Source organism: Bubalus kerabau, chromosome 4 (genome assembly GCF_029407905.1).
Source record: "Bubalus kerabau isolate K-KA32 ecotype Philippines breed swamp buffalo chromosome 4, PCC_UOA_SB_1v2, whole genome shotgun sequence".
Taxonomy (NCBI): domain Eukaryota; kingdom Metazoa; phylum Chordata; class Mammalia; order Artiodactyla; family Bovidae; genus Bubalus; species Bubalus kerabau.
The window spans coordinates 135,595,072-135,716,967 of NC_073627.1; the positions used below are offsets into that span (position 1 = coordinate 135,595,072).

The following is a 121,896-nucleotide window of genomic DNA, read 5'->3' on the forward strand; positions in this document are numbered from 1 at the left end:
TAACATAATAATATTACTTAACATTGGCGTAACACTCCTTAATGTTCAAACTCCTTAATGTTCTCCTGAGAGCCCCAAATGCACCCTAGGATGAGACTGAGATAGGAAGAATTCAGGTTAAAAGTTATTTTTTTGAGCATCTCCTCTGTGCAGAGGTAGGAGGGACAGGGCATAAACAAGACATTTGCTGTTGTTATTCAGCTACTCAGTCTTGTCCAACTCTTTGCGACCCCATGGACTGCAGCACGCCAGGCTTCCCTGTCCTTCATTATTTTCCGGAGCTTGCTCAATCTCATATCCATCGAGTCGGTGATGCCATCCAACCATCTCATCCTCTGTTGTCCCCTTCCCTGTTTTCATTGTGGTTCCCTTCTCTTTTTAAAAACATTTCTTTACTTGGCTGCACCAGGTCTTATTGCGGCAGGATCTTGGATCTTCGTCACAACATACGAGATCTTTAGATGCAGCATGCAAACTCTTAGTTGTGGCATGTGGGTTCTAGTTCCCTGACCAGGGATCAAACCCAGGCCCCCTGCAGTGGGAGGATGAATCAATGGACCACTGTTACCAAGTCCAAGCTCACTCTGCTTGCCACACGACAGGCCAATGAATCCGAGAGACAAGGTGCTGAGACAAGGAATACAACTTTATTTGGGGAGCCGGCTGACTTGAGGAAAAGGTGCCTCAAAATAACCATCTTGTCCAAGTCTGGATGCCAAGTTCTTTTATAGATCAGAGAGAAAGCAATGAGGAACTAAAGTCAAAAGACAGATGAGAGGGAAAGGCAGTGGGGAAGTAAAGATGTTTGGGTCTTCCCTCTCGCAAAACACCTCCAAGGGAATTGGCCAGGCTCGGGAAAGGGTTGTTGTGTGTGCTCATGCTCAGTCATGTCCAACTCTTTGGAATCCCATGGACTGGAGCCTGCCAGGCTCCTCTGTCCATGGGATTTTCCAGGCAAGAATACTGGAGTGCGTTGCCATTTCCTTCTCCAGGGGATCTTCCTGTCCCAGGGATAGAAGTCCCAAGTCGCCTGCATTGGAGGCTGATGCTTTACCACTGCACCACCTCTTGGAGATGCTTTGCAAGCCTTGGGAAAGGATGTGTTCATCTCTTCTATTCACAGGTGGGCAGGGACAGATTAGCTCTCAATGAGCTGAAAAAAGGCACTTTAGTTTACAGTCAAGCAGAGGGGCAGGGTCCTCTGAGGCAAGCTATTAAGTATGATTATAATAACAAAAGCAACAAAAAGCAAGTCAAAGAAAGTTTCCAACAGGGACTCAGTTGGCTTCTCTGCAACACCACCAGGGAAGTTCTTGACTTTTCTTTCTAGCTGGAGACTCAGATGATGAAAAAACTAAATATGTAAATACCTTAAAACAGACTATGATCAGTGCTCTAAGTATGACAGTGATGGGGGGAGGGGACAACTTTCTATAGAACTGGTGAGAAAAGCCTCTCTGAGGAGATAACAATTGAACTAAGACATCAGTGATACGGAAACCAGCCACTTGAAGATCTAAGGGGAAAACACTGCAGGCAGAAGTTCCTTCAAGGGCAAAGGCCCCTAGGCAGGAACAGCTTAACGTGAAGAACTGCAAGACGGACAGAATGACCAGAGCATTGCAAGCCAGAGGGGACCGGGGACAGACGGTCCTATCACATGGCCTTTCAGGCTACAGGAAAGATTCGGAATGTATTCTTTTTTTTTTTTTCCGAATGTATTCTAAGTGCAATGGGCGTTCACTTGAGGATTTTAAAGCAGGAATGTGAATGATCTGATTTATGATATTAAAAGGGTGTTCTGCAGCTATAGGGAGCATGGGTTGTCAAGGGGCAAGATCAGAAGCAAAGAAAGCAAGGATTCCATTATCTGAGCCCAGCAGAAAACTGATGGTGGTCTGGATCAGGACGTTAGTAATGATGCAGATGAGTGGCCAGATTTGGGTGTGTACTTGACTTGCATGTGGACTGGCTATGAGGGACTGTTGAAACACTAGATTATCATTTACTGCAAAGGGGAAGATAGAGGGAGAGAAACAGGTGTGGGGAGGGTTGTTGGTGGGCAAGGATTTGGGTCTGACCCCACAGGGAGCTGTTATTTCTACTCCATCAGGCAAGTAGGGAATTGGAAGTCTACCCCATTGCAATCATCACTCCAAGAAGACAGCAAGGAAGCACCTGACCCACCACCCCTGCTCTGTACGCTCAAGGAGCTAAGAACTGGATACTGAAACGTTGGAAAACAAAAACAGAAAAATCCCACATCTTAAAGGCTAGACTTGTCAGAAGCAACAATCAAAAGCTCTGTCTCCAAAGTTTTCTCCAAGTGAATCTAATTGGCAGTGAAGCTAAAGGTAAAGGAGAAAAGGAAAGATACCCATCTGAATGCATAGTTCCAAAGAATAGCAAGGAGAGATAAGAAAGCCTTCTTCAGAGATCAGTGCAAAGAAATAGAGGAAAACAATAGAATGGGAAAGACTAGAGATCTCTTCAGGAAAATTAAAGCTATCAAGAGAATATTTCATGCAAAGATGGGCACAGTAAAGGACAGAAATGGTATGGACCTAACAGAAGCAAAAGATATTAATAAGAGGTGACAAGAATACACAGAAGAACTATACAATAAAGATCTTCATGACCCAGTCAACCATGATGGTGTAATCACTCACCTAGAGTCAGACATCCTGGAATGTGAAGTCAAGCGGGCCTTAGGAAGTATCACTATAAACAAAGCTAGTGGAGGTGATGGAATTCCAATTGAGCTATTTCAAATCCAAAAAGATGATGCTGTGAAAGTGCTACACTTACTATGCCAGCAAATTTGGAAAACTCAGTAGTGGCCACAGGACTGGAAAAGGTCAGTTTTCATTCCAATCCCAAAGAAAGGCAATGCCAAAGAATGTTCAAACTACTGCACAATTGCCCTCATCTCACACGCTAGCAAAGTAATACTCAAAATTCTCCAAGCCAGGCTCCAACAGTATGTGAACCATGAACTTCCAGATGTTCAAGCTGGTTTTAGAAAAGGGAGAGGAACCAGAGATTAAATTGCCAACATCTGCTGGATCATTGGAAAAGCGAGAGTTCCAGAAAAACATCTACTTTTGCTTTATTGACTACGCCAAAGCCTTTGACACTGTGGATCACAACAAACTATGGAAAATTCTTAAAGAGATGGAAATACCAGACCACCTTATCCACCTCCTGAGAAATCTGTATCCAGGTGAGGAAGCAACAGTTAGAACTGGACATGGAACAACAGACTGGTTCCAAATCAGGAAAGGAGTACAACAAGGCTGTATATTGTCACCCCGCTTATTTAACTTATATGCAGAGTACATCATGCAAAATGCTGGACTGGATGAAGCACAAGCTGGAATCAAGATTGCCAGGAGAAATATCAATAACCTCAGATATGCAGATGACATCACCCTTATGGCAGAAAGTGAGGAAGAAGTAAAGAGCCTCTTGATGAAAGTGAAAGAGGAGAATGAAAAAGTTGGCTTAAAGCTCAACATTCAGAAAACTAAGATCATGGCATCCGGTCCCATCACTTCATGGCAAATAGATGAGGAAACAATGGAAACAGTGACACACTTTTATTTTCTTGGGCTCCAAAATCACTGCAGATGGTGACTGCAGCCATGAAATTAAAAGATGCTTGGTCCTTGGAAGAAAAGCTATGACCAACCTAGACAGCATATTAAAAAGCAGAGACATTACTTTGCTGACAAAGGTCTGTCTAGTCAAGCTATGTTTTTCCAGTAGTCATGTATGGATGTGAGAGTTGGACTATAAAGAAAGCTGAGTGCTGAAGAACTGATGCTTTCCTGGTATTGGAGAAGACTCTTGAGAGTCCCTTGGACTGCAAGGAGGTCAAATCAGTTAATCCCAAAGGAAATCAGTCCTGAATTTTCATTGGAAGGACTGATGCTGAAGCTGAAACTCTAATACTCTGGCCACCTGATGTGAAGAACTGATTCAATGGAAAAGACCCTGATGCTGGGAAAGATTGAAGGCAGGAGGATAAGGGGACAACGGAGGATAAGATGGTTGGATGGCATCACTTACTCCATGGACCTGAGTTTGAAAGCAAGCTCTGGGAGTTGGTGATGGACAGGGAAGCCTGGGGTGCTGCAGTCCACGGTGTTGCAAAGAGTCGGACAGGACTGGGCGACTGAACTTAACTGAGCTTAACTTGCATATAGAACCCTGGCTGCAAGGAAGTCTGGGTAATGTAGTTTTTAGGTGTCCTACCTCTGCGAATGAGGAAGACACACTCGGAGGAGGACGAAGGTTGATATGAATGCTGAGCACCAGTCCTCCTGATCCTTAACAGAAAGTGTGCGTCATTACTACTAACATACAACCTATACTCTCAGAATTCAGATAAAATTTAATCTGGGGACCATGACTGGAAGCCAGAGTGGGATCTAATGGAAAACAGGATCTATCTTTCCAAGTGGGAAAGACTAGAATTGGTCTCAGCAGGCAAGGCCTTACCTGACCTCACCCAGAGGGATGGCTTTTCCACTCAAGACTGAGCCCAGGGGTCCTAAAATCCCTTAATCTCTCCCCCCTACCACCTCCCGCAGCTTCTGACCACTCTTAGGAGGCAGCCTAGACAGCTGACTAAGATGACAATTTATTGGGGAAGGTCGGAACCGTGCCTTCTGCGTGTATCCATCATTACCATTACTTGGCGGTTATTTCCATGAATGTTTAGCGTGGAGAAAAGGATATAAATGGAAACAAGGAGATTTGAGTTGCTGGTAAAACCTAGGATGAGAGAGCAATGACCCCTGTCCACCGGAGCAGAAATCCAGAAGGACACAAATTCGTCGGCAGTGGAAAGTAAAGAATAATGCAGGCGTCCTAAGTGGGCAGTGGGCGCACCGGAAGAACCCCCGGGGGTGTGGTGTGGTGTGGTGTGGTGTTACAGCAGTGGCACGGCCGCAGCCGGGTGAGGGGCACGACGTGAGGACACTTTTGCAGGGAGGAATCCGTCAGGTGCAGGGGTCTGGGCGGGGATAGGTCTTGGTCCCCCCGGGAGCCCTCGCCAAGCCGATGAGCTAAGGCAGCGCCACCTCCCGCTGCCGCTCTCGCCGGCCCGCCGGAGCGAGCGCGGCCCCTTTAAAAATCATGTAAACAAAGCTTTGTTCCGCCGGCCCCCTCCCCTCGCGCCCCCCGGTCTGCTCCCTCCTCCACCCGCCTCCCGCGTCTCCGGGCCGCTGACGTTGCCGCGCCTTTACGCCGTCCCAACGGCGCTGCGCATTCTCCAACCGCGGCCCCTGCCGCCCGGGCCTGCGCAGCCGGGCGGCGCTACGCCGCGAGCGCAGCGCGACGAGCCCCCAGCGCGCAGGCGCAGCGGCGACGGCGGCGGCGGCGGCGGCCGGGCCGAGGTGCGCGTTGGGGGGGAGGGGGGGCCGCAGAGGAGCATGAATGGAGCAAAATGGCGGATCATGTGCAGGTGAGAGGAGCTGCGGGGGAGGGGGCGGCCGCGGAGAGTGGGGACTGGGGGCGCGCGCGGCCCGAGGGGCTCGGGCAGGGTCGGGGCTCGCCGGGCCCGCGCCGCTGCCACTCGGGGCTCCGGAGACGCCGCCCCGTCCCGGAGCCCTGGGGCCTTTCCCGCCTCCCGGGCCGGGGGCCTCCTCCATCCCCTCCCACCCGGTCCCAAGTCTCTCGCGCGGGGCTGGAGATTCAGGGATCCGCGCCCCGGCGGGCACAGCCTACATCGCTTATCAGTGACTGTCCTCACTCCGGAGGGAGGCCTCCCTCAAGTCCTCAGTGCCCCCCAAGACGGGGGCGGTAGGGAGACCCCTTGCCGACTCTGTCCTGAGGGGCACTTCGCCGTCACACTCGCCGGCCCTAAACAGATAACAATAAGAATACCTCGCACTGATCAATCTCGCTCTACCGAATCTTTCCCGCCGCCTTCCTCTTCTCGCCCCCGAACATAAGAGAGACCCCCCTCCCTCCTGCCTCCTTCCCTGCTCCCACGGATTCGCCCACCACTCCCCCACTCCTGATCGCACAGCCTGCAGGGCCGAGCTCCCCGATCCTCCAAAATGGGTGCTCAGGCCTGGGCCCGCCCTCCCTCCGGTCCCCCTATCCCCAGTGAAGGAGTTGAGTGCCCACACCTCCTCTGAAACGCGGGGTGGAGGGGGTGTGTCTGAATCGAGAGCTGCAACGTTGGGTGCAGACGTTTGCTCTGGAGGGTCCCCATGGGGCTGCAGAGCTGCCCCGGGCGTGCTTTGGGCCCAGGCCACTTTTTTTCAAAGACATGGCACAGGCCCTAAGAAGGGACAAACCCTTAACCGCTCCTAAAAGTAGCTCGAGGAGTCAGGGTTATTTCTTGCAAACTCGATAAAGTTTTTCTTTTCTGTGCCTTAGATCCGATAATTTTATGACACAGTTATTGTTACAGTTATATTGTCAGAAACCTTTGGATTTTCTAGGTAACCGCACGGGTTTTGTGTTGTGGGAAGTAGAAAGTAGAGAGTATAGCAAGTGTGTCTCCTTATTTTGCATATTGTATAGTTATCATTCCTCAAGTAAAAAGGAGAATCGTCTCACGTTTTGTCTACAAGGAACTGCGGTGGTGTGACTTCTGTCAGTTTCTTTGGGAGAGAAGGGACTAAATAAATTCTCAGGCCAGGGATCAGTAGAGTAAATCTTTGAAGGGGGAAGCACAAGTTATCAGGACAGAATTATATAGAAGATTGTAACCACTGATGGAAGACCACAGATTTGTATTTGAAACTCAGTAGCATGATTCAGAAGTAGCAGTAAAACTTGATACAAGGTGATAATAATAATACTGTAGTTCCTTGAGTTTTATAGCAAGCATTTCTAAGAAGCATGTAGGATTTTTATGTGTGTGTGTGTGTGTGTGTGTTTTAATTCTTCCATCCTAAAAGAGTAGATAGGCATTAACTACTGTCATTTTGAGGAAACTGAAGCATAGAACTGATGTTAGATTTATTTAGGAAGTGGATTGGAGGCTTCTGACTTTGGGTCCCATGCTTTTATCTACTGGGGAAATAAAAAAATAGTGTCAGAGAGCATTCCAGAATATGGTTTGAGTAGATAGCCTTTCTGATGATGCTTTGGAAGACAGGAAGTTCATGTACTTTTATGAATATGCATCTGTCTTATCTCTTGCAAAGAAGTCTCTCTTCCTGTGATCTCTCCCACATTTTGAATCAAAAAGGTGGTCATTCCTCACCAGAGGAACGTCAGGATGAGTTCAAGTGGTCTTCATAGCACTTACCTCTCAAAGGAGGGTCTGCCTTAGTAAGGAGTTGTTTTTTTTCCCCACCCACCCCAACATAAAAATCTACCAAAATAAGACTTACTAACTTTTCAAAACAAAGAGGAGGCGGCCAGTTCAGTGCTTCATTTGATTTCAGAGAGTTATAGTATGTTACTCTCTAATAGTGGTCTTTTTAACAACTAGATAAGTCTGTGAAGGAATTTTTTCTCTTTATGCTTTTGTTTGTTAGACCACTAGATTACTTTTACTTCTGGATACTTGGAGTCTTAAACATGTACTTTATTGTAGCAGAAAACCTTCTAAAGAAAAAGATAAATTCTCCCCTGTGTGGAATGAGTAAATAAATGGAAAGATTAAGGACAAATCTGAAGTGCTTTGAGGGGCAGTATTTTTCTGAAAACACTATTGGAATATGAGGTTTAAAAAAGTCTATCACTGATTCAAAACAGTGATTATTTGAAAGCTTCATGTGTAGTTCTAAATAGTTGAGTCATTATGTAGCTAGTGCTTTCCTGAACCACCAGGGTGAGCAGTTCTGTATTGTTGTTTTTTCTATTGACACTAAGTAAGTGTCATATGATTCTTAGGCTGGAGTTCTGAGCATCTCTTCTGATAAGTATTTAATGGAAGTCACAAAGCGATAGTAATGGAAAATTACAATATTTGATTTGTCTTTTAGCTCTGTTGATGTCAGTAGTCAAGTCTCTTCAGAAGAGAGGCTTGTAAGAACCTTCTCGTTGTGATAAGTTTCTTACTCTTGGTCTTAGAGGACCTTATCTAACACCCACCAAGGAGGCAGTGATTGTTAAAAATCAAACTCATTTGTATTTATCTTCATAAAATGAATGGTCCTCCTTCCGTTTTTAAAAAACATTAAGTTAGATGAAGATAATGAGGATTTGGTATTTTCACTTGCTGGCTAGTTATTGTAAAAAAATGAAAGTTAGCTTAGTGTACAATGTAACAGAAAAATTAAGAAGGATCATCAGATGTTTTAATAATGCTAGCTGGTATCCAGGCTCAAGAGAAGAAGGAAAATGTGTATGATATAATTGGCTATTAAGTATATTATTTAACATATAAGTCTATGTAAATATGGGACTTCCCTATAGCTCAGATGGTAAAGAGTCCCTCTGCAATTCAGGAGACCCTGGTTCAATCCCTGGGTCAGGAAGATTCCCTGGAGAAGGAAATGGCAACCCACTCCAGTATTCTTGCCTGGAGAATCCCATGGACAGAGGAGCCTGGTGGGCTACAGTCCATGGGGGTCGCAAAGAGTTGGACAGGACTAAGCGACTAACACACATGTAAATATATTAAATGAATGATAATTCTGGGGGTTTGTTGGATTTATTCTATTGTTATCCGGGTCTTACTCAGACTCTTACAGTATTATTTACTGGTCTCTGCATTATGACTGAGTAATAACAGAAAATACAGTTTTCACATAGTCATATTTGTTTAAATATTGACCACCACTGTAACTCTAGGGGTCAAGAAGAATCATTAAAACTGGCAGGTTAAAATTTAACAGAGTGCAAAAGTTTAGCCCGTTTAGAGGAAAAGATAGTTGTCTTTTTAGCTTTTAAAAACATGCAAGGAAACATGAAGGACTATGGGTGATTTATTTGGAGAAGAGAATTCTGTACAACTTTGGAGAATTTTAAAGGGGGGAAAATAGTTACTTTTGTAATTTTCTTTCAGTTAAACTGATACAGTAAGGGCTTAATGTGCCCAAAGCGGTTCTCTGTGCTGGGAACTGCAGAGGATTGAGGACTGAAAAAGATATTGGAGCCAGACTGCTGAAGTATCAAATTCTGATACTGTCTTGGGCAGGCTTCAGAAGTACAAATGGATAGAAGAACTAATACATTGATTGCAAAACATGCTACGTTTGTGTTGGATCATACGAAATAGCTACACATTCCCTCACTCACCCCAGGTACCTCTCCTGTGGATTTATACAAATAATGTCAGTATTTTAGACGGACACCTTTATACGTACTTGATAATTCTGACAGTGTTATTACCTCTTGTGAGAAAAGCCTTCAGAAGAATTAAGGGTTGTCTACATCCATGTGATATCATTCAAACACACAATAAAATAAAATATTTCTATAATGGAATCTCTAATTTAGATGGAGGTAGGAAAAAGGAGCATTAAGAAGATCCCTGTTCTGTATCTTACAGATAAATTAACTTCCATTTGATCCCAGAATTGATGTTCATAACCACCAGCTGTATTTTCTTCTTGATTGGGTTTGGAACATGATATTGTACCACAGCCTTTGGTGAGGTGAAAGTTGCCAATTTAAACCGATAAGCTGATGTGTCTGTAGGTACAACTTCCAAGGCTACTTTGCTCACTTTCATGTATGTAAGGAAGAGAGTATTTAGATATTGCATCATAGTTTTTTTTCTTCTTCTTTTAAACACCAAACATACATTATCTCACAGATATTCTCAGAGTCAGGAATCTGGGAGTGTCTTGACTAGATGGCTCTAGCTGAAGGGTCTGGTTGTCAAGCTGTCAGCCAGAGCTGTGGTTCACCTCCAGGCTTAACTAAGGATGGAGAGCCTGTTTGCACGCTCACCCACATGCTCATTGACAGGCGTTAGTTACTTAGTTGCAGGAGGGTGGGTGGGGGCCACAGTGCCTCTCTGGCTATTGTCTGGAGGTTTCGGCTCTTCACCACGCTGACCCTTCCTAGGATGTAATTTTTAAGGACTTCTTTTTTTACATTATGTAATGTCTGCTACGTATAAGTGACCCATCTTTGTTACGTGTTTTTTTTTTTTAATCTCTTATTGAAATATTCCTTCAGACAGATACAAAAATCATAATTTTTCAGACTGATGAATTTTCACAGAGTGTACACTCTTACAACCAGTACCCAAATCCACGATGTTTTCAGTGCCTCAGAAGTCCCTCTGATGGCCCTCTCTACAGCTACCCACACATCCTTCCTCCTGAGGGTAATTACTGTCCGGTCATTTGATTTTTAAGGATGCTTTTAGGAGTCCAGCTGTGGAAGGCCTATCCATGAGAACTTGAACTTCAAAGCGAGGGGAGAAGCAGCATAGAACACTGGTTCTTCAGTTTTGGGGGGACTTTGTTTAAGAATGTAATAGAAGCTGTGTGCTCTCTAGGGAAGTAAAGTATATCTATGTAAAAATTTGCCTACAATTTCAAGCTATTTGAGTACTTTAGAACTAGAGTTTAAAGATATATTCCTTTTTAGATGAAACACCTATCGTATTTTATTGAGAAACTGATTTATAAGTCTTTCTCAAGCTAGTTCAGGGTCTCAGTATATATTCCTGGAGAGTTACATGCAGGTTGAATTTTTAAATTACTGAATTTTTGAGGATGATGAAAGACAATGAATGACTATTACGCGTTTAATGTCCTGTCTTACACACATGCAAGGAAGTACAAGATGTGTTGTCCTATTTTCAGGGGCCTTGCATGGTAATTAGATACTGAACCTGGGTTGAGTTGTGAATTTGTCGTGAGACATTGTTTTTGTCAACATATCCTTGAATGAAGGAACTGTTGCTTCCATCACCTTTACCCCATTCCAGTACATCTGAGTTTGTGCCTCACACTAAAAGTGAGTGACTCATGGTGGCAGGAAATTTTCACTGAAATGAGATTGGTACCCAGGAGTCCATATCAAAATCTGCAGAAAGGAGAGGAAATGTCAAAAATTGAGTCTTAAGTGTATCTGATATTTGCATCCATGGCTCCTTACCCCATCATATGTGTTTGTGCACACACACACAGAGACACACATACACACTCGTACTGTCATGAATGGAAAGGACATGTTTGAGAGAGGACAGCATTGGAAACTTGACACTAGCACTGATTGGACTTTTAGCTTCTAACCATTTTACATGATTTCATTTAATGCTCACAGCAACTCTACACAGTAGGTATTACACAGATCATAGTGATGTTCCTTGAAATAGGCTGATGAAAGGACCTGGTATCTCTGGAAGATTTAGGTTACAGTGTGGTGGTGGTGGTTCTTGCACACCTTACTGGTGGGGGACCTTGGTTGGGGGTAAGCAAAAGGGTGATACAAATGTTTATGGAATATCTGTTACATGCCAGCACCACGCTAAGCCCCTTGATATGTGTTATGCCATTTAATTGGGCAACTCATTTAGTCTCCTTGAACCTGAATTAGGTGCTTTCTGAAGTCCCTTACAGACGTCCCTGGTGGCTCAGATGGAAAGAATTTGCCTGCAATGCAGGAGACCCAGGTTCGATCCCTGGGTCAGGAAGATCCCCTGGAGAAAGGATTGGCAACCCACTCCAGTAGTCTTGCCTGGAGAACTCCATGGACAAAGGAGTCTGTTGGGCTACAATCCACAGGTTGACAAAGTCCGACACTACTGAGCAATGGGCGCTTAAGTCCCTTACAGGCTTCCCAGGTGGCACTAGTGGTCAAGAATTCGCCTGCCAACACAGGAGGGGCAAGAGACACAGATTCATTCCATCCCTGGGTTTAGAGGATCCCTTGGAGGAGGAACTGGCAACCCACTCCAGTTTTCTTACCTGGAAAATCCCATGGACAGAGGAGGCGGGGGAGGGGGGCCGGGGGAAGGTTGAGGCGGGGGCAGTCCATGGGGTTACAAAGAGTCAGACACGGCTGACCACGCACACACACTTAAGTCCCTTATACTTTCAGCATTCTGCTAGGATTTCTAGTTGTCATCCTTACCATTCTCTCCCAAATAGAGAACCATCTTCTCAATTCATATGTACACTGTCATATATTTTCCTAAGATATTTATGTAATACTTATACTTCCATTTCATCTATCTTAAATATGCCTTCCTCTCCCCCACCTACCATTTTTTGTTGGGGAATGTGAGGACTAAATCTGTAGCGTGTCTCACAAATTGAGCTCTGTTTTACCCCAGATAATAAGTAAAGAGCTCTCTTAAGCAGTAAGCAGTGAAGGACATTTTCTGTGGTGCCAAGAAATTAACGTTATTAGTCAGATGTTGATGCTTGTAAAAAATGATTATCACTTAAAGTCCCTGGATTTAAGCCTCTCTTAGAGAAAAACTTAAGATGAAAAGCAGTCAAATGCTTTCCTGTAAATACTTGGGAAAACAGATTAATTGAATATTCCTGTGCTACATCAGGAAGTTGTGATCCTATAGCTGTGGTGGCCTTTTAATTTTTAAGTGCAGGAATCTGTGTTGCTCACAAAATCTGATCTCATTTCTATTTTGTATGATAAATTATGATACTTGAAGTGTGTGGTTTCATAAAGAATTGAGAGTTATGCTAGACATCTTCCCTAACATCGGAGTCAATAGTATATGGTTAAAAGGGGTGTATTTAAGGTCAGAAATGGGAAAAGCAGAGTTTTCTAAAGGATTTTTTTCAGGCCTATTTAGTAATATTTGCAGAGTTTTGAAAATGTGAAAGTGAAGTCGCTCAGTCGTGTCTGAGTCTTTGCGGACCCCATGGACTTAGCCTACCAGGCTCCTCCATCCATGGGATTTTCCAGGCAAGAGTACTGGAGTGGGCTGCCATTTGCTTCTCCATCTTCCCAACCTGGGGATTGAACCTGGGTGTCCTGCATTGCAGATAGATGCTTTACTGTCTGAGCCACCGGGGAAGCCTGGTGTTTTGAAAACATGGGTCTTAAGTTTAGCAAATAATTTCAAATCTCAGTTTTTTCAACCACCTCATCTCCACTAACTCCTGAATTTTGGTATTTTACTTCTCTCTTCCAAAGCACATTGTCTGAAGTCAAGCATGACATTTAATTTGACTCTAGAAACCTGTAACATTGTTTGCTCTGAGAAGAATCTGGGGAGCCAAGTTTGTATTTCACATATCTATACTCAGTTAAAAAATAAAACTATCCCAGCTTTGACCAATGTATAGCCATAGATTATTTAAAATATTTTTTATGTTTTGTTAGTAGGTGATGTTTTAATCATTATTTTGCCATTGCTCCATCTAACAAGTCCCTGTAAGTTCTTGTCAAAAACTAGCCTAGAATTTAAAAGAATGAATAAAACTTAACTAGAAAATGGGACCTTGTTTTCTTTCCTCTTAATGTTTTGAATTGATAATATCATTCCAGAGTTGAGCAAGTATCTTCTAGTCTCCATAGACATAAATATTTGGTATATATCAAATATTTTCAAACAAACTGAGTCTGAGCAACAGGGTTTTTTGTTGTTTTGTTATTGTTCTTAAGTAAGGACAGTGTTTCAGAGGTATTACAAATGGAAACTTGTTTTAACATAAAGGATTATTTACTAATTCTTGGAATCCTACATTTTAGTCTGACTTATCATACATGTTCCAGACAGAGAGATCAGAGTGTATGAACAGGAAAGATTTTCAATTCACAGAATTCCTAAAACTTGTCTGTTTAAAGCTCTTTGTTTGATACAAGTAACTTCTAATGTGCCCTACAGGTCCCATCTGCAGTGATGGTGTGAGACGCCAGGCTAACTTAACCTGTCCCTCGCTTACCCATCTCCTCAAGTTAAACAGCACTTACAAAAGTGAATAGAACAGTTCACAGAGATTGCTGTGTGTAAATTGGATGCCAGTGGAATCAAGACTTGCTTTAACTCACCTTTATATATACAGGAAACAGCATCCATTTAAAGTGTATAAGTTGACATATACACAACTTTGACTGCTTTACCACAATTAAAATGCAGAACATTTCCTCCTAACTGCAGTCTGCCCCTCCCTCAGCCTTTAGTTCTTGACAGCCCTCATCTGCTTTCTGTCACTGTGGATTAGTTTGTATTTCCCAGAATTTTATGTAATGCATGCACTATGTACTCTTTGGGTTTTGATTTGTTTTACTCAACACAGTGATTTTGGGTTTCACTCCGTTTGTCGCGTAGTATCAGTAGCTGGCTACTTTTTATTGCTCAGTAGTATTTCATGGTCTGAATGTGCCACTTTGTGTATCCCTTCACCCCTCTGTGGTATTGGGGTGGTTTTCCAGTTTTTAGTCCCTCTGAATAAAGGGCGTATAAATAGCCATATGGAAGTCTCTGTATAGACATAAATTTTCTCTTACATACTTGGAGTAGGGTTACTGAGTCCTATGATATGTTTAACCTTTTAAAGAAACTGCCGGAAAAAAAAATAATAAAAATAAAGAAACTGCCGAAGTGATTGTAGCATTTTACTTTCTCACCAGCAGTGTGTAATAGTTCCAAGGACTCTGTATCTGCACCAGCCTTTGCTTTTGCCATTCTTGTGGGATCTTATTGTGGTTTTAGTTGGCATTTCCTTGATAACTAACAGTGTTGTGTGTCTCTTCTTGTGCTTACTGACCTTTCTTGTATCTCGGAGGCTTGCAAGCCAGGCAGGTGGTTTGGCTCCACAACCTGTTTTTGTACGGCCTGAAAACTAAGAACCGTTTTTGCATTCTTAACTTGTTGAAAAAAATCTAAAAGAGAACAATAATAATAATGTTCCATGACACATGATAATTACATTAAATTCTGATTTCTGTGTTCATAAATAAAAGTTGTATTGGAACACAGCCACATGAACTCCTTTCCAAATTATGTATGGCCACTTCTGTGTTACACTGTTAGAGATGGATAGTTGCAACAGAGACCATTTGGCCTCCTGGCCCACAAAGTCTAAAATAGTTACTCTCTGGTCTTCTACAGAAGTTTGCAGATTCCAGGGGGTGTGTCCCTTCAAATCTATTGCCTGACCCTTCAGTGGGGAGAGGGCTAGTCCAGTATGGGTCTAACCCAAGCCCAATTTGACAGGAACCAGATCAAACTTGATACATTTTGTTGACACTGGCATTTATTACTGCACTGTTCAGAATGGTAACTTCTAGCCACATTTTGCTATTTTAAAGTAAAAATTAAGTTCTTCATTCAGCTGATCACATTTCAAGTGCCCAGTAGTCACATGGTGGCTGCCATACTCTACAATGCAGTTACAACATCTTTCCATTATCATGGACACTTCTGTCGGACAGTGCTACTCTGGAATAAGAAAAATCTGCCACAGAACCAAAGAGATTGGCCACAGAAGTGGAACGTAGGTTATAGAATTGCTTTCCTATATGCCTACAAAAATAAACTAAATCCTCATTCTCCCAAGTATGTGAATGCAAGTAGACATGTTTAATAATTTATTTAACGTTACAGTTCATGCTCTGAGCCTGTGATATGTTTGTTCTCTTACTTAGCCAAGGGAGTGAGAGGAAGCAGTCAAATCATTAAAGAAATTCAGAATTTTACTAATTGGAAGTAGTGTGTTAGAGACTTTTTAAAAGTACCCTAAATGTATTCTTTCCCAAAGCACTTTGCAGAAACAAACCTTCTAACCCCTCCCCTCCGTAACCATTTTACGGATAAAATGGAGGGAGAATATTGAGGAAGATATTAAGCAATTATATCACTTATTCAAGATGCTAACCCTTGCAGAGAACACTTATGGACACAGTGGGCAGGAGAGGATGGGACGAGTTGACCAAGTAGCATTGAAATAGATACATTTCCTTGTGTAAAACAGATCAGATCAGATCAGTCGCTCAGTCATGTCCGACTCTTTGCGACCCCATGAATCACAGCACGCCAGGCCTCCCTGTCCATCACCAACTCCCGGAGTTCACTGAGACTCACTTCCATCGAGTTGGTGATGCCATCCAGCCATCTCATCCTCTGTCGTCCCCTTCTCCTCTTGCCCCCAATCCCTCCCAGCATCAGAGTCTTTTCCAATGAGTCAACTCTTCACATGAGGTGGCCAAAGTATAGCCAGTGGAAATGTGGTGTATGACACAGGGAGGTAACCCTGTGCTCTGTGACAATCTAGAGGGGTGGGATGGGGTGGGAGGTGGGAAGGAGGCTCAAGAGGGAAGGGATATATGTATACATATAACTCACTCACTTTGTTTTGTTGTATATCAGAAACTAACACAACATTGTAGAGCAATTATCCTCCAATTAAAAAATTTTAAGATGCTGAGTCTTGATATGCTAGCAGTTCTGGTTCCCTTTAGTTGCTACTTTTAAAATATTATTGACCTTAAAGTTTTTCATAATTATAGCGTTAGCTTTGAAAATAACCCAGAAATATTAGAAATTAAAATGGTTGAAACAACCTGTTTTAAGATTGTATTTTAAGATTTTCCTTTGTATCAGTGAAAACTTGTTTTGTGGTTCAGCTCTTAGGGACAAACATAACCAATTTTAAATAATGAAGTGGAGCTCAGTAAATCCATTTTCAAATAGTCATCCTCTTCTTTAGGAAAAAATATGTAATTACTATAGGCTTGCCAGTGGCTCAGTGGGAAAGAATCCACCTGTGATGCAGGAGACATGGGTTTGACCCATGGATCAGAAGGAGCCCCTGGAGACGGAAATGGCAACCCTCTCCATTATTCTTGCCTGGGAAATCCAATGGACAGAGAAGGCTGGCAGGCCAGAGCCCATGGGGTCGCAAAAGAGTCTGACACAGCGTAGCAACTAAGCAACAAACAACAGCAATGTAGTTATTATAGCGGATGAATTATCTTGTTCTTAACATAAATAGAAGTGTTTATAAATTTTTAGTGACTAGCCAGCCATGTCAGTATAATCCACCCTAGAAATAAATGCTTTGCTGCACCAGCTAACAGTGAGAAAGTAGAAAGTGGGCATTCTAGTGATGTTCTTGTATGCAGATGTAAGGAGACGTGTAGTGAGGGAGGTGTGGCATCAGTGCCCAAGGACCTGAATAACTAGAAATGTATACCAGTCCATTCCCAGTGGCACTGGTGGTAAAGAACCTGCCTGCCAGTGCAGGAGGCATAAGAGATGTGGGTTTGATTCCCGGGTCGGGAAGATCCCCTGGAGGAGGGCATGGCAACCCACTCCAGTGTTCTTGCCTGGAGAATCCCATGGACAGGAGCCTGGTGGGATATAGTCCATGGGGTCGCAAAGAGTCGGACATGACTGAGTGACTTAGCATGCACAGACGCAAGGACTGTAGAGTGAGACAGATGTCAGTCTTCCGTTGGAGAGCCAGGAGAGGCTTCTTAACGTGGTGAATGCTTAAGCCAGATCTAAAAAGACATGGTCTTCTCCCAGTTGGTAAGAGTATACCAGCCAGAGGGATTACCATAAGAAAAGATACATATGTACACACACACATGCATACAACATACATACATATATATTTATGCATACATATATATATATATACATGGAACATTCCAAGAAAGTCCAAGAAAGTGAAAGCAGTGAAATATTGCTGCTGTATAGGGAATAAAGAGGAACTAAGTGAGAAATGAGACTCTAATGGTAGAAGAGACCAGAAGGTAAAGAGCCTGTTACATCTTAGTAAGGAATTTGTACAGTGGATGTGTAGTTGAAAGTTGCTAAGTAGAAGTGACAGAATAATCACATCACTGTGGTGATGGTATAGAAAATTGATTGGATGTGGACAATGCAGCAGATGAAGCAGCAGACAACGCAAGAAATAATTGGGACTTGAACTAACGTAAGTTAGCTGCAAGGATGGAGAATAGAAAATTGATGTTAAGGAGGTTACACTGTGGGGTTTGGTTAACAGTTGAATGTATAAAGTGAGAAGGCAGGCTTCCACATTTCTGGGCAGCAAAGTTGATAGTGAATGAATGAACAAGATACGTTGAAAAGATAGTAAGGTCAGTCTTAAATATGCAGATTTTGAAGGGCTGGCGAACATTTGAGTGGAGATTTGTCCAGTAGGCATTTCTTTACCTGTTATCAGCTTGTTTGGAACTCATGTTTTCATAGTGAAGGTCATAGCCTTCAGATGTAAATATGTAACGTGTTAGCTACTCACAATACACACCTATCATATTTCTTACCAAGTCTTAACAGCAACTGTAAAACTTAGTGAAACTCTGGTAATTTATTCGTTTGTTTCCTGAAACAGCCTCAGATTATGTTACCAGAGGCAGGAATAAAATGCTTTTGACAATCGGCCAGGAAATTGATGAGTGCACATTCGTGTGTACTCAGCTGCTCAGTCATGTCTGACTCTCTGGGACCCCAGGGACTATAGCCTACCAGGCTCCTCTGTCCATGAGATTTCCCAGGCAAGAGTGCTGGGGTGGGCTGCCTTTTCTGCCTCCAGGGGATCTTCCCAACCCAGGGATTGAACCCATGTCTCTTGCTTGTCCTGCATGGGCAGGTGCGTTCCTTACCATTGTCCCTGCCCCACCTAGGAAGTCTGAAATTGACATGCATGCAGTAAAAAAGAGGTTATATTTAAAAGTTTGAGTAAAACTTACAGTGTTGACAGCTCTGGCTATCAGTATCTCTTAAAGATTTCTTTATTGTTAAAGCAATTAAAACTAAATCTACTTGATCTTGAACTAAATTTATAACCTTTGGTCTCTTTTGTCTTCCCATCCTATTTTTATTTTTTGGAAAACCAGATTAGTTTTTTTACCCTCAAACACTAGTTATCTCCCATCATAACTAGTGTTTGAGGGGTATCCAGAAAAGACTTTAAAACTCATTATTTCTTCTAAATCTGTTTCCCAACTTGCCTGGTCTTCCTTGTTGGGTGACTTGATGAGTTCTTGGATTTTTTGGTAGGTCATATAATAGTGTAAACTTAAGGCAAATTGATATCTTACAGACCTGTTAAGGGAAAAATTCCAAAGAATCAGAAAACTGCCATGTATGGGGCATGTATACCAAAACCTAAGAGACATTTTACTTAAAACTCTTTTTTGCTTTTTCTGTCAGGAGGTAAATACAGAACTGTAAATTCTAGCTTCTCTGAATCAAAGTTTAGGGTTCTAAAATTAAGTGTTTGTGATTACCTTTATCTTTTTCCCTTTAATAGTCTGTTTTGAGGGCTTCCCTGGTCACTCAGCTGGTAAAGAATCCGCCTGCACTATGGGAGACCTGGGTTCGATTCCCCGGGTTGGGAAGATCCCCTGGAAAAGGGAAAGGCTACCCACTCTAGTATTCTGGCCTGGAGAAGTCCATCGACTGTACTCGCAAAGAGTTGGACACAACTGAGCGACTTTCACTTTGATCTCCTTAATCTTTTTGGTGGAGTCTTCTAAAGGAGTACATACAGTATTTGGACTTTTCTCATGGGAAAAGAGATAAGGAGAGTTGAGAGGCTTTCTTCTGAACTTTTAGGCCAGTAAAAGCTCTGTTCTCTATCCCTTTCTTAAATCTTTCTTACTTACAAGCTTTTAAACATTTTTTAACAATAGTTAGAGTGCTATTCAGTAGGCCAGAGGAGATGCTATCTTAATATCTCAGAATGTTAAATCTCAGCAAGGCTCAGAAATTACAGGCTGTTCATTCTTGATATGGACAAGCTGTTCATTCTCCATATCTGTTAATAGTGAAGTGAAATTCACTCAGTCGTGTCCAGCTCTTTGTGACCCCATGGACTATAGCCCGCCAGGCTCCTCTGTCCATGGAATTCTCCAGGCAAGGATACTGGAGTGGGTTGTCATTCCCTTCTCCAGGGGATCTTCCTGACCCAGGAATCAAACCTGAGTCTCCTGCATTGCAGGCAGATTTTTTAAAACATACAAATGAGGGAATACAAGGAAAGTTGGCCTATATACATGGTATATGGTGTATTTGATATATGCATTGACTTTTAAAGATCAAAGATGGCATTTCTGTAGGACAAGAAAGTATTAGTTGGCATGGCATTAATTGGCACATGACAAGTGTCTTAAGGGATTCCCTGGTGGCTCAGATGGTAAAGAATCTGCTTGCAATTCGGGAGACCTGAGTTCGATCTCTGGGTCCAAAAGATCCCCTGGAGAAGGAAATGGCAACCCACTCCAGTATTCTTGCCTGGAAAATCCTGTGGACAGAGGAGCCTGGCAGGGTACAGTCCATAGGGTCTCAAAGAGTCGGACACAATTGAGCAACTACACTTTCATGATGGTGTCTTACTTGACTGCCACAGTTATAGGAGTACATGACGTTCCGAGGTTGTAGAAAACTGTTGACATGTCTTCTTATGATGTTACCATTATTACTGTTGTTTAATAGATGATGTGCTGTTTTGAAAATTCCTGTAATTGAAAGATTCAGGGTTATATAAATCATGAGTACCCCAATAACATGTACAGGTTTAAGACTGGAGTACCATCCTGACCCCTGTGTTTAAATGGACAATTATTTTAATGATGTACAATAGTAGCTTGCTTCCTATTTAATATTACATTTTATTTAAGAAAACATTTTAAAGCCAGTTAAACATGTCTCCACCAAATACTGTTTTTGTTAAGCTACAACTGAGTATTCATAATGTTTCATTTATGAATGCAATAATTATATTACATACCCATGGTAATGAAAATAATACTGTTACCAGTTCATGAAATGGGATTAGAATCACATAATTTTTAAGCTAAAAATAATCTTAGAGTGTGATGATAAAATTTTTTTAAATTTACATGCCCTCTTTTTCAAGGATAGCTATTGTGTGTGTGTGTGTGTGTGTGTGTGTGTGTGTGTGTGTGTGAATGATAATGCAAGGATTTTAACTATCCTGACCATTAAAATCTTAATTTTGTTTTACATCTATACAAGTCAACATGCTTAAGGAAGGTTTATTAGACAAGAATAAGTTTAGACAAGAAAATCGTTTTTCAGATTATGTATTTCCTTTCTATGGGGCAGACACTATGCTAAATACTAGAGAAAAAGCAGAAGGAAAAAAAAAAGGCATGATAACTTGCTCAGGGATAGCTACTCAGAAATTGTGCCAGTAGATCTATATTTACAATTTGTGATAAGTGATACTGAAATCTTTGAAGAGTGATTTCTTATTTTTATTATTGGGTGGAGATAGCAAGAAAGGAAGGTAACAGTGTACCAGACAAAAAGAAAAGGCATGTTTAAAGGCCCTGAGGTCAGCAAAACCTCCTCTTGCAGAACTAGAGGAGACCATCCTGTCTGCAGCTTAGTGACCCAGGGGAGATGAAGCTACAGAGATTAGCAAGTCGACTGAGCGACTTCACTTTCACTTTTCACTTTCACACAATGGAGAAGGCAATGGCAACCCACTCCAGTGTTCTTGCCTGGAGAATCCCAGGGACGGCAGAGCCTGGTGGGCTGCCGTCTATGGGGTCGCACAGAGTCGGACACGATTGAAGCGACGCAGCAGCAGCATAGGATGAATCACTTTGCAGGTATTCAAATCAGATTTTCACAGATTTAAATGATTTATTAAAATGCTCATTCTAGACAGAAAACAGCAAAATTCTGTAAAGCGATTATCCTTCAATAAAAAATTAATTATAAAAAAAATGCTCATTCTGTAAATTAAAAGAGCACAGAGTGAAACTTTGTGTAGTGTTCCAATTCTCATTTTCAGTTGCAAGGATGGAGGCTGTAAATAGCAAGAAGGAAGCACATCACAAAGGAGATCATGATTACCTCTGATTTTTTTTTTCCTTCCTATGTTTTCAGTTTGGCGATTTAGTTAGCAGTATGAGAAATAATATGGCTAAAATAGGCATATTTGTGTTAGTAAATGAGGACTGTCTTTTGAATAAAATATCTTTTCCCCCAAGGTAAGTTGTTATCTCTAAGGACTATAGTAGTTGTCTATATAGTAAAGGTTATGTATTGTATGTATGTGTGTGTATATACCTTATGTGTTATATATATATTACATTTTACCTTTAGTTCCTACTAGCTGGAACATTTATTCTGGTATTAGTCAAATATCAACTGTTTCCCTCAAGAATAGTTAATGTCCTTTGGTAAAATGATTCTATTCTGAATATATTGTCATTTACCTAAAAAAGTAAAAACTCAAGATTTTTTATTACATATTTTATCTGTTGAAATTCATTTGGGGATAAATATCTAATTTCATTCTTCCCACGTGGATTTTCTCAACCTGTTTATTGCATAGTGCACTCAGCTTTTCTCCACTGATCTGTATTGCCATGGCTCTCATTTCTTTGGGTGCTCTGTCTTTTCCATTGGTCTATTTCTCTGTCCCTCTACCTGTACCATAGTGTCTTAATCCATGTAGTTTTATAGTAAATTTGGGTCTCTGGTAAGGCGAGTGCTCCCAAGCTTGTTCTTCAAAGTAGCCTCCATCATTCTTGGCCCTTTTTCTCTTCTGTGTGAATCTTAGTATTTAGGAGGGGAAGGAGCTTTCCTAGTTTTCTTTCCTGTCCTCCCCTCCCCTCCCTCCCTTCATGTCTGTTTTGTAGAACAACTTAAATAAGATTGATATTAGTACTTAAATGTTTGGTAGCATTTACCATGAATGTTTCAGGAGGTGGCACAGTAGATCTTTTCAAGTTTTCTTTTCCTTCTTGAGTCATTTTTGGTAAGGTGTAATTTTCTAAAATTTTTCATTTTATCAGAGTTTTCTAATAAATTCACATAATTCCATAGAATTGTAATTTTTAAAAATTTCTGTACTGTCTTTCCAAGTGAGTTTACTTTTTTCCTTACATGTGCATCTTTTAGTAATTGTTTCGGCAATTTGAAAAAAGAAACTCAGTCTGCTTTTGTCTGAAATTGTTTTTATTTAGCCCTCACTTCTGAAAGATATTGTAGCTGGATACAGAAACGCAGCACTGTCACTTTGTCTCACCCATTGACGAGGTTCTTCTTTTGTCATCCGTCTTTAGTTGCCAGGTCTTTTGTCGGTCTCCGTATCATTTCTTTGATAAAATTACTCGATGTTCTGGCTGGGACATAATATTCTGTAACAGTCCCGGTTTTTTACTCCTATTGTCTTGGGGTCCCATCTGGTTTAACATTTGTCTCAGGAAAAAAAAGTGCCCCAGTTTGGAAAATAAATTATGTGGTCACTCTTAAGATCTCTTTGTTTTACTACAAAGTGGGGTGGGTTGATATTTATTGATTCTGTTTGGTGTATGTTTCTTGAAATTAGGGATTTCTAGTTTTCATCAGTTCTGGAAAATTCTCTGAATATTGCCTTTTGCATTCTGTATCTTCCATTCTGGAAACTGTTTTAGACATATGTTGGGATTATCTTGTTCTCTCTCCTGTATGTCTTAACCATTCGTATCTCATGTCTTTTTTTTCTAGTCCATATAATTTCCACAGATTTCTCTTTTAGTTCACTAATTCATTCTTCAGCTGTGATTATTCAGCTGTTTAACTCACCTAAAGCTTTTGGATTAATTAGCTTATATTCTCCTAAGTTTTATTCCCTCCTTATTCAAATCTGCCTTTTTTGTTCATAGTGTCTTACTCTCTTAAAGTTTTGATTATTTCAGCATCAGTACTCATTCTGTCATGTTATCTTATATGAATTTCTTAGGGGTTTAATTCTGTTGTTAGTTTACTGATTCTTGCTCTCTTCATATTGTTTTCATTAGATTTTGAGATAAACTAGAATAGAGATTTGTCTGTGGTCTGGATTGGAGGTGCCCTCTAGTGGAGAGGTTTTGTATTTAACTCCACCTGGTAGGAAGTGTCCTTGGCTCAAGGTCAATTTATATGTTAGTTTTTTGACCTGCAATTTCCTGAACCAGAGTTTGACACCACTCTTTGGTTCCAGATTCTCAAGGGATTTTTTTCCCCCCTTTACCCAGAGTCCAGATTAAGATAGACATGCTTCCTTATTGTCTCCCTCTGTGGTGGGCAGATTTTTAACTTACTTTTTTTTTTAAAGTGAGACATTTTATATATTAGTAAATCAAGAATCCTTGGGGGCTCATTTCCAGCTCCGACCCAGTGCAGGCCCAAATGTCTCTTGTCCTTGTACAGAAGTCACAGTGTGAACCCCTAGATTACCAAAACTGACTCCCCTCATCTGCACTAGGACAGTCACAGGCTATCTTTTATGCGTACTTTGAATTTCTTTTATGCTTACTTCTCTCTTAGTTTTTGGCACTCGTTGATTCCCCCTACTCCTTAGTTACCACAGCCATGCATTTAAAGTAACTTCTGTCTTAAAATATTTAAATGGCAACTCTAGATGTTTGTGTCAGGAAGGTTTGAAGCTAACTAGTTGACCATATTGTTGCAGCCAGAAGTATGAACCTCATTTATAAAGTATTTTCAGATGAATCATTTCTTTTGATTTTTATGTCAAGGTACAAGCTTCCTCCAGGCAAGCAAAATAATTGTAAATTGTGCTTTTTGCCCAAAGTCAGAATGAGTGAGAGCCAGGATTAAAACTCTAATATTAAGCTTCAAATATAGATTTCTTGCCAGTATTCCTTCTTTTCCACTAAGTACAAATAGGATCAAGTCATGTATTTATCGGTATGTATATTTTTTACTAAGTAACTTGGTCTTTTGCTTCGTTAGGATTTAAAAAGGAATTTATTTTTTTAGGCAGTATGGTTTAGTGGAAAGAGCATTGGATTTGAAGCAGCACCTAAATTTTAATTCATTTAATCACAGTGTAACTTTGGGCAGATAATTTTAATCATCGAAGCTTTAGTTTTCTTACTATTGTCTAGGGTACTGGGAAAGTGAAAGTGTTAAGTTACTCAGTCGTGTCTGACTCTTTGTGACCCCATGGCCCTCTGTCCTTAGAATTCTCCAAGCAAGAATACTGGAGTGGATAGCCGTTTACTTCTCCAGGGGATCTTCCCAACCCAGAGATCAAACCCAGGTCTCTTGCATGTACTATCTGAGCCACCACTTCCTTCTGATTAAATCCAGGGCCCCTCTAGTACCCCTACAGTCCTGATAAGGAGTGTGTATGCACAGGATCTTTCTCTCTCCAAGTTCTGCAAACCCCAGGGACTCGGTCTGCTTTCATTTTTATTTTGTTTTCATGTCTGTTGGTTGCTCCCATCTTTTCTGTTCATTAGAGCTTTCTTTTTCCAAACATTTTTATGGACTATATCCCCCTGAAAGTGTAATAGGACCTTTTTTTTCCCCTAACAGCTTTACCCCTAATCACTACTCGAAGACTGACCAGGAATAAATGTTATAACATTATATGAAAGTGGAAATGTTAGTTGCTGGTTGTATCTGGCTCCTTTCGACCCCATGGACTGTAACCCATCAGGCTCCTCTGTCCATAGACTTCTCCAGGCAACAATACTGGAGTGGGTAGCTGTGCCCTTCTCCAGAGGATCCTTCTGACCCAGGGATCCTACCGGCACCTCTTATCTTTTATTCATGTAATTCTATTTAATAGCCAATGTGAAACACTCATTGCTCTTTAGGTAGAATTTTCAGTTTTTTCATTTGAAAAGAGGGAATAACGTCTGCTTCATATTGGGTGATTTTGAGGATGAAAAGAGGGTTAAGCGGTCAATGTTGACTGGTTAATTAGTCTACTTGTTACCTACATAAGTGCCTTGCTACTGCATCCCAGCTTTAGCAAAATAGAAAACTTACTCTGTCATCAACCTTGATAGAGTCAAGGTCACTCTTGATAGACTCAGGCTTTGACTGATTGATTCTGTGAGTTTTTAGTCATAAAAAGGAATGGTATATTGCCATTTACAGCAACTTGGGTGGATCTAGAGAATATTGTACTTAGGGAAAGGAGTAGATAAAGTGAAATACTATATGATATCATTCATATGTGGAAACTATAATACAAATGAATGTGTATGCAAAACAGAAACAGACTCATAGATGCAGGAAATAAACTCGTGGTTACCAGAGGGGAGGACAATCAGGAGCATGGGGTGATCAGATACAAACTACTGTATATAAAACAGATGAGTAACAAGGGTATATTTTATAGCAAGGGAATTATAGCCATTATCTTGTAATAACCTATAATGAAGTATAACCCACAAAAATAGTGAATCACTGTGCGCTACACCTGAAACTAACATGATGTTGTAAATCGATTGTACTTAAATTTTTAAAAATCATTAAAAAGGAAAAGGAATTTTTTTTTTAGGAATAATTTTTTAAGAAAAAAATTTCCTAATTTGAAGGTAATAAATGTGAAAAACTGGAAAAAAATTTTAGATCATCTGTAGTCCCACAGTCTAGATAATGCTTAACATTTTGTTATATTTCATCCAGTTGTAAATTTGTAAAATTGGAATCAATATAGCATTAAAAATGTATTTTCCTACTTAAAAAAAAACTAATCTGTGAGTTTCAAAGTTTTACTCTATTGCCTCAGATGGTAAAGAATCCTTCTGCAATTCGGGATACCTGAGTTTGATCCCTGGGTTGGGAAGATCCCCTGGAGAAGGGCATGGCAACCCACTCCAGTATTCTTTGATGGAGAGTGCCCATGGACAAAGGAGCCTGGCAGGCTACAGTCCATGGGGTCGCAAAGAGATGGACATGACTGACCAGCTAAGCACACAGCACAGCACAATAAGAGCTCAAAAAATTGTAAACTTGCATATTTTCTGAATTTTTCAATAACGGTGAGAAAAATTTTAGAGTGATATATATCTGTATATATAAAGTTATTTGTAGATTATAAATTACCACCATAAAGCATATACAGATTAGTTTTGGTTGAATAAGTGAATTTTATTTGGGTTTATTAAATGTATTTCTAAAGTACACTTGTCGTTAAACTATTTGCTTTCTAAAATATCTTGATCTGTTGGCAGAAGTACTTTTGATCTCTTTACTACCAGAATTAAAACTCTCAGTTCTCGTGTAATAGGAAAGACTTGTGTCTGATATTTTGCTGCCTACTCCACAGGACCTGAGCTTAGTATACTTTTCAAGCTGTGCTTGTCAAGTTCCTTAACCTTCAGAAGTTCTTAGCTGTTTCCTTCATATTCCTATCAGTGTGCCTCTTACTGCAGGGTGCCTATGTAAAACAGCCTACTGTTTTACAGTTGTCAGAAAAGATACTCCTTTTTGAATTTATTAATTACTAAAAGGCTCTAAAATCACTGGAAGTTTTTGACTAGTGACTGTTTAGTTGTAAAGGATCAAGCAGAAACTGAAGTACCCTGGAACAACACAGAAACCTGCGTTTCTGTTTCTCAGTGCCTGATTTTTGGTATCTTTGTTCCTCTTTCTTAAAGCAGTGTGTATTTGTTGAGCAGCTACTGTGTTCCAATTGGTACTCAGTTTTTGGAAGTAGAAATGTTATGTGGATAAATGAGAATCTTGAAAGGTCTTAGATTAATTTATAAAGAAGATAGAAAATTTGTATTAAGTTCCTATATTTATTAAATGTTTTATTAGTAAAGTTTCAGAGAAATAAGCTATGTTTATGAGTCAAGCATATAAGTTTTTCTAAAACTTTTTTCATATATAGCCCTTTTTAAAAAGGACAAATGGTGTCTCACCAATCCCCGTATTAATTTAAAATAGGTCAATACATTTATTTTAACTTGTTTTAATGTAACAGATATGAATAAACATAAAACTAGACATAAACTTCACAGGGTTGTCACTCTTGTGTTAGGTGCTCAGTTATGTCCAATTCTTTGTGACCCCAGGGACTGTAGCCTGCCAGACTCCTCTGTCTATGGAATAGAAGAATACCAGGCAAGAATACTGGAGTGGGTTGCCATTCCTTTCTCCAGGGGATACTCCCAAACTAGGGATCGAACCTGAGTTCCCAGCATTGCAGGCAGATTCTTTACTGTCTGAGCCATCAGGGAAACCATTATGCAACTATAAACACATTTTATCTTAGGAATTACATAAGATGAAAGCCATCATTTTGAAAATATTTAATTCAGCGGCTTCCAGTTTATCCACAGTGTTGTGTGAGCATCACCCATTATCTAACTCTGGAACATGTTCATCACCCCAAACAGAAACTCCAATCCATTAAGAAATTTCTAAGTTCTGTTTTGAGTTCAGCCAGTCTATTGTGTGCCATGTGATGACTCAGTTCTCCCTATATTTTTCTTCAGAGGAAAAATGTACCTTAACATGGCCTTCAGTTGGTAGAATGCATCATTTACGTACTAAGTCTGCCTGCCCCTTTTTTATTAGCCCTCAGTTATTCAAGAATAACTGCTTGGCCCAAGTATATCCCTGAGCAGGTACGTGAGCACCAAAATTGTGAAGTAGTACTCGATACTAAGGTGATTAGCCAGCTGATCCAAATTAGGCTTGTATTATTTTAAGAACAATCACACAAGGGAAAACAGATCACTCAAATTCTCATCTAGAATATATAGTCTCACTGAGACTATACCTGAGGATCCCAAATTGAGGAACACTTTATATAATTGTTGAGGTCTTGTGTATACTTAGTGAGAATGAGAAGCATGGGCATTTAAAATCTCTTATATTTGAAAATTTTTAACATAATTACTCTGTAGTGTGGGAAAAAATGTCTTTTTGGGAAAGTCTTTCCTATCTCATTTTGGTGAAAAGAAGCTATTTATTTACATAATTTTGTTCACAGGGAGCATGAAAAGGCTTTCTTCCTTTTAGACACCAAATCATGACATCCCTTATGAACCAAGCTAATGAGATTTAATTTTATTCTGAAAACCAAGAAGTCATTGAAGAATTTTTAAAAATATAGTTAGCAAAACATTTCCTAATCTCTTAAATTTTGTCTGAACTTAACCTTGGCATTTTTGTTAAGAAAATCGTATTTTTAAATCTACCCTGAATTTTGTCATGTATTTGAGAACTAATTATAGTTGTCAGCCTTTTCCATTGTTTTTGCTTATGGAGATGGACCTTCTCAGGTGTAAAGCTAGTCTTTCACTAAAGCTAAAACTATAGTTAAATTTAGCCTTGGATGGCCAAAATGTGCTGTTTAGAAATTTGGCAGAGAAGTTAATCAGTTCAGTTCAGTCGCTTATTCGTGTCCGACTCTTTGCGACCCCATGAACCGCAGCCCACCAGGCCTCCCTGTCCATCACCAATTCCCGGAGTCCACCCAAAGCCATGTCCATTGAGTTGGTGATGCCATCCAGCCATCTCATCCTCTGTCATCCCCTTCTCCTCCTGCCCTCAATCTTTCCCAGCATCAAGGTCTTTTCAGATGAGTCAGCTCTTCACATCAGGTGGCCAAAGTATTGGATTTTCAGCTTCAACATCAGTCCTTCCAATGAACACCTAGGACTTATCTCCTTTAGGATGGACTGGTTGGACCTCCTTGCAGTCCAAGGGACTCTCAAGAGTCTTCTCCAACACCACAGTTCAAAAGCATCAATTCTTCGGTGCTCAGCTTTCTTCACAATCCAACTCTTAACATCCATACATGACCACTGGAAAAACCATAGCCTTGACTAGATGGACCTTTGTTGACAAAGTGATGTCTCTGCTTTTTAATATGCTGTCTAGGTTGGTCATAACTTTCTTTCCAAGGAGTAAGCGTCTTTTAATTTCATGAGAAGTTAACGAGGTATGTTTAAATCCACTAGTTCTTTTTTTTAATTAATTTTTTTAGGAGTATAGTTGCTATAGTATAGCAACTATATAGCTTCCCTGGTGGCTCAGAGGTTAAAGCGTCTGCCTCAATGCGGACGACCTGGGTTTGATCCCTGGGTCGGGAAGATTACCTGGAGAAGGAAATGGTAACCCACTCCAGTATTCTTGCCTGGAGAAGCCTGGTAGGCTACAGTCCACAGGGTCCTAAAGAGTTGGACACGGCTTCACTTTCACATTCACTTTCATAGTTGCTTTACAGTGTTGTTTTTGCTGTACTGCGAAGTGAATGAGCTATATACTTATATATATCCCCACTGTTTTGGATTTCCTTCCCATTTAGAACACCATAAATTCATTCGTTAATGGTATTTTTAAAGTAACAATGTTTGAGAGAATAGCATTGAAGCATGTATATTATCATATGTGAAATAGATCGCCAGTCGAGGTTCAATGCATGAGACAGGGTGCTCAGGGCTGGTGCACTGGGATGGCCCGAGGGATGGGATGGGGAGGGAGGTGGGAGGGGGGTTCAGGATGGGGAACACATGTACACCCATGGCTGATTCATGTCAATGTATGGCAAAAATCACTACAATATTGTAAAGTAATTAGCTTCCAATTAAATAAATTAATTTTTAAAAATAATTGGATACCTTAGAGGGTGGTAGGAAACCAATTCATTATCTTAAAAACTGGTAAAGGAATTGAGTATTATCCCTGCCTTTTCTGAGTGCACTGAGCCAACAGATAACCAATTAGTAGGGGTAGAATCACTTTGTGATGGAGTGGCAGACCAGAAGTTGAGAAGTAGCAGATAAGAAGTGACAACTACATTACTGTTCAGTTTAGTTCAGTTGCTCAGTTGTGTCCAACTCTTTGTGACCCATGGACTGCAGCACGCCAGGCCTCCCTGTCCATCACCAACTCCTAGAGTTCACTCAAACTCATGTCCATTGAGTCAGTCATGCCATCCAACCATCTCATCCTCTGTCATCCCCTTTTCCTTTCGCCTTCAATCTTTCCCAGCATCAGGGTCTTTTCAAATGAGTCAGCTCTTCACATCAAGTGGCCAAAGTATTGGAGTTTCAGCTTCAACATCAGTCCTTCCAGTGTATATTCAGGACTGATTTCCTTTAGGATGGACTGGTTGGAACTCTTGAGAGTCTTCTCCAACACCACAGTTCAAAAGCATCAATTCTTCAGCGCTCAGCTTTCTTTATAGTCCAACTCTCACATCCATACATGACTACTGGAAAAACCGTAACCTTGACTAGACAGACGTTTGTTGGCAATGTAATGTCTCTGCTTTTTAATATGCTGTCTAGGTTGGTCATAACTTTTCTTCCAAGGAATAAGCGTCCTTTTATTTCATGGTTGCAGTCCCCATCTGCAGTGATTTTGGAGCCCCCAAAATAAAGTCTGCCACTGTTTGCACTATTTCTCTATTTGCCTAAGTGTTGGGACCGGATGCCATGATCTTTGTTTTCTGAATGTTGAGCTTTAAGCCAACTTTTTCACTCTACTCCTTCACCCTCATCAAGAGGCTCTTTAGTTCTTCACTTTCTGCCATAAGGGTGGTGTCATCTGCATATCTGAGGTTATTGATATTTCTCCCAGCATTCTATATTCCAGCTTCTGCTTCCTCCAGCCAAGTGTTTCTCATGATGTACTCTGCATACAAGTTAAATAAGCAGGGTGACAATATACAGCCTTGACGTACTCCTTTCCTATTTGGAACCAATCTGTTGTTCCATGTCCAGTTCTAACTGTTGTTTCCTGACCTGCATACAGATTTCTCAAGAGGCAGGTCAGGTGGTCTAGTATTCCCATCCTTTGAAGAATTTTCCACAGTTTGTTGTGATCCACACAGTCAAAGGCTTTGGTATAGTAAATACAGCAGAAATAGATGTTTTTCTGGAACTTGCTTACTTTTTCCATGATCCAGTGGATGTTGGTAATTTGATCTCTGGTTCCTCTGCCTTTTCTAAAACCAGCTTGAACATCAGGAAGTTCACGGTTCACATATTGCTGAAGCCTGGCTTGGAGACTTTTGAGCATTAGTTTACTAGCATGTGAGATGAGTGCAATTGTGCGGTAGTTTGAGCATTCTTTAGCATTGTCTTTCTTTGGGATTGGAATGAAAACTGACCTTTTCCAGTCCTGTGGCCACTGTTGAGTTTTCCAAATTTGCTGGCATGTTGAGTGCAGCACTTTCACAGCATCGTCTTTTAGGATTTGAAATAGCTCAACTGGAATTCCATCACCTCCACTAGCTTTGTTCGTAGTGATGCTTCCTAAGGCCCACTTGACTTCACATTCTAGGATGTCTGGCTCTAGGTCAGTGATCACACCATCGTGATTATCTAGGTTGTGAAGATCTTGAACATGGAGTTATTAACAGGCCAAGATGATTGATTTCCTGATGATCTTTTCGTAAGCATCATGAACAGAAGAAGACTATATTAAGACAAGGTGGCAAGAATATACCAAAGAACTATACTAAAAAGATCTTCATGACCCAGATTATCACGATGGTGTGATCACACACTCTGGGAATACCAGACCACCTGACCTGCCTCCTGAGAAATCTGTGTGCAGGTCAAGAAACAACAGTTAGAACTAGACACGGAACAACAGACTGGTTCCAAATCGGGAAAGGAGTACATCAAGGCTGTATATTGTCACCCTGCTTATTTAACTTATATGCAGAGTACATCATGGGAAATGCCGGGCTGCATGAAGCATAAACTGGAATCATGATTGCAGGGAGAAATATCAATAACCTCAGATATGCAGATGACACCACCCTTATTGCAGAAAGCAAAGAGCTAAAGAGCCTCTTGATGAAAGTGAAAGAGGAGAGTGAAAAAGTTGGCTTAAAGCTCAACATTCAGAAAACTAAGATCATGGCATCTGGTCCCATCACTTTATGGCAAATATATGGGGAAACTGGCAGCAGCGACAGACTTTATTTTTTGGGGCTCCAAAATCACTGCAGATGGTGACTGCAGCCATGAAATTAAAAGATGCTTGCTCCTTGGAAGAAAAGCTATGACCAGCCTAGACAGCATATTAAAAAGCAGAGACATTACTTTGCCAACAAAGGTCTGTCTAGTCAAGGCTGTGGTTTTTTCAGTAGTCCTATATGGATGTGAGAGTTGGACTGTGAAGAAAGCTGAGCGCTGAAGAATTGATGCTTTTGAACTGTGGTGCTGGAGAGGACTCTTGAGAATTCCTTGGATAGCAACTATATCCAACCAGTCCATCCTAAAGGAAATCAGTCCTGAATATTCATTGGAAGAACTGATGCTGAAGCTGAAACTCCAATACTTTGGCCAGCTGATGCAAAGAAACTGACTCATTTGAAAAGCCCCTGATGCTGAAAGCAGGAGGGGAAGGGGACCACAGAGGATGAGATGGTTGGATGGCATCACCGACACAATGGACATGAGTTTGAGTAAGCTCCGGGAGTTGGTGATGGACAGGGAAATCTAGTGTGCTGCAGTCCATGAAGTCACAAAGAGTCGGGACATGGCTGAGCAACTGAACTGAACTGAGAATCACTTTATAAATGTATTCCAACTAATAAATTTTAAAAATTATAGAATTAAAAGTATCACTATTTAATAATCCCCACTGACAGTAGCAGTAAGCATCAGTGGCTCCTAACATCACAAGAGAGAGATAATGAGGCATTATGTGGCTCCTATATTCTTGCCAAAGGGGGACAGAACCTGAGTCTAATCCAGTCTCAGGATCCATCTGTCAGTTTTTCAGAAATACCAAGGAAGAGGAATATGCTGAACTGTACCAAGAATATGCAGTTGGCAAAACCCAGGAACTCTATACATCCTGATCTATAGTACAGCTGGGTTCTTCAATAGATAACATTATATGTAAATGAAAGGGAAGCTGGAGAACCCTATCAATTACCAAAGACCTAGAAGACACTTGTTTTTTTATCCTAAATGGGCAAAACTAACCTTTAGTGTCTAGGGAAGCTCATGATAGAAGGCAAATGGCAAAGGAATGATTAATATAAAAGCAGGATAATGGTTACATACAGCAGGAGAAGGAAGGTGTGGTTGGGATGGGACTTCTGGGGTGGTTTGACAAAGTTGTATTTCTGGACTTGCCTGGTATTCACCTTAGAATAGTTTATAGGTCATCATTGCAGTGCTGGAGAACATGGACAAGTAGCAAATAGTAGCCCTAAGTGTTTCTTGATAAATAAGATAAGTGAGGTAGTTTGTAAGTCCCGCTGTATGTAAAGTGGAGCAGGGCTTCCCAAAGTGATGCTTCTATCTGCTGCAGGAGCAGTTGTCAGATAGTTAGGTCTGGGGATCCCTTTACCCTAAGATTGTCGAGGACTACAAAGAGCTTTTATTTAGATGATTTATATTTACCAGAAATTAAAGCAAAAGTAGAAATTAAAAAAAATTAGAAATTACTTTTTTTAAAGTTAGAAATTAAAGCAAAATTTTTAGATTGTGTATTTATTCATTTAATGTAATAATTATAACCCATTATAAACATTTAAGATTTTAAGTATAATTGACATACATTATATTAATTTCAAGTGTACAACATAATAAAACATGATATAGTCCGTGAAATAATTGCCACGATTAAGTTTAGTTAGCCTCTGCCACCATATACAAACTAGAAGTTTGTGCCTTTTGACTCCCTTTACCCATTTCACGCGCACCAGCCTCTGGCAACCACTGATATGTTCTCTGAATCTAGGAGCTTGGTGTTTTGTTTTGTTTTGTTTTTTGTTTAGATTCCACATATAAGTGAGATGATAACGGTACTTTTCTGTCTCTGACATATTTCCCACAGCTTAATACCCTCGAGGCCTATTCATGTTGTCAAAAATGAAATACTTCCTTCTTTTTTTATAGCTGAGTAGTATTCCATTGTGTGTGTGAGAGGGTGTGTGTGTCACATTTTGTGAATAATGCTGCAGAGAACATGAGGGTACATATATTCTTTCATGCTAGTGTTTTCATTTTCTTGGGGTAAATATCCAGAAGTGGAATTTCTAGATCATATGGCAGTTTATTTTAAAGTTTTTAAAGAGCCTCTGTACTGTTCTCCATAGTGGTTGTACCAGTTTACATTCTGTCAACAGTGCAAAAGGTTTCCCCTTTCTCCTCATCCTCTCCACAACCTCACTTGCTATTTCTTGGGGGGTTTTTTGATAATACCCATTCTAATAGGTGTGAGGTAATATGTCATTGTGGTTTTGATTTGCATTTCCCTGCTGATTAGTGATGTTGAGCATCTTTTCACATGTTTGTTGGTTTCCTGAATATCTTCTTTGGAAAAATGTCTGTTTAGATCCTCTGTGCATTTTTATATCAGATTTTTTTTTTTCTTTTTTTGCTGTTGCTTTGTAGGAGTTACTGACATTTTTATGAAAAAAATGTCCAAAAATGCAAAAATTTAGTAAAGTAGCATTGTTCTGTATTTCTTTCTCAGCCTCTTTAATACCTTGCTTAATAGAGTGTAGCCAGATTTTCATATTTTGGCGTTCAGTCTGTTACCATACATTTTTTTTGGTTGAAAGTATTAAAAAAAAAAAAAAATCCAGCCTCACACAGATAAGTAGTTGGAAGAGGAATATTTTAATAACTTTTTCAGATAATTCTGGATATTCTTGGATTGTTTTTTGACAAGTAGAAGTTTCATGAAGATGAGTTGTAGTGTGCAGTCTGAAACCACATCTGAACTTCCCTTGCTCTGTTAAATGAAAACCCACTGGTATGCAGCAGAAAGATTTTAGGCATACTTCCCATTTGTCACGTGCAATATTTTTAAAGTGCCCCCAAGATTAAGATTTCATAAAAAACAATTATTTTTTCTGCTTCCTTCATCAAGGTTGTTCTTAAGTGAAACTGTCTTTTTTTTTCCTCAATAAGTGTTGGCAGTGAAGAATACAATGACTGCTATACACTCTGATGCCACTGCCTTGGTTTGTACTAAGTTAAAGCAATTTTATTCACTATTGCCTTTGTGCACCATTTATGCAGATGTCAATACAGTGAAAAAGGTAAATGGTGTCTTAGTGTTACTGTGAAAATAGCTTGGATTCTATAGACCTCCTGAGGGAGTCTCAGTAATCACAGAAAAGTGAAAGTGAAATTGCTCAGTCTATCCAACTCTTTGTGACCCCATGGACTATAGCCTACCAGGCTCCTCCGTCCATGGGATTTTCCAGGCAAGAATACTGGAGTGGATTGCCATTTTCTTCACCAAGTAACCATAGAGGTCCATGAATAATAGTGTGAGGAACACTGAACTAGAAAACTTTGTGGATGCTCACTGGCTGTTATATTCAGCACTTATGTTTCTTATTTTTTGAGAAAGATATGAAAATATAACTCCTGTGTTTTCCAGAATTGGCACACAGTTGTGGCTTTCCCAGTCTTGTCAATAATTAAGTACTTCATAATTTATGGAGTTCCTTTATGGTTGTCATCAATTGAGTAAAATATTTAGGACTTAAGTGTTAGGATGCTGGCTTTCCAGGTGGCACAGTGGTAAAAAACCCACCTGCCAATGCAGGGGACCCAGGTTCAATCCCTGGAGAAGGAAATGGCAACCCACTCCAGTATTCTTGCCTGGAGAATGCCATGGACAGAGGAACCTGGTGGGCTACAGTCCATGGAGCCTCAAAGAGTCAGACATGACTGAGCACACACGCATGTACACATGCATGTTAATATGCTACAGTGATTAACTGAGTGTTTCAAAATATTCTATTCACATCTTTCTGCAAAATGTATAGGCCCTCTCATTCTTTGGGTTACTGTAACTGAATGCATTTCTTTCACAAGTGTTTGTTGCTCTACTGTTTGAAGAAATAAGATTTTTAAGGATATAAAAGCAGATTTTAGGGAACTCCTGGTGGTCCAGTGGTCTTTATTTCCTTCCTTTGAGAGTAATAAGTAGAAAAATCCTGTTTCTTTCCTCCTCTAATGAGGGTAGGACTAAAGATGAGAGTTCTCCTTTTCTTCCCAAATTTCACACATTTAAAAGGCATTCTTATATAATAAAGCAGTTATTTATTTGCAATTTGCTGTATGTTCAACACTGTTAAATTTCATGAGAAGAAGAGTTATAAATACATTAAACAATTAATAGGCAGTATATAATTAAAGTGTAAAAATGTGTGTTGCTGAATTCAAAGTGATACTAACGAGATCAATATCATCTGAATGTTCAGAATGGCTTCATGAAGGATTTAAGATGCGTCAGTGAGGCTTAGTAGAAAAGGAGATGCCATAGACAGAATATATCTGGATTTCAGCTAAGCACTGGATAAGATCTTTGAGGATATCCTCATAGACACAGGTAACTGGCTGAAATGTAAATTTAATGCAGTACCAAATACTTGTCAAATAATTAAATAATTAGTTGAATGGTCATACCCAGGCATGCTAATCAATACATCATTGACAGCTAGGAACAAGAGTCTCTGGCTCAGGGCTCTGACCATGGGCTTATCCTGTTCAGTATTTTTGTCAGCAACTTAGGTAAGGACATTCATTCAGTATGCGTTTAATGACTGTCACCTGTGAGTTGTATAGTCCAACATGCTGTCAAAAATAAAAAAATAAATAACATATAGTGAGCTTCCGTGTTGGTCCCCAATCCACTGCAGGGGCACAGGTTTGATCCCTGGTCAGGAAAGTTCTGTGTGCCGTGAGGTGTGGCCAAAAAAAAAAAAAAAACAACTGACATATACCCTATCTTTTCCTCTCAATGGGGAGTAAAAGAAATGATCATATAAACAAAGAGCTGTGCTTAGTGGCTCAGTCGTGTCTGACTCTTTTCGACCCCATGGACTGTAGCCCATCAGGCTCCTGGGTTCACACGGATTCTCCAGGCAAGAATACTGGAGTGAGTTGCCATGCCCTCTTCCAGGGGATCTTCCCAAACCAGGGATCGAACCCAGGTCTCCTGCATTGCAGGCATGTTCGTTACCATCTGAGCCATCAGGGAAGCCCAAACAAAGAGCAGCTTGAACAAAATTTTAATGGGCTGCTCATATAATAGAGTGAAGGGGTGGATGGTTTGATAATAGCAGCTCAAAAGATCTCAGTAGACTAGAAAAATTCTCTGAACCTGACAAAAATAAGCTTATATAGATAAACCCATGATCCTACACGTAGGTATAGAAAAACTGCATAGTATAAAATGGGTGAGATCTAGTTTAAACATGTTTGAAAAAGACTCCTGAAATTTCTAGCAGTGTGGCAGAGTACATTACTTGAAAATTCTCCTATATAACACTCAGAAATGCTTGGTAACGTATTAAAATAACTCCTTTTAAGCACATAGTTGACCTTATCCCCCAAAAGTAAGGAAAATCCCTTGGGAGCAAAAATGAGTAGGAAGATAAGAGTTTCAGAAGTGGATCCTGTTGAATTTGAATAAGCATTGACACATTTGCAAGAAAAAAAGGAAATCTCCCAAGTCCTCCACCCCATCAGTTAATTTAAATGAAGCCATTCTAACTGGAGCGTGAGGAGTGAAACAGAAGTGGCTCTAGGGTCAAATGCCAAAGCAGAAAACTTTGTGCCTGCTGCGGAGTAAGAGGTCTGAGGCTGAAACTTCCCCATTAATTCGGTTCCCTAGAAAGCGGTTGGAGTTGTTAGCACTCCTTGGCCACTAGCAGAAACAGGAAAACATAGGTATTCAGGATTTCCGCAGTTTCACATCAGCCAATTGTGAATTTATATTATACTCCCACATGGGAAAAACCCCCACAAATGGGCATTATTTATTTAGTTTTGGCTGTGCTGGATCTTTGTTGCTGCATGACTTTTCTGTAGGAGCGGTGAGGGGGGCCTACTCTCTAGTTGAGACGGGTGGGTTCTAGGGTGTGCAGGCTTCAGTAATTGCAATTCCCGGTCTTTAGAGCATAGCCTAAATAGTTGTGGCACACAAGCTTAGTTGCTCCACGGCATGTGGGATCTTCCTGGATCGAGGATCAAACCCGTGTCCCCTGCATTGGCATGTGGATTCTTTACTACAGAATCACCAGCAAGCCCCAATAGTGATTTTTTTTTTTTAAGTGACTATCAGAAATGATGAGGCACATTTGAAAACTCAAGTTGAATATAAGCTAAAAATATAATTGTTGAAATTTTAAACCCAATGAATAGGTTAGCATGTTAGAAAGTGAAGAGGAGCGTTAAAGAACAAGAATATCTGAATATGTGGTTCAGAGTACAGCACAGAGGACAGGAAATATATAAAATACAAAAGGTCAAAAGACATAAGGGGTAGAATATTTAACATACCTAGAAAGAGAATGCGCGAGGAGAGAAAAGTATTTGAAGAATGTTGACTGAGAAATTTATGGAACAGAAGTTAAAAGTGCTCTGCATATAAAACAAGGTACATTTTTGGAAAATCACACCTGAACATGTAGAAAAGCTACAAATTTCCAGAAAGAAAGCATGACCTACAAAGAAAAATCATGGTGACAGAGACATCTCAACAGCGATCTGGAAGCCAAAAGATAGTACAGAGAGAAATTAATGTCAACTTAGAATTGTGTACACTACAAAATAATTTCTTAAGAATGAAAACATTCTTAATCCTTTTTAGATAAAGAAAAACTGAGTTTTTATCAACAGATCTTTACTTAAGGAGTGTCTATAAAGGATACATTTAAAGAAGAAGGAAAATACCTTAGAATAAGGGTAGTGAAAAGTAAAAGGGAACCAAGAAATTGGCAAACATAAGTAAATCTAAACAAACTGTATGAAGAAGTAAGAGTAATGTCTAATTTTTAGGACTAAAAATACATAACCAGAAAATCAGCTGTGCTCCAATAAAATTAAAAACTAAGAAGAAGAAAAAGTAAAAATATAAAACCAAGTAGTAGATAATAACAGACTGTAATCAGGAGAGAACTGATCATGTTCTAAGGTCATTGTTTTATTCAGGATAGGGGATAAAATATTGCTAAGTTTGGACTTTATTAAGAATCTGTGGTTACTAGTCTTGGAGTGGAAGGTGATGGAAATCAAGAACTAGCAAACCAAAACAATTGTTTAAATCCAAAAATATCAAGGAAGGGAAAAGAAGCAAAGAGAAGAGGGCAAACACAGCAAAGGAAGAGTCCATGATGCATTAGTAATAACAGATGTGAAGTAGGTGCTAGTCCCTCAGTCGGGTCTGACTGTTTGTGACTCCGTGGACTATAACAAGCCAGGCTCCTCTGTCCATGGGATTCTCCAGGCAAGAATACTGGAGTGGGTTGCCATTCCCTTCTCCAGGGGATCTTCCTGACCCAGGGATCCAACCTGGGTCTCCAGCATTGCAGGCAGATTCTTTACTGTCTGAGCCACCAGGGAAGCCCAGTATGAAGTAACCTTGAAAGCAAATTTGTCCAGGGGTGTTAATAATATAGAAGAGATAAAGCTTGACCACCAAATATACCGTGTAAGATAAACACTTCAAGCTGGCTTTTAGATCTAAAGTTAAACCAACATTTAAAAGATAACATAGAAGAAAATGTTTGTGAACTTAGGATAGAAAAAAAATCTTTTTAAGGACAAGCAAAACACATAAAGGAAAATAGCAATAAATTGTACTGTATTAGAATTAAGAACTTTTCTTCATCAGAAGACAGCATTAAGAGTAAAACAAAACAAAAAGAGTGGAAAGAGATACACATAACTGGCAAGTCTTTAGAGGTCAAAATAGTCACTAAATGACAAAAGACAGCTCTTAAACTTGTTTGCTTTTCAGGAAGTAGCTTCCGAATATATAAAGTAAAAACTGAAAAGCATAGGGCTTATCCACTATTATAGTTAAAAATCACTCAGCACTGATTGGGCAAGGAGCCAAAAAGAATAAAACTACAGAAGATTTGAAGACAAATAACAGGTTGGATTTGATGGACAGCACATTCTCTGCACGAACACACATTCTCCTCAAGCACACATGGGACATCTATAGAAATGAACAGAAACAGAAGAGCTAAAGTGGGAAGAAGGTGCTGGAAGTGCAGAAGAAGAATGAGCGATAGATCTGAAAGCCAGAGCTGGGAAGGTCTGCATTGAGGGGTAATGAAAAGGGGATGGGGTAGATTGGAGGTCAGATGGTTTACCAACTTTGTCTCACCCCACTTTGTTGATATAAAAGGAAGGTCTGACCCTTAGTTAGAAGCAGAACACAAACATCCAAGTACTTTGAAGACATTTTTAAGTGTTACTTTTATGTACTGGATTGAACCACGTGAAACTCCCATTTTTTTTTTGTAGAACAAGAAGGATCGGCTATTGGCATTTTCACGTGGCTCAACAAAACAAAGTGAGAATTGAGCTTTTCTGTTTTGTTTTTTGTTTGTTTTTAATTCACCTTCTTCAAAAAGACAAGTGTTAGTAGACCAGAATTCAACATCCTATCAAAAACATCTGTGCCAGAGTCTTCCTACATTTATTTAATATCTTACACACTAGAGGATGTCTCAGGCTTTGTTAATGACACATTCTCAGACAAGAGGTAGATGTTGGATTATTTCAAAGACACCATTTGGCTCCTCAAAGCATCCTTTAAAAAGCCAGTTAGTGTCCTAAAGCATGTGGGTACTGAACGTGTGGTCTCATCTGTAGTGAGAGTCATCACCAGGAAATACCTTTCTTGGGCCTGGGTGCTTTCTATAAGAAATTAGGTATCCTGAGATCAAAATAATTTTCTAAAGGTTTGTTCACCTCTCTGTTCAAAACTCTATAATGCCCTCTGTTTCTGGTTTCTGTTTCACTGTTGAATTACACTTTTTCAGGAAATCTCATAAACTGACACAGTAGTTCCAGAAATTAATGTTATAGAGAAAATTAGTTTATTCTCACTGCAAAGTTTAATTTCCACATTATAATTGACTAGTTCCTTCTGTAACACAGATCCTCCTGGCTTAAGCAACTTTTATTCTTTGTGATTGGTTGTTGGTCCAGTAGCCAACAAAGGCTCGCCCTGGTGTGATCTTTAGCCCCTTGCGTGCCCAGAGACAATTGCTACATAGCTATCTTCTCCCAAATCTGTGTCATTGAATAACATGAAACTGACAAGTAACTTAGACTTGTTCTGTATGGATACTTCTCCCACTACTCAGATGAAAGTTATTTTTATGCACTAAATGCACTCAGTATGTCTGCAGGTTTGGAAAACTCAGCAGTGGCCGCAAGACTGGAAAAGGTCAGTTTTCATTCCAATCCCAAAGAAAGGCAATGCCAAAGAATGCTCAAACTACCACACAATTGCACTCATCTCACATGCTATTAAGTAATGCTCAAAATTCTCCAAGCCAGGCCTCAGCAAGACATGAACCGTGAACTTCCAGATGTTCAAGCTGGTTTTAGAAAAGGCAGAGGAACCAGAGATGAAATTGCCAACATCCACTGGATCATCATAAAAGCAAGAGAGTTCCAGAAAAATATCTATTTCTGCTATATTGACTATGCCAAAGCCTTTGACTATGTGGATCACAATAAACTGTGGAAAATTCTGAAAGAGATGGGAATACCAGACCACCTGACCTGCCTCTTGAGAAATCTGTATGCAGGTCAGGAAACAACAGTTAGAACTGGACATGGAACAACAGACTGGTTCCAAATAGGAAAAGGAGTACATCAAGGCTGTATATTGTTACCCTGCTTATTTAACTTATATGCAGAGTACATCATGGGAAATGCCGGGCTGGATGAAGCATAAACTGGAATCAAGAATATTGGGAGAAATATCAATAACCTCAGATATGCAGATGACACCACCCTTATGGCAGAAAGTGAAGAACTAAAGAGCCTCTTGTCGAAAGTGAGAGAGGAGAGTGAAAAAGTTGGCTTGCAGCTCAACATTCAGAAAACTAAGATCATAGCATTCAGTCCCATCACTTCATGGCAAATAGATGAGGAAACAGTGGCTGAATTTATTTTTGGGGGCTCCAAAATGACTGCAGATGGTGATTGCAGCCATGAAATTAAAAGACACTTACTCCTTGGAAGGAAAGTTATGACCAGCCTAGACAGCATATTAAAAAGCAGAGACATTACTTTGCCAACAAAGGTCCATCTAGTCAAGGCTATGGTTTTTCCAATGGTCATGTTTGGATGTGAGAGTTGGACTATAAAGAAAGCTTAGTGCTGAAGAATTGATGCTTTTGAACTGTGGTGTTGGAGAAAACTCTTGAGAGTCCCTTGAACTGCAAGGAGATCCAACCAGTCCATCCTAAAGGAGATCAGTCCTGGGTGTTCATTGGAAGGACTGATGTTGAAGCTGAAACTCCAGTACTTTGGCCACCTGATGTGAAGAGCTGACTCATTGGAAAAGACCCTGATGCTGGGAAAGATTGAAGGCAAAAGGAAAAGAGGGTGGCAGAGGATGAGATGGTTGGATGGCATCACCGACACAATGGACATGAGTTTTAGTAAACTCCTGCAGTCGGTGATGGACAGGGAGGCCTGGCATGCTGCGATTCATGGGGTCACAAAGAGTCGGACACGACTGAGCGACTGAACTGAACTGAATTGTACCATAATTGGTTAAAAGCAACGTGATGGGGTGATGGGAACAAGGTGGGAAAAAGGTAGTGTTCATGGACGCTTTAAAGGCTAAAGGCTCCCTGACGTTTCTTTCAGTCTTGTGACAACCAAGGTGTTGGAGCTGCTGCTGCAACTGCCAGGGCTCAGGTTAAGCTTACTTACGCCAGGGGCGACCTTTTGAAAAACCGTTCTACCTCAGCATTTTCAAGTCTCACTCGAATTTTTGTTCAGGTCTAAACTTTACTGAGCACTGTTGATTATTTTTGATAGGGAAACACAGATAGCACTTGCAGTTTGTTGCAGTTTGGGAAGTCTTAAAGTTTCTTAGGGAATAGAGGTATCAGTACTTTCTTTTTAACCACCAAAGTAGGAACAGATTAAGTTCTGGAATAAATTTTTTAAGGTCATTTTTACTGGGATCTAGGTTTAGCTTGAAGTTTTTTTTTTTTAAAGCAATCATATTAGGTAGGTAGGTTTGTTTTTTACTTAATGCACAGCCATACCCTGTAATACTTCAGAATCCAGGGCTGAGTGGGTCTAAATTTATTTCACTTCCTTAGAAGCAGTTTCTTTAATCTTATTTGTTCCACAGGCTTTTTAAGGACACTTTGAAAGAAACCCTTGCCCAAAGATTTAATTAGCATTAGTACTATTCATTGAGGACTTCCCAGGTGTCTCATGGTAAAGAATTCACCTGCCAGTGCAGAATCAGACATGACTGAGCATGTACACATACACACACACACACACACACACACACACACACACGAATTAACACATAACCAGTGCCCAGAGAAATGGTAGTGTTTCCCTTTGAAGACTTCATGTGTATCCTCTTACTCATAGTGAATCCTTGTTAGGAGTCGTAAGTAGATGTGCTTACCTCTTCAGTCAAATCTCTCACTTTGTAAACATGTTATTTCATTTTTTTCTCCTCTCTGTGCATTCTCAGTTGCTCAGTCATGCCTGACTCTTTGCAACCCCATGGACAGTAGCCCACCAGCCTCCTCTGTCCATGAAATTTTGCAGGCAAAAATACTGGAGTGGATTGCCATTTCCTCCTCCAGAAGATTTTCCCAACCCAGGGATCGAACCCAGGTCTCCTGTGTCTCCCTCATGGGCAGGCGGATTCTTTACCAGTGAGCTACCCGGGCAGCCTTGGCAAATAACAGGCACTCAGATACTTGTTGTAAAACGAATGCTCTGTTTCCTGTATGATAGAATAGAGATGTTCAGGAGTTAGGGAAGTTCCACTGTCACGTAAATAGTCTAAAGCAAAGCGGCACATAGAGCCCCCAGTTAAATGTAGACATAGTGACCATAGTAACGGTTACCAGGAAGGAGGGAGGGGTGGGGAGGGCAAAATGAAAAAGGGGAATCAACTGTGTGGTGACTGGTGGAAACTAAATTGGCAGTGAGCACGCTATAGGGTATACAGAAAGTGGACATACAGTGGACATGTGAAACTTAAATTATAAACCAATGTACCTCAATAACAAATCTAAAAAAGAACAATTATTTGTATCTTTGTATACTACGTCATGCACACACATACCACCAGTTAAAACCTTCCTTTCATTAGCCTGGCATTCTGTCCATTTAGTTAAAATATTGATGCAACCTGTATTTGGTCACACTTGGAGAACCCCTTAGTGTATAGGTATGTTATCAGCTGTTCTGTTATTGAGGGTCTCCAGCTACTGCTAATGTGTTTTTTCCAGAGCTTCATGTTGTCAGCCCAGTATTTTTGGAAAATTACTTTTAAAGAGTATTGTATTTATGGTACTAGAACTTATAGTAAGGTCATATGTTAACTCTGAATATATTTGAGTTTATTGAGTTTATTTTAGTATATTGAGTTTGATGCAGGTTTGATCCATGGGATGGGAAGATCCCCTGGAGAAGGGCATGGTAATCCACTCCAGTATTCTTACCTGGAAAATCCCATGGACAGAGGAGGCTGGCGGGTTACGGTCCATAGGGTTGCACAGAGTCGGACACGACTGAAGAGACTTAGCACACGTACCTCTCTGTATGTTGTCGGTGAAAAAGAAGATCCTGTGCTGTTTAAACAACGGGACTGCCTAGGGATGATGGAGAAATAATAGTTCGAGATAGGAGTGATTATTAATAACCTAACCCAAGTCTTAGCAAATTTAAACAAAGCACATCAGTACCATCCCCACATTGTTAGAAGCTTTCTCCTTGGTATTAGCGACCTGTAGCAAATGTCACTTCTCTTCTAGAATGTCAAGTGCATTTGGCCTGTTTCTTTTGTAAAAATGTAGCTCAGAAACCACACCAGTTTCGGCTGTGAGAAATGATGAGATACCTGTAGTCATTTCCTACAGCAAGCTTGTGAATGAAGACTTTAGGGCCATTCAAAAATAACTATTGGTATGTTGCACACACTAGTTTTTTGTTGTTGCACACTTTGTCATTTGCATATATGGCTACAAATCTGCCAAAACTTACTGTAAACTCTGTTCTTCAGGTGTTCTTGTGCTTCTTTTTTTTTTTTTTTTTTTAATTTTTAAATGACAAATGCATGGTTAAGCTACAGAAACTTACAGAGAAGACTTTTTCAATTGTCAACATGTGCCAAAATTGTATTTGTGTTTTTGAAAGGAGGGCAGAACACCAGAGATATTATATAAAAATAGAGGACCCACAAAGCAAACCAAATTAGATTTTGCTGACCTTTTGCATATAGACATGTATTTGAGTCGTAAGAGATGATTTAGAAGAGTAACAGCAAGTTATTTAAGCATGAACATTACTTTGAAATGACCTTATAAATCCAGCTCTTGAAAATTTTTCCTGTATACATCCTCCAGCAAAAGAATATTTTGTACCAGGTGGATGCAGTATGGTTTCCATTAATAATTCACATCTGCTGAGAACCACTGTCAATTACATCATCTTTGAATGACAGTGTTATAATGCATATGTATTAAACTAGGAAACTTTAACCATTTTATTGCCCTGTCAAGTGGACTAGCAGAGTGAAAGCTAGGATATGAAATGATATGTTTTATTATAAAACATTGATTAGTAAACTAGACAATATTAAGATAAAATTTGGAGAAGATTGGGACTTTTTTTTAATTGACATTAGATTTGTTTTTAATAGACTATTTTCTAATATATTTTACTTTTTAGAGTAGTTTTAAGTTTGCAGAAAAATCCAGTAGAAGGTACAGAGTTCCCGTGCACCTCATTCTCCTCGGCTGTTTGCTCTGTTGCTGACGTCTTCATTACTGTGCTGTATTAAGGTTGATTAGCCAATGCTGATACTTTATTACTCACTGAAATGCACTCTGTGTTGTATGTTCTCTGGGTTTTGGCAAACGTGTGAGGTCATGTGTTGATCATTATACTGTCATACAAAATAGATTCGCTGCCCTAAACATCCTCTGGCTCTGCCTGTTCTTCATCCTTTCCTCCTCTTCAAACTCTTGGCAACCACTGTTCTTTTTACTGTTTCTCTAGTTTTGTCTTTGAAATTTGGAATCATAGAGTATGCAGCCTTTTCAGAGTGGCTTCTTTGACTCAGTAATAATGCATTTAAGGTCCCTTTATGCCTTTTTGTGGTTTGATAGCTTATTTACTTTTTAGCAATGATTTAATATCCCATTTTCTGGATATACCACAGTTAGTTTTTCCATGCACTATTGAAGGACATCATGATTGCTTCCAAGTGTTGGCAGTTTTTAATAAAGTTGCTGTGAACACTCATGAGCAGGTTTTTGTGTAGATACAAGTTTCCAACTCCTTTGGGTAAATACTAAACAGCTCAGTTGCTGGATAGTATGGTGAGACTATGTTTAGTTTTGTAAGAAACTGCCAGACTGTCATCCACAGTGGCTGTACCGTTTTGCATTCTCATCAGCAATGAATTGAGAGTTCTGTTGCTCTACATCCTCGCCAGCAATCAGTCCATGTTCAGTGTTTGTTTTTTAGCCATTCTGATAGGTGTGCAGTAGTATCTCACTGTTGTTTTAATTTGCATTTCCCTGATACCATACAGAGTTAAACATCTTTTCATAGGCTTATTCGCCATCTGTGTATCTTCTTTGGTGAGGTGTCTGTTCAACTCTTTTGCCAGATTTTTAATTGGGTTGTTACTGTAGAGTTTTAAGAGTTCTTTGTATATTTTGGATACTAGTCTCTTCTCAGATATATGTTTTGTAAAGATTTGTCTCCCAGTCTGGCTGATCTTTTTCATTCTCTTAAGCAAATTATATTCTCTTTATGACTGCAATTCCTATCAGCCATGGAAATTGAAAGAACTAGTAACATTAAAAGAAGAAGGAAACGCTATTCCTAAGTTGCTTGAATAGTCTTCAGTTCAGATCAGTCGCTCAGTCGTGTCTGACTCTTTGCGACCCCATGAATCGCAGCACGCCAGGCCTCCCTGTCCATCACCAACTCCTGGAGTTCACCCAGACCCACATCCATCGAGTCAGTGATGCCATCCAGCCATCTCATCCTCTGTCGTCCCCTTCTCCTCCTGCCCCCAATCCCTCCCAGCATCAGTCTTTTCCAGTGAGTCAACTCTTCGCATGAGGTGGCCAAAGTACTGGAGTTCAAGCCAGTTGCAATTATTTGGCTGACCTGTTAATAAAACAAGTAAAGTGCTTAAACCTGAAATTCTTTTTATTTAGTCATTGTAAAACATACTAGCAAAGCTGGGTGATTGGGGGCGTCAGATAATTGTGTGTCTGATGACTTTCTTTGCTCTCTTATATGGATTTAGTGGCACTTGTAATATTTTAATATGATGCTGCATAAAATATCCCCAGTACTCTTTAAGTTTGGCTCTTATACCATATTGATATTAAGAACATAAAATTAAAACAATAAATGCACACTGGCCCAACAGTCTCTATCTATAGTGTAGCTTAAATAATAAAGAACTCAAAAACATACATTTCTTGGAAACCAGGGCCACGGCTAAATGAAATGTGAAAGGCTCTCCCATTTTGGCTCCTTTAGCACTTAACCTATACGCTGTACTTTCCTGACCTTTAGAAGTCATTTGTTTGACCATGACTGCTATGTGGTATGTGTATATATATAGATAAACACACACACACACACACACATACACACACACATATGTGCTCAGTTTCCTCAGTCCTGGCTGACTCTTGCGACCCCATGGACTGTAGCCTGCCAGGCTCCTCTGTCCATGGGATTTTCCTGGCAAGAATACTGGAGTGGGTTGCCCTGCCCTCCTCTAGGGGATCATCCCCATCTAGGGATCAACCTGCATCTCCTGCATTGGAGGCAGATTCTTTACTGCTGAGCCACTGGGAAAGCCTATATTTATACACACATAAACTTCCCTGGTGGCTCAGATGGGAAAGCATCTGTCTACAATGCGGGAGACCCGGTTTTGACCCCTGGGTTGGGAAGATCCCCTGGAGAAGGAAATGGCAACCCACTCCAGGACTATTGCCTGGAAAATCCCACGGACAGAGGAGCCTGGTAGGCTACAGCCCATGGGGTCGCAAAGAGTCGGACACGACTGAGTGACTTCACTTTCTTTTCTTCTTTTCTTTACACATATTAAATTTATAAGGAAAAATATAATATCAGTAGACAGTACCATTCCAATGTAAGAGATATGGTTTAACATTCTTAACATGAGTATTGAACTTACAGGATTTTTCCCCTACATAGACCTGCTTTTAAAAATGAAGTTTTAGGGAAATGATAATATAGCAGAAAACTATTTACATGTATGATTGTTTCAAACTGCAAACTTGGGTTCCCACATGGCTGGGTGTTGGCTTACTTTCCTAAGGTGATCAGCTAGGCCTTCATAATCGACTCTGTTGCTCAGCCATTTTCATAGCAGAATACTTTGTTTTGGTCTTTTAATACTGCCAGCATGGCAAAATCAAGTTCCATTAAAAGGCATTTGGGAAACAACCTTTTTTGTAAAGGAAGTGAATGTGGCAAAAACCAAGTGTATTCTCTTTTTTTCTTAGTAGAACTCCATTTGTAAATCATAGGGTACAAAATTTTTATGCCTAGAGCCTATTACCGTTTTTAAATGCTGTCAGTAACCACGCTGTGCGGTATTCATTTCAGAGTTGTCTTTTATGTTGCACAACTGCTTTTGTATTTGGAATGTTAGTTTAAAATGATGTCACAGCTCTGTAGAAAAAATTTCCAGAGTTTAATGGAGAGTGGTTACTTTGTCAGTTAAGGTCATTTCTGTGAACTAAACTTCAACATGGATTTAGGAGAAGTCTTAACATGAGAACTCTGTCCTTGATGGCAGCAGCCTTCTTGGTGATGACTTTGTCTGCATGACTTGTCCCCTGAGCCTCTTAGCTTGACTAAGGCCGCCTTGCTCTTCAAGGCCAACTCTCAGCTGTCATCCCAGGACCTCCCTTCACCATCCTCCCGAAATTCCCTTGATATCACTCTCTGTGTTAAAAGAGTCCCCATCTGCTGCACTCCATGTTTAATGTTTTTTATGGTGTGGTGTGATGCACATTCTTTTAATAGTAAATAGCATAGGTGATAAATTCTTGTGGCCTTAGCTGCCAGAAATAGCTTTCTTCTGTCCTCCCACTTGATTGCTTGTGTACCTGGGTAAATATTCTGTGTTGATCATTGTCCTTCAGAGTCTTGCAGGGACTCCTTGTCTTGTTGGCAAGTATTGCTTCTGTGCTGCCCAGAGCCATCTGATTCCTTATCATTTATGTGTTTTACCTGACTTGGATTTTGTTTGTGTTTTTTGTTCCCATCGACCATCTCCTTGCCTCCTGGGGGGCTTACAGAATCTTCTTTTTGTCAGGCTTCTCAGGTTTCATAGCGGTATGCCTTGGGTATGGCCTGATCTTCACTTATGCTGGACTTTGGTAGAGCTTTCCTTCTGACATCTATGTTCTTCAGCTCTAGGAGGTTTTCTTGGATTATTTTGTTGATGTTTCCTCTCTTCTGTTCTCTGTGCCCTCTGGAACTCTTGTTAATTAGATGTTGGACCTCTGGAATCAGGCCTGTGATTTTATCTTTGCTCTTATTTTCCATCTTTTGCTCTACTTTCTGAGAGGCTTTAACTTGATTTTCCAACTCTCTTATGGAATATTTTGTCTCTGCTATCATATTTTTAATCTCTTAAGATCTCTTTTTATGTTCTTTGAATGTTTCTTTTTTAGAGCACCCTGTTCTTACTCCCAGTTGCAAAATATTTTCTTATCTCTTTGTCAAGCTTAGTAATACTTTTATCTTTATGTTTTATCTTTTTTAAAGTTTCCTTTTTCCTGCACAGTTTCTGTTTGTTACAGGATTTTTTTGTATTTGTTTTGTTTGCTGTTGTTACAAGAGAAACCGAGGCATGTTAAAAACTTTTAAGAGTATACTTGAGCAAAAATCAGTTTCAATGAAGCAGCATCCAGTCTGGCATATAGAAAGGAGCTCCAAGGGGCTGTACAAAATAAAAAAACTTTAGGTGAGAAGGGAGCAGGAACAAGGGAGTCATACTAAGCAATAAAACTAATTGTTGCAAAGTTGCCTTCCTTTAGGGGCCGACAGGGGTCTATCCAGCAGATTACCTAACTAGTGCTAATCAGGCAGATCCTGATTGACTAGTTTAAGATTCCATTTTGGGGAGAGCCGAAACTGTAATTAAGTCTCGGTTTTTTATCCAACCATAAGCAGCTTCACTTGAGGCCTATTTTGTATTTTAACACTGTCTTCCATGTTAAAATATGCTTCCCTGGTGGCTCAGACTGGGAAGAATCTGCCTGCGATGTGGGAGACCCCGATTAGATCCCTGGATTGGGAAGATCCCCTGGAGAAGGGAAAGGTTGCCCATTCCAGTATTCCTGCCTGGACAATTCCATGGACAGAGGAGCCTGGCAGGCTACAGTTCATGGGGTCGCAGAGTCGGACACAACTGAGCAACTATCACTATACACACTTCCGTGTTAAAAGCTTTCTTCAGATTTGTGGTAATCCTTATTTCCTCATAATCAAGATGAAAAGACTACCAAGCTGATTAGAAATGCCAAGTGTGGGTATGAGGCTTGTCTGCTTGAGGCATCACAGTGGGGTAATCCAATTATGCCATTTGTTGGGTAACCTCTATATCAGTGTATCTTTAGGTATTTCATTTGTGACTAATGGGATTCTCAGGGGAATATTTTCCAAACTCCTGTCAAGGGAGTCCAGTCTGGACACTGACATTTCTGGGTACAAGGAGCCTGGCAAGGGGGCATTTGATGTGTATGTGGCCACTTAATGGACTATCTGATGCCCACGTCCTCAAAGGTGCTTTCGACTGGCTTGGTGTCCCTAGTCCAGAGACACTGAGTAAAGATACCTGGCAGTCTCACTTCTCAAAGATAGTTTTACCCTGTTCTTTCTTGCTTTGGCCACCACCCTTCACCTTAACATCTGAGCAGGGAGTGTAAAACAGCTTGGTTTCCAGTTCTTTTCACCACTTGCAAGATATTTGGCCTTCTTGTGTCAGTTAAGTCAGTTACTGCTGATTTTTCTGTATTCCAAAATTTTGTCCTGTCTCGTATCATATTTCTTGTGAGATTATGTTTGTGGGTTTTTTTTTTAAATCCCTTTAGTGTTGTTTTTGTTGGGCTTGGAAAAGGAACAAGATTAAATATGGGATTACTCTGCCATTTTAACCCAAACCCCCAGGAGGCTTTTTAAGAGTTAGACAGCCATTTTTATTTACTTGGCTGCATCTGGTCTTAATTGTGACATGCGAGATCTTTTGTTGTTTCATGGGGGATCCTTCATTGAGGTGCATGGACTTTCTAGTTGCGGTGTGCAAGCTTATTTGCTCTGTGACCTGTGGGATTGTAGTTCCCTGACCAGGGATCAAACCCACACCCCCTGTGTTGCAAGGCCAATTCTTAACCACTGGACCACCAGGGAGGTCCGGACATCCACTTACGGGTGACATTTTTATGAAACTTCTACTGTGTGCTGGACACTGAGGCACACTTTTGTCCTTTTCATGCCCTGTGCACATTAGTACTCCTTTACTAAAATCACAGTAAATAAATAATCAGTATAAATGGCCATGTAAACAAACATTTGAGTGAAATTGTACTAGAATTTGAGTGTTATACAGTTATGTAAGTTAATAAATACCTCTCTTTGAACAAATGCGTGTAACAATGGCAATATAATTCTATATCTGTGGGGAAATATGTACTGAATACTACCCAGTCTGGAAATGGGTGGAAATACAGTTGGTCCTCATTATGGTAGTTTGCTCTGTTAAGTCGCTGAGAACACTGAATTAACAAATCGTGAACAGTTTCTCTTGCAGGAAATACAGGGTTAAGTTCCTGCCAACCTCTGGTCACATTTTCCTCAACCAACCTTTGTTTTATTTGTATTTCTACTTAGAGACACTTTTTTAAAACACCTTTATCTAACATTTTTTCACACAACCTTCTTGAGTTTAGGAATACTAGGTAACACTTCAGCACTATGCATGGGGCCATTTTAAACAGCATAATTGGCAACAAAAAGCCCCAAATTGCAAAAAACATGACATTAAGTAAACTACAAGAAGGACACTTTTTAAGTTATGAGAACTAAAGCAAAAACATTACCTTGTTTGACCTCAGCTGAGAAACATGTGTCAGGGCACTCAAAATTTTCACCATTCTGTTCATGTCCACAAATGACACAGTTGCTGATAGTTTTGACTTGGGGATTACAAATAAATTTAGCAAGTAGATAAATTTGCAAATAGGGGACCCACGAACAATGAGGAGCAATTATACAGACCTGACCAAAAAGTTCGTTCAGATTTTTCCATAAGAAAACCGGAACAAACTTTGGCCAGCCCAATATACCCTGTACTGTAGCCCTGCAAGGCAAGGCATCTAGAACCTCTCTAGGGCTTCCCTGGTGGTTCAGTGGTAAAGAATCTGCCTGCCAATGCAGGAGACACAGGTTAGATTCCTGGTCCAGGGAGATTCCACGTGCTGAGGAGTCACTTAGCCTGTGCCCCACAACCACTGAGCCTGTGTTCTAGAACCCAGGAGCTGCAACTACTGAAACCCACGTGCCCTAGAGCCCGTGCTCAGCAGCAAAAGAAGCCACCACAGTGAGAAACCCACATGCTGCAACTAGAGAAAACCTGCACAGCAGCGAAAATCACAGCCAAAAATGGATTAATATAATTAAATTTATATACACACACACACACACACACACACACACACACACACACACACGAATGAGGAGGGCATGGCAGCCCACCCCATTATTCTTACCTGGTGAATTCCATGGACAGGAGCCTGGTGGGCTACAGTCCATGGGATCACAAAGCGTCAGACACAACTGAGCGACTAAGCACACGGCACAGCACGTGTATATATATATATGATACCACTGTAGAAGAAATTGTAGGTTTTAATGCATGTGCTTTAAAAAATTGTTGTTCTTCACTTTTTAGTAGAAAATATATTCCATAATAGCAAGTAATAAACTCAGTAATTAAGAATGTACATACATTACTACATTGACTTTTACAGCATTGTTAGATAAATATTATGTCTACTTAAAGAAATGAAAACTAGTTTGAAAGATTTGAGTAACTTACTCACACTCCCACAGTTTATAAACAGGGAAGTGGGGATTTGCCTGATATCTGAGGTCTTAACTCAAGTTATACTGAACCTTCACTCTAAAAGGATCCTTGTTCCTGCTGCTAGGTCACCGGCGTTGTTTGTGTTAGAGAGATGTGTGGAAGTGTTAACCTGATTTATTTTTTTGTTAAATTACCTGTTTTAAAAAGTTTGGCCAATTGTTTTCATGATCTTTTTAATATTTGCTTCCTTTTAAATCTGATTTACTTATATAATTAGAAGCATGGAATTTAGAACTGGCAGTATCTTTGTCAAATAATATAATAAAATCCACCTATTTTACACATGAGGAAGCTGAAGCTCCAGGAAATAAACTTGCCTAAAGTCACACTGTTATTTACTAAGTGAAGTGAAAGTGAAAGTCGCTCAATCGTGTCCAACTCTTTGCAACCCCATGGACTAAACAGTCCATGGAATTCTCCAGGCAAGAATACTGGAGTGGGTAGCCTTTCCCTTCTCCAGGGGATTTTCCCAACCCAGGGATCAAACCCAGATCTCCCACATTGCAGGCAGATTCTTTACCAGCTGAGCCACAAGGGAAGCCCAAGAATACTGGAATGGGTAGCCTATCGCTTCTCCAGGGGATCCTCCTGACCCAGGAATTGAAGCAAGGTAGATTCTTTACCAACTGAGCTATGAGGGAAGCCCTCCAAATTGCAAGTTGGCAAGGAGTTAGTACCCCCAAATTAAGTCAGAATCTCTTATAATACCATATGCTCATTACTTTTTAACTTTGACATCTGGAAGTGAACCAGTGATAGGAGACAGAATTGCATTACAGCAGGTGGAGGAAACTCCAACGTCAGGGGCCAGGGCTTACGACCTGCAGTCAGCTAGCGAGAGCCTGCCTTGAGGGAAGCACTGTGCTCTTACTGTCATTTGATTAGTGACACTTGAAAATGCAGATCCCAGGTAATCAAATCTGCTAATTTTTTATGGGAAACTAGAAAACCAGATACTGTCCTGAAATGTTGGCAACCATGTTGAACACTGTAAGGTGAACACCACAACATGCACGGGCCAGTTTGAGGCTACCAGTGTGAAAGCCGTACTCCAGAGGATTCCGCTTAGCTGCAGCTTTCATTCCTCTGCACTCTTAATGACTACGAGAAGAAACCAAAACTGGTTTCTAGTGACGTGTTAAATAAAAGCTCTTGAGTCAAATGTGTAAGTCAGTAAGCCAGGCACAGTTAGTCTGGCTGTTTACCTCATGAAATGATTTGTTTACATGTGTTCTAGCTGTGTGTCACCCACAGTGCAAACATCATATGTGTTTATTACAAGTGAGGATTGATTCATATTTTGAAGCTAAGTGTAGAATTTTGCAGTCTCATATGTTAGGAGACATGCTGTCCTTATCTAATGCACGCAAGGCTCTGGCACTGCGTTATCGCCTACTGAAAGTACGTATTTTATCTTGCTTTACGGCAGTAGACATTACACAGCAACTGCAACCAAAAAGCTTTGCTTACTCTCTTAATCCTCTCAGAAAAAGAATGTCCCTCATGCATCCAAAAATCTTACTTTATTTATTTCCTGAACAAATAATGGGAGTTACAGTTCTAAAAGCAGAAATTGGTATAAAACTAAAGCATTCTAAATCTAATGTGGTTGTCAGTTACAGATGGACTTGTTTTTCATTAGTATAAGAAAGAAAGATGAGAGTAAATACGTGAAGAATTTAGGGAGAACTGTGTCACTCTTCCATCTCATTTTAAAAACTTTTTATTGGAGTATAACACGTGTACAGAAAAATTCACAGATTATAAATGTACACTTCAATGGATTTTCTTAAAATGAGCATGCCTCTGTAATCAGTACTCACATTAAGGAATGAAACATTTATCCATACTACTATTGATGGACATTTGGCTTTCACATTTGCGAACTATTGCATTTAGTGCTGGCATGAACATTCCTATTCAAGTGTTTTGGTGAACTTGGCATCTATCTCTGTTGGGTATATACATAGGAGTGGAATAGCTGGGTCATGCAATATTCAAACTGCCAGCATTTATTATTGGTAAGAACAAAAGTATTGATAGCAATAAGCACTGACATACTTTTTCAAATTTCAGCTTTTAGAATGTATTGCCTATTGCCTTCTTGATTTTATAAATTTGTTTTATGAATTCTGATTGGAAGCAGGATCAGCTATTAATTAATAGTAATATGTTCCTTTTGCGAGGAGTTAATTTATAAAAGATTACCAGTACAGTTGTTGGGGGCGGGGGTTTCCCTGCTTATAAGTAATATCTACTTGTGGTCAAAAATGTAGAACTTAGGGAAATACAGAAAAGAAATTATGAGTCTCCCATAATCTCATCTCCCAAAGATAATTGTCAGTATGTTTTCATACAGATTTTCCTATATGAATTTGCTAACATGTATCACAGATGATATACTCTACATAGTTATTCCACTTACTTTTTTAAAATAAATTTTTATTGGAGTGTAGTTGATTTGCTTTGTGTTAGCTTCTGCTGTACAGCAAAGTGAATCAGTTTATTTATATATATATCTCCACTCTTTTTTAGATTCTTTTTCCATATGGGTCATTCCAGTGTCTTGAGTAGCTTTCCCTGTGCTATAGTAGATTCTGTTGTATGTGTTGTGTGCTCGTGCAGTTGTGTTCAACTCTTTACAACCCCACGGACTGTAGCCCACCAGGTTCCTCTGTCCATGGAATTTTCCAGGCAAGAATACTAGAATGGGTTGCCACTTCCTCCTTCAGGGAATCTTCTTGATCCAGGGACTGAACCCATGTCCCTTGTGTCTCCTGCATTGGCAGATGGATTCTTAGCACTGAACCACCTGGGAAGCCCAGGTTCTCATTAATTATCCCCTTCTTCTAGTCTCATAACCAGAAGTTTTTCTATTTCTATTATGTAAATAAGTTCATTTGTATCATTTTGTTATGGATTCCACTTATGAGTCATATCAGACAAATTTTGTCTTTCTCTGCCACTTGCTTTTTTAAGCTAAGAATATTTGTTATTACTGGATTTTAGGGGTTTTTAAAAATATTATCTATGATGATTGCATATTCATTATTGACAGTAGGAATGCTTTATTGAATAGATAAAAATAAAATGTAATTAGTATATCAAATCAATTTTATTAGCCCTACACTTTTTAAATCATTTTTTTTCTGGCAGGTTAAGTATACATCTTTTGATTTACCTAACAGAGTTTTTTCCTAATACACAGAAAACTTCCAACTAAGGAAGATCTAAATTAATGGAGTTTATGAACAGGTTGAAAGTGGCTTGATTTTTTTCAAATTTCAGACATCCTGATCATGAAAATTCAGCTACCAAATTGGTAATTCTGACTGTATATCCTCCATGAGCGCTCCTCTGGATTGAGGGTGTACGTCATACTTTGTACTAGAGCGGTGCTTCTGATCGTTTCAGGTGGTTTGGGTGGCAGTCAGATCAAGGATGTACTTTGCAGAAAACCTAGTCATCCAAAGCTTGTGCTTGTTTTCTAGTCACTACTCAGCACTATTGGGAAAGTCATCAAATCCTTCCTAAAAACGAGTATCCTGGTCTCTGATTAGAAATCTCCAAGTGGATTTTTTTTTCCCAAGCAGTGAGACTTAATTTAAAAATATATACTGTCAGGCTTTTTAAAAAAAGCAGAATGTGACAAAATAAGTTCCAGGATATGCTTTTTGGAGTTAGTATAACATCTAATGCAGAAACAGAAATCTTCATTTTCCCAAAAGGTACAGGCAACTCCTCAGATAAATCATTAATTTTGGAGGCCTGAAGTCTCAACTGATTGCACCTTATATCGAAATGAGAATAATTGAGCTGCATTTTTCTCTATCCTGGTTAAAAACTGTGTAAAATAACATTATTGCTAAATAATAGGATACATTCTTTTAATACTTTTTAATACCTTCATTGTAACTGAATTGTTGGTGAAATCCAAGTGCTGTAGGTTTGGAGGTTTGATTGTCTTGAGTGTCTCGTACTAAAGTAATGCTTTTCTAGTTGAAGATTGCTTTCCAGTTTTGTGAAGATTTCACCCAAACATGCTTTTATATTCCAGTGGGACCAGATGGAGGTTTCTCTGAGAATTATCAGTTTGGCAGCCTCAGGAATAGAAAATAGACTTGCTTCTCTGGAGTCTCTTCTGTGACTGAACCGGCATCGTGTAATAGATGTCCTTAATAAGAACTGGTTGAATGGGAGAAGGAACTGCGCCAGGGGGTGAGATGCAGTGGTGCTAAATGTGAAATAACTAGTTTTAATGGCTCAAACAATTGTAGGATAAATGGTTTTATTCTGGATCCCCCAGAGAGGTGATTCAAAATGATCTAACTATTAGATTTGCTTGCAAAACATTAGGATCCCAGAGAACATAAATGTAAATGTTTGATTCCCCTTTCCTTCGATGGGCAACCCAAATAAAATGACTATTCACCCTGCGGTTTTTAGACGTTTTCACTAATTGTTTGGGAAAACAAGATTGTTTCCCATTTGTTCTTTTGGAAACAAAGAAATAAAGCTTTTGTTCTTCTAAATGTTCATGTAAATGGTCAAATTACTCTTTTGGGGTTTTTTTTTTTTTTTACGGTCTTGTTTCCTGAGCTGGGAACTCATTACCAGACTTAGCCTGCAGTGTGCTTTTGTCTACTACATTAAAACAAATCAAAACAAAGCAACAACCAAAAAGCCCACCATAACCTGCATGTAGGTTTCTAGCAGTAAGGAACTTAACTACCAGTGACAGATGCTTAGCCATCGTCATGTGAACTACTTTGTTGTAATAAATGTAAATAAGAGTGGCACCCGGGTGGGGGTTGCTCCTGGATCTGACTGATCAGACTTCAAGGAAAGTCATGATACCTTAAGCAGCCTGACCGTTTAGGGAGTTCTGTTCAGGATGCTTGTAGTGGGTGGTCAGAGGTTATGAGGCTGCTGCTGCTTACTGAAACCTCATACCACCCTTTGATGTCTTCTGTGTTAATTATTTTTTAAATAATTTGTTCCTGTTTTAGTTAATCATTTCACAGGCAGGGTGGGGGGTGGAGGTGGAACCCAGCCTGCTAGGTTGAAACAAAAACCTCCTGAAGGAGATTTAATCTCTTGCTTAGGAATGTGGGGATTTATAATTAAACGGATGCATTGGGAGTTTGGCCAGCAGTGGCAGACATAACACTGACTTGCACACATGTCTTATGGAGTTTATGGGATTAATTGGCCTTATCCTCTATTCCTCGTGTTTGTTTATAAGCTATATGAAAAAATCAGATTTCTCTCAATAGAACTTTGATCACTTGAGATCTGGCTTTATGAGTACAGTTTTCTCTGCTTTCACATTGAGGAAGGTGTTAAGTGGGACCCCTGCAAGTCAGAGAGGAACAGATTAAATAGATACAGAGTCCCAAGATGTTTTGAAGAGTGGTTTGTTTATTTTGTTCTGCAGTGGAGGTGGTGGTTTTTACTCTTTGGAGGGCTTTCTGAAGTGCGACTGCTAATCCGAGTGTCAGCATCTGTCTTTCTTGTTTCCTTTAGGTTAATGTTTAAAATTTATTAATCAGATTGAGTAAAATAGGTATCCTGCCCCCAGGGCTTTCCTGCTTAGTAGAAAAGCTGTGATTTATATATAAAGTCCTAGTTTAATGAAATAAAGTGATAATGAAAAGCCTTGGGCAGACTGGCTGTGTGATATATTTTAGGCTATTTACACAGGTTGGTTTGCCTAATTATTATTTTGGTTCTTGTCAGAATTGTCATTTCTAATAGTAGTAGGATCCCTCAAACTATTTAAACCAGATCTTGCTTGCTGCTGTAGAAGTTCAAAATTTCTTCTTAAAGTCCAAACTGGTCCTTTAAAAACTTAACAGATGTTTGCCCTCCTCTCCAGTCAGTGAAAGGTGATAGTTACATGAACTCTTAGGGCTTTCCTCTTTGCTTTTAAACACCACACTAAGTGGAAGTGAATTTGTATCCCTTTGGGGTTTTGACCAAAGCACACACCCATCCCCTTCCTGCCTCCCTGGAACTGGTTCAAGATTTGGAAAGTAGGGTTTGTTTGGGGGCGTTTCCCATGTCTTATCTCTGCCTGAGCACATGCTCAGGTTGAATTTATTTTGACCCTGCGCTTTAAATTTGGAACCAAAGCACGAGTTTAAAGTACAACAGAAGAGAGTCTGCTGAACTTTAGACATGAGGGACCCGGGGAGGAAGGTGCGTACTTGCATTCTGAAACTTAGAGGTTGGCCATCTTTGCGTGTACACATAATTATAAGCTGATAGCTACAGGCAAAAGGAGAAATTTCAACCTATGTAAAGATCTGTGTGACGCTTACATTGTGTTTATGTGCTTAATTTTACAGTGATGACTTAGTAATCATAATCTTGAAATTGATGGCTGAGCAAGTAAATTCTGCATTTTTCTTTGAAAACATTTTGGAGAAGCTTAGGATAGATATTTGCAAGGAAAAAAATGTATCATTTGTGTCTGAACTTTAAGCAAATGACTGAAAAAGTGTATAGATTTTAGGCATTCTGTCCTTTTGTCTTCTAAAGCATCAAATGAAGAGGGCTGTATGTGGTTATTTTTAGATAAAGGTCACCCAGATTCTCCTCCACATTGAGAAGCAAGTCTCTCTTCATTGATTATTATTTATCTCCATCTAGTAATTTCAAGCACAGTATGTATGTAGTCAACTTATGTATGTAGTAGACTGGACTGATTTCTTTTTTGACTGATCTTTTCCAGAGCCTGGCCCAACTAGAGAATCTGTGCAAACAGCTGTATGAAACAACAGATACGACCACTCGACTGCAGGCAGAGAAAGCCTTGGTTGAATTCACCAACAGCCCTGATTGCCTGAGCAAGTGCCAGCTACTCCTCGAAAGAGGAAGTGTACGTAAGATTTGAAAAATCCTAAAGAGGAACAGGTTTAGGAAGATACATTCTGGTTCTAAGTTTAGGGGTGGATTGGGATAACTTCTGTTCCTTGATTCTTCTAGGTACCTCTGCCTTCTTAATTTTCACTTTTAAAACAAACCAGACCTGCCACACTAGCAAAAAAGGCCTTCAGAGTCATCAGGAAAATCTCACTGAGTGTATATTTTTGTCCTATAATTTTTATTCTTGAATCAAATTTCTGGGACTCCTTTTCTGTTTTTTACACTTATGTATCACTTCACACCTTTTACAAAGAAGACAGGGCTATATATAAATGGCCTTTCTTATCCACAAAATTCTTGTCACCTTTCTGCTCTGTTTTTCCTCCCCTGTACCACAGCTGCTGCTTTTTGTCTTAGATGTGCAGGGGAAAAATTTTCCTTCACAATGGAAATGACAGGAAGTTAGAATGTTTAAAATGAAATTAGAACTTCTTCCGGCTTAAAAATGGCATGCAGTGATCAAAATAATGCTTTCATGATACGTAATTTGATTAAGTTAATATTTTTGGCAGGACGGAGGTCTTAGGAAGGACAAGCATCCATCCAGGGTATCATGAAAGGGCATCAAGAAAGTTTAGAATCCCAGCTAGACCAGCAGCCAGCACTCTGCCAGAGACCAGAAGGAAGTGTGAAAAGGAGGAAAGCCATTACTTTATTGAGAGTATAGAATTCTCAATGGCTTCATTTTTAAATTTGCATTAATAGGGTTAGAGAATTTATGCAGTAAATAGAACAGACTACAGTTGGCTAAGTGATCTCCTTAGTAGCTAAAGAAGTTGACTCTTTCCCAAGCGTCTGGAGGTTAAAGCATCATGGTCAGAGATAGGGTTGTGCTCTGTTCTGATTTTGCATATAGTATTTTTATATTTCTTTTCCATCACTTGGTTCTGGTATTGAACAGTTTGGATTCGTACTGTAGGAGATTCACAACTAACTCTCAGCTGACTGCCACTGAAGCCCCATGGTGTCATTTGTGACACTGTTAACCCCAGTTCCTCACCCTGATAGTCAGCAGGCTGGAATAACACAGGGGTGCTGCAGTACTGAAAGACTTAATTATAGTGGAGTCTTCCTCTGTCATCTCTATCGACTTCTTCATGATTTAGCAGATTTATTGGAGTCATATTCAGAAACCACTTTCATATTACATAGTTGACTGTTATACACTGTGTTCTACAGTTATAGTAGCCTCTTGCATTTTTAGTGATCTGACACACCTGCTTTAATCAGTTTAAACAATGTTCAAGCATTGAATAAAAAATCACATGTCAGAGTCACTTTTTTTGGTGTGGAAGCCATTAACATACATTTTTTTTTTAAGTGGAATGTAATTGCTTTACAGTGTTGTGTTTCTGCTATACAACATGAATTAGCTATATGTATACATGTATCTCCTCCCTCTTGAACCTCCCTCCCATGCCCTCCAAAGTCCCTTTTATAGATTTTTTTCATAAGCTTAAGTTATTTTTATATTTGATGATATGATGTAATGCCTGTGAATAGCCTCTATAGATAGCCTACTGCCCTAAGGACTTACAGTTTCGTGGAAAATTATGTTCAACCCTTGATTAAATTATTTTGGTGATTCTGAGTCTATCCCTGTTATGTGATGTTATATGTAACACAGCTGCATGGAGGAATTCGAATCTGCATATGGCTCCTTCTTATACATTATGATCAGATTGAATACTCGGCTTCTCCATAAGGTTAAAATTCATTAAAATCTACACTTGAGAATATGGTAATGCTATTCCTTTGCTTAGGGCATAGTTTTTTCTTTCTCATAAATAATTGTTATGAATTTACTACTAAAACCAGCATATACATTCCCCAAAGCAGTAGCTGATTGATAATTGTACTGATGGAAAGATACAATTTGGGGATTAACTACACAGCATAAGGCAGTGGTTCCTTCTAATACTACTTCTACTTTTTTTTTTTTTTTCTTCTTCTTTCTAATGCTATACTACAGGAATATTATGAGGCGAAACTTTTTTAAACATTGCTATAACAAGGCTATTGGAGAAGATTTCTTGATTTTAATGAAAGAAGAGATTTGTCTTCTATAGAGCTTAATATCTTTCTGTAAAGATCTCCTCTAACTTCTCCTCCGTCAAAATGATACAGATACTTGTATTAGATTCAGTTTGATCAGGCATTCACTTTATCCTGCCCTTTATTCATGACTGAAGTCAGCTTAATGAGTACAGATGATGAATGGGCTCATTTTTCCTTAGTATGAGACCCTTAAAAATCCAGAGGATCAAATGTAACAAAGCTGATTAAAATTCTTAAATCTGAACTCAGATCTCCAAGTTAAAAACTTTGACTGACTGACTTAATAAAATTGAATCCTAAGCCCTTTCCCCCTCTCTTTTCACAGTCATCTTACTCCCAGTTACTGGCAGCTACATGCCTTACAAAGCTTGTATCGCGCACAAATAACCCTCTACCATTGGAACAACGGATAGATATTCGTGAGTAGAAAGTTGTCTTTTCTCTCTTAAATTAGTTTGTTTAGTGATGTTCTAGTAATAGTTACGTTTATGTTGCTTGTTTGATAATGTTCTGAAGTTACTAGGCATACAGAATATCTAGAATATAGTTTCTTTCCAGAATTGGGCTTAAAAGTGAAGAGGGCCCAATATAATTGCTCCTAGATAAAGCCCAAGTTAGCTGTTTTGTTTTCAGAAAGTTTCTTTTACCTGGTCTTCACCATCACTGGTAACTAAGAAAAACATTGCTGAAGATTTTGAATCCTGTGCCAACCATGCTGTTTAACCATCAAGAGCTAGATTCAAGGCTCCCTTACTTCAGATTCTTCATTGTGACTTGTATACAATTCTGAGCTGAAAAGTTTGGTGGTGGTGGTTTAGTTGCTAAGTCGTGTCCGACTCTTGCAACCCCATGGACTGTAGCCTGCCAAGCTCCTCTGTCCATGAGATTCTCCAGGCAAGAATACTGGAGTGGGTTGCCATTTCTTTCTCCAGGGGATCTTCCTGACCCAGGAATTAAATCAGGGTCTCCTGCTTTTGCAGGCAGATGATTTACCAACTGAGCTATGAGGGAAGCCCTCATAGTTGGAAAGTTTAGTGAATCTTAAATTTAAAGTCCTGTTTCTCAGTAGTGTGAATAATTAAGGAAGTTTAGGGTAAAGAGTCTAGATTTACCACTTCTTAGACATTTAACAACACACACCCTTCCCTGGCAGAGCCATCTCCAATGTAGACTATTTCTGTTTTATAGGGAACTATGTGCTCAACTATCTTGCCACTCGGCCAAAGCTGGCCACTTTTGTGACGCAAGCACTTATCCAATTATATGCCAGGATCACAAAGTTGGGCTGGTTTGACTGTCAGAAGGATGACTACGTCTTCAGAAATGCAATCACAGATGTCACAAGGTTTTTACAGGTATGATGTATACATTCGATGAAATAGAAAGAAGTGAAGCAATATATGCTTACTTAGATATTGGTCTGCAAATGGAATTGTTTGGTACATTTTCTTCCTTATCCTTTTAATTCTTAATGTCTTGGTTTTACATGTTTACATGTCAGCACAAACCCTACTTCATTCTTTCTATTGCTTACATACTATTCCAGTTTAAAACACTATAATTCATTTAACTCTTCTAGGCAAGTATTTAGTTAGTATCTATATCTAGACTGGTAAATAAATACTTGGGTGAATATTCCTTGTGTGTATGTGTTTGTGTATTTATACTTCGAGCTAAGTGTGTTTATAGTGTGAATTCCTAGCCTTTGAATTATTCAGTGAGAAGACATGTGTATTTTGGGTTTACATGGATATTCCAAATTACCCTCAAAAAAAGTTATTCCCTCCAACAGTTAATATGTCTGTTTCCCTGTACCTCCACCCTGTGAGCTCAGCTTTCTTATTTTTCCAGTTTCATAGGTAGAAAGAATTGGTAGCTCAGCATTTGAGTTATGAATGAGACAAACAAATTTTCATATGCTCATTTACTACTTATTTTTGCTTTTTGTGAACTTCCTATTTATATCTTAGGTACATTTTTTTAATCAGTTCTTTGCCCTTTTTTGTATACAGCCTTTCATATAAATTATCTTACACATTCATTTGTCTTTTATCTCAGATGTGATTTGCTAATTTCTCTTCCCACAATATGTATAGTGTAAAGCTTGTGGATATTTTTAACATACAAAAGGTTTCAATTTTGATGCAGTCAGATTTAGCAGTCCTCTTATATATCAGTTAGATTTTGTGTCCTGCAAAGCAGCAGTTTTAAAATACCAATTTCTCATACCTTGTCTAGGCAGTTTAAGTATGACTGCATTCCAGATGCTGAAATCAAGCTGCACAGGCCAACTCTTTCTGCCTTACCTTTTTTTTTTAAACCAGGATAGTGTTGAATACTGCATCATTGGTGTCACGATTTTATCGCAGCTAACCAATGAAATTAATCAAGTAAGTGCTACAGCCTTCCTCATTGAAGTAAGTGCCATATTTTTACTTAGTATTGGTGTTTTCTGCCTGTGTGTGGGATGATCTTTTTTGGCAGTTGTGTGCTTTTGCGGTAAGTGATTAATGCCCTTTTGAAACAAAATAGTTCCATGGGGTTTTCCTCTGTGAGTGAAGTCCGGATGCCCTTCCATCTCCAGAATATTTTTTCTCTCATCTCAGCCTTCCTCAGTGGTATTAATGTTTAATGTTAGAGAAGAGCGCAATGATCCTAAGTCAGAACTTAGGAAACCCGCATCATTGGTGTGCTCTTTCTGCTGTATAAGTTAATGTATTTATAATCATTCAAAAATCAGTTCTCATTTGCCTTTATTAAAGATTTTGCTGATAATCTTCTCAGAATGCACAAAACATTCTGCTAAATATCAAATAATTTTTTAAAATAGTCATCGATGTCACAGATTACTACAGAGGAAACACCAGTGGCTTTCTTTTGCTCTGGCTATAATATTTTTTAGTCATTTACTTTTGTATCCAGCCAAAATGTTATAATTATTGAACAGGCCTGAATTAATTGTAACAGCTCACCCTTCAGCTGTCAGCTATTAATTACATTGGCATCACTGTTGCTATTGCTCATACTTATGCAGACGTTTTAATTAACCCTGAGAAATTTAACTGAGTTGGTATTTTAAATACACTCACTAGCTTAGAGCCTATTAAAATCTGGAGTCCATATTGTATTCTCTGTCACATGCAATCCACACTACGATTGGTAATTATTAAAATAATAATTTATACTTTTGAGTGATTTCTGTGTGGCAGGCACTGTTCTAAGCACTTATATTAATTTTATTCTCATAGTAGTCCTATGAGATAGAGACTCTGGTTATGCTGTTTTCTGGATAAGGAAACCAAGGCACATAAAGATTAACTAATTTGCCTATGATATCACAGTTACCAGGCGACAAACAGTGTATGAATTCAGACCCGCATAGGCTTATTGCAGAGCCTTTGCTCTTAATTTGCTTATTATTTAAGCACTCCTGTCCTTGTAGTAACTGGAATAGGAAATGGCAACCCACTACAGTATTCTTGCCTGGAAAACTCCATGGACAGAGACGCCTGGCAGGCTATAGTCCATGGGGTCGCAGAGTCAGACACGATTGAACACACACACAAACACACTTGTTATAAGAGAGCATGCATTTTTACGTACAGATTGTAGGGTTAATGCTCTTCCTTTGGAAGCTTGGCTCCACAAAATCCATCAGTGTTGGTATTTTAGAATCTTTTCAAAGTTTTGTATTTATCTTTCTTAAGAAAGCAATAGAAATGTGTGTGATGTACTTAAGATGTAATTATTCTCTGGATTATGATCTGTGTAGCAGATTGTATATGGCATCTGGTATATAATCTAGTGATATCTTTTTATCTAAGACATTTGTAACACAGTGACACTGAGGCTAAAATCAGAATATCTTGAACTCTGTGCAACTGAATTTTCTATTGGCTTTTTTTTTTTTTTTTTTGCTTTAGATTTAAATTAGCATATTTCTGTTATCATTCCAATTTGAACTTAGAAATAAAATTGGGGGTGGATGTTCCATAATGTGCCAAAAGGAAGATGAGCTCCCTCCTGCATGAGTTGATCAGTATATAGAAGTGACTTGAGCTTACAATAAGTGGTTGGACTAAATATTGTTGGCAACCTTGAAATTCCTTTAACACTCTTATTGAGTACGTACTGTGTGTCAGTTATAGAGGACATACGAAAGAAGTAAGAGATTTAATCCCTGACCGCAAAAACCTTTAAAATATGACTGAAAAGACAAGGACAGAGGAGTGAGAGACCAGTACAGCCCCTTGATTGAAGTCCTCACTTCTGTGGAATAGACTGCATGTTGACATAGGTGAGAAAAGAAGGAGTATTATACAGGCTATTGCCATTTATCTTAAGTTCATGGCTGTAGTAACTTCAGCTCTGACTGGATTATTTAGCAAAATCCAAGCCTTATGACTGTCTGTTTTTGAGACTCAGCCTCAAAAGAGCATGATAATAATTATTAACAAAGTCTTGCAACAGTTTGTTAAATATTACCTCCCTAAGTGCAGAGGAAAGGGAAACCTTGCAGTGGAGTCACTGTGCTTTCTTCCTATCTTCCCTCTGTAAATGGTAGAGACATGATGTCCTGCAGAGCTGTTGCCGCTTACCGTCATCCTCAGTCTCTCACTAAATAGAGTTTAATAGTAACTTAAATGTTTAAAATGTATTTTGTTATTTTTGTTGATCTTATTGAAAAATCTTTCTACTTTATTTGAAGTCTACATGAAAAATTTTTTCTTTGCCATTAATTTTAAAACTTGTGTTGGTTTGTTTTTCTGCACAGGCAGACACCACGCATCCTTTAACCAAGCACAGAAAAATAGCCTCTTCTTTCCGAGATTCATCGTTATTCGATATCTTCACACTTTCGTGCAATTTACTAAAACAGGTGAGATTGTGTGTTGGTACCTGCTTCCCGGTTCCTTTGAAAGAATCAGAGTAAGTGGGGACTTGTTAGATGTCAGCTCTTCACTGACCCGTGAGAGTGTATGTATCTCTTTAATTATCATCTCTCACATAATATATATGTCCGAGATGTTGATGACCTTCCAGTCTGAGAGAAAGAATTATTTCCTGATTTCACATCTGTTCCCCTAGGTAAGGAGCCGAAAGTGAACACTTATCCCATGCTCCTATTTTAAAGAAACTAGTTTGCCATGAAGCTTGAGGTTTTTGTTGTTTGGTCTTTTTAATATCCACATAAGACCTTCCTATATGGAGTTAAAGCATCTTCCTTTTATGGTGTTTGATTCTCAGTGCTCTGAACACAGGCTCAGACTGCATTGTTAGCACATTAAAACTAGGCTGGCTCCCCTGTCCCCTGCTGAGTTACAGGCAGTGAATAAACAAGCAGCATCTGTAAGGAAAAGCAGATTTTGAATTTTTAACATCCATTTAGATTTCATAACCTGAAGGGGCAGACAGTATCACCGAAGGAAATTAACTGTTTTAAAATAGAAAGTTGGTATTTCAATTCATATATTGATAGTCTTGAACTAAGGAAGAAATGTTAACCTGTAAATTGTACACATTTATAGCTGTGTTTGGATGTTTTGTCCATATAGAAAGCCAAATGGAATTACCCTCTGATTTTGTGTTCATTTGGGGTTTCTGTTTGTTTTATTGTTCTTGTTCTCATTTTCCAGTGTGTCTCAATTGTAATATGAGAAGCAAGGTTGGATTTTTCTTTTGTCCCAATTGATGATGTCCATCCATCTTTTCCTTCGGCTACCTAGTTTTACTTCAGAATTCCCCAAAAGTCCTCAGTTTGGGCAAGCTGCCTTGTAAAAACTGTTGTACCCTCTAGAGGGGGAAAAAGCTTGTGAGAAAACAGGATTGAATCCTCTTCTGATACTGATGCTATCAGAAACGAACCAGCTAGTCCCTGAGGTCACAACTGGTAGAAACTTGAATCTCATAGTCACCATAGCTCTGGGGCATTATTGAGCTGTAGGCAGGTACACTGCTGATGAATAAATAAAAAGGCTCTAACATGCAAATGAAGTAACCATTCATCCCATATTGCTTCAGAATTATCTGCGGCCACGATGTCTGCAGCATGTAAAGAGTAAATGTCAAAGAGGGAGTTTCTTTAAATACTAGCTTCATGTTTTTATGAACATGAAATACGTTTTAATAGTAAATAAGGAGCCAGGAGTTTCATGGTGATGGAAGGACTTTGAAGGTACTAGAAGTGCTGCATCTCCTGGCAGAGAACCACCACTCAACTGTGCTGAGCCACCTCCTTTTCTGGCTCAGCAGCCTCCTTGTAAGTCTGGTAGCAAGCTTGGAAGAAAGGAGTGACTGTTTGGGGCTCATTATGTGGTCATTTTTACAGGCTTCTGGAAAGAATCTGAACTTGAATGATGAAAGTCAGCATGGCTTGCTGATGCAACTGCTCAAGCTCACTCATAACTGCCTAAACTTTGATTTCATTGGCACTTCCACTGACGAGTCCTCAGATGACCTGTGCACGGTACAGATCCCCACCAGCTGGAGATCAGGTAACACGGCCACACCCTCACACCAGGCTGCTGCTCCCCTCTACCTGGAGTCAGCAGAGTGGGCTCAGGATCCCTTGGCAGATCCCCTGCTTGCTGTCAGAGAAAACTTGGGAGACTGGTGTGGGTCTTTATAAAGTTAGGGAGCTGCACTTGGGAGGATCCCCCAGCTGGGGCAAACTCTTGGTTACCCGGTTTCTGATGGATGTGAGTTTGACCTTACATTTCTCACCTAGAGACTTCTGCTTTCTTGCTCATTTGAGAGAGTTTCTAGCTTTAAAAACAAAGAACCTGTGCATGTGCTTGGTATTGTGTTCCTAAAAGATAAAAATTCTTTCTATGAAGAATCCTGCTTGTCTTACATTGTTTGAGAATCAGAAAAAATGAATCCATTTCTTAGAGGAACTAAAAACTAATGCTTTTGTAAAAAAAAGAAAGGAAAACAAAAAGCCCCCATTAGTTTGTCACTTTCAAAGGAAATAAACATTCTGTAAGATAAGAAAGCAGGAAGATAACGCTCCCCGATGACTGTAGAGCACCAGAGTGCACCGGCCCCAGTGTGCAGACAATTCAGTAATGTGCTCTTTTCTCTTTCAGCGTTCTTAGATTCTTCAACTCTGCAGCTGTTTTTTGACCTCTATCATTCCATCCCTCCTTCGTTTTCACCTCTGGTGAGTCAGGACTACAGTTTCTGTTTCTGGAATGTAGTAGTAGCAAATGAGCTTTATGTTCATTGTGTTGTACAAAATCATAGAAGTAAAGTTTCTTCCTAGGAATACTAGGGTTAGTTATCTAGCTTGTTGAGATAAAGCTTGTCAGTTAAAGGTTCTCACTATAAAGTCTTGATTCCTTTTAAACTGTTCCTGTCTAATGACAAATTGCTACAGGTGTCAAGTTCTTTGGTCCCCTTTGTGTCTGACTTTGTACTGTACCTCAAATTGCCAAAGGCTAGAGTGTGGGGAATTCATCTTATGTGGTCTAGTAGAAGATTGCCAAGACTGAGATTTCTGAAAATCCCTCAGGCCTATGTTATGTAAGTGATCAGTGGAAGCTGTATTGGAAAGGCAGGTTTGCATACTTGTCCTTAATAAAATTGGAAAGCTCTTGGGAATGCTGCATTTCTCCTTTAAAGCAATAATTAACCTCAAATCCCAAAATTCATTTGGGTCCTAAAAAGTCAGTGATCTGATATTTCAGATTGTTGGTGTAAAATGTTGTTGTACAAAACTTAGAAAGTAAAGGAACGTCAGTGGGTGTTTTGCACAGTGCTTCTGCGTAGACTGCTTTCCTGGTCACTATGTCACTTTTCCAAATTAATGCGGACTTGCACTTTAGCAGAAACATGAATTTGTGTTGCTTGTATCATTACATTTACTTCTGCTGTTAGTCAACAGAGGTCCGCCTCCCGGAGTAGAAAGTAGGGAGAAGAAGGGCAGAAAATAGATCAAGAGGGGCTAACAGAATGTAAATTTCTAGCACAATGGGGAAAGGGGAAAATGTTTCATTGTAAAACCTGTTTTCTTTTGAGCATAGCTCTGACTTGGTTATTTCATGATAGCACTACATAGCAAAACCTGATTAGCCAAAAGGCCTTAATAAAACAGAAAAAAAAAAAAAAAAAAACTATGTCTAAAGCATTGTTTACTGTCAGTTGCTTGGTATTTTCAAGTTTAAATATGTATCTTAAACACAAAGAAGCCGTAGGGGTGGTTGAAAAATAATACCTGTATGAATTTCCAAACTGTGGATTTAACTAGTTGTTATGCTCACTGTGAGTCTAATGCCCTTTATTTTTCTTTAAATAAAGCTGTTTCAGATATCCTCAACTACACCTTCCTTGATCTTTTTTTTTATATCATTATAATGATAGCAGAGGGTGACAAAACAGAGAAGAAGAATATTTATAGCAAGGGAAAGAGTAATGAAAAGAGCTATACCATCTTTTCTGCTCATTTGTGTTTTGGTTGTGCCCTGCTCTAGGTGTTATCCTGCTTAGTACAGATTGCCTCAGTTAGAAGATCCCTATTCAACAATGCAGAGAGGGCCAAGTTTCTCTCTCACCTTGTTGATGGTGTTAAACGTATACTGGAAAACCCACAGGTATGACTTTTGAGAATTTACTTTTATTTTATGTGTATGTGTGTATAAGCATGTATGATTAGTATATACCTCTCTGTTATAATGCAAAAGCTCAATCTAGAGGTCACACATAGCAAAAACCCTAGAAAACAGTTCAATCTGTTATCCTTCAGAAGATTTAAGTGAATGTCTGTACATAGATTTTTAACATTTACCCAGAAAAGGAGCTTGTCCCTAGATTCAGGAGTGTTGAAATTATTGAAAGGGTCACTTTGAAGGAAAATAAGGAGAGAACTAGTCATTTTGTGTGTTTTTTGTTTTTGTTTCCATGATTTTGAATGTAAATTATTTACCTATTTGAATAGAGCTACTTTTAGCTAGGAAGGGAGATTTCTCATTCAAATATTATTCATTCCTAACTCAGTTGTCCTTCTTATCTTTTTCAGTCCGAAAGATTCAGCTAACACCTCCTTTTTTTAAGTATCACTTCCCCACACTAGGAAATATCATAAATAAGACCCACTCACTTTTAAATATACTCAGTTCTGGGACTCCCGTGGCAGTCCAGTGGTTAAGACTGCATGCCTTCACTGCGGAGGGCGTTAAGTTCGATCAGGGGTCGGGGAACTAAGATCCCTCATGCCATGTGGCGTGGCCAAAAAAAAGAAAAGAAAAAGAAAAAAAAAAACGTTACTCAGTTCTTTCCTTTTTAAAAAATCATTTTTTCTGTCAGCAAATTGTATGGAGTCACCTACCACGGGCCAGAGATGTACTGACAAGCAGAACAACCACCCCCCCCCCCCACCCCACCCGCCTTCTCTAATGTAGGAGAACATGTGTAAGGAAACAAATATACTGGTGTAGTGTGCAAACAAAAATGTCTGATATAAGTAGATAACAAGATACATAAATGTACTAATACAGTGAGTTTGTTGTTATGAATGTGGGATAATAAAATACATGAAATATTTGTGTAACTTTGCCATTCTAGTTGTGCTTAATGATAAATTAGACAGCTGTGAAAATGAAAATTTCATTACTTTTCATTCGATCAGTGGGAAGCAAACAAGCCTGTTAAATCTGAGATTGTGCCCCTTTCTGCCATTAATCAACATTACAGCCCTGGCAAGTAGTATGGTCCTTCTGGGCTTCTGTTTCAGACTCTGCCAACTGAGGCCAATAACCCCATCTTCCAACATGATTATTGTGAACAAATGAGATAATAGATGCAATAGTCCCCTTTAAAAGTGACTTTTTTAAAAATTGTTTTTTAATCATACAAATGTGTCGTTCAGAATGATGGCCAGCATCTCAGAAGTTAAAGCACATCTCCCACCGCCTCCCCATCCCCCATGCCATCCCACATGTCCTTTGGGAAGCAGTTTAGTGAGTCATGCTTTACATTTTCTTTTCTTCCCTGTACTGTCACCAGAGTTTGTCAGACCCAAACAATTACCATGAGTTTTGCAGACTATTGGCCCGCTTGAAGAGTAACTATCAACTGGGAGAATTGGTGAAGGTGGAAAACTACCCCGAAGTCATCCGATTGATAGCTAACTTCACGGTGACCAGCCTACAGGTTTGTCGTGGATTGCTTGTCTCTTTATTCCTAAACATTGGAACCTCTTCCCTTGCTTGTTGGTTTTATTTAACCTTGTGGCATTACAAAGAGTGTGGTTAGGAGAACATGAGGGAATTGCAAGAATAATACTTAGATTCAAGGCTGGGAGAATTCTTTTATAGTCCCCCTAAAAAAAACAGGCAGAAGAGTGAAAGGAGACTCAGCACCCTCTCTTTCTTAGCCGTGTGTAGGCAGTGGTTCTCTAAAGTGATGGCTTGTATCAGAATCATCCAGAGAGCTTGATGAGAAATGCAGGTGCTTGGGTCCTATTCCCATCATTTCTGGTTCACTCGGTCTAGAGGGGGAACCTTGGGACCTCTATTTCTAACAGGCTTCCTACGAGACTATCTTGCATACTGATGTCTGAGAGCCACTTACTCAACCAGCTCAGGACAGCTCTTCTCACTGGACGATTAGTCTCTGAAATACCAGTAAACACATTAGACTGGTTCCCGTACATAGAACAAAGCCCATCAAAGTTTATCCTTTTTTTTTTTTTTAAATCCTTTATTCTTTATGTCAAGTGGCTTGAGACTAATGTACTATGTACACAAATGAGAGCTAACATCTGATTCTACGGATCCCTTTAATAGACTTTGCTGTGTCCATCCAGCCACGATTCTTTCTCCTCTTCCTTCCTTTTAGAGCATCTGTGCTTTGATGCTTCTGGGACGTCTAGGAGGTCACATCAGAGCATCTTAAGAGATACTAAATTTAAGATTGGACCTCTAGGCGATATGGTGGTAACAGAGGCCTACTCTCTTGGTTTTCTTTAGCATTGGGAATTTGCCCCAAATAGCGTGCACTATCTCCTGAGCCTTTGGCAGCGGCTGGCAGCCTCCGTGCCATATGTGAAAGCCACCGAGCCCCACATGCTGGAGACGTATACTCCTGAGGTCACCAAAGCCTACATCACATCCCGTCTGGAATCTGTGCACATCATACTCAGGTAAGGAAATGGGCAGCCTCCCTTTTTCCCTACACATGGCTTGGTGTCAGACTTGTGAGGGACCCAACACCCAGTTGGTAGACGCATCCTTGATATGAATCTTACTGGAGCTAACGCCAGAATGGGTATTTTTTCCTGTCAGTACAACAGCTGATGAGAGCATAATGTCTGAAAGAAGAGTCTTTTTCTCTTTAACATCCTGTTCACGTATGTCCCTTCTTCACCCACCATAGCAGCATCTTGGAATATGAAGCATATCCACTGATTTTCATTAAACATGAGAGAAGCATTTCTAAGCTGTAGGTGACAACAGTTATAACGTGTAACATATAGGTGTTTAATGTGAACTTCTCAAGAAATAAGTGGATAAATAAAGCATGCTATCCAGAGCTTACTAGAAGATACAAGAATCCCAGGCAGCTGGCCACTGATTGCATTAACCTGACACATGGGTTCTGTCTTCTTGACTGCCAACTGGACCAGAACTCTATAGTAAAGAAATGTCAGACCCTTTCAGAAATGACCTATATAAAAGACAGTTATTCTTGGTGTAGAGACCTTTCTTATATATTTTTTCATTGGCTGTTTCTCAGGAGAATTTACCTGAACTCTGAAGGTCTGGTTGTTTTTTCATTTTTAAGTTGCATGCATAATTTGCTCAAATCAAGTAAATTTGTCATAATAATTATAGTCTCAGTTGTGTATGACTTGAATCATTTCAGAATCTGGGTATTGGTGAAGCCTGCTGGAAAGCATTGTTCTGTTAGTGGCATAGTTTTTATTCCTAAGGACTCAGGTTTCAGGCAGGCCATGTTAGGGAGTGGGGACATGTATGGGCTCTGGGCCCAGTTACTCAACTAATAGCTGTGTGCTCTTGGGCCACATTATAATAGGGATTAAATTACTGTGTCCTGGCCTAGTGTATGGACCATGGTTAACACACAGCTCTGAGCTGCCCGTTGTAGTGGCAGTGATGCTGCTGGATTGTCGTATAACCTTGTCGTAACAGTAGACAGGTTATGATATGATAAGATTTTTAAGTCTAGGAAACCAGTGGATACCACAGGACATGGTATAGATCCACAGTGCCTTGTCTGCATTTCTGAAACTTAAGATGTGAATGTTTAATTTTATAATAAGTTTGACACAAAACTCATTTGATGGCAAAACTTGACCTGTGCTGATATGAGACCACTTAATCTCAGGTGGCGCCAGTGGTAAAGAATCTGCAGTTCAATCCCTGGGTCGGGAAGATTCCCTGGAAGAGAGTATAGCAACCCACTGTAGTATTCTTGCTGGGAAAATCCCATAGACAGAGGAGCCTGGCAGCCTACAGTCCATGGGGTTGCACAAGAGTCAGACACAATTGAAGCAACTTAGCACACACACATAGTAGTGTTTTTAAAAAATTTTATTTAGTGTGACTATTCGTAATATTTATATATTTTGATGCAGGAATATTGTATATGACATGTCACAGCCCGTGGAGGGTTCATGTCACATGTAGAAGCATACAGTACCTCCCTAAAATCTGAAGATTTCTGAATTCCAAAACCCATCTGATCACAGAACAAGTGGCCTCACAGCAGGGACAGGCCACTTGTAGTTAGAGTTTACTATAGTCAGGACCAAACGAGAGGCTGAGAGCTGGGAGCTTTCAGGGTTGAGAAGCATAGGACTGGGAAAATCACTGCAGACAAATGTTACGGGGCTAGGGATTGAAAGATACTTCAGGAGACTGATGCTTGGGTGAGACCCCTGCCTGCAGCCCGTTCTTACCTTCCTTGGTAAAAAGTTGTATTGGGCCTCTGCGGCGGCACGTGGTGGCAGAATGGAGGAGGAGAGCTGCTGTGACAGGGAAGTCAGCAACATCCTTTAAGAGGGCTCCTTCCTTCTTCTGTTGGGAGTAGAGATGGACTAGAAGATCCCCTGGAGGATACGGGTCTGGTCCAGCAGCAGTTGGACCAGCTGTCTACCATCGGGCGCTGTGAATACGAGAAGACGTGTGCACTGCTCGTGCAGTTGTTTGACCAGTCTGCCCAGTCCTACCAGGAGCTGCTCCAGAGTGCCAGCGCCAGCCCCATGGACATCGCAGTGCAGGAAGGTAAGTGGACACCCGACTGCCGTCCGTACCCTTTCACTCACTGTCACCTCCCTCTCACCTCCCCGATTCAGAAAACTTTCCATCCTCAGTTAGCTTCATATAAACAAGAATATTTGATAATAAATGCCATGGGGAACTAGGGAAGAGCAACTGAAGTCATATCTGTAGTGGATGTGTTTAAGGAACTACTGCATTCTAAAACTAATGACCCTGTCTGATAGGGGAGCCTTGGTTATAATGAGTTTCACCCTTGGTATCACCCTTACTAAAGCAGAGGAGTAGCTGTTCTCTGAAGGAACAGTCTGACTTCAGGGCCTTTTCGCTTTCTTAAGATTAAGGGAGTTCAGAGTAAGAAATGAACCTCACAGTGAGGAATTACTTCTTGCAGTGATGACAGAAGGTGACACTAATGGGCCTTCTTCCTGTTGCAGGAAGGCTGACGTGGCTGGTTTACATCATTGGTGCAGTGATTGGTGGCCGGGTCTCTTTTGCCAGCACTGATGAGCAGGATGCTATGGACGGCGAGCTTGTCTGTCGGTAAGTGCTCGCACGGAGGCATCCCGTTTCACTGCTCTCACCCTCCCACCCCCTTTTGGGTCCTGAGACCATGGGAATTTGACATACTTCTGTTAGTGCTTTTCTTCCCATTTACAAAGTATAATTTTATGAAGCTGATTGCCGGTGAAAATGAAAAACTGTTACAGGTCCAGATTCCAAAGTTTTTATACAAACAGCAACAGCCATGCCTACAATCTTTACCAAAAAACCGTCTGCAGTAATTCAGCTAGAAAATAAATTGTGGATATAGAATTAAGAGTATAAGTAGGATACAGAGTGGAGAGTAGCTTTTAGTTCTGTTTAAGTGCACTGTCTCAGAGTTAATGAAAATGTGGACTGCTTTTGCCTTGCCTAATAGTCTAATAGGAAGTCTAATAGGAAACTTTGGGTCTTCAAATATCCCTAAAGATGAATTACAGAATTTCTACAGCCTTTCAGATGTCTTGACATACCCTTTTCCATCTACAGGATTTCAAGTTATTTTGTGTCTGTGTGATTCTCATCTTACTAAAAACCTGTAAATGAGCATTTAGTGATTTCTGAAAGTCTACTTACCGTTGAAATAAAAAGACAGAATTTTTTAAAATCTTTTTAAACCTCTGCAGCAGAGATTCTCAGACCTTTTTCTTTAGGACTCTTTACCATCTTAAAAAGTATAGAGGTCCTCAAAGAACTTGTTCATGTGAGCTATATCTATCAATATTTAACTATATTTTTCAGAAGAAATGAATGAGAAGAGTAGCTTTGTTTTAATGTCTGGCACAGTAAAAGTCAGCTGGATTCTTCTCTCTTCTTCTGCATTCAGACTGTAGTGATATCACACAGCTTATAGCCTCTGGAAAAACCCCACTGCACCCTCCTGTGAGAATGCAAGTGAAAGGGCAAATAATGTGTTAGTATTTTTATGAAGGGCTTTCCAGGTGACTGACTGTAGAGAATCCACCTCCCAAGCAGGAGACTTGGGTGGAGAGGATCCCCTGGAGGAGGAAATGGCAAGCCACTCCAGTATTCTTGCTTGGGAAATCCCATGGACAGGGGATCCTGGCGGGCTATAGTCCATGGGGTTGATAAAGAGTCGGACACGACTGAGCAACTAAATAACAACAATTTTTATGAATGTGGTTTGTGACCTTGCAAGGAACTGCTACCCTGAAGGGTTCTAAAGTTTCAGATGCTCTCCTTAGATATATTGGTCCCTAGACATTTCAGTCCATAATTTTTATTCTTATGCTGAAAATCCCCATTTGCCTCTTTCTACCCCCACCTTATTTATCAGATGCTCATCTGCCCTAATTGAACAAAGATTAATAAGGATGAAATCCAATACCCTTCTGATTCTGTAGCCTTGTGTAATACTGTGTGTGTGTCATAATATAAATTGAGTTTAGACAATTTCTTGTATACTGGTTCTCAACTTGGGTGTTCCAGAACAGTGACTGAGTCCAGTGCACTCATGATGTCACAAAATGTTCAATAGTTTGTTACCTATTTTCACATTATCAAAATGTCAGATGACTCACTTGTAATAACATCATTCTTACTCATCCAGCATCCACTCACTTGCATTCCAATATGCTTGCTTTTGGGGGAATGGGTGCAGGTGAAAGGGATGAAGTCACAGGTAGCATATCAGCTCTTAGTCCCTGGAAGTGTTCCCTGCCTGTGGGCATCGTCCTTCATGTGTCTCCTTTCCTTTTATGGCTCCGTGAGAAAAAGATTGAGAGCCATTGGCTTAGTCCTGTCACCCTCATTTTATAGCTGTGGAACTGGGGCTAAGAAAATAAAATTGCTGTACTTGAGTTCTCACGAAAGTTTCAGGGATGACCATTACCCTAGTACTAGTATTTTTCCCCACTGTTTTTAAGCAGTTACGAGTTCTGCTTCCATCTATAGAATCTCAGGGGACTGGAAGTTTTAAATATCTAGTCATTCATATTCCTTGGCTGTGGTTCCTGAGGCGCAGAAGGGGAGAATTTTGTTCCCTAGTGGAGCTTAGAGCCTGCAGAGAAGGCCTTTCCAATAGGATGATGGGTGAGGGGAGGGGGCGTGTGCCTGTTTCAGAGAGGTTGGTTTTCTGTGGTGACCAGGATATCCTGCTGTTGAGAGAATCATTGCTTTTCCTCCTCCAGGGTGCTCCAGCTGATGAACCTAACAGACTCTCGCTTGGCTCAGGCGGGTAACGAGAAACTAGAATTGGCCATGCTGAGCTTTTTTGAACAATTTCGGAAAATCTACATTGGGGACCAGGTGCAGAAATCCTCTAAGGTAACAGACTCTGAGTTGGCTCCCTTTAGTGCTCACTTCTGCTTGTGGAGTTTCTGAGTAAAAGAAATGGCTGTTAACAGTTTAGATATAGTCTCCATTATCAGAATAATCCAAATAGTTCCTCTTAGTCTGTAGAATTTCAGAAAGACTCCTGAAAGAGTACAAGTCAGCTAGATTCTCCTCTCTGCTTCACATTCAGTCTTCATGTGCTTAATAAATGACCAGTCACAACATCCATTGGTCTCCCCTAAATTGGCATTCTTAGTCCCTATGTACATGAATTGGATATTCAAAACAGCAGAAGGTTTTGAGAGTCTTTTTATCATTTTAGGATTGAAAATAACATGTACCCAGTATTTAGTAGTACTCAGAAACTAGCTCATTCCGTCAGTAAAGACTTCCCCAGGATTGTTGTTCATATTCTTCATATGGTTTTAACCTCCTGCATGAGGACAGAAACAGTATTGGGATATGGTTTTTCTTATCTGTATTTTCTGGTTACTTTCTCTTCCCCAAACACACCACCAGCTGTACCGCCGACTCTCAGAGGTTCTGGGCCTGAATGACGAGACCATGGTCCTCAGTGTCTTCATAGGAAAAATGTAAGTGTTCTGGCTCGCCCTCAGCAAGAGCCCCTTGCAGTCCTGTTGCAACTGTAAAATGTGGTCTTGGCATTGTGCTGCCAGTGCCTTCCAGCATTGATCGTTTGCGTCAGAAACTTGTGCATTTGAGTGTGTGACAAGCTGTGCTTAGAGATACGGCCCGGCCCCAGAGCATTCCAGGCTTGAACAGGCAAGGATTTCATTTTGTCCATATGGAATCTCATCGGCAGCCTCTGGAATCACGGGGAACCTGTTGGGGTGAACCTGTTGTGACATTAGCAAAATAGACCTTCCTCCCCAGCCTCTCGCCAGGTCACCCTCCTGCCCAGAGGCCGCGATCCAGCTTTCGTTTTCTGAATCTGATTGCTACTAGGTGTGCCCCCAGGAGGGGAGCCCCACTCTACTTGAAACGGGCTTACTCCTCTCAGGAACCGTCACACCCTTTCAGAGTCTTGAATCGCAAAAATCAAGTGCTGTTATTTGAATTATCTTCAAAGTTGGAGCTCCTGATTGGCCCTTTTTGGTTCTTTTCTTTTTTTAAGTTATACCACTTTGTTTACATTTCGCCCTTTTTTAGGAGCTCAATTTATCAACGCACACAGTAGTAGCCAAATAAATATATCACCCAGGGCTGTGTGCAGTGCACCATTTGCCTCCTTCCAACCATCCTGGACCTAAACACTCATATCCGTGAGCTGGTTAATCACTTAAGATGAAAAAAACAAAGGGGGTCTAAAGGACTCTGCCAGCCAAGAATCCAGAAGCAAGGGCTACTAGAATTCTGCAGCTGACAGTGGATGGTGCAGTTGCAGAATTGCATACGTCTGCATGTTATCACTGCCGCAGAAATCTCTTGCCCTTGCTGCAGAAATCAGCCCTGGAGTGCCCCAGAATTCCAAGGGCCTGGGTATGGGCCAGTGTAGCTTTGGAACCAAGTAGTGAAGATTATCTGAAGGATAATTTTTCTAGTCAACCAAATGTAAGTACAGAGATTTTATACCCATTTTTTGTGGTTGTGATGTCTGTGAATTGATGATGCAGGTGTGTGGTGACTCGTGATGGATGATTTTCTTCTTCTCCCAACTCTCCAGAACACCAGGCATATCAAAAGTGTCTCCTGCTTTTTCTTTTCTTTTTGTCCTCCAGCATCACCAACCTGAAGTACTGGGGCCGTTGTGAACCAATCACCTCCAAGACACTACAGCTTCTCAATGACCTCTCCATTGGATATCCTTTTCTAAGCTGGCTTCTGGGTGAAACAGGGACCATGGTGTTACACAGTCTGAGAAATCAGGGCCTCTTCCCTTTCTACCTTAATTTAGCTTTATGTATACCTAAGTATGGGCTTCCCAGGCGGTACTAGTGGTAAAGAACCCACCTACTGATGGAGGAGATGCAGGTTTGATCCCTGGGTTGGGAAGATCCCCTGGAGGAGGACATGGCAGCCCACTCCAGTATTCTTGCCTGGAGAATCCCATGAACAGAGAAGCCTGGCAGACTACAGTCCATAGGGTTGCAAAGAGTAACTGAAGCAATTTAGCGCACACACATACTTAAGTATTTTCCATTCTCCTCAGAACCAAAGGCAATGCCCACATACAATCCAGGACTAATTCCAGACCTTAAAAGTGAGCCAGCCGACAAACTAATCGTCTGTTGTTGTTAAGTCACTTAGTTGTGTCATAGTCTTTTGTGACCTCATGGACTGTAGCCCACCAAGCTCCTCTGCAATAGTCTCCCAAAGATTTATTCCTGGCTATCTCTGAGATCTAGAAATCCCCAACAGGTCTTTCTGATAGGTACACACTCTTTGAAGCCAAGGTTTTAGCATAGGTGGCAGTAAAGTCCTTCTGGATTTTTCTATCAGCTTATAGGTAGAAGCAGCCTGATCATAAACTTGGCAATAAAAGTAGTGGCTACACACCCTCTTGACTTGGATTCAGTCTGCTGTAAAGGTTGAATTGCTCCAAAACAGCTGATCACACCAGGGGTCTACAAGAGAAGTAAACCCTATAAAAATTATTTGGATGACTTTTGTCATACAGAGCTAGTCTCATTCTAAATGCATAGGAGAGAGGTTTATTCACACCTACAGTGGGTGCTATACACAGGCTTTAGCGCTTAATTCTCTTTCAGAAGCCCCGTTGAGAAAAGCTACTCTAGGATATCATGATTCTTGAGGGAAACTGCTGGGTTTTAGCTATTTTCTTACACATAGACTTCGAGATGGGTATTCTTTCATCTGTCAGTTAAAATGCTGTTTAGAAGAGAATTCCTTTTTCCCCCATTTGGCAGTATCATATTCAAATGGTTAAGACAAATAGGCTATCCAGGCATGGGATTCATAGTACAGGAAGAAACTGCTCTCACCTAGAAGGTGCCCATTCTGCAGCAGAGATTCTTACTTTGCATCACACTTTCCTTGACCCTCTTCCTCCTTACATACAGTAGTGTAAGGAAGCTAGTGAAGCTGAGTGCGGTACAGTTCATGCTGAACAATCATACGGTGAGTGGTTGAGCCCCTTTCCTGGTCCTGCTCTCCAGCCACCTCCCCTCCCACATACTCTCAGCAGTGGACATGTTCACATTGAGCTCCTTGGTGCTCAGTCCCTCATACTGCCTTCATACTGCCAGATGATGCTTACTGTCATCAGAGCTACTCTTTGGGATCCAGATAATCTGAGTTATGGTGAAGTCACCGACTATTGGAGAAGGCAATGGTAACCCACTCCAGTACTCTTGCCTGGAAAATCCCATGAGCGGAGGAGCCTGGTAGGCTACAGTCCATGGGGTCGCTAAGAGTCGGACATGACTGAGTGACTTCACTTTTCACTTTTCACTTTCATGCATTGGAGAAGGAAATGGCAACCCACTCCAGTGTTCTTGCCTGGAGAATCCCAGAGACGGGGGAGCCTGGTGGGCTGCCGTCTATGGGGTCGCACAGAGTCGGACACGACTGAAGCGACTTAGCAGCAGCAGCACCAACTATTACTGTTACTAAAATAACTTAGTTGTAGGTAACAATAACAGTTTAAAAAAAATTTTTTTAATACTCCTCATTTACCATTAAGGAATGATGATACGGCCATTAGCGTGAAAGGGCTCAGTAATTCTAAAATTACTGGCTTGCATTCTGCTTCTAACCCTGTGTTCTTATTTTTGTAACTTGTTTTCTTTTTTTCAATAGAGCGAGCACTTTTCATTCTTGGGTATTAACAATCAGTCCAACCTGACAGACATGCGGTGTCGAACTACCTTCTACACAGCACTTGGGCGTCTCCTCATGGTGGATTTAGGTACTGCAATAAACCCTAGTGGCTAGTGAAGTAATTTGGCATTGTTCTCAATTTTTACGCGAGGATAGAAAACTAAATGTTGGGAGAAGTCTTTGCTGTTGTTTCAAAAATATCTGAAATTAGAGTTTGATTTCACCAACAACAGATTGTGGTATCATGATCCCTGTAACTGGAAGAGAATTACAGTATGTGTCTGAAGTTTTCATCTGATAGGTTTTAAAATTCTATTCATGATTCTCATCTATAAGATAAGGGAATTGAGAATTGAGATTCCTAAATGCATCTCATTGGCCAGATAATCCCTCCTGCCACATTGGGGTGCAGCCCACCTGAGACGGCCAGTGTTCCTCAGCACCTGCTTCCCTGGCACAGACGAACCAGGAGAGCTTATGTATCTTTCTGGCTCTGGTTGTGATATTAGCAGTTTGGGCTCAGCTTACAACCTGAAGCTTAATAGTATCACAATTTTTAGCTATTTAGGTTTATTCCTACTAGACTTACAAGGTAAAACCTTCTGTGTTTATGAAGGATTACTTAAAAAGGAAGGGGGGGGTAATAAAAAAACTCCACGTGTGCCTAATTCAGGTTCAGGTCTCATCTAGTTCTCATACACCAGACTCAGTCATTTCTCATCAGAATCTTTGATATTGAACCCCATTGGGGCATTCCTGAGTTAGATGATTTCTGCTGTGATGATTTTTCTAGTTTAAAAAATTACCTCTGTACATAATTTTATTCTGAAATTACTACTAGTACCTACTGGGATAATCAAGAGACTGCTCTGAATTATCCCTGGGTCTGTACTTCCATTATAGCAACTTACTTTTCACACATACCACAGCCTTGCACGTTTTGTATTGGGGTCACAGCCCGGGTTATTTTCCTTACAGGAGAGGATGAAGACCAGTATGAGCAGTTCATGCTGCCGCTCACAGCGGCGTTTGAGGCTGTGGCCCAGATGTTTAGCACTAACAGTTTCAACGAACAGGAGGCAAAGGTAAGTCCTTCACACACTGATTGATCAGCTTCTGGTTGAGGGCTAGTCCCTGAGAGAGACTGGATTGGATAGCACTGCAGAAAATGGTGTTTTATCTGTAGATTTTCTACTGATACAGCTTTTTAATCAGTCTCTTAGATTCCTGGGATTTTTAAATAGAAGAACCAACATAAGTTTATAAACTCTTTATGTTAAAAGTGTTTATGTTCTTAAACAGTTCTTAGGATTTTTTATCTTTAAGTTTTCACATGTGTTAGCATAATGTTAATATGTTTTCTCATTGCCTTTTTAATCTCTGAAGTATATGTGGTCATGTCTCCTTTTCATTTTTAATACTGCTTATTAGTGCTTTCTTTCATTTTTCTAGATGTCTTGTGAGAGATTTGTTAGTCTGCTCACAGCACACAAAAGAATTCTTTTTTCATTTTCTTTGTTTTATTTCTGTTTTATCTGTGTTTTCTATTTCATTTATTTCTGCTCTTAATCTTTATCTTTGTACCTTTTACTTGAATCTATTCTGTGGTTGCCACTTCACTTTTCAAGCTCTTCTTTCCTAATACAGTCATTTAAAACTATAAATGTCTCTCTAGGTGTATTATTTCATAAATGTTGTTTTGTTTTGTGTTTTTAATTAATGTAAAAAAAAAAAACATATAAAACTTACCATCTCAGCCATATTTAAGTGGTTTAGTAGCAGTAAGTTTTCACATTGTTTTGAAACGGGTCTCCAGAATCCACAAGCTGTGATACATAGCATCTTTCATTATCATTCAGCTTTTTGCATTTTATTTCCTTTAAGATTTCGTCTTTGACCCATGAGTCATTTAGAAGGGTTTGTAAATGTCCATATAAATGGAATTTTAAAGTTACCTTCAGTTATTGATTTCTAGCTGTCAGAATAGCCATCTTTTTTTTTTTTTTTTGCTTTCCTCCTCCTCTTGTTTCTTGCACATCTGCTCTCTTTACCTATAGATTTCTGTACCAAAACCAGAAACAATGGACTATTAATATTTGTAGGACTTTTCTGTAGTGTTCATGGCACTAATACTGAGTTTTAGAGCCACCAAATAGCCCAGTGATACTGCCCTCTAAAATGCCATACTTTACCTGACATTATAAAATTCTCCTTTTTCATCTCTAGAAAGCCTCTTGGTGTTCTCTCTTCAAATTAACAAGAAAGTCAGAGAGCAACGCCAGTTACCAGACTCTCTCGTCTTTACTCTGGTGTACTGGGATCTGAGATGGGTACTACTATCAAGGATAACTGAGGGATAGCAGCCCCTTCCCCGTCACATTAGTTCTGTACAAAAAAGTAAAATTAATGAAAGAACCACCTTGGCCATGAACTACAACCATCACTATATCTTTGTCATGTCTCATGTAACAAGCCCATGTCTTAGACTTAAAGTTGAGCTTATGGTATCAGTTTAGGAATAGAGCTGTAAGCAGACCATTAGCAAAAATGCAGACATTTTTTACAAACGAATCAGTATACCCAGTGTGCCTACTCGTGGCTGTTAGCTTTTGGAAAGTGGTTTCATTGCTCTTCAGGGCCCACTAGTCAATATTTTGTTCAGAAAGAGAGCTTTGGATTTGGAATCTTGGTGTCCTAACCCTGGCCCTCTTGCTGCCTACGGCAGGACTGTAATTAGGTCACAGGCTCTTATTCTGTAAAGGCACAGTATTAGTACTTTATAGGTCCAAGATCCATCAGTATTCTTTCTAGATAGCCCAACCAAAAGGCAAATAGTCTTGCAGACTTCTGTCTTGCTCCTGGCGGGGTCTGCATTTGCATTCCTGTGGCACTGACGCCTTTGTAACTAGATGTGGTACCAGACCTTTAGGGATGACTCTTCTCCGTCTTTTTGTATGTGCTTTTTTCTCCCCCACCTTTTCTTGAATAAGCTTTTTTGCTTTTCCATTTTTTACATAACAATTTATCACATTAATGTCTTAAAATCTTATCATCCTCTGTTTTTGCTATGATGGGCCAGGAAACTATCCCTTTCTCTGGATATAAAAAGCATCCAAAACTAGTTTTTCAAGAGAAGAGATTGCACTTCTCTCTCTAGTATGGGAGAGATCGAGTCAGAATACTTGCGAAGGGATACTTGTTGAATGATGGGAGAAGGAAGATGAAATTCCCATTGAGTGGTGATAGGTTTGGTGTTTCTTCCGTCTTAACATATTTTTGCCTTCTGCCACAGCGAACTCTAGTTGGCCTCGTAAGAGACCTGAGAGGGATAGCTTTCGCCTTCAATGCCAAGACCAGCTTCATGATGCTGTTCGAATGGATGTATCCTAACTCAAGCTAGGTGTGCATCTCCACAAGCTTTACCTGAAGGGTGAATGGGTGACGGAGTCACTGGAGAAGGTGGGAGGAATGAATTGTGAGGCTGAGAAGGTGGAGTGTTACCCAGAAGGCAGCCGTATCTTTCGAGTTCTCAATTCCTCAGTGATCCAATGACGTGAAGCTGCCTGGTCATTGAGATTGAGGAGTGAGTGAGGTGGGGCTCCTCAGTTTCTATTTGGGGTCCCAGTTATAAATCCCTTTGGAATTCTTGCATGTGAATTTTGCTACACTGAGAAAAGAGACTTTTCAATCTACTAATGAATAAGACAGCTGTACTAGGAGTTAGAAAGGCTAACCTTACTAACTTCATAATCTGTAACAAAGCACTTAACATCTAAGTGCCTCTGTTTCCTCAAACAGTTATGTACAGTTATGCTTCCCTGTCACCTCACAGAAGTGGTAAGAGGACAGATAACAGGATGAAATGCATTGTGCTTCTCAGAAGAAAGGCATTATGTAAGGTAAAGTGTGTCTTTAGATGCCCGTTAAAAGGTAAAGGACACACAGTTGCTCTAGAACCTTCTGTTTAGAAAGACGCTAAGATTAGCAAGCAGGAGACAGGGGATCAGAGAACTGTAATTTGGCAGTTTGTGCCTGACCAGTGCTGAGAAATTCTGTACCTTTCTGGATTCAGAATTCTTCCTTAGCTTTTCATTTACAGCTACCCCTCCTACATGCCCATCCTGCAGCGGGCCATTGAGCTGTGGTACCATGACCCAGCTTGTACTACACCTGTGCTCAAGCTGATGGCTGAACTGGTCCACAACAGGTAAGCAGGGAGATTCTCAAAAGGCCCTGCCACCCTTCATCTGAGCGGGCCCTACGGTTGTTTGTTTTATCTAGTGTTTTCAGCAGATTATAGAGGGTACTAGGATGCACTGCTGTCAAACTTTGAAAACCTCTGATAGACTGTGTTCTGTTTTTGTTTGTTTGAAAGAAGGATGTCCCCACCCACACAAACCCATAGCGGCTTGCAGGAAGTAAGTCACTTTTTAAAAAGCGTCTCAAGATACCCACTCTTAAGTGAGTCTGGTGACCAAGAGTCTCATTTATAAATTTCTTTTTCATTTATTTATTTTTAATTGAAGGATAATTATAACAGGGATCAGCCATAAGTATACATATGTCCCATTATGTATTCATTGTTAGGCAGATGACAGCTGAGTCAGTGAAGGTTTATCTTAAATTAAGAAAGATTTCCAAAATAGTACATTTTAGATTTGCCCAGCAATTTAGGGGCGTAAAGAAAAGACAACTTCAGCACCTTGACTTCACTAGAACTTCAGCTCTGCATCTGCCTTGGATCTGTACCAGCACACCTGAGAGAATTAGTCATTTTTACAACTACCTTAGTGAAGAAGTGGGTGATAGTCACAGAAGCTGTAGCCACCTGTGAGGCTTATAGTTAAGACTTATTTATAAAATAAACATTGAAGAACATCTGCTCTTTGCCACTTATCACTTTGATATTGATTGTGCCAGACAAAACCTCACCCACTTAGATGTTACATTCTGGAGGGACGATAGGCAGTAAAACAAGTGTGGAAGATCATTTGACAAAAGTAAGATAATAAAACAAGGGAGTTGAAGAAGAGAAGGATTCTCAGAGACAGTAATATAGATGGACCAGAAGCATTCTGGTATTCCCTGCAAGGAGAGGGAAAAAGCAGTCAAAACACAGGAAAGAACTGCAGTGGTCCTGAGACAGAATGAGCTTGCTGGCTGAAGCCTAGGGAAGGAGGGGAGACCATGGTGGACGACCAGTCAGACACATCGAGCAGCAGCTCAGTACCGCAGTAGTGAAGCATGGTGTGTACTCTCAGTATGTGGGAAGCTACTGGAGTATGTTAAGCAGGGATTAAAATGATCTCCTTGACATTATTTAAAGGTGTCCTTCTAGCTTCACGCGGAGAATGAGACCCTAGGGGCAAGAGCGGAAGCAGAAGGACCTCACAGCTGGCGGGTGGGTTCAGGACATATTGGAGAGCTAGATCTTGACGGATTCTCTGTGGCGGGGGTGGGGGGAAGAAGAATCAAGAGGACTCATGTTGGTCTGAGGCCTTACCAGCCATGAGGTCAGCGACCTCGTTAAGCAGTAGAGGAGCAAGCTGAGGAGGAGAACTCTGGCCTAGGGGGCAGTCAGGAATGCAAAACTCAGGTTGATGACGTTGTTTGCCCTCCCGGCTTGACTCCTCAGGTAGCGCTCTCAGTCCCTTCACAGCTTTTCTTCTTCAGAAGTAGGGACGAGGCTTGTACCCCTCCCGCAGTCGCCAGTGAAGCTAGAGAGGTAATATATAATAGATTAAAGTCTGCAGGGCTGTGAGTGAGTACAACCAAGCAATGACTGTGCTAGAACCCATAATTTAATAAATCAAATTGAGAATTTTTAAAAATAATTTATTTCCAGCTTCATTTCCCTTGTTTTTTTTAAATGTTTTCGGTTTGAGCAGCAGAACTTGAATGTATCATGTTTTTCTTCAAGATACAACAAGCTACATCACTGGTTATCTTGTATTAACTTGGTTATTTCACATTAGGATAGGTAGTCTGTGTCTTCACGCTAAAAGTATCACCTAAGGTACTCAGGCAAGAGTGAGTCTTCCAGGAACATATCTCTGACTTTTATCTCCTCTGTGTTTGCTCAGATCCCAGCGACTCCAGTTTGATGTCTCATCCCCCAATGGCATCTTACTCTTCAGAGAAACCAGCAAGATGATAACAATGTATGGTAAGCAATTAAGAGGAACAGAACCCTGGAAGTGAATTCCAGCCCAGTCGCCACACTCCGCAGTATGGGTCTCGGGCCAGCCCTGGCAGTATCCAGGACAGCACTGCCAAGGCCTGCTGTGTTGCTCATGCACTCGTGTTACAGCGCCCCCGGTGCCAAGGGCTTTTGGACTAATAGGGTTGAGTTGGTATGTGAACTGTCAGCTACCACGTGATTGAATAAATGTATCTTGTCTACTCAGGCAATCGCATCCTGACACTAGGAGAGGTCCCGAAGGATCAGGTCTACGCACTGAAGCTCAAGGGCATCTCCATCTGTTTCTCCATGCTGAAGGCTGCTCTCAGCGGGAGCTATGTCAATTTTGGAGTCTTCCGTCTCTATGGGGATGATGCCCTGGACAATGCTCTACAGACCTTCATCAAGCTGCTCCTCTCTATCCCCCACAGCGACCTCCTGGTAAGCCCTGAGCTTCATCATTGACCGAATCTGAGCCCCTCATCATGTCAGTCTTTTTTTTTTTTTTTTTTTTTTGGCTGAGGCCATGATTGAATGTTTCTCTGAAGAACTAGAAGCTAGCTTCACTGGGCCCTTCTGTCTTCCCATCCAAAGGGCACTAAGCTGTTTATTTCTGATCGTGCTCACACGTGCTGAGGTACACATGGCCTCCGCTGACTCTAACCCTGCTTCTCCCACAGGATTACCCCAAGCTCAGCCAGTCTTACTATTCACTACTGGAAGTCCTCACCCAGGACCACATGAACTTTATTGCAAGCCTGGAACCTCATGTCATCATGTATATTCTCTCTTCCATTTCTGAAGGACTTACTGCACTTGGTAAGCACCTGGGTGGGTGGGCGGGCTGGTCAATTGGCTTTTACCACCTCACTAAGCAGAAGGGAGAATCTTGCCTCAATAGGATTACTGCTTTGGGGAGTTGTCCCTCACACCAGAGTATATAACTCTTGAGAACATTCTCCTCCAGCACATACTTACTGATGCCCTCCTACAGACTAGGCACTAAGGACCTAGTAATTAGTCCCTGTCCCTTGGGAGCTTTTCATCTGGTAGATGAAATAGACATGTAAACAGATGACTGCCTGCTCCTGCCCTTACCTGTGTAAGCACAGCAGTGGGGTGAGTACAGAGTGCTGTGGGAGCACCCCAGAAGAATACCTGAACTCCTGGCCTTGAGGAGGGTGTCCTGCAAGGCGCTGAACGGGCATCATCAGATGAATTGGGGAAGAAGCCTCCTGGAAGCAGGAACAGCAAGTACTAGCCCCCAAAGGCAAGGAAGAACCAGGAACTCCAGATGGCAAGAGAGGAGTGAGGCGAAGCTGGAGGGAGAGAGGAGGCAGGGCAGATCTGGAGGTCATGGAGGCTGCCCCCTTCAGCTGGATCAGGGTGCTTGGATCCTAGCCTTAGGGCAGTGGAAGCAGTGGGGCATTTTACTCAGCGTACTCCGTAAGTCTTTTCATCCTACTCCACCTGGCTCTGGTCAACCATTTTGTTACCACACTGCCCGCCAGCCACCTGTCTTAGTTGGTGTGTATGTGTACAGAGAATAAAATACATTTTCACACTAAGCTGAGCAAAACATAAGTCAACTGAAAAATGATCATAATTTATTGCAAATGCACAGAGAATGACTTTTGAATTGTCTGCCATGGTGAGTTAGCCACACTTCTGTGCCACTTCCTTGATATGCACTTACCCCTAGCAGGGTGCATCTAGAACCATCCAGCCAGGTATCAGATCCTGCTTTAGAAGGCTGTTTTTTAGCTTCTTGAAAAACCTTGGCTTGCACAGAAGCAGCATGGTTTACTCGTTTAGGCCTGTGGTCTGAGCCTCACCAAGTCAGTGCTGTCTGCAGGCTGCACTGCAATGTCCCCTTTATAAATGCACAGACACCTGCAGCTTTACACCACACACTTCCCCAGAAATGCCAGAGAGAAAAGAATGTTTCAGCACCCACTCTTAACAAACCATAGTGTTGATAGGCTGTACTAAGCTGGGTTCAGTGACATCACCCAGGTAACTCGGAGCACAGGCTCACGTCGCGTGCTTGGATTCTAATCATTGCTCTTCCAATTACTTGCAGTTACTAGACCTTAAGGCAAGTCACAGAACCTCTACACGCTTCTGTTTACTCATTGGTAAAATGGAACACCTACCTCCTGGCGTTCTCAAAAGGATAAAATAGAGATAAAGTCCTTAGCACAGTATCTGACACAATAAAAGCACTTGCTCTACTATAAGCTATTTGTTACTTTTTATGAAGCAGAAGACATAAATCCACATCATATGAAGTCAATAATTTCAGTAGTATTTCTGTTATTAGCTATTATGAAGAGCTCATTTTCAGATTTGGCATTAAACCCAGCTGTAAGATGAGGGTGAGAGGTTAACAGACAGCATCCCCAGTGGTAGTGTTGGCTACACCGGCCATGTCCCCAGTCCAGCTAGGTGCCTCTGAGGGGTCTAAGCTTGTCATCTCACATTCAGCTGCATTGCCAGTGGCAGCTCAATATCCCTGCTCTGTTCCATCCCTGCCCTGCTCTCTTCCAGACACCATGGTATGCACAGGTTGCTGCTCCTGCCTGGACCACATCGTGACATACCTCTTCAAGCAGCTTTCACGCAGCACCAAGAAGAGGACGACGCCCCTGACCCAGGAGAGCGACCGCTTCCTGCATATCATGCAGCAGCATCCAGAGATGATCCAGCAGGTGAGGAGTGTGAGGGGCAGGAGGTGGCATGGGAGAGAGAACCTCTCTGAGAGGGGGAGGCCCAGCAAGATAATGAACTTGACCAACATCTCACCTGGTTAATGCTGCCAAGGAGAATTTTATGCCTTAAAATGATAGCAGATTTTTGAGTTTGCTGAGGAATCACTGAATGTGGATATAGAAAATCTGAAAAAATCAGGTTTTGAATTTTTCTTTTGAGTGTCACACCAGCCCCCATGCCTTGGGCCTGTCCCATGAGCACCGTCCTCCTTCCATGACAGCGGCTTTGCTCATGAGTATCCAGCTGTAAAACTTGTGCTGCCACTTGAGGAATAGAATAGTGTAGGACAGGGAATTCCGGGCAGTCCAGTGGTTAGGACTCCAAGCATTCACTGCTGAGGACGTGGGTTTGAGAGTCCCTTGGACTGCAAGGAGATCCAACCAGTCCATTCTGAAGGAGATCAGCCCTGGGATTTCTTTGGAAGGAATGATGCTGAAGCTGAAACTCCAGTACTTTGGCCACCTCATGCGAAGAGTTGACTCATTGGAAAAGACTCTGATGCTGGGAGGGATTGGGGGCAGGAGGAGAAGGGGACGACAGAGGATGAGATGTTTGGATGGCATCACTGACTCGATGGACGTGAGTCTGAGTGAACTCCGGGAGTTGGTAATGGACAGGGAGGCCTGGCGTGGTGCGATTCATGGGGTTGCAAAGAATCGGACACGACTGAGCGACTGATCTGATCTGATCTGGGAGACTAAGATCCCTGCAAGCCACACTGTGCAGCCAAAAAACTTACATGTTGTTCTACCTTTCAAATAAAGCTCTTGGTTTAACAAAAAGAAAAAAGAGCACATGACAAAAGGAGATAACTGACCACACATGGAGATCAAACCGTATGCCTACCATTATTTAATTTGTATGCAACATATTTTCAAAAATAAGATTTGCAGAAATACACCAGATAAAAATAGATAAGGAAAAAGAATCAATGGAATAATTTAAGATTTTAGCCAATAATATTTTAACCAACCTCACCTTTATCTATGTTTTTCTCTAAGAAATAGTGAACATCCCCAAAATGTTATAAATCTCTCTCTTCTGATACAAGATCCTGAGAGCTTTAGTGCAGGGTGATTTTGCTTATTATAATCATTTACTTGACCGATCCCATTACCCACAAAAATCAGGGTCAACTGGAAAGGTCCATTTTTAAATGAATGATCAAACCAATTCCCTGGAAAGGGAATATCTTATAACTCACCTTATAAGAGATTTAAATGAAGTTTCATGAACTATTTGGTTTACTCTCAACAGAAAAGGCTTTAAGCCTAATAAACTCTGGGATCTGTAGTTCTGTTTTGGGTAGCCACACACCAGGTCACTGCCTCCGCTTCTCCGTTTCCAGATGCTGTCAACGGTGCTGAATATCATCATCTTCGAAGACTGTAGGAACCAGTGGTCTATGTCCCGACCCCTACTCGGCTTGATACTACTTAATGAAAAGGTAGGAGAACCAGCTCCCTGGTATCCAGGGCACTGTGGGAAAGACAAAAATACCCCCACAGTGGTGAGAGAGAGAAAGTGGCCCATTTTCTGAGCATATCCTGTTAATGCGCTGAACAGAACATAATCACTTAAACATTAGAAGTCAGCACCTGTAGCAGTTCAGACAGAAGGGGAAGGATGAGGAAGTGTGACAAGGAGAGAAGCCTCTGGAGATCAGAGCACCTGAGGCCTACGTTCTAGTTCCAGTTCTGCCATAAACAGACATAAATCTAAAAATTCTTATAAAAGAAGAATCTGCATCAGGTGACCCTCGTAGCATTTATCACTTTAACAGTCTTGATTTTTAAGTAAGATAATGATAGCCTACAGGTGCTTGCATGAACTTAAAAAAAGTATCCAATTTTGTTTCTTCTAGAACACTCCTGTTCTTCAGATGATGAGGGGCTAGTCAGCCTTTCTGCCTCTTCTCTCCTTACCTTCTCTCTCTCTCTGCCCTGCAGTATTTTTCTGACCTAAGGAACAGTATCGTGAACAGCCAGCCACCAGAGAAGCAGCAGGCTATGCATCTGTGCTTTGAAAACTTGATGGAAGGCATCGAGCGAAACCTTCTAACGAAAAACAGAGACAGGTGTGTGTCGAAGGCTCTGCCAAGAAATCCTGGGCAACTGTTAGTTTTCAGATCATTGAAACATAGGAGACTCCTTCAAAGTCTTCTAGAGGCCATCTAAAAAGAAGTGCTGCCCAATAAAAAAGCAAGCCACAAAATAATTTTAAATTTTCTAGTTGCTGTAAAAAGAAACAATATTCATTTTATTATCTTTTATTTATTTAACCCATGTGTCTAAAATAATATGTTAATGTGTAATCAGTATTTTTAAACTGAGAATTTTAACATTCTTTTTATTGTGCTAAGTCTTCAAGATCTTGCGTATTTTACAATTAACAGGACATCTCAATTCAGATGCTAAATTTTCATCAGAAATACTTAATTTGTATTTAGATTTCCTAAGATTTACAGTTGACAAAGTAGACTCCCATACGTAAGTTGTTCTAGACATACTTAGTTGTCCAATAACTGAACTTATGTCAGGTTTTCCTAAATTGATTTTTTAAATTTTCTTTCATTTTAATTAATTTAAAATAGAGCTTTTAACTTCAAGTTAATTAAGGTACAGTTGGGGAACTGAATTTTAAATGTCTTTTCATTGCATTCAGTTCCTCAGTTGCTCTGAGCACTTCAAGTGCTGTACAGCCACCTGTGACTAATGGCTACCATCCTGGACAGCACAGGTCTCTTGGCATTAAGACATGAGACAGCCTCGTTCTCGTCAAGCCCTCACCTCGTGAAGGTTACTTCCCATCTGACAAAGATGAGATTGAGATTCCTTTGTGCTGCCATGAGCCTGAAATGATCCTCAGAGCCCGGGATTTAACCAGATCTTGAGCCTGCCTTGAAGTTGTCAGGGAGAAAGGGGTGCAAAACTAGCCCAGCTTCTCCTTAGTTTTAGGACTGAAATTAACTGACCTGAGAACCTATTGTTTCAAACATTCTGCTTCTCAGTAGCCACTTGCTTGCTAGAAACATTTTTGGCAAAGACCTTTTCCTTCCACTCTGGTCCCCCAACTTACATGCTCCTCTCTGTAGGTTCACCCAGAACCTGTCAGCATTCCGTCGAGAAGTCAACGACTCGATGAAGAATTCCACGTATGGAGTGAATAGCAATGATATGATGAGCTGACACCTCCTTGGACTCTACCTGTACAGAGCAGTGCCCCTTTGGTCTGACCCAGGGGGCGAACAATTAAAACGGAGAGGGCTTGGCTGATCCTGGCCCCCTCCTCCAGGGGTATGGGGAAAATGGCAAAGGTCAACTAGCTTCTTCCCCAGGGAATAGGGGTGTGCGTGCACTCACTCGGGGGGCAGGGCGCTGCTGGTTCCTGGGGGATTGGGTGGGAAGGGTGGTGGGAGGAGATAAGGAGATAGAGGCACAAATGTGTGAGTCTCCAGCCCCCCTCCTCCTGGGGCCACCCACGGGGAAAGAACCCCCAGTGTCCTGCCACAACCTGCCTTGTATAAACATGTACATTTTTTCATAACATTTTGAACAAGGTTTATATTGACTCAAGTTTAAAAACAAAGTGTGACTGAAAAATTTTTACAGAGTCTAGTGCACCAATGCTGATGTGAGGGGTTGTGTATGCGAGTGAGGAAAAAATGTGTATTCTGGTGGCCTGAAGCTTTACTGGACAAGGATGTGTGAACGTGCAGAGATATATTTAGTGACACAGTGTAGAGAGGCAAAAAGAAAAAAAAAAAGTAAAAATTCCAAATGTATATTTTTTCTTATTGCCCTTCCCTTGGCCCCCCAAATTATCACTTCCTGTTACTATATTACCCTTGTTATTAGGAACTCTAAGCCATGCGGAGCACCACCCCTCCTCCCCTGTCAGCCTAGATGCCGCCCTCGGTTCCGTGGCCTCTTGCAGTGACTGTCAACTCCAGCTAAAAGTGTTTGGTGTTCTTAGCTTCATCCTCTTTCCCACTTTGCTGATCCCCCATCCTCAGACATATGCCTCTTGCTTTTAAAAGTCAGATGTAACTCTATAATTTAGGGTTCTTGGTCTCTGTTCAAAGTGGAGACCAGAGAAAAGGAGTTGAGCCAGTGGCTCTCCTGTTGAGCAATTTGGATGAGTCCACCAGAGGCCCAGTCACGTGTGGCCAATAACTTTTAGTCTTCCCCAGCCCTCGAGGCAGTGTGTGTGGATGTGTGCGTGTGGATATTTATATATGTACCCTGCACTCGTGAATGTATGAACTGGAGGAAGTTACTACAGTGGAGGGGTTCTTAATAACAAGGTCTGCCTAGCATGAAGTATTTAACATTCTCCCACCCCTTTAAAAATATACATTTTTATAAAATGAAAACCATAATAAATGTTTTGAATATTAAAAAAAATTAACCTACAGAGGAAAATTAACGGAGAAAGCTATTTGCCTTGTACTTTTTCCACAACTGTTGCTGCTAGTTGTACGCATCTCTAGTTCAGCTCTCGCCCATGGGACACTCATCAATTAGGTTTTATTTTTATTTTTCTCCTCTACCCCCAGAAACAAGCCTGTTAATTTTTTTTTTTTTTCCTTCTCCTCTGGCGACTGTGTGGTGAATCCTTTCTTGCGTGATCAGGTTGCGGATAGACTTGTAAGGGTGTTTGCTGCATACAGTGTAAGCATTGTGACCGCCAATAAACTTCAATGGTTTCTACTGACCTGGTTTCAGCAATCAAGTCTAGTGTGTTGGCAGGGACATGTCTCATTCTGAACACATGAAACATGCATTCCTGAAAGCCAGTGGGTGACAAAGGACCCCTCAACTCTGAAATTAGCTTGTTTCTCATTGGATGAAGTCTGAGTCTATGTCTTTTTAAAAGCAGGACTCTTAATCTATATATTCTCTATATAAAAAACATGCTGGGTCCACAACTATAACAAGTGAAACCTCTCTAACTCTTCATGAGCTTCCAGGTAACAACAGGGTACCCAGGAGAGAAGTAGTAATTGCAAAGACCCCAGTTAATGTTCTGACATATGCTTGTGGGCTGGGTGTCACACATAGACCCTGACAAGTTCAAGGATAAATATTATCCCCCAAAATATTTGGCAGATTTCATGAGCCAGAATTGTCAAATGAAGAACAGAACTGTCGTAAAAGGGACTATTTCTCATCCCCTTTGCTATGTAGGACCCAGATGTAAAAGCATTTAGTTTCCAGGAACATTGAAAAGTATTAAAGTACTACAATATCTTCCTGTACCTTAATGCAGAGTGACATTCAGTAATCACAGGCTCTAGAGAGCCACTCTTGTCCACTAGATATACCTTTGTCTGCTGTTTTGGTCTCTGGTCCAAAGTTATTTCACAGGCCAAAATATATATATATTCTAATACCTAGAAGGCAAGTAGAATTGATTCATCTTAGTCAAGTCTGTCTCTAAGCCTAATAGAAAATAGTCAGCCTTCATTAATATGCAGAACACTCCAGTCACATGCTCCCTTGACCTGGACTTCTAATTCTGCAGTAAATAAGACCAAAAAAAACTTTCTCACAGATACTTGAAGAAGAAACCCTCTCTCCCAACTATCCTGAAATTCTGACTGATCAGCAAAACCCCATACCCCTCCCTTTGCTTCCACAAAAACAATTTCAGAGGCAAGAACCTCACTAGAGATGGTGTCTCCCCAGTGCAGTCCTAAGCCCAGTCCAGTCATTACCAAGTGCCACAGTTAAAATTTCCCCAACCACATCAGACTTTTTAAACAGTGAAGCTGCTCCTTTCTTGATAGTTGTAAGAGGGATACCCCCAAAAGAGGGTATCCCCTTTTTTCTTGATCAGTTATCAGCAATTTCACATGTCAACCTAATAAATGCAAAAGCCAGTTAGTTATCTTTAAACTTTGATTTCTTCAAGAAATCTTGTGGAGCTTTTATTCAGTTGAAGAATGAATTTCTTTCCAGGCTATCCTAGGCATCAAGTCAAATGTCTCTGGACAGTGTTTCCTGACACAAAGTTACCTTACATTGATAAAAACACCTAGAATCTTTACTGCAGATCATCAAACTGTATGTCTGTATTTGTTTTTATTGGCTCTGCCAACAAATAGCGTTATCCATTTTCACTAAAGTATAATTCAGACGAAGAAAGGTCAAATTTTAGGTTTTTAGGTTTTAAGAAGTACTTTCAGCCAAGTACCAATTTTCTAATGACAAGTGACAGCCTACTAAGAAGTAATAGTTTTATGTTCTGCAAACTCAAACTTATTAAGAACTTGCTTTTTTCCCTATCAAGTGGTAAAATGTTCTAGTAACTTACAAAGTTTTAACCAAGAGTGGGAAAAGGACCACTTTTCAAAATACCCATGGTTGTGGGGTAAGATGAATTAACTCCAGAGAGCCAAAACACTTCTCTGTATCTCAACTACCACCAGCCAACCCGTCCTCCACCCAAGATTTTTAGCTAGATCTACAGCAAACCTACATTGCCACATGAAGTGTTACCCAAGTGCTAAAGCAGAAAGGGAAAGCAAAGATGATTACAGGGAGACTGCAAAAACCATAACCGATAACAAGGGCTGGAAAAAATGTAAATAAGTGTTACTTTAAAAGTCCTAGTTCTTTAAACCTTTCATGTTTAAAATATACTCACCAGCCATAATTAATACAACAACCAATCAGGTGCTAGATAATGTCTAAGAAGCTTCTTGCATCAGTAGCGTGTCTCCTGGGTCTACTATATTTATCTTGGGTTTCTTAGATAACCCTGGAATTCACTAGTCAGCCAGTTTGGTTTATTTCAGGATCAATGGGTCACTAAACAAATGAGCTGCCAGATAGTGGGACATCAGATGATCAAAAGGGAGGATGAAATCAAGCCTCGGATATTATCCTCTTCCTCAGAAAACCCTTAGGGTTCCCAGGACTGCCTCACCACTGCTGCTGTCTGTTCATTCATCAGAATCTACTCTAAGCCATATACCTTTTTGAGGGTCAGCAACAGAAAAGGAAACTAAAAAGGAAAAAAACATCATTTGCAAGGCAAATTGGTACAAACTCACCCCAAAACAATGTAGTGAACAATACTTAACACAAGCACAGCTATACTTGAAATTCTTAACAATCATGAAGACAGACCACTCTATAAACAGAGGCATAACAGCACCACATGTATGGGCCAGAGCATCCCGTTATTGGGTTACAAATGAATGAAGAGTGTCAAGTGGGAAATCTAACCCCTCCTCAGTTCAGTTCAGTCACTCAGTCGTGTCCGACTCTTTGCGACCCCATGAATTGCAGCACGCCAGGCCTCCCTGTCCATCACCAACTCCCAGAGTTCACTCAGACTCAAGTCCATCCAATCGTTGATGCCATCCAGCCATCTCATCCTCTGTCATCCCCTTTTCCTCCTGCCCCCAATCCCTCCCAGCATTAGAGTCTTTTCCAATGAGTCAACTTTTCACATGAGGTGGCCAAAGTACTGGAGTTTAGCTTTAGCATCATTCCTTCCAAAGAACACCCAGGACTGATCTCCTTTAGAATGGACTGGTTGGATCTCCTTGCAGTCCAAGAGACTCTCCAGAGTCTTCTCCAACACCACAGTTCAAAAGCATCAATTCTTCGGTGCTCAGCTTTCTTCACAGTCCAACTCTCACATCCATACATGACCACTGGAAAAACCATAGCCTTGACTAGACGGACTTTGGTTGGCAAAGTAATGTCTCTGCTTTTTAATATGCTATGTAGGTTGGTCATAACTTGTCTTCCAAGGAGTAAGAGTCTTTTAATTTCATGGCTGCAGTCACCATCTGCAGTGATTTTGGAGCCCAAAAAATAAAGTCTGACAGTTCCCACTGTTTCCCCATCTATTTCCCATGAAGTGATGGGACCAGATGCCATGATCTTTGTTTTCTGAATGTTGAGCTTTAAGCCAACTTTTTCACTCTCCTCTTGCACTTTCATCAAGAGGCTTTTTAGTTCCTCTTCACTTTCTGCCATAAGGGTGGTGTCATCTGCATATCTGAGGTTATTGATATTTCTCCCAGCAATCTTGATTCCAGCTTGTGCTTCTTCCAGCCCAGTGTTTTTCATAATGTACTCTGCATATAAGTTAAATAAGCAGGGTGACAATATACAGCCTTGACGTTCTCCTTTTCCTATTTGGAACCAGTCTGTTGATTGGACAACAAATTAAAGGAGTTCTATGTATATCTGGATTCAAGGTCTGGAGAACAACCAAACCCAGAATACAAACTGATTAACTGGACAATGGACTTGGCCTTTTGTGAAGATCAAAGGGGCCACACCAGTGTCTGATAGTGAAAGGGAGGGTGAAGGTAAAAGCATGTCTCCCCTCAGCTCGGAAAGACCGATGACAGGGCAATGAAGATAAAACTCTGCAAGGCTCCATTAGTTGAGCCGGAAAATTAGTGGAAATGAAACCATTCTTTGATCTAAAAATATGACAGGACTTCATCATTTCTATTTGGCAAGAAATCAGTTCCACACCCTTTAGTCTGGGACATGTGTCACAAAACCAAATCATAAACTACCAGTCAAGCTACAAACGCTGCAAGGAAACCCTTCTACTTATAGAGGACTGCCACTGCCATCTCTTCCTCCACATTGTACCTTGTGCCTTTTCCGAGTCTGCAGGGCCCTCTCTTCTCAATGTAAACTTTTTTGTTCTTTACCCACCTTTTCAAACTCAGAGTAGAGCTCTACATCCTCTTTGAAGTCCCCCTACTGTCCCTAAGTCTCACGGGATTATCTGAGGCATTGCTAACCCCACTCCCGCCCTGTCTCAGCAACTAAAACGTGCTCCTTACGAGCTGGCCCTGACAGAAGAGATTATAATACAGAAGAGATCATAATGAACGAAGGGATGTATATCAGGGGCGTGGGAGCGTCTGCAGAACGGGGGAGTGGAGGGTAGTTGGACCTCCTTTGGGTGAAGCCCCTGCGGAGAGATCCCGGGCTGCCTGCATTGTGCGATTAAGCTCACATCATTACCATAGGCCTCTACCGAAAGGAAAAGGGAAGAAGCCTCTGACACTAGCCCCGAAGCTCTGCGAAGGAAAGCGGGAAAGAATTCACCCCTGACCCAGCACGACTTCCCAACAAGCCTCCGCGCCCGGGAGACGGTTCGGTGCTGTCTTTCGGTCCCCGCCGCGCCTGCGCACAGAGGCCCGTTCCACTGGCGCGTGCTCTCAGGGCCGCCGCTCACCCCAACCTCCGCCTCTCTGCGCAGGCGTAAATCGTGACTCCCAGCGTCCGCTGGCTGCGGTGGCGGCTGGGAGCAGAGCTGGGCTTCTCTATGGTTGCAGAGCGTTCCTCTTAGGGAAGGCCAGAGCTGGGCACTGTACTGGGTAGAGAGGTTTCCACAGTGACAATCACAGAGGCACTGTTCAAGGACTTGATCCCTGGCTGGGAAGAACTCAGTGGAATGGGCAAACAGGCTGAAAAGGATGATTACTGCATGCTGTTTGCTCTGGGATACAAAGGAGGAGCCTCCAAGAAGAGCAGTAACAGAAGCGAGTTCATCGAAAGAGGGCAAGGGAGAACATTCAAAAGGCGTAAAAATCCTGAGGCACGAAATGCCTTGTACCTTTGTGGGGGCTGCAAAAACAGCATGACTGGAGGGAGAGTGCAACCCTAAACAAGTCTGGATGAAGGGTGGAGCACAAGAGGTTGGGATTTGATCTTAAAAACCATTAAGTTTGAAAGCAGCCTAGTGACCAATCTTTAACTCACCACTGGTGAGTAAAAGCCTTTAATTCACACTAGTGAGGAGCCTGGCATGCTGCAGTCCATGGGGTCACAAAGAGTTGGACATGACTTAGTGACTGAACAACAAATGAGTAACAAGGAGTTCGAGAAGGTAGGAAATATTGGGGGTGAGGGGTGGACTCAACAGGACGTTGGGAGGGTAGAGAAAAGTAGATTGTAGTATAATTTCCCCCCAGGATCTGGAGTAGGACAGCAATTAAGTCAAGGCGGAGGAACCGTGGGACATTATGGGAAAGAGTGCTTGGTGAGCCTGAATGGAACTCTGATCTAAGGAGACTTCCCTGCTTTTGCAAGCAGAGCACTTGGAATTCAACAAGAAATTAGAAAATAGAAGAAGAGGGAACAGTACTCAATCATAATAAGATATAAACAATCAAATCCAGGAATATGTCAAAAAGCATAATACATCATGACCAAATAGGATTGGTCCTAGAAATGCAAGGTTGGTTTAAAACATTCAAAAAATCAGTAAATGTAATTGACCATATAAACAAAGGTGAAGAAGGTGAACCGTCCAATGAAGAAAAAGCATATGACAAAAATTCTCACAAACTAGAATTTAAAACATTTTTAGTATGTAGAAATATGAAATATTTCATAAAATATGAAAATCAACTATATACTAATTTTGAAATATATTACTATTTGCTATAGCATCCAGAAGTATGAAGTACATCATTTTATCATTTTGATGAAGTACATCAAATTTAACAAGATATGTGCTGGATTGGAACACTAAGATCTCTAAAACATCACTGAGGAAATTAAAGATCTAAATAAATTAGATTAAAACATGTTCATGGACTGTTGACTCAAAACTGGGATGGCAATTCTCCCCAAACTGAACTACATTCTACAGGATCCAAATAAAAATCCAAGAAGGCTTTTTTCTTTTTTTAAGAAACTGGCAAGCTGATTCTAAAATTTTTATGAAAATGCAGAGAACCTGGAAGAGCCAAAATATCTGTGAGAAAGATCAGCGTTGGAGGATTCAACTGCCTGATTTCAAGGTTCACTATCATGCTACAGTAGCCAAGACAGTGTCGTATTGGCACTAGGATAGACAGACCAGCGGAACAGAATAAAATCCACAAACAGACAAACATATATGGTTAGCTGACTTTTGACAAAAGTGCCAGTGTAATTCAATACAGAAAGAACTGTCTTTTCCAGAACTGGTGCTAGAAGAATTAAATATTCACTTGAGGGGGGAGGGGAATGAACCTCGACCCTTACCTAACACCATGCACAAAAATTAACTTCAAATGGATCACAGATGTAAAAGTAAAAGCTAAGAGTACAAGGCTTCCAGAAGGAAACTTAGGAGAAATTTTTCACAACCTTGAGTTAAGCAAAGATTTCTTAAAATATCATAAGCATGATCCACAAATGAAAGAAAACTATTTGACTTCATCAAGTTTTAAAATTTCTGCTCTTCAAAAGATACCATTTGTTTTTTAAATGAAAAGGCAAACCATAGACAGGAGTGAAAAATATGTATGCCTAACACAGTCATCCGAGTATAAAGAACTACAATAAGAAGAATAACTGAATTTTAAAATAAAATATTTGAACAGATTTTATTTCAAAAGAAGATACACAGATGACCCATAAACAATTGAAAAAATATTCAACATCTTTTGCTATTGAAGAAATATAAATAAAAACCAGAAGAGATGTCACTATAGACATCTACCAGAATGACTAAAATTAAGAAGATTGACAATGCCAAGTGTTGACAAAGATGTAGAGCAACTGGAATTTTCATACATTTCTGGTAGAAATGCAAAGTGGTACAGGAAATTTGGAAATAGTTTTACAGTTTCATATAAAATTTAATATATGCATACCAAATAACCCAGCAATTACACTCCTATGTATTTATCCTAGAAAAACTAAAACATTTCCATGCAAAGACTTGCTCTCAAGTGGTACAGCATTTTTATTTATATAATCTAAAACTAGAAACTACCCAAATATTCATCAACAGGTTTATCAGTCAGGGATGTAGCACAGGGAATTGGCTAATGCAATCTTGAGCATTGGCTAGACAAGTCTGAAATTGGTAGGACATGTTGTCAGGAAGAGCAGTCTGGAAGCTCTAGCAGGAGCTGAAGCTGCAGTCCAGGCAAAACATCTTCAGAGAGACTTCAGTTCTGCTCTTAAGGACTTTGAACTGATTGCACCAGGCCCACCCATGGTATTGAAGCTAATCTTGACCTAAAGGTAACTGATTGTGGATGTAAATCACATCTATAAAATACCCTCAGTAGAAACTGCCACATAGAAGGTGTCAGCCACACCCTCATTTTGATCAAATAACTGGTTGCAATAACCTAGCCAAACTGACACCTAAAACTGACCAGGTGTCTGGATATACAAATTGTGGAGTACTACTCAACAATAAACAGAAACAAACTACTGATACAGCAACAATAGGAATAAATAAATCTCAAACACATTTTGCTCAGCAAAAGAGGGCAAAAATACCCTGTATGAATCTGCTTATATGAAATTCTAGAACAGTCAGTACAAATCTACAATGTCAGAAAGCAGAGAAATGTCTAATGCCAATTAGTAAGGGGAGGATATTGACTGCAAAGGGAAACAAGGAAATTTGGAGGAGTACCAGAAATTGGAGAAGGCAATGGCACCCCACTCCAGTACTCTTGCCTGGAAAATCCCTTGGACGGAGGAGCCTGGTGGGCTGCAATCCACAGGGTCACTAAGAGTCGGACACGACTGAGCGACTTCACTTTCACTTCTCACTTTCATGCATTGGAGAAGGAAATGGCAACCCACTCCAGTGTTCTTGCCTGGAGAATCCTAGGGATGGCAGAGCCTGGTGGGCTGCCGTCTATGGGGTCGCACAGAGTCGGACACGACTGAAGCGACTTAGCAGCAGCAGCAGAAATTGTAACTTGGCTGAGGTGATGGCTACCTGGTGTGTTGGTGGTAGTGTTGTTGTTTAGGCACTCAGTCGTGACCAACTCTTTTGTGACCCTGTGGACTCTGGCCCATCAGGCTCTTCTGTTTATGGGATTCTCCAGTCAAGAATACTGGAGTGGGTTTCCATTTCCTCCTCCAGGGGATCTTCCTGACCCAGGGATGGAACCCTCGTCTCCAGCATTGGCAGGTGGATTCTTTACCACTGAGCCTGGTGTATACATCTGTGAAAATTCAAATTATATGCTTTAAATGAGTACATTTTTGTATATGAGTTATTTCTCAATAAAGTCAGTATTTTTAAAAAATAAGCTCTTTCCTGCACAGTAGAAGCTCCACTCCAATCCAGGTTCCAGAGGGATTCCTCCAGCACCATTTGTGGAAAAGACTATGCTTTTTCCTTGACGCCTTTGTTGAAACTCTCTGAAGCTTATATGTAGGTGAGAAGTTTCCAGGATAGAAGTGATGCATAAGAACACAATGAGAGAGGTTCCTGGTTACTTCTGACTCCCAAACAGAGGTATCACTTGGAGGAGGGAGTGTCAACCAAAAACCTGCCTCCTGTTCACTACCCCCACCCAAACATTTCAGTGCTTCACTGTGCCGTGCGAACTGATGTTTGTTAAATGAGTGGCCCTCGTAGTCACGTGCCCCATGGTGTATAGCTCACCAGCTGCGTCTGCTGTCCCCTTCCTCATCTTCACTCCTTCCTGGCCTTGGGAGAAGTGAGCCTTTTGGAAACTGGGCTCTTCATCTTTGGGGACCACAGCCCTGGGGGTCCGGCCCTCTGGGCCTGGGGAGAGGGCCGTACTTGGCATCGAGGGAAAGGAAACAAGCAAACAAACAAGGCAAAGGAAGGGCGGACAAGGCTATGCTTCCTACCCGCGGCAAAGCGTCTCCATGGAGGGCGCAGGCGGGCTCCCGCAGCAGGCCGCAGTCAGTCCCCAATAGTCAGGACCGCAGTTCTCACGGTATGGGCCTAGACCCGCAGCATCCACCTCACCTGGGCACCTGTTTAGAAATGCTAATTTTCTGGATCCCTCCGTAGGAAACGGTGGAGGTGGGGCCTAGCGCTTGTTATTTTAACAAGCTCTCCAGGTGCTTCTCAGGCTCCAAGGGGAGGAAAGAGTGGAAGAACGGGATGGGGGCTGATTAGGCCCCTCCCGTGCCCCCTTCCCAGGCTTCATAACGACCCGCTGTGGGCGGCGGGCCCTCAGGTGAGGCCGCGATAAGGCCGGAGTAAGGAAGCCCGAGAGGGAAGCGATCTGAGGAGGAGCCGATGAAGTGAGTGGAGTTAGGGACGGTGAGGTGGAGGAGAGGTTGCGAGAGGGCTCGGTCCCGGGGTAGGGTGGACCTGAGGCCGAGCACCGAGCCGCCTTCCCCGCAGGTGCCGGGCGCTGCACCTCGGGGTGCTGGGAGGGCCGGCGGGGCAACCCTTCCGCTCGGGGCGCTCCGCGCGGGGGTCTCCAGCCAGGGGATTGTAACGGGCCTTTCCTCGGCAGCTGCTCGGCCCCCGCCCGCATCATGAATCGCAGTCCCATTAGTAGCACCTCCGAAAAGGAGACACTAAGCCTGCTCTGGGGTGAGTGAGGCCCCAGGGTGTCCTTGGAGCAGCGGGGGTCCTGGTGGCGGGGGAACGTCTTGGGGGTAAGAGAGAGGGCTGGAGGGAGAGAGAGGACGCCTCTCTGGAGCCCGCCCTCCGCCATCTGTCTCCGTCTCCCTTCGCAGGCTGTGAGCTAAACCAGGAGCGGCGGACTTGGACCTTCAAACCCCAAAAGGTGGGGAAGCAGGACTGTGTGCTGTTGCTCAGTACGGTGGGTACCGCTCTTCCGAGGAGGGGAGAAAAGGTGGGGCAGGGAGGAGCCAGACACGCAAGAGCAGGTGGCATTGCCTGGTCCCCACAGCTGGTGCCAGGCTTCCCTCCTCCGCCCTCGCCCTGGGGGTGAGGAGGCGCCCTGCCCCTTTTTCCACCCCGCTCAGATTTCCCTGGGGGAGAAAGCCAAAGAGGAGGTGAACGTCGTGGAGATCCTGCCCTCGGCAAGCCCGGACGACAAGAAGAGGAGGCCCCTCACCCTGGCCTCGCTTCGCGCCTCAGTCCTCCCCATGGTGAGCTTCCCCGAGGGCCTAGGAAACCCTGGCTCCAGCCCGCGGAGGCCCTGCTCAGGCCTCACCCCTTGTGTGCAGACGGATGCAAAGGTGGGGTACAAGCTCCTGCAGACTTACGGCCGGTGCCGGAGAGAACTATTTTTTGTTGTTTAGTCGCTAAATCGTGTCCCATGTGACCCCATGGACTGTATGTAGCCCACCAGGCTACTCTGTCCACTGGAATTCCCAGGCAAGAATACTGGAGTGGGTTGCCATTTCCTTCTCCAGGGCATCTTCCCAACCCAGGGATCAAACCTGTGTCTCCTGAATTGGCAGGTGAATTCTATACCCATGAGCCACCTGGAAAGCCCTAGAGAGGCATATAGCCCAGCACTAAAAGCCTGGACTCAGGAGCAGGGAGCCAGGTTTCCATCCTAGTCCACTCCCTTTTAGGGGGGAAGAGGGGTGCTGTGCACATTGGGTCCTAACCACTTGACAGCCAGGGAACTCTAGTCCACTCTTCACTAGTTGTGTGACTTTGGGCAAGTTAAATAACTTTTCTTCAAATCCCATTTTTCAACTGTTTACTGCTGGTGATCGTATACTGTTGGTAATTTACACACTGTTTATGTATCCAGATTGTGTATCCAGAAATCCTCACTTCTAGTCATTTGAGTTTTCTGTGTAGATCTTTGTGAATAATGGCAGTTTTTGTATTTGTTTTTTTTTTAATCCGGTACACGGGCTAGGACCTCCAGTATAATAATGGATAAAATGATAATGGTAGATATCCTTGTTTCATTCCTTTAAAAAGGAATGCTTCTCACATTTCTCCATTCAATATCAAGTATGTGCTCGATACCCTTTGTCAGGTTAAGAAAGTCTCCGTCTAATCCTACTCTATTTTGAAAAATTGACTTTTCTTCTTTTTAATCATGATTGGTTATTGAAAGTGTTTCTATTCATATGATTAGGACACTCTCTCCTTTAATCTGTTAATGTGGTAAATTATAGTAATAGAATAATATTAAACCAACTTTGCATTCCTGAGATAAACATTACTGATTGTATTATAAACTTCTAGATTTGCTGTGTTAATAAGACACTTTTTTAAAACTTACATACTCATAAGTGAGCTTGGCATGTAATAAATTATCTTCTTTGGATGTCAAAGCATATTAGCCTTATGAACAGAGGCATGAAGTGTTCCCTTCTTCTCTGTGGACAACAGTGATTTGAAGACCAGGATTATCTGCCCTTAAAGATCTGGGAGGTTGATGTGTAAAACTGCCCTTAAACCTATTTTTTTCTCTATCAACAAGATCTCCCTAGATCTATCCATTCCCATAGTTTTACAGACCACCTGTACAAATGAAGACTTGGAAATTTATCCTGTAAACCCAGCCTCTCTTGTGCTCCAGATACTCTGTCCAACTCAATACGTTAACAGTTATCTGATAGTTATCCCTGGTGGGTCAGCCAGTAAAGAATCTGCCTGCAATGCAGGAGACCCGGGTTCAATTCCTGAATCAGGAAGATCCCCTAGAGAAGGAAATAGCCACCCACTCCAGTGTTCTTGCCTGGGAAAATCCCATGGATAGAGGAGCCTAGTGGGCTACAGTCCATGGGGTCACAAAGAGTTGGGCACGACTGAGCAACTAACACTTCAATAGATATTACAAACTTAACCTATTAAATCCAAATTCTTAATATTTATGTATGACCTCTTCCCCCATCCCCAAATCTGATATCCTCCCAGTAAATAGCTATTTAGAGCAGCCATAGCTAGGACTTCAGAAAACTATATTGAATAAAAGTGGTGAGAGTGGACATCCTTGTCTTGTTCCTGATCTTAGAGAAAATGTTTCCAGCTTTTCACCATTGAGTATGATGTTAGCTGTAGGTTCAGAAATGGTATGTTAAATTTTTATTTTATTATTGTTCAGTACTAGCATATAGTTATATAAGTGGCTTTTGTACTAACTGACCTTGCTAAATTTGCATATTAGTCCTAACAGCTTTTTATTGATGCCACCGAATTTGCTATGTGCTTATTCATGCCATCTGTGAATAAAAGCAGTTTAACATCTTCATTTTCTATCTCTATACCTGGCATTTCTTTTTCTTGTCTTACTTCACTGACTAGGACAGCAAGTACAGTGATGAATAAAAGTGGTAAGAGCAGGACTTCCCTTGCCTTTTTCCAGAGGGCAAGTATTCAGTCTTTTACCATTCGGACAGATAAAAGATTTTTGTAGATACCCTGTGTTAGGTTAACAGTTGTATCAGTCTTTTTCAAGAACCAGATCTTGGCTTCATCAGTCTTTCTCTATTGTTTATCCATTTTTAATTTCTTTCTTCTGCTTCTGTTTTAATTTGATCTTTTTCTGGTTTCTTACAGCATAATCTTATATTATTCATTATGAATCTTATATTATTTTTTAGACCTTTTTTGGATATAAGCATTTCATGCTATGATTTCCTTCTGAGCATCTTTCTGGCTTCATCCTACCAATTTTGCTAAGAATATTCATTTTTAATTTAGTTCAAATTATTTTCTAGTTTTATTCTTCACTCCCTGGGGTACTTAGAAGTATGTTTGCTTTTTAATTGCCAAATAATTAGAGATTTTCCATTATTCATTCTTTAATTGATTTCTATTTTAATTTGATTGTGGTATGAAAATATATATTATTCGATTTCCATCTAAATAGGGTTGTGATTTATTTTATGGCCCTTAATATATTTTGTCTTGGTGAATATTTTATTTATACTTGGAAGAACATGTGTTCTCCTGTGGTTGGGTATATTGTGATGTAAATGTTGATTATATCATGTTGGTTGATGATTTTGTGTGAGCCTTCTATATCCTTACTCATTTTCTGTCCACTTGATCTCTTAGTTACTGAAAGAGGAATATTGAAGACTTCAACAATAATTGTGTCTTTTTTCTATTTCTCTTTTTGATTATCAGTTTTGCTCCATGTATTTTGAAACTCTTTTGTTAGGTACATCCTAATAAATTCTGTGTTCTAAGATGATTAAATCCTTTTGGTTAATTGATCCATTTATCATTATGAAATGTTCCCTTTTTCGCTGACAAATATTTTGAAGTCTACTTAGTTTGATTAATATAGTCAGTCTAGCTCTCTGTATTAGTGTTTGTGTATTTTTCCTATTTTATTGTTATTTTACTGAAACCTCTGTATCTGTATGTATAAATTGGATTTCTTTTCTATAACACATAATTGAGTCTTACCTTTTGTTTTTTTACACTTTGATCATCTGACTTTTAGAGCATTTGCAAACTTTTGAGCATTATTTCTTCAAACATTTTTTTTCTGTTCCATCTCCTCTCTCATCTCTACTGAGGAATCCAATTATCAATACCTGCCCCACACTTCATTTTGCTCTGTCTTCTTAAAGTATTTTTCCTGTGTATTTCATTTTGGATAGTCTTTATTTATTCAATGTCATTTTTCTTTTCTTGCACAGTACCTAATTTGCCGTTAATCTCATTAGTGTATTTTCATCTAATTAGATGATAAATCCACAGATCTAAGAAATTCTATGAACCCCAGTGTGTCCTATAATAAAATTGTTCAAAACCAGTGATAAGGAGAAAAATCTTAAAAGCAGCCAGAGTTAAAAAGGCATCTCACGCAGGAGAATGAAGACAAGGATGTAAGTAAACTTCTCCAAATAATGCAAGCTAGAGGACAATGGGGAAATTTCAAGTGTTTCATCTTGACTGTATCTGTTATTATATTCCTCTTTTTAAAATTCTTAGTAGTGCTTATCATCTTTCCTTTTTTCCCTTCGTTTCAATCACTGGGTATTAGCCTTTTTCTTTTCAAAGAGCAAGCTTTTGTTTTTGTTGGTGTTTTCTATTGTTTCCTTATTTTCTATTTCATTAATTTCTCTGGTTAACTGATTTATGGCTTGCTTTGTTCCTTTTTCTTACTTCCTGAGTTAGCTATTTAGTGTATTCATGTTCTAGCTTATTTTTTCCAAGTACATTTTGTTTATTTTGAATACTATAAATTTCCCTCTGAAGATTTTTTTAACTGCATCATTTAATTTGTGCTTTGTGATATTTTCACAATTTTATTTTAAATGTTTTCTGATTTCCATTATGATTCTTTTTTGTTTTGTTGGGGTTTTTTGTTTGTTTTGCCCGTGCCTCAAAACTTTTAGGATCTTAGTTCCCTGACCAGATATCAAACCCACGCCCCCTGCAGTGGAAGCATGGAGTCTTAATCACTGGACTGCCAGGGAATTCCCCCTGTTAACAATTTATCTGATGCATGAATGAATTAAGAGTTTTTAATTCCCAAAGATATATATATGTATATATATAAATTCTGTGGTATTTGAAACTTGATTTGTGGCTTACTACAAGGTAGTATTATAGGATTATATGTATGTCCATTAAATCAAGCTTATATAGTCAAACCTATACATTTTTTTTCCTCCCTGATCTGTTGATTACCAAAAGAAATGTGTTAAAACTTCCTACTGTGATTGTGAAGTTTCAGTAGATTCTTCTCATAATTTTGTTTACTTTGTATATGCTTATTCTTTAATTGAAAATTTTTTAGATAATTACAGATTCACATGCATTTATAAGAAAAGATACTGAGAGATCCCTGTATGTTTTGCCTAGTTTTCTCCGGTGGTAACATTTTACAAAACTGTAATATAATGTCAAAGCCAAGATATTGACGTTGATACAATGCATGGGTTTTGTTCTATACTACTTTATCACCTGAGTTTCTTTTTTCTAATTTTCTCTCTCTGTTTTGGCTGCACTGTCTTTGTTGCTGCGTGGGCTTTTCTCCAGTTGCAGTGAGTGGGGTTACTCTCTAGCAGCAGTGCACAGGCTTCTCATTTCTGTGGCTTCTCTTGTTGCAGAGAAGCCTAGGGTGCACGGGCTTTACCCTAGGTAGTTCAGCTCTCGGGCTGCAAAGCACAGGCTCAGTAGTTGTGGCCCACAGGCTTAGTTGCTCTGCAGCATGTGGGATCTTCCTGGACCAGGGATCGAACCTGTGTCTCCTGCATTGTCAGGAAGGACTCTTCACCACTAAGTCCCAGGAAGCCCTCACCTAAGTTTTGTATCCACTATCGTAGCCAAGATACAGATATCATAGCCAAGTTTCAACAGCCCAGAGATCCCTCATGTTTTCCCTTTATAATCACATTCACCTGTCTCCTGTTTCCTCACCCACCCTCAATCCTGGCAACCACCAGTCCTCCATTTCTAAAATATGGCCATTGAAACATAATCAGACATATGTAACTTCTTAGGAACTGGGTTGGGTTTTCCCCCCTCCTCAGCATACTCCCTGGAGATTCATCCAAGTTGTGTGGTTTTTTTTTTTATTGCTGACTGGTATTCCATGGTACAGAAGTACCACAGCTCAACCAGTCATCTGTGGAAAAACTAGTCTAATTCCAGTTTGGGGCTCTTAAAAATAAAGCTTCTATGAACATTTGTATATAGGTTCTTGTATAAGCCTGTTTCCATTTTTCCTGGGATAAAAGTCCAGGAGTGCGATTGCTGGGCCATATGGGGTGGGTGCACATGTAGTTTCTTAAAACTGCCTGTTTTATAAAGTGACTGTACCATTTTGCATTTCTACCAGCAACGCACGAGTGACTGAGTTTCTCTGCATCCTTACTGACATTCATGTTGTCACTATCTCTTATTTTAACCATTCCAATATGTGGGCTTCCCAGGTGGCACTAGTGGTAAAGAAACTGCCTGCCAATGCAGGAGACATAAGAGACATGGGTTCAGATCCCTGGGTTGGAAAGATCCCCAGGAGGAGGGCGTGGCAATCCACTTCAGTATTCTTGCCTGGAGACTCTCGTGGATGGAGGAGCTTGGTGGGCTACAGTCCATAAGTTTGCACAGTCAGATACAACTGAAGCGACTTAGCATGCAATATGTGTGTAGTTATGTCTCATTGTACTTTGATCGCATTTCCCTGATGGCTAACAACGTTGATCGTCTTTTCATGCAGTTTTTGCCATCTGTATGTTCAGTTAAATGTTCATGTCTTTTGTTCACTTTCTAATTGTATTGTTACTGTTGAGTTTTGCTAATTCTTTACATACTGTAGACCCTAATCATTTGTCAAATACATGGCTTGCAAATATTTTCTCCCCAAGTTACAACTTGTCTTTTCATCCTCTTCATGCAAACTTTTACAGAATAAAAGTTTTTAATTTTGATAGGGTCCATTGTATTAATTTTTCCTTGTATGATTTTTGATGTTAAGTCTAAGAATGCTTTACTAGTTTGAGATCATGAAGGTTTTCCATGCTTTTTGTCCAAAAGTCTTACAGTTCTATGTTTTATGCTAAGTCCATGATCACTGTCACATATGCCATGAGGTTTAGGTGAAGTTTCATTTCTTTGCCTGTGGGCGTTCAATTGCTCCAGCTCCATTTGTCGGAAAAGCTTCCTCCCTTTCATTGATTTCGCACTTTTGTCAAAAAGGTTGCAAGTATTTGTGTGGATCTATTTCTAGGTCTTATGTTCTCTTGATGTCTGTGTCTATCCCTCTAATATCACACTGTCTTGATTACTGTAGTTTTATGTATGTCCGGACTATGTTGATGCATATAATTTACAGGTTTATCTTTCTTGTAAAATTGTTACCTTCCTTGTATAATTGTAAATATCTTCCTTACCTAATTCTTTTCTTTATGTGATCTTCTTTATCCCTAAAATGTTTATTGAATTAAAGCCTGTATTGTTGTTGTTCCGTTGCTAAATCATGTCCAATTCTGCCACTCCATGGATTGCACCATGTCAGGCTTCCCTATCCTTCACTGTCTTCCCGACTTTGCTCAAACTCATGTCCATTGAGTCAGGGATGTTTTCTAATCATCTCATCCTCTGCCGCCCCTTCTCCTCTTGTCCTGAATCTTTCCCAGCATCAAGGTCTTTTCCAAAGAGTCGGCTCTTTGCATCAGGTGGTCAAAGTATTGGAGCTTCAGTATCAGTCATTCCAATCAATATTCAGGGCTGGTTTCCTTTAGGATTGACTGGTTTAATCTCCGTGCTGTGCGAGGGACTCTCAAGAGTCTCCTCCAACACCACAAAGTCTGTATTGTCTGATAATTATTTTGCTTCCCGGGTACCATTAAAACATTGACAATGTCATTCCATTCTTCTGATTTCTGATGTTGCTGTTGAAATCCTCAGTGTGTCTGATTATTGTTTCTTTTTTGAAGATGTGTCCTCTCTAGTTGATGTTAAGATCATCTCTCTGTTCTTATGTGTCATTTCACCATGATATGTTCAGGTGTGGGTTCATTTTTATTTACCTGTTCATGGCTGAGGATCTGTCTTTGATTGTTTCTGGAGAACTCTTGGTTGTTATTTCTTGGAACACTGACTCCATCCTCTCCAGTCCCTAACTCTGATTGGATGTACAGTGGACCCTCTCATCTGTCTACCATGTTCGGTTCTTCATATTTTATTCATCTCTCTCTCTCTGCTGCATACTGGGCTTTCTACCCAGCACTTCTCCAGCTTATCAATTCTTCTTTCAGCTGGTTCACTCTGCTTTTTAACCATTTGTTCACTTGATTTCAATGCATGTTTTTTTATTTAAATGTATTTTTAATTGGAGGATAATTACTTTATTGTGTTGGTTTCTGCCATACAGTAACATGAATCAGCCATAAGTATACTTATGTCTGCTCCCTCTTGAACTTCCCTCCCACCCTCCTTGCATTCTGCCCCTCTAGGTTGTCACAGAGCACCAGATTTGAGCTCCCTGTGCCATACAGCAAATTCCCACCAGCTATCTGTTTTGCATATGGTAATGTGTCAATGCTGCGCTCTCATTTCGCCCCACCCTCTGCTTCCCCCACTGTGTCCGCAGTCTGTTCTCTCTGTCTGCGTCTCCACCGCTGCCCTGCAGTATTTCAGTGCTTACGATGTCTAGAAGCTGCTTTTGGTTCTTTTTATTTTTGTTAATATCTTGTTCTTATGGTTCTGATTCCTATTTTACATTTATATAAATATATTCCTATTTTATATTTATATTGGTTTTCATCAAACTTATCTCATGTTGCTTAGGTCGTTATTCTTTCTCAGATTCATGATTGTACTAGGCCATCATTTTGTTTCCGTCTGGTACCTCCAGCAGCGTTGTTCCTCGTGTGTTTTGTAATTTCAGATGGTGAACTCATCTTCCGGTTGGGTTTGGTTCTGTTTTCTGAAAGAATTCTGCATGAAAAGAACTCGGTCTCCCAAGAGACGGGTTTCATTTGCATCTGCCATTTGCCCCAGATATATCACAAGCCTAGGGTTTTTATACAGCTCTTTTAACTTGGCAGTCCCCACCAAGTAAATTCAGACTTGGTGTAAGTGAGAGGTACAACCACAGCTCTTAGCTTCTCACAAGAGACTCTGTTATCTCACACAGGAGTTCTTGCTTCCCTCCTTTGATGGTGGGTCGTTCCTGGTTGGATGGCTTGGGGTCCTTCAGTCCACTCTCCTCAATCCTTTACTGAGATGTAGGCATTTGAGGATGCCAGCCTGCATGAGGGGGCTCCATTACAACCCCCCTCTTGAGCCCAAGCCCTTTGTCTCCTGTCCACATGACTGTCACAGCCCAAGGACATTTTCTTCTTTTGGGAGCCTGTGCTGGGTCATCTTTGCTGAGTGCAGGCTTTCTCTAGTTGTGAATGGAGGCGGCTCCTCTTGGCTGTGGTGTGCGGGCTTCTCATTGCAGTGGCCTCTCTTGTTGCCACTCGGCTCTAGAGCACAGGCTCAGCATGGGCTTGGTTGTTCTGTGGCATGTGGGATCTTCCTGGACCAGGGATGGAACCAGGATGCATTGCAAGGTGGATTCTTGACCACTTGACCACCAAGGAAAACATCTTTCCTTCTGCTGTGGCATCAGCCCCTACAAGGGCTGCTCTTCTTTCTGACCACGGGGAGCCTCTTTTCTGTCTTACTGTTCAGGCAAGCAGCAAAAACATCAAATTACATTTTGTCCACCATTTCTAGGTGTTTGTGGCTGCAGAGTTTGTTTTCACTTATCTGCTCCCTGTCTGAAATAGGAACTCTAATTTCTCTAAGCCTCAACTTCCTTCTCTGTAAAGTAATAGCACCTCCTTTGTGGGCTTCTTGTGAAGATTTAAATAAGATAAATGAGGTAAAATGCTTAGCATGGGGCCTGGCACATAGTAAGAACTCAAGGAATTTAAGTATCATTATTGTTACTCTAGAAAATTTGCAAACTTTGGAAAAGTAGAAAGAAAATCAATACAGTACTGTGTTGTGCTTAGTCACTCAGTCGTGTCCGACTCTTTGTGATCCCATGGACTATAACCTGCCAGGCTCCTCTGTCCATGGAATTCTCCAGACAAGAATTCTGGTGGGTAGCCATTCCCTTCTCCAGAGACTTTTCCCAGCCCAGGGATCAAACCCTGGTCTCCTGCAGGTGGATTCTTTACTGTATGAGCCATCAGGGAAGCCCTTTAAGACAATAGTAAAACTATAACATAACTTTGCATCTGCTTTTCTCATTCGATCAGTGCTTTAGTCAGCTTGGCTACCATCACAAAATACCAGAGTAAGTGGTTTAAACAGCAGACATTTCTTTCTCACATCTCTGGAGACTAGAAGTCTGAGATTGGGGTGCCCACATGGTTGCTTTTTGATCAAGGACCTCCTCCTGGCTTGTAGATGGCCACCTTCTTTCTGTGTCCTCACACAATCCAGGGAGAAAGCAAGCTCTCTGGTCTAGCCTTCTAAGGGCACTAATCTCATGATGAGGGCCTTGCCCTTGTGACCTCATCCAACCCTGATTATGTCTCAAAGCCTTCATCCCCAGTTACCATCACATTGAGGGTTAGGGGGCTTCAGTGGGAACATTTGAGGGGATGCAGTACAGTCCATGGCTATAAGATTTCTCTGTTTAACAGCTGCCCCCTAGCTTGGAAGCCCACCTATGATCTTGGCAGGAATGAAATGATCAGATCCATGTTCTTCTCTGACAGAGTCCACCTCAGCAGGGAAGGCCAGGAGGTTTGAGAGTGCAGAATGGTTCAGGGAACCCCTGAAGTGTGTGGTGGAGGGGAGGGAATAAATTGAGTATTTCTGCCTGAGGCAAGCTCCCCCACCCCCCATCTCAGGTGCCAGGTCTCAGTACCTTGTCCTGTCTCCCCCTCCTCCCCTCGCCCTGCCCCTCTTCCTCCACCTTCTCTGCCTCTCCTTCCCTCCCCATGCCCCTTCATCTCCCCCTGCAGGTCGTTCTGGGGTTGGAGTTTTCCCCTCCAGTCACGTTCCAGCTCCGGGCTGGCTCTGGACCTGTGTTCCTCTGTGGCCAGGAACATTACAGTAAGTCCAAGCTTGGACCCTATAAAGGTCTTCGAGTACAGTGCCCAGCACAGGGACAAGGACGGACGTAAGAGGTCCTCAAACACTTGATAGATTCTTGAATGGTTAGAAAAGATTGCCAAGGCAACAGGATCACCAGCAGCCTGGACCGAAGGCGTGGGCACAGGTCTTAGACCTGGTTCTCCTTTACCCCTCCACCACATCCTCTGTGGACCACGGACCCCTCAGCTGTAACACCAGGGAGGGTGGGGGTATACTTGGTTTCATCTTCCAAGACTAGTTGTAAGGAATACATGCCGTATTCAGGAAAAGCACTCAACATAATTCCTGGTAGCAGCACACATTTAAACATTACCTGCTGTGAAGTATTGTTGTTTAGTCCCTGAGTCGTGTCTGATTCTTGGTGACCCCATGGAAAAAGCCTACCAGGCTCCTCTGTCCATGAGATTCTCCAGGCAAGAATACTGGAGTGGGTTGCCATTTCCTTCTCCAGGGGATCTTCCCAACCCAGGGAGTAAACTCACCTCTCCTGCATTGGCAGGCAGATTCTTTACCACTGAGCCACCTGGGAAGTAATGAGTTGGTCAAAAGTTCCTTCAGGTTTTCTGTATGCTGTTATGGAAAAACCCAAATGAACTTTTGGCCAACCCAATGTGGAGCTGTAGCAGTACCATGGTCCCCAACAGATGACTTTGTTTGTCACGTCCCTTTAACTGCCTTCTTCTCTGTCCAGTGGTGCCTCTTTGATCAGGGTTCTCTCCTGCTCCAAACCCCAGGCAGGTTCCACCTCCCTCAGGATCAGACCTGAGCTCCTTGGCTGCTGTGTCCCCACCCTCCCCCTCCTCCTCTCGCATGCTCCTTCCTGGCGTGCATCCGCTTCCTGCCCCCAGAGCTGTACCTCACCCCGTTCCCCCACCCTCCTGCCACGGCCTCAGCCTCACCCACTTGAGCTGCGCTTTGTCAGGGAGGCCAGAGAGTGTCTGTGGGAGGCGGGTAGGCAAATGCTTCCCACTCCCAAACTGGGAGATCTGGGAAGGGGAGCTGGGCAGAGATCCCAGGGCCCCGAGGCCCTGCCCCATCTCCCATGCCATCGCTGACATTTCAGATCGATTCTGGGATGAAGTGGAAGAGGAGGAGGATGACCTGGAGGAGGAGGAAGATGATGATGACGACGATGAAGATATTGATATGTTCCTGGAGGAGACGCCCGTCAAACAAGTGAAGAGGCTGGCACCCCAGAAGCAGACAAGTGCTGCCAAGGTGAGGGAGGGGTGCCCCAGGACTCCCCAGAAACCTGGGCAGAGGCTCCAGGCAACCCCTGCCAAGTGCTCAGCCCAAGTCTTCTCTGGCCCTGGCCTCACCCAGACTCCCCCTAATGCTCGTGTTGGTTTCCAGGAAAAAAAGATGGAAAAAAAAGAGGAGGCAGTAAGGTAACTCTTTCCATCTATTAAATTAGCCACAATTAGTATCTCTTTTAACTGAGATACACAGTGCTTGAAAGAGAATGCTACATGTGTGTGCAGGTGTGTGGTACGTGGGGGCACGGTGGACTGCTGCTGTTGGTTGGCAGAGCCTTTTTGAAAGGATTAGCAGTTCTTCTCTTCTGATTTCATTCCACTTATGGCAGTTCCTTCCAAAGAACCCCATCTGAAATATGGGGGAAATTATTCCCAGGTGGCTCTGCCTGCCAGTGCAGGAGATTCGAGTTCCATCCTTGGGTCCGGAAGATCCCCTGGAGAAGGAAATAGCAACCCACTCCAGTATTCTTGCCTGGGAAATCCCATGGACAGAGGAGTCTGGAAGTCTACAGTCTATGGGGTCACAAAGAGTCCAACACAACTTAGCAGCTAAACAACATATGCACTAAGAAACTTATCACTTCATTATTCTAATAATAGTATAAAATGGAAGCATTTTAACATCCGTCTATGTAACAATTGCTTAAACTGTCACGTCTTCTCAATGGAATGCAACATAATGCCCACGAAGAATATAGCAAGCTGAAAAGTGTTTATGGAATTCAGACAACAGGATATTATTTTCATTTTATTTCACATGTTTTCAGAACAAAAAGTTCTGAAGGGAAACAAAATGTTAATATTGGTAGGAGGTAAAGAAAATTATAGGTAGTTTATTCTCATCTCTATTTGCTATATTTTGTGCAAGGTGGTTAACATCTTTTATGATAAAGAACTATTTGTGTCTTATACACAAATAAAGCAGATAGAAGTTTAAGAAAAAAAAAAAATCTTGTTTTGAAAAGAGGAACTTCCACTGGTGGTCCAGTGGTTAAGACTCCATTCTTCCACTGCAGGGAGCACAGGTTTGATCCCTGGTTGGGGAACTAAGATCCTGCATGCTTTGTGGCACAGCCAAGAAATAATTAAAAAAAAAAAGAGAGAGAGTTGGTCCCTGGTAGGTGACAGGTGGAGAAGTGAACCTCTAAATCACAGTCCCTGCTTCCTGGAAGTGTCCAGGGCTCAACTCTGCAGCCTGGGCTCTAGTACAAGGGCCTGAGGCTATTGGCATGGAGCTGAGTCTCTCTCTAATCCATATTCCCACTCCTTGTCCAACCCCACTCCATTCCAGACAGCATCTTAAAGGGAGCCCTGCTGGAAAGTGAGTATTGCTAAGAGGCTGTCCTCCTGGGGAAGTGGGGATGGTCTCTGGGAAGGCGCTAGGATCGGGAGGGGGTGGGACACTGGAGCCCCCCTTCTCTCCTATGCCAAATCCACACCCAGACCTAAAAAGCCAGGACGTTAAAAAGAGATGAGGAGCCAGGAGCGCCTGGCTGCAGTGACCAAGGGAAGGCCCGTGAGACCACCGTGTTGAGTCTGAATGTGATGGACACGATGGGGGGGCAACACAAGAGCCTCTCACCCCAACTCTCGGCTGCTGCAGGAAGAGCCCTGACTCACAGTCACAATAAAGTTTGCTTTGCTAGGACCTTGTTTCTGCAGTGTCTCCCTGTCCTGAAAGTGAAGTCGCTCAGTCGTGTCGGACTCTTTGCGACCCCATGGACTGTAGCCTATCAGGTTCCTCCGTCCATGAGATTTTCCAGGCAAGAGTGCTGGAGCGGATTGCCATTTCCTTCTCCAGGGGATCTTCCCGACCCAGGAATCGAACCTGGGTCTCCCGCATTGCAGGCAGATGCTTTACCGTCTGAGCCACCTGGGAAGGCCTCCCTGTCCTAGCCGGCTGCAATGAGCCCACATGTCCAGCAGAGGGAGGCCTTGTGCCAGCACACCCGGGCATGCCCACACCAGCCATCTGTGCTCTGCTCTTTACCTTCCTGTCTCTCCCTGGCATCACCCCTATCCCCACCTTTGGGGGGAAGAACCAAGTGCCTCAGCCCCTTCCCTAGCTTTGGGAGAAGGAGCTAGAGCTGGGGTGGGTCTTCCTAGGTCCACAGTCCCTTCTGGCAGGGCCTGGCTGTCCAAGATACACAACTGAGGGGTGATAGCTGCCCACCACCCCCCACCAGGAAGGGGCCAGCCTGCATCTCAAGGGCCCGGCCTAGACCTGCTCTCCCAGGTCTGCGTCCTGTTTGAGGGGAGCTGCTCACAGGATGAAGGTCTGTGTCAGTCTGTACCTTCAAGGGAACCTCCCAAGTAAGGAGACAGGCAGGCTTCCTGAAGCCTATAGAAGGTCTCTTCCAGAAGGTGGGCATTGAACACTTTCAGCTCCCAGGCTAGCATTCCCTGAGGGCAGCAGCCAGAGCCACAAGAACAGGGCTCAGTAAATTGCTGGCTTGAGGCCAACAGAGGATTGGAAGGGGGGTGAATGACTCATTGCCTGGCTCTGGGCTTCTGCTCCCAGCAGCCTGCAGAGCCACTTTGGAGCCAGGTTCAACCATGGTGACACGCAGGTGGCTGTCCCGTTGGGGCCTACTTGCACAACCTCTCTGAGCTGCTCCCTGCCTCAAATCGGCACCCCACTGGCCAGGCTGAAGTGGACCAATGGGGAACTGGCTCTGCCCTCCCTCCCTAGGACCCCCCAAGTATGGGTCCCAGGAGGCTAGAGGTCTCTGAACACCTGCATCAGAAGGACAGGCTTCAGTCTCCCTATTCAGCTTCTCTTGATGCCAGAAAGAGGTAGAGGTGGGCAGGGCTGGCATTGTTTTTTTTTGACTGTGCTGGGTGGGTGTTCACTGCTGTACGGACTTTTCTCTGGTTGCAGCCAGTGGAGGCTCCTCTCGTTGCCCTGCTCAGGCTTCTCCCTGTGGTGGCTTCTCTTGTTGCATAGCGTGGGCTCTAAGGCATGTATGCTTCAGTAGTTGTTGGTCACAGGCCCTAGAGTACAGGCTCGGCAGTTGGGACACATGGGCTTAGTTGTTCTGCAGCATGTGGGATCTTTCCAGACCAGGAATCAAACCCATGTCCCCTGCATTGGCGGGCAGATTCTTCTTCACTATACCACCAGGGAAGTCCAGGGCTGGCATTCTTGCTTCTGCTTTCTACACCCCATGAGGCAGATGTGAATTTTGTCCTGCCTTCTAACAAGGGAGAACACTGACCTCAGTCACCCAGAGTGACAGGGGACATCAGGTCTGGCTTCAGGTAGGCAGCTGGCACTGACTGTGGCCTCATGCCACCAAGATATGGGGTGGGCAAGACAACTTCCTTCAAGTGGCCTAGAGTCTAGTAGAAACGAAGAGCCAACAACGTAATTTCAATGACCAACAAGCACTGCGGAGGAAGTAGAACAGGCTAATTTCGATGGTGGGGGTAGGCTGTTTAGTTAGATCTGAGAAGGTGCCTCAAAGGAGACCATGGACAGGAAAGGGATGATGGGTACGTGTGGAGCTGGCAGAAGGACATTCCCAGGAGCAGAGGGTGCAAAGGGCCAGAGGCGGAACAAGCACAGAGATATGGGCAGAAAGGAGGCTGATGTGATTGCGGTGATCACACTGTTAGCTGGGCACTGCTCTGAGTGCCTTCAGTGGATTCACGCCTTTAATCCTCATGACTCTGCCCAGAGGAGGGTATTATTAGCCCCATTTCTCAGATGTGGAAAGTGAGGTACAGAGAGGTTAACTTGCCCCAAAGTCACACAGCCAGGATTCAGGCTTAGATAGTCTGGCCCTGTTCTTAACCACCCTGTGGGTG

The 121,896-nt window shown here is 41.3% G+C and overlaps 2 protein-coding genes and 1 long non-coding RNA gene across 6 annotated transcripts; 2 read left to right on the plus strand and 1 right to left on the minus strand.

Annotated features, from left to right (window-relative positions):
* The first annotated feature begins 59,947 nt into the window (after nt 1-59,947).
* XPO7 (exportin 7) lies at nt 59,948-96,316 on the plus strand. Of its 2 annotated transcripts, none has more exons than XM_055578683.1 (28): nt 59,948-59,983; nt 60,519-60,665; nt 63,096-63,189; nt 63,959-64,125; nt 65,095-65,187; nt 67,545-67,649; nt 69,099-69,264; nt 69,859-69,932; nt 71,242-71,361; nt 72,773-72,919; nt 73,738-73,910; nt 75,821-76,014; nt 76,446-76,551; nt 78,702-78,837; nt 79,366-79,439; nt 80,586-80,666; nt 81,882-81,945; nt 82,627-82,735; nt 83,626-83,732; nt 85,940-86,028; nt 86,747-86,854; nt 88,731-88,813; nt 89,055-89,269; nt 89,509-89,647; nt 91,379-91,539; nt 92,949-93,047; nt 93,550-93,677; nt 94,695-96,316. In XM_055578683.1, the coding sequence occupies exons 1-28, from the start codon at nt 59,963-59,965 to the stop codon at nt 94,786-94,788; spliced, it is 3,294 nt and encodes a 1,097-aa protein (XP_055434658.1). In that variant the 5' UTR covers nt 59,948-59,962; the 3' UTR covers nt 94,789-96,316. The 2 variants fall into 2 exon arrangements, with proteins under 2 accessions (XP_055434658.1, XP_055434660.1); XM_055578685.1 differs by having other exon boundaries at nt 65,095-65,160.
* A 7,945-nt stretch (nt 96,317-104,261) lies between these two features.
* LOC129650330 (uncharacterized) lies at nt 104,262-105,380 on the minus strand. The gene is made up of 3 exons (XR_008713723.1): nt 105,217-105,380; nt 105,005-105,127; nt 104,262-104,558 (listed from the first exon to the last, which is right to left on the minus strand). It is a non-coding gene; the product is annotated as an uncharacterized LOC129650330 (long non-coding RNA).
* A 96-nt stretch (nt 105,381-105,476) lies between these two features.
* Nucleotides 105,477-119,734, plus strand: NPM2 (nucleophosmin/nucleoplasmin 2). Of its 3 annotated transcripts, none has more exons than XM_055578686.1 (9): nt 105,477-105,618; nt 105,837-105,916; nt 106,063-106,148; nt 106,315-106,440; nt 116,698-116,788; nt 117,894-118,048; nt 118,184-118,218; nt 119,378-119,407; nt 119,530-119,734. In XM_055578686.1, exons 1-9 carry the CDS (start codon nt 105,614-105,616, stop codon nt 119,549-119,551), a joined length of 630 nt encoding a protein of 209 aa, XP_055434661.1. In that variant the 5' UTR covers nt 105,477-105,613; the 3' UTR covers nt 119,552-119,734. The 3 variants fall into 3 exon arrangements, with proteins under 3 accessions (XP_055434661.1, XP_055434663.1, XP_055434662.1); XM_055578688.1 differs by having other exon boundaries at nt 106,063-106,112; XM_055578687.1 differs by lacking the exon at nt 105,477-105,618 and adding an exon at nt 105,703-105,721.
* The last annotated feature ends 2,162 nt before the right edge of the window (nt 119,735-121,896 follow it).

Coding starts and splice junctions, on each gene's coding strand:
- XPO7 (XM_055578683.1), top strand. CDS start 59,963: ATGAGGGACCCGGGGAGGAAG. Junction 76,552..78,701: donor GACGGCGAGCTTGTCTGTCG/GTAAGTGCTCGC, acceptor TTCCTCCTCCAG/GGTGCTCCAGCTGATGAACC. Junction 82,736..83,625: donor TCTCCTCATGGTGGATTTAG/GTACTGCAATAA, acceptor TTTTCCTTACAG/GAGAGGATGAAGACCAGTAT.
- NPM2 (XM_055578686.1), top strand. Junction 106,149..106,314: donor GTGTGCTGTTGCTCAGTACG/GTGGGTACCGCT, acceptor CACCCCGCTCAG/ATTTCCCTGGGGGAGAAAGC. Junction 116,789..117,893: donor CTGTGGCCAGGAACATTACA/GTAAGTCCAAGC, acceptor CTGACATTTCAG/ATCGATTCTGGGATGAAGTG.